Source organism: Carica papaya, chromosome 8 (genome assembly GCF_054855325.1).
Source record: "Carica papaya isolate Zhongbai chromosome 8, ASM5485532v1, whole genome shotgun sequence".
In the NCBI taxonomy this organism is placed as follows: domain Eukaryota; kingdom Viridiplantae; phylum Streptophyta; class Magnoliopsida; order Brassicales; family Caricaceae; genus Carica; species Carica papaya.
Genome location: NC_142316.1, coordinates 5,858,424 through 6,002,602, shown reverse-complemented (window position 1 = coordinate 6,002,602; position 144,179 = coordinate 5,858,424). Strand labels below are relative to the sequence as shown.

The 144,179-nt window shown below is 34.3% G+C and overlaps 8 protein-coding genes and 1 non-coding gene across 15 annotated transcripts; 4 read left to right on the top strand and 5 right to left on the bottom strand.

Moving 5' to 3' along the window:
- Positions 1-42,438: 42,438 nt before the first annotated feature.
- On the bottom strand, positions 42,439-43,881 carry LOC110824441 (aquaporin PIP1-2-like). Its single transcript, XM_088210237.1, has 4 exons — positions 43,435-43,881; positions 43,043-43,338; positions 42,807-42,947; positions 42,439-42,685 (listed from the first exon to the last, which is right to left on the bottom strand). The coding sequence occupies exons 1-4, from the start codon at positions 43,766-43,768 to the stop codon at positions 42,593-42,595; spliced, it is 864 nt and encodes a 287-aa protein (XP_088066363.1). The 5' UTR covers positions 43,769-43,881; the 3' UTR covers positions 42,439-42,592.
- A 35,133-nt stretch (positions 43,882-79,014) lies between these two features.
- On the top strand, positions 79,015-83,630 carry LOC110813056 (auxin transporter-like protein 2). Its single transcript, XM_022040052.2, has 9 exons — positions 79,015-79,801; positions 80,042-80,271; positions 80,357-80,542; positions 80,623-80,735; positions 80,868-81,051; positions 81,139-81,236; positions 81,893-82,100; positions 82,191-82,448; positions 83,087-83,630. The coding sequence occupies exons 2-9, from the start codon at positions 80,086-80,088 to the stop codon at positions 83,327-83,329; spliced, it is 1,476 nt and encodes a 491-aa protein (XP_021895744.1). The 5' UTR covers positions 79,015-79,801; positions 80,042-80,085; the 3' UTR covers positions 83,330-83,630.
- Positions 83,631-85,908: 2,278 nt separating this feature from the next.
- Positions 85,909-86,841, top strand: PSRP4 (plastid-specific ribosomal protein 4). Its single transcript, XM_022040041.2, has 3 exons — positions 85,909-86,139; positions 86,265-86,329; positions 86,447-86,841. The coding sequence occupies exons 1-3, from the start codon at positions 85,977-85,979 to the stop codon at positions 86,573-86,575; spliced, it is 357 nt and encodes a 118-aa protein (XP_021895733.1). The 5' UTR covers positions 85,909-85,976; the 3' UTR covers positions 86,576-86,841.
- A 3,063-nt stretch (positions 86,842-89,904) lies between these two features.
- LOC110813036 (uncharacterized) lies at positions 89,905-91,176 on the bottom strand. Its single transcript, XM_088210293.1, has one exon. It carries the CDS (start codon positions 91,174-91,176, stop codon positions 89,905-89,907), a length of 1,272 nt encoding a protein of 423 aa, XP_088066419.1.
- Positions 91,177-96,794: 5,618 nt separating this feature from the next.
- LOC110807709 (uncharacterized protein At4g19900-like) lies at positions 96,795-99,536 on the bottom strand. The gene is made up of 2 exons (XM_022032911.2): positions 97,991-99,536; positions 96,795-97,252 (listed from the first exon to the last, which is right to left on the bottom strand). Exon 1 carries the CDS (start codon positions 99,458-99,460, stop codon positions 98,036-98,038), a length of 1,425 nt encoding a protein of 474 aa, XP_021888603.2. The 5' UTR covers positions 99,461-99,536; the 3' UTR covers positions 96,795-97,252; positions 97,991-98,035.
- Positions 99,537-111,009: 11,473 nt separating this feature from the next.
- Positions 111,010-111,089, top strand: TRNAL-UAG (transfer RNA leucine (anticodon UAG)). The gene has a single exon. It is a non-coding gene; the product is annotated as a tRNA-Leu (tRNA).
- Positions 111,090-112,940: 1,851 nt separating this feature from the next.
- On the top strand, positions 112,941-116,057 carry LOC110807731 (Carbohydrate-binding-like fold). 4 transcript variants are annotated; one of them, XM_022032942.2, is made up of 5 exons: positions 112,941-113,278; positions 113,602-113,644; positions 113,738-113,898; positions 113,988-114,734; positions 115,051-115,538. In XM_022032942.2, exons 1-5 carry the CDS (start codon positions 113,060-113,062, stop codon positions 115,483-115,485), a joined length of 1,605 nt encoding a protein of 534 aa, XP_021888634.1. In that variant the 5' UTR covers positions 112,941-113,059; the 3' UTR covers positions 115,486-115,538. The 4 variants fall into 4 exon arrangements, with proteins under 4 accessions (XP_021888634.1, XP_021888635.1, XP_021888637.1 ...); XM_022032943.2 differs by lacking the exon at positions 115,051-115,538 and adding an exon at positions 115,545-116,057 and having other exon boundaries at positions 112,943-113,278; XM_022032945.2 differs by lacking the exon at positions 115,051-115,538 and adding an exon at positions 115,549-115,781 and having other exon boundaries at positions 112,943-113,278.
- A 697-nt stretch (positions 116,058-116,754) lies between these two features.
- Positions 116,755-132,920, bottom strand: CPL2 (carboxyl-terminal domain (ctd) phosphatase-like 2). 3 transcript variants are annotated; one of them, XM_088210203.1, is made up of 16 exons: positions 132,450-132,920; positions 131,717-132,187; positions 130,233-130,443; positions 128,960-129,117; positions 128,797-128,867; positions 128,595-128,700; positions 128,425-128,514; positions 128,106-128,244; positions 127,634-127,986; positions 127,463-127,520; positions 126,426-126,553; positions 126,295-126,348; positions 120,726-120,822; positions 119,940-120,352; positions 118,906-118,978; positions 116,755-117,426 (listed from the first exon to the last, which is right to left on the bottom strand). In XM_088210203.1, the coding sequence occupies exons 1-14, from the start codon at positions 132,717-132,719 to the stop codon at positions 120,159-120,161; spliced, it is 2,400 nt and encodes a 799-aa protein (XP_088066329.1). In that variant the 5' UTR covers positions 132,720-132,920; the 3' UTR covers positions 116,755-117,426; positions 118,906-118,978; positions 119,940-120,158. The 3 variants fall into 3 exon arrangements, with proteins under 3 accessions (XP_088066329.1, XP_088066330.1, XP_088066332.1); XM_088210204.1 differs by having other exon boundaries at positions 120,192-120,352; XM_088210206.1 differs by lacking the exons at positions 116,755-117,426; positions 118,906-118,978; positions 119,940-120,352 and having other exon boundaries at positions 126,426-126,462.
- Positions 132,921-133,642: 722 nt separating this feature from the next.
- LOC110807720 (Protein kinase superfamily protein) lies at positions 133,643-138,021 on the bottom strand. Of its 2 annotated transcripts, XM_088209813.1 has the most exons (7): positions 137,607-138,021; positions 136,642-136,754; positions 136,321-136,531; positions 135,202-135,439; positions 134,713-134,863; positions 134,253-134,611; positions 133,643-133,767 (listed from the first exon to the last, which is right to left on the bottom strand). In XM_088209813.1, exons 1-7 carry the CDS (start codon positions 137,722-137,724, stop codon positions 133,734-133,736), a joined length of 1,224 nt encoding a protein of 407 aa, XP_088065939.1. In that variant the 5' UTR covers positions 137,725-138,021; the 3' UTR covers positions 133,643-133,733. The 2 variants fall into 2 exon arrangements, with proteins under 2 accessions (XP_088065939.1, XP_021888618.1); XM_022032926.2 differs by lacking the exon at positions 133,643-133,767 and having other exon boundaries at positions 133,937-134,611; positions 137,607-138,020.
- Positions 138,022-144,179: the final 6,158 nt, after the last annotated feature.

Genomic DNA, 144,179 nt, shown 5'->3' with positions numbered 1-144,179 from the left:
TTCTTTGTTTGTGTGCATATTTTACTGTTTTATTGATTATGAGCTGGATGACTGAGATACCGATGCTGTATGTTGTCTGTTTGGCATAAACTGCTATTTGCTTGTTTAAATGTGAATTGATGATGCTGATTGAGGAAAAGGAAAATGAAAGATTGTGTAGATTGATAATGGTATGATGTGCTCAGCTTGACTAGATATCCTGGGAGATGGTGGACGGACCAGGTCCGTAGGGGACCCTACCGGGATTGTGGTCTCTCATACCGGACGGGGTATGGAGATCTTATGTGTTTTGGCGCCCATATCAGACAGGGTATGGGGACGGCCCGTTTCACCCTCATACCGGACGGGGTATTAAGGTTTACAGTTTTGGCGCCCATACCGGACGGGGTATGGGGACGGCCCTGGAATCTGATTACAAGTATTAAGGGTAACGGGTAGCGGGACCCCTATGGATCCCCATGGATACTAGTAGGCTGGTGAATGAGGAAAAGTAATTGTGAAATGATTGAATTGCAAAGGCGTGATAAGTATTATGTTACACAGTTTATATGATTTCATGATGATGATAATGTTATTGCTTTCGTATATTGTTTTATGAATTTCACCGGGGTAAGTGAATGGTAAAAGGTTTTATTACTGATAAATGAGTTATTGTAAATTATGCTCCATTGGTATTTTTGTGTTTTCTACCCACCTTTTCCTCCGTGACGGTGAGATATCGTGATGTCCTTACTGGGCTAGTGTAGCTCATTCCTTATTTAATCATTTCAGATCAGGAAGACATTGTTCCCGAGCCCGTTCCGCAAGAAGACGATGAAGGGGACGCCTAAAGACTCCAAAGTCATATTCATAGCTTTACTTTCGACTTTCTCTTTTAGTTAGTTTGATCTTTTATATTTTGAGCACGTTTTTTGTTTTAGTGTAAGGGATGTTAATCGAATTTTGGCTTCGCTTCCGCATTGACATTTTTTTAATACACATATTTTATTTTAAATTTCTGGGCTGTTACATGGGCCATCCGCACGCGTGCAATCTGGGCTGTCCGTGCGCGCGAGAATGGATCTTAGCCGTCCGTTCGCGCGCACGTGGATCGCCCACATGGCACATTTTGCGTGGTCTTCCCGCATCAGCGTCTCTGCCATGCGGCGTGTCCTGGTTGGCCGGAGCTGCTGACCGGGCTGCTGACGTGGCACAATTTTTTTAAATTACGTTTTGACCTCCGATTTTCGATTTTCTTTTCAAAAACACCCGTAGAATCCAAACTTTCACCCATTTTTCCCAAAATTATTTTCAATTAAATCCAAAAAATAATTTTACCCCTTTTTATCATTATTATTATTTTTATTCCTATTAAATTAAATTAAATTAAATTAAAACCATATAATTATTACCTAATAAATTAATTATTAAAATAAAATAAAATCAAAATAATTCCAATAATAATAAAAATAAAAATTTGGGTGTTACATTTGATCTAGATCGTCTGTGCGCGCGGGAACGGATCTCAGTCGTCCGATCGCGCGCACGTGGATCGCCCACGCGGCTCCATTCCGCGTGGCCTCCCGCATCAGTGTTTTTGCCACGCGCTGTGTCTGGTTGGCTGGGGCTGCTGACCGGGCTGCTGACAGGGCTGCTGACGTGGCCCAAATTTTTTAAATTGCATTTTGACCCCCGATTTTCGAGTTTCTTTTCAAAAACAACCCCAGAATCCGAATTTTCACCTTTTTTTTAAAAATTATTTTCAATTAAATCCCAAAAATAATTTTACCCTTTTTTATCATTATTATTATTTTTATTTCTATTTAATTAAATTAAACTAAATTAAAACTATATATTATTAAATAAATAATCATTTAATTCATATAAATTTTCAAAAAATTAAAACAAAACAAATTAATATTCATAAAAAAAATAGTAAGAAAATTTCGGGTGTTACAAGTATTTTATAATATTGACAGTAAAAAATAATCATAATGAAAATATCTATCATTCTTTTTTATCATTAAATATTTGTCAAAATCATTCTTTGTAATTATTAAAAACGCTTACAATAAATTCAAATTTCAATGATAATTATTGAATACTATATTAGTAATTTTTTAAAATATTATTTGTTAGTATACTTTTTTATATAAAAAATTGTGGGTTTGAGTTGAATTTTGTTATTATATATTTTATTTAAATATTATTATTAATTGTATTATGTAATAAATATTGATGAAGGCATAAATTTTTTATTTTAAAAATTTGTTAAAAGTACCATCTTATATATTTATTTGTACAAATTTGTATTAAACAATATACTTATTACATGTAAATTATCTTACACCAAAAGTAGGAGTTGGAGTTGTCACTAAAAGTTTGCCTTCATAATAAACTCTCTTGAAAGTGAAATCCCCCAATCAACCATAGACTGAATTATTGTTGAGTTGGATATTTATAATTGTAATATATATTTATGCATATTCAAATTGCAATAGTCTATACATACTTGCAAAATTATAATTCAATTATGGTTAAGTTAAAATAAACATTCAATTAATATAAATAAACTAAAAATATCATTATTCTTGCTATTATATATATCTATATAGGTTATCACCGTAAAAGCCCGAACCCTTATAAGAGATTTCGAGTATTTAGTCCAGTAATAATAATATAAATAATACCGAAATTTTTATTTAGTGGGAGAATTAAAGGGTCAAATATTACATTCCTTGCATGTTTACCTAAATTGCTCAAGTAGGGGCTAAAAGAATAATCAGAACTAACGAGAATAACATTATAAAGTACTATTAACCTCAATTTGAGATGGGTAGAGTAGAAATAGATGATTGCTTAGTTAGTCTCTTGTTGTTTCGAGTCCGGATCTTGGTCGTCCTGATTTGAAATGGTTATCAAAACCTTACCACTAACACGAAAAATTAAAAGATTATAGAAAACATAAAATGACCGATGAAATATAATTTAAATAAAATCTGAATGCTAATGCACCCCTTATTTATTTTACCGAAAACGTTATTGTTTCCTTCCTCAGGTAGTAGTCTTCTAAACATATCACACCAAAATGAAGTCAATATGACAATTTAGGAACGATAAGTATACATTCTATGACATGTAATATTGGGTTATTAACCATTCATCCGAAGTCAAGTTACTTACTATATCTTATTCTCGTCATACCATTCCATTTTCTCTACTGGTATCGATGGAGACCCATAAGGATCCCCTCTACACGTGGAATCCAAAATATTTCTTTCATTTCATTAGCCGTCCCCATACGCTGTCTTACAATGGGCGCCATAATTTAAAAACCATCTCAACACCATGTCCAGGATGAGCAAAATTAATTACTCTCAATCTCATCCGATATGGGATTTTTCAGCTCTGTAGGACTGAGGATACGTCTACGGTAGGGTTCACCCTATGCACCAAGTCCGTACACTCTCTCCTATTATACCTAGTAGGCCATTTTTATTGATTTATGCATGCATATTTTCCATTGTATTTAACCCACATAAGACTCGTACTTTAATTAATACTAGAATATAAAATTCATGTTTCAAAACCCGTTAAAGAAATAAAGAAAACGTAATTGGAAACAGAGTAAAACGTCATGATAGGATAAAATCTTCTATATACAATAGCATGAACAACAAAAAGAAATAAATAGATCAGGGCAAAATTAGTAAGGCAGGATACGATAAATAAGTAGAATGGAATTAATACACAAACCAGAGTGAAAAACAAAATGAGACAAATGCAACTGATGCATGAGTTTTAGATAAACATGGCAGGATAAGGGTGAAAATAGGTTAGGCCAACAGAAAAATAATAAGCGACTACAAAACAAGTAAATTAGCAATACTAATAAAAAAGAATAAAAAATGAATAAATAAATACCATGAGATAAGAATTAAGATAAAAATAATGAATAGATAGCACATAGTAAAACTAGTGATGAATATAGACAATCATATAGCTGGCTCCATCCGTAAACTGTATTTTAATTATCAAGGATTCACAAAACGGTTTAAAATCACCATTTTTTATTTATTAACTTCAAAATAACTGTAACAAGAAAAAGGTTAAGGGATCTTTATCCTGGTTTGGAGTCCAGAATACCGTCTTTTTCAACTACGATTCATAGTGGTCCCCAGCTCTCGAATTTCATAGATTTTCTAGTAAAATTTTGAAAAACATATCAAAATGGCGTGAAAATATGTAAGAAATGTCGAAAAAGGGCAGGAAAAACTCACTAGGGTTGGGTCCGGGTTCTAGCACAGCGGCATTGCCGATCTTCACTACCTAGTTCTCCTTCTCCAGCATTTTTCCCTCTCAGTCAAACTGATTCTAGTGGGTTCTTAATGAAAATTTACTTAAACCGTGGAAGGGAGAGTGTTTTATGGAGAAATGAGGAAACTTTCAACCTTACCAATGTCAGTTTGGTCTCCAGCACAGCAGCACAGCCAACCTCCGTTGTCTCTCTTCTCAGGTTACAGTTTTTCTTTGTTGTTATGCATCATAAATGGTTTAAATAGCTTAGGACGGGAAAACGGGAAGAACTGGAAGAAAATTTATGTTTGCCAGCGTGTTTTAGGTCTCTAGCACAGTGGCTCCGTCATCCCTCCGATGGCTGAGCTTCTCCTCTGACTGCCCTTCTTCTTCTTCTCCGTTCAGGCTGTTAGTTAGGGTTTTAGAGCCGACTAAAGAGAGGTTTAAATACCTTACTTCGACTTATCTAGGCCATTCAATCCAGGAAACATGGAGGTATGTGATCTATCCGATCGGATCTGTTTAGGGAATTCATCTGAGTTGTTCGATCCGGGGAATATGGAGGCAAATGGGTCGTCTGATTGAGCCTGTTTAGGAAGCCGATCTGGGTCATTCGCATGCGCAGGAGTGGCCCTGAGCCGTCCGATTGACTTGGCATACAGATTGCCAGCATGAGCTTCTCACATGAAGCCCATGTTGATGTAGCTGCCACGCGGTGTGCGACGATTCTTTGCGCTGCTGACTGAGCATCCACGTGACATGTTTCTTCTTTTTTTGTGAATTGACCCCTGTTTTCTGAATTTGTTTTCAAATAGGTACCTTCTATTTTACAGTTGTTCCCAAACTTCTTAATATATTTCAAAAAGGTCCAAAATTAACCCTTTAATTATTTCTTTGTAATTTGGTGATCAATTAATTTTTATTTACTCATTTTGTGGTAGAATAGAAAATAAAAAGAGATAAATGAGTAGAAATTCAATAAATTAAATGAAACGAAAGTGTTTTTGTTTACTCAAAATTAAATGGTTAAATCTTAAATTTGGGGTGTTACAATCACACTCTTGTGTGAGTATCATATATAAACTTATCTATATTACAAAATCTCAAATCCCTAGCAGGGATTTCTAGCGTTTAACTCAGTAATAGTAAAATGACAATACTAAAATTTATTATTTTAGCGGAAGCAATCAATGTTTTTAGGTTACATTCCTTGCACATTACTTAAAATTTCCAATAGGGTTATGAGAATGCTTTTGAAACTTAAACGGAAAAAGTATAGAAAAAAACAATTATGGTTATCCTCTACTCGAAACTGGCGAAGCAGAAGGGGTAATTCTTTAACTAGTCTCTTGTTGTTCAGGATCTGGGTCTTGTTTGTCCTAATCTGAAATGGTTAATAAGAAATAAATGAGCTACTACTTCAGTAAGGATATCAACACCTTACCACTGATATGAAAAATCAAAGGGTTGTAGAAAACATAAAACAACTAATGGAGTCCATTGTTAATAAAACTCGAATGCTAGTGCGTTCATTATTTATTTCACTGAAAATATTAGTATTTTCTTAACTAACCTATAACATCTCGAATGTCATATATTAAGGTAAAAGCAAGAATAACAATCTAGCAGTATATATACCAAAAGATGTATAACATTTTATTCTTCTTGTCTTTCCCAAGTCATATTTCTTACCAAGTCTATCACTATTCTAACATTTTACCTTCCCCTACTAATGTCACTAGGGGTCAAGAGGGATGCTCGCTACACATAGATACAAACACTTTCTTTGTAATCAAACGATCGTCCCCATACCCTATCCGGTAATGGGCGCCGCAACTAGAAACCACCTCAATACCCCGTTCGGTATGAGTGACACTTATAAACTCCCAACCGTACCCGGTATAGGACTTCTTAGCTCCGTACAGCTGAGGGTAACATCTACGGTAAGGTTCACCCTGTGTAACAAGTTCGTACATCCTTTCCCATAACACCTAGTAAGCCCTTTAATTTAACAACATTGTTTTACACATACATAGTTTCTGTTATTATTTAGCCACTAATAACGTGTAAGACTCATATTTTGTAATTATAAGGAAACGAAATCCATGCTTCAATATTTGTTTAGAGAAAATTGTAAGCAAAGATGGGACATGATATCATAATAGGATAGGGACATCATATGCTGTGATAGCATGAAAAATAAAACGAAACAATCAATTAAGGTGAAGCAGAATGTAATAATAAAGTGAAATGAACTAAAATCCAACGATTGAAGAAACGCAATTAAGGCATTAGTTTTAAACTGATATAACGGAATAAAAATGGAAACGAGTTAGGTCAAATGAATAGACTAAAAATAGAATAAAGTATACTAAAATGAAATAATGTAACAATAAACAAATAAGATAAAATAAGAATAAAAACAATAAATAGACAATACGAATAAGCTAGTGACAAACATAGACTGACAGGTTATTAACTCCATTGGTAACCTGTATTTAATTAATCAAGGGACCGCCAACCATTTAAAATTTTCTGTTTATTATTAATTTGGCTTTAATTTAACCATAACAGGGGGAAGGGTGAGAGATTCTTATCCTGTGTCGGTGTCTAGAATACTACTTTTTTCACTGCGTTTCTTGATAGTTCCTAGTTCTTGGATGTCTTGGATTTTCTGATAAGATTGAAAAGTACGTCAAAATGGCATGAAAATACATTAGGAATGGTAAAAAAGGACAAAAAACCTCACTAGGGCTTGGGTTGGGGTTTCGGTGTGGCGGTGTTGCTTTGCTCTGCCGCCTGGCCCTTCTCGGGCAGCTCTTCCTCTAAGTCAGACTGTTTTCGGCCGGTTCTTGCTGAAAATCTGTTTAAATCATGATTAGGAGATGTTTTTCGATGAAAGGAAGGGAAAGGATAGAAGCTTACCAGCGATTTCAACCTTCCAATACGACGGCTCAGTCGAGCTCCACCGTTCCTTCCTTGCGGGTTGCAGTTGTTTTTGGTTATCATGTATCCAAAATGTGTTAGTGGCTAAAAGGTAGAGAAACGAGAAGAATGGGAAGAAAAATCATGTTCACCAGTGCGTTTTGGGTCTCTGGCACAGTGGCGTCAATGTCCTTCAGTAGCTGGGCTTCTTTTTTGACCACCCTTCTTCTTCTTCGGCGAGGTGTGCATCAGCTAAGGTTAGGGTTTATTTGAAGAGATGTTTAAATACCCTCCTGCCCCTCGATCTAGGTTGTCCATCCGGGCTCGTGTGAATCATTCTCAATCATCCGATCTCGTTTATTAGGAAAATAGATTTGGACTCTTCGATTGAAGATGCGTGGACCATTCGATCGTGTTTATCCAGAAAATCAATATGGACTGTTCGTGCGTAGGGAAGTGGACACGGGTCGTTCGATCACCCTGGTATGCGAATTGCCCATGTGGCTCTCGTATGGAGTTTGTGTTAGCGTGTCTGCCATGTGGCGCATCCTGATTCGCCGTGCTTCTAACGTGGTCGTCCTACGTGGCATGTACTTTCCTTTTTTTGTGATTTGACCTCTGTTTTTAAATTTTTTTTCTAAATATACCTCTCCCTCTTTATTTACAGTTTCGCATTACTTTCTAAAATTATTTTCAAATTCGTCCAAAATCCATATATCTAAAAAAAAAACATTTAAAATTAAACTCTAAAATTTTTATTATTATTTTAAAGATTAAATTACATCATTTCGAATCTAAATTTTGGATTCGGGATGTTACATATTTATTAGCTCCTTTATATAATTTCTAAGACATCATTTTGTTTATATAATTGCTGATAACCTAGTTATGCATGTCATAATAATATTTTTTATAGTTCTAATAGAAAACTGCTATATATATTATAGAGACTTAAAAAAAGAAAATTTATTTCTGGCCTCACCTATTCTAGATGGTTTACAGAACATGGTTGAGTCACTACGGTGGAAAAGCTCTTCCCATAAATTATATATATATATTAATAAAAAATGCTCTCTCTCTCTCTCACTATATATACATATATTCTTAAAAATATATATTTGAAATTAATATTTATTTTTTTTAAATTTCTTTAATAAATATTATTTAATTGTTAAATATTTTAATGTTTTTTTTCTATTTTGAGAGAATTTAATTCATGCCTTTAAGAATTTACATTTTTTTCAAATTAAAAAATTTCAAATTTAAATTAGTTTTTATGTGTAATTTCTCTAAGAATTATTTTTTATGAATTTTTAGATATGGTGAAGATATGATTAGAGTTTTAGTTGAAGAATGAAAACATTATAACATATAAGCTCGATGTTTTTTTAACTACAACAATGAGTTGCTTAAGAAAATAGCACGTAATCATACCATAAATTAAAATACTATACTGCTTTCAAATATTTTTATAATTTTTTAAAATTTTTATATATAAAAATCAGAAATTATATTTTTGATCAATAATACTTTAAAAGATGAAAACACATACTGATTTAAAATAGTGGAACTTTTGTAACCATATATTAAGTATTCAAACCACACAAGAGGGATTTTCTTCGTCTCCATATCCTTCTCAAACAGTAAAAAGAAAACCAAAATTAAAGAATCCATTAAGTGAGAATTAATATCGTATCTTTCCAAGTTTTCAAACTAAGATCATATCTTTACAAATAAAAAAATATATATAGAGGTCCAGAACCTTAAAGGAAATGAATTTAATATTTAAATGCAGAAACGATTAATAGAGTTAGAATTTACATTCATTACATAATAATTTAAAATGCCCAATAGGTTTACGAGAATGTAAACCCTAACTCTATTAATCATTTTCACATTTAAATATTAAATTGATTTCCTTTAAGATTTCAGACCTCTACAGTTGGTATCAAAGTCGCGTTTGTCAGAACTATTCCTTATACAAAGACTCAAAAACACTAAATACAAATTATCGCTCAACTGTTCCTTATGAAATTATAAGGATATGAGGAGAGGAAGACTCCCACTAAACCGAGCAGTTTGGGATGGCTCACTTTGAGAGGATGTTAACCGACTCTGTTAGATGCTAAAGAGACTCATCTCTTCCCAACAGGCCCAAGAGGAAAGGGGGAAGCTATCTAACCCTCCCCCACTGCCATAATTTGAGCTACCCTTGCAGTGGGAAGATCCGAAGCCACCCCAATACAACCTTGCTCCTCCACCGTACCATCCGGCATCGTCACAGTACCATCTGATGCCTCTATTGTATCATCCAATACCGCCACAAGGCCACCCAATCCCTCAACAGCACAATCCAATCTGTCTTCCACGAGATCTAGTTTCACTCATGATGGACTCAAACTATATTGAAATGTAAAAAAGACAAAACTCATCTACCTTTGCAGGGGTATCTTCTTTTAAAGAGGTCGAGTATTGGTTACCTGAGACAGAGAAGGCCTTCGCGACTTTTGGGGTGCTTCTCGGACAGAAAGTTATACTTACCACTTACATGCTTGTGTGAGAGGCAAGTCGCTGGTGGCAACTCAAGCAGGTCACCTTGCCCATTCCAGTCACTTGAGAACAGTTCCTGATGGTCTTCAATACAGAGTACCTCCCAAAGCACCTCCGACATTTGAAGGAAATGAAATTTGCACACTTAGTCTAGGGAGATATGACTGTGTCAGATTATACCCGAAGGTTCCTAGAGTTAAACCGGTATTCCCCTGAGAGCATGATGAATGAAGGCATGAAGGTAAAAAAGTTCGAGTGGGGCCTCCGTCTTGAGATTAGACAGTAGTTGTACATATTTGAGCTCAGTACATACTCAGCCATTCTGGCTAAGGCACAGCTAGTGGAAAGGAACCTTCGCATCTTTCCTCAAGCAGTGGAGAATCCCATACCCCTAATTTCACACTGTAGACCAGCACCTACTACACCGATTCAACAGAACAAGAGGTCTAGGCTAGTGATTCAGGCTCCTCCTTAGGCTCTAGTAACACGACGCGGTAGGACTTGCCAGCACTGTGGCATATGTAAGAGTACCCAAAACTACGCGAGAGAGTGCTCGTAAAATCAAAATCAGGTCAGATCTCCTATCTAGGACAAAGCTTATAACCTTACTTAGTAGGACGCTGAAGCTAACCCAGATGTGATACAGGGTATGTATACTATCTGTAATTACTTTATACATGTTTTGATTGATACTGGTGCTTCACATTCATTTATCTCACATACTTTTATACAAAACTTAAATGTATCACCGAAAAGACTTGATTTTGTATTATTTATATCTACTCCTAGAAGTAAGATACTATTAGAGAAGGTTATATATAAAGCTTGTACTATAGACATAGTAAATAAAAAATTGAGTGTAGACTTGATAGAGATTGATACAGAGAACCTTAATGTAATCCTAAAAATGAACTGGTTAGCGGTGTACCACGCGATTATAAATTATTTCCACAAAAAACTTGTATTCAACCCTCCTAACGAAGAGCCACTTACAAGTTAATAAAAATTTTAAATGTTATTTTCTCATGGTAATTTCCTTATTACATAGTATTTTACCTCGGTTATCTTCTCTACATTAGGCAAACCTAAGAAAAAAGTTTGTATTCAAGAGATCTCGGTAGTCCGAGACTTTTCCAATGTGTTTCCTAATGAATTACCCAAATTGCTAGTGGACAGAAAAGTTGAGTTCACCATAGATCTTCATTCTGACACCCAACTTATCTTAATTGTCCCTTACTGCATGAGTCGTATCGAGATGAAAGAACTGATGAAAGAAATCAATGAATTATACGACAGTGGGTTCATTCGACATAATGTATCTCCTTGGAGTGCTAAAGTCACATTTGTAAGGAAAATGGATAGGACGTTACGATTGTATATTGACTATAGGGGATTGAACAGAGTCACGATCAAGAACAAGTACCCCATCCCTAGAATTGATGATCTTTTTGATTAATTACAGGATATCCAGCTCTTTTCGAAAATAAACTTGCTTTTGAGTTACCATCATGTAAAGATAAGGGCAGAGGACATTCCTAAGACAATTTTCAGAATCAGGTACGGACGTTATGAGTTCTTGGTCATATCATTTGAGTTAACTAACACACCAACTATTTTTATGGACTTGACGGATAGGATTTTCAGATAATTCCTTGATCATTTTATAATTATATTTATCCATGATATCCTGCTCTATTCAAAGAGCAGAGAGAAACACGCTCACCACCTGACTCAAGTTTTGCAGATTCTCAGGGAGAAGAAACTGTAAGCAAACATTAGTAAGTGCAGGTTCTGGCTCGAACAGACTACCTTTCTAAAATATATCATATCAAAGGATGGAGTATTATTAAGTTCCGAAAAAGTTGAGACATTACTTGGTTGAGAGAAATTGACCTCGGTTAAGGAGATTCGTAGCTTTCTGAGAATGGCAGGTTATTACTGCATGTTTGTAGAAAGATTTTCTAGTCTAGTCGCTCTTTTGAACCGGCTCACAAAGAAAAACGTTAAGTTTGAATGAAATGAGAATTGCGAAAGGAGCTTTACGAAGTTTAAGAAGCGGTTGACTACTGCACCCGTGTTGATATTACCGAGTGGGACAGATGGATATATAGTGTATAGTGATGCCTTATACTGGGGTTGAGTTGTATTCTGATGCAGCATGACAAGGTCATAGTTTATGGGTCTAAGCAGTTGAAGAATCATGAGAAAAATTACCACACCCACGACTTAGAACTTGCTGCCATTATCCACACATTGAAAACCTGCTACCATTATCTGTATGGGGAGACTTTTGGGATTTATACTGATCATAAGAGCTTGAAGCACATATTCACTCAGAAGAATCTCAACATGCGTCAAAGGCGTTAGATATTTTTCTCAAGGACTAGGATTGTAATATTTTGTATCACCTGGGTAAAGGCAACGTAGTAACTGACACACTTAGCAAAAAAAGTACAGGTATGTTAGCTCACCTAATAGTTTCTGAATACAGGGTAATAGAGGCTGTACAACAGATACGACTTCAGGACTTGAAAGGAGTTACATGCGTGGCCCACCTGACTGTCCAACCCGAATTGATCTAGAGAATAAAATAAGTCCAATTAACCGATTCCATCATAGTCGCCCTCAAGAAGGATACAAGACAATGAGTATATACAGAATTTCGAGTCTCTACCGATGGGTTACTTAGGTTTCAGGATAGAGTGTGTATTTCAGATGACAGTGAACTAAAAATGGACATCATGACAGAGGCTCACAACTCAAAATTTGCCATACATCCTGCAAGTACTAAAATGTATCAAAGTATATGACCCCGGTCTTGATAGAGCGAGATGAAAAGAGAGATAGCTGACTTTGTCTCCAAGTGTCTAGTATGTCAATAGGTTAAGGATGAGCATCAACGCCCAGGTGGATTATTTCAGCCATTACCAATCCTGGAGTAGAAGTGGGAGCATATCATAATGGACTTCGTGACAGGATTTCTTAAAGCATGCACAAGGTATGATGTTATCTTAGTAATTATCGACTGACTCACCAAGTCCTCTTACTTCTTGGCTATCAAGATGACCGACTCTTTAGACAAGCTAGCAAGAATGTATATCTGGAAGATAGTCAAACTACATGGAGTTCTAGTGACAGTGATATCCAACAGAGACCCCAGATTCACTTCTCAGTTTTGGCCTAGTTTTCAGCAAGCCATGGGAATGAAACTATCCCTTAGTATCGCATTCCTCCCTCAAACTGATGGACAATCAGATAGGACGATTCGCACTCTAGAGAATGTGCTCTAAGCTTGTATTCTAGACTTCGGGGGCCTTTAGGATGATCACCTACCTTGAATTGAGTTCGTCTACAATAACAGCTACCAAGCAAACATCGGTATGGCCCCGTAGGAGACATTGTATGGCATTCCCTGTAGATCGCCAATCTGTTGGGAAGAGGTGGGTGAAAGAAAATTATTCGGCCCAGATCTTGTAGAGGAGACTACAACCAAGATAATCAAGATCAGAAAGAACATCCAGACAGCTCAGCATAGGCAGAAGAGTTATGCGAACACCTGGAGGAGGGATTTGGAATTTGAGAAAAGTGATCGAGTATTCCTCAAGGTCACCCCTTTAAAGAGAATCAGTAGGTTTGGCAAGAGAGAAAAATCAAATCTCCGATTCATTAGGCCATTTGATATCTTAGAAAGAATTAGTACGACCGCCTACAGACTAGTACTACCTCTAAAGCTATCTAGGGTTCATAATGTATTTTATGTATTCATGCTTCGCAAATACAACTCGGACCCCACACACATCCTATCCTATGAGCTCCTTTTACACCAGGAAGATCTATCCTATAAGGAGGTGCCAGTGGGTATTGTAGACCAAAAAATAGAGTACTCTGCAAAAATAGAGAAATTCCCTTCATCAAGATCTTATGGCAGAATCACACATAGAAAGACACCACATGGGAGGTAGAATTGGACTTAAGAGCCCAGTATCCCCAACTGTTTGACTAAGTGAGAGGGTGACAAATTTAAAAAACCCAACTTCTTCTTAAGGGGGAGAGAGTTGTAATACACAGGATCAAAATTTGGCCTGGGATCAATTTTAGTATTTTAAAAATAAATAAATAAATAATTATAAACTAATTTAATTTTATTTTATTAAATTATTGAAATAAAATAGGGTGGACATGTAATTGAAAGTAATTTTGAAAAAAATTGATGAAAATTTGAGTTTGTAGAGCGTTTTTGAAAGAAGAATTGAAAATATGGGGTCAAAGTACAAAAAAAAAAAATTAGACCACACAAGACGACCCACGTTAACGTCGACACCACACAGGCGATCCACGTGCCAAGTGATTGGACGACCCACGATTGATCCCAAACATGTGGACGGCTCGGATTCGTTCCCCCCTTAGGCGCAATCGAACGGACGACATCAATTGCGATGAACGGTATATATTTATTTTCTTCTTAAGCGCGATTGAACGGATGAAATTAATTGCAATGAACAACCCATATCAACGTAGAATGAGTATAAATACTTCACGTCGCATGGAAACCCAAACCTTAGCCGCCAGTTCCCGCTGGAGAAAAAGAACCAGATGCTTGAGAAGGAGGCCGACCATCAACCACCGCCGCATCGGAGCCACCACTAGCCGTCAAAAAAGGAAAAAATTTCCTGTACTCGCTCGAAATTCAATTGTGAGCATCCTTATGGCCAAATCGGAGCAAGAAGGACAGGTGAGCCGTAAACTACGGACAAAGCTCGGCGGAGCCACCACGGCCAAAACCCAAAAATCCTTCCAATGAGCCCCTTCTCGCTTCCCGTTTTATGAGATTTTCTGATTATTATATTCACTGTCCTTTTTTGTGCAAGTTAACCGAAGAAGAAACCACAACTGTGAAGGAGGACAGGCAGAGTTGCCACACCCATTGACCCCCTTGCAGGTAGGTTCAACTTTTTGTGATTTTTCGGCCAACTAAAGCCCCCTAACGTATTTTTTTGTAGGCATATGTGTAAAACCGGGCAAAAATTGGGAAAAACTAGCCAGGCCTAAGTGAACCACCACCATGGGCGGGGGAGCTAGCGCCAGAGTACGACGACAACATTGTGTCGGAACCCTAAAATTGGCCATAAAGACTTTTGGACATCAATTTTAGATTTTTAGAGCATTTTTAGGTACATGACGAGTGTTTTGGATTCTGCAAAAAAATTCAGGGAAGCCAGCATCCATTAGGAGGCGTGGTAGACAACGTGCTGTCTCGAAACACCAATCTGGGTAGGGATCCCTCACCTATTCTTCGTCATAGTAAATTGAGGCTCAACGATGTATAATTTCATATTTTTATGAAAAATTAGAGAACCTTAAAAATAATTATAGGTCACTAGTGGAGTCAGAATCGGTTAGTTCATGATTGTCCTAATTTTCTGTTTATCTTCCTATACTGCTCTATTTGCTTGTTATTATATGGTACATGTTATTAATTTATATTTTTTATAACCTTATCGATTTATCTGATTTATTCGGTTATATACCGTCAGTATGATTATAGTTTAATTGGTCTATAAATGTAATATTGTATATTGGTATGCGTTTGTTGGTTATTTTGTTTATGGAAATCTTTATGTGAAAGAGTTACTGGGTACTCAGGGAAAGGACAGACGGATCTAGTATATAGAAAACTCTACCGTGAACATTATCTCAGTAGATTGGGGCTGAGAAGTCCCTTACTGAAAAGGTTTGGGAGATATGGTTCACCCTCATATTAGACGGGGTATTAAGGCGATGAAATGTTTGGTACCCATTACCGGACAGGGTATGGGGACGACCGGTTAATTGTTAAATTTGGCTATAAGGACATCCCTATGGATCCCAGAGGTACCAGTAAGCAAATAAGAAAGGAAAGTCATTGTCTCTTACTCTCTTATGCATGAAAATGAAAAGTGGTATGGATATGGTCTTCATAGGTTGTTTTAGAAAAACTCGTTACGGTAAGTATTAGACAAACGTCTTTAAGTTAAATGTATTTAATTAAAGCAAGGGCTCTATTAGTTGTTTTCTGATTTTTATAAATCTTCAGTTTTCTGTATCTGTAATTAATGTGATATTCTTACTGAGCTAGTATAACTCACCATTTCATTAACCATTTCAAATCAAGAAAACCAAGATTTAGATCACGATCAGTAAGAGAGTTATAAATAGTTCACCACCCGAACTCCCTTAAAGTGCTAGTGAAAGTTGCCCTATGATGTTTATTTATTTGCTTTTCTTTTTATTTCTTTAATTTTTATTTGTCTTTTAGAAGAGACATTCTTGTAACCCTATTAGACATTCTAAATTATTGTGTAAGGAATGTAAACCTTAACTCTATTAATCGCTTCCGCATTTAAATTATAAATTTATTTTTCTTTAAGGTTCCAGGACTCTACATAATATGTTAAAAAATAAAAAAATAATAATAACATAATATCTTCACGGATTCAAAGGAGATTATAGATGGATTAAGGGAAGATCATGGACATTCCTATTTTTCTCAAGCATAAACGACCCTAATTTTCCTTATTCTACTCAAGATCTTCACTAAATCAAGTAGTTTCTTTAAGAGGCAATATTATCTTATGTGGAACTTGGGATCAACAAGTGTAATCCAAAAACCCACATACATTTTAGAGTACAAAAAATTAATCCTCAAATAAACCATCTCTACTTAATTCAAAATTAACATATGATTGAGAACTAAGGTAATTAGAAAAAAGAACAATAATTGATACAACACCACAAAAGTTACCTTAATAAATAGAATTAATTCTTCACTCACTAAAAAATGTTGAAGAAAACCTCCCCAAAAAGCACACAATAGCTGATGACCAATAAAACTAAAAGCTTTAATTTTTATTGAACTTTAACTTTAATTGATTACAACCAAAGAAGTGATGCTGTTTTACAATTATATGAAACACATCTTAGATTTCTATTTAGAATTCTAAAGAAAATAACAAAAGAAAGAATTGTAAAGTAACATAAACCAGCACTCTTCTTTCTTAGATAGTTATTAAGCTATCAAGCTCATATAATCATGTGTGCTCATGTGGCCGTGAGCTTTCAAGTGACCTTAGGCTTTCTTGTGACCTAGTTTGATTTGACTTACCGTTGTATCAATATCTACATTAATTAGTACTTATTTTGTGTATATGTAATTTATTATTTTTTATTTACTTTCCTAAATAAGTATTTGTAATTAATTAGAGAGATTACTTTCTATTTTTATTTCGAAAGGCCTCAACTATAAATAAGCCTCAAGAATTAATTGAAAAATCATTTAAGTTTGAAGTCAATAAAATATAAAGCTTTTTACTTTGTCAACTTGTGAGATTTTCTTCAACCTTCTTGCTAAGTGAGGAATTGTTATCTACTTATCAATGTAACTTGTGACGTTTTCATCGATCTCTTTTTCTAAATTAATTTTAACTTATCAAAATTTTTCTTGTGATATTCTAATCAATTTAATTATTCCTATAACTTTAGTTTTAATCATATCATTGTGGATTAAGTAGGGAAGACTTATTTAAGGATTTAGTTTATTGGTACTAATTGTGTATTTGTGGATTTTGGATTGTATTGTTGATCATGGGTTCTACGTCAATTTATATTATTTCTTTTTCTTGTGTTGATTGTAGATTCCATTTATATTTTTATCTTAGTCTCTTAATGACTCTTATGGTGACCTTGTGTGTTGTATTTTCATTTTTAGGCAAAGTTTTTGTGAGGTCTTAAGGAGTGTTTTATAGGTTGGATGAATTTATATACTACTTTATTGATAATAGGTTTTTATAGCTTTTCATGTATCTCGGTGCTCAGTGCCATCTTATATTTATTGTGGTGTTTGAAATATTAACCATCTTTGGGGGCTAGATCTTATATTTACAGCTAGAAGTTTGGAGGGACTTCCTTTTCTTCCAGTTGCTTGCCTATATGGAATTTGTTGATGTCTTACTATTATAGTTATTTGGCTACATTATTAATGTGGATCATCTTGTGTTTTTGTTATGTTTTTATGCAATAATAGTTATATATATAACTTTGATGACTTGACATCTAGTTGGGATTTTCTTTATCTATTTATCTTATAAAATTCTTCCTTATTTTTTCTAAAAAAAATCCATCTAGAGTTCCTACAGCTCTAAACAAACTTTATCTAAATTATTAACTTGCTAGTTATTAAGTAAATTATTCATGATTATTATTTACATATTGAGATATTATTTTAATTATTGAGATTAAGGACCTACGAGCTTTGTTTATAATAAACTTTTCTTAAAATTTGTCTTCAAACTCTTTTTTTGTACATCAAGAAGACTAAGAGAGAAATTATAAGACACGACAAAGGCACCATTACTTAAGGTTGATGTGCTCGAAAAAGAGTGACAAATAATAACATTATTCTTCTAAGGCAAGCCTCTCTAACAATAACTAACTTCCATAAGCATTTTACATGTGAAAATGATGTGTGCTTAAACACCATTTGACCAACCCCTCCAATAACTCGACTAAATGAGATATCATTGAAGCCAATAAACGGCTCTATTCATTTTATAGAATCGTATTTGATTCCATCATATACATCACCATGAAAAGCTAATTCATAACCTTCATTCGAGTATCAAATCGAAGTTGTAATATGCAAAAACCATCAACAATCTACTCAATTAATTGAAATAATAGAGTTTTATAAAAAAGAAAATGAAAGAAAAAAATGATAGAATGAAAAATTATTCCTACTATCATATGTTTTTTTCGCCTTTTACAAATTATGGTTTCATCAATTTTAATCAAAAAACTTTTTTCATTTGAGATTATTTAGCCTTGATTTCGAGGATATCTTACTTATATTCTAGGGAATATTTTATATTTATCTTATAATATTTGTAGTTATCATAAGAGAATATTTTGTATATATCTCGTAGAATTTTATAGGAGGAAAACTCTCATAATTTTTTGTATATGAGGCTAAATAACCTATTGTTGATGTACTTTTTTATGGAGCCACAGTGAAAAAGTTTATTCCTAATTTTACTCGTAAATATAAACACATTTGTCGAACCACGTAAAATCTTATATCTTTTCTTATTTGTTTTATTTTATTGTAAAAGTGCACAATTTAGAAATTAAGTTTATGAAAAGAGATAATGCAAATTAGTTATATTATTTTGAAGAATGAACATTAAATTCATGCAAAACAAATGATAAAATATTAAAGGCATACAATGGAAAATAAATTTAAGAAATTGTAATATTTCCTTTTATGGAAACCCAAAAAGAAAAAATATATATATATATATTTTTGGGAAAGAAATGTGTAACTCATATGTAAATAATATACACACAAAAAATTAATATTCCAAAATCTATAGATGGGTAATTAAGTACGTATGGCTGGCTCGGCTAGGACATGAATGGCTTGAAGCTAAGCCATTAGCCAAATATCTGCTTGACTTGATCAATGCAATTGCAAATTTGCAACCTAACCCAATCGGCGCTTTTAATTATTTCTCCCCATTTCAATCCCTACATTCCTAACTACACACACAAATTAACTTATTTTAGAAGTCACCAAAGTTATTTCAGTTTTAATTTACCATTTCATTTTAATTATTGTTTAGTGTATAACTACACATACACATACATAGTCATTATTGTATAACTAATTATCCACTTGAGAAATTTTTTTAACAAAAAAAGAAAAAGTTTTCTAACGGGTAGATATTGACATCCACCAAAAATCTTTCCTTATTTCTGAATAACAAACACTAATTAATTAAGATACAAGAAAATGAGAAATGACAATGGATATTGTTGGACAGATTAGGAATATAATAATAATGCCTCCACGCCCTTTAGATATTTTACTGGGTATATATATATTTTAAAAAAAATATATATATATATATATATATATATATGTAGAAAGGTTTATGCATTAAGATATGATCTTTTGTCTAAAACTTTCATCTTTAATCTAGTTTATTTTCATCGAGTTAAAATTTAAACAAAAAAAATTTAAAATTTTATCGAATTTAAAGAGAATTAGCTAACTATTACAATAAATTATCATACTATTCTTCGATCGATCAATCCCAAGAAGAATTTAAGTTTATAACATAGTCTATTCATATCGAGTTCCAAGCAGTTCACATGTACATTGAACAACCTTCTTAAATACTTGCATTAGTTTCATTTATATAAAAAATTGACTAAAAACTAAAATTAATTATTTACATGAAATAATTAGTTAAGTTTGTAAATTGTGATTTATTAGGGTTAACGCTCTCATTTTTTCAAAATTTTTTTGAAGACAATTAATTGATGAGAGTCTCAAAAATTCATTGACCAAGTCGTGACCAACAATATCAGTGTCTCATAAATGTTGTGCGGTTGAGCAAATTTGTAGCAGTGAATTCTAGCTGTTCATTATTTGGTGCTATCCTGGACGTGGGCCTCATAATTTCCAAACATATATATATATATATATATTTTCTAATCCTTTACCAAAATATGTATATATATATATATATGAGTTATCTAATGTTAGAAAATAAAATATCAAATTAAATATTTTTTTTATAAGTAATTACCTCAACAATTTATTTTTAGCTTCTCCACATAATTGACTCAGATTTAAACTCGTAATAACAACATAGTTAGTTTGAGGTAAGTTTTGTAAAATTCGAAGATAATTTAATTTTTAAAATTTAAAAATATAAAATTACTCGATGTAAAATATAAGAAATATTAAATTTAGACGAACATTTCAATATCAAATTAGACTTGACTCCCCTTAACTTACAAAAAAGAAATAACTTCATCTAATCCAACCCACATTAAATTTTTTGAAAAAACAATTGGGATCGGTTCGGGTTCATCAATTAGTTACTATACTTCAAATCCTAATATATGATAACAAAATAGTATAAATTTATTAAATAAAAAAATAATGACATACTTACTTATTCCAAGAATAATATTTATTAGGAGAATTAAAAAAAAAATAACAGTTGGGTCTATTGTAAAATTGTAAAATTGAAAAGATGTAATATTGTAGGTACGAATAAAATTATGTATATTAAATTAATTTACTTGGAAATTAAAAAATCTTCCTTACCATAAAACTCACAGCTGGACTCTGGGTCATAGCAGTTAATGTGAAATGAAATGGAGACTCTCAGAGAAACTATACCCTAGTCAACTTAATATAGGAAAATAAGAAAAATAAATAATTTTAGATTTTAAGTAATCTAAAATTAAATTGAAATAAATCTTTAAGATAATTTAAGTTATCATATAATATTTTTTAGAAAAAACAATATTATATAAATAATTCTAATAATTAATTTTAACAACCAGATTAAATAGTAATATGTACATATATAGGTATAGTGTTATAGAATAAATATCATTATTATAGTCTATCATTACCCATAGATTCCAAATTAAATAGATCAGCTATAACGAATTGAAATTTATATTAACATTAAAAAGATATATTATATATATATATAGATCAAATGCATATGCAGTTGTTATGAAAGAAATAAATTCACATGCGTACTCTGTTTTTGATATAAATAGAAAGGGTGAGTCATAAATGGTTTCATCTCAGTTTAGGTAATACAGGGTTGTATTCAGATTATATATATGTATGTATGTATGTATGTATGTATGTATGTACGTATATGTATTTAATGGCATGAAGAGATGGTGACTGTTTTTTGTGAGAGAGTTGTTAAGTGGCTTCCTCAGAGTTTATTGCAATTAATCAGACCGCATGAAACTGGTCTACGTCTCACCTACTTAATCGGTTAATCTTTGTTTAGGAACTTAGACCGCACAATCCATCCACTATAATTACTTATACTCATATGTAAATACGTATAATATTTTTTGCATTATAAATAAATAAATATATATATATATATATCCTCTAAAAAATGAAGAAGGAAAATCCAAGTTTAACACAATAAATTACCTAATTTCATTAATGGACTTCACTGAGTGGTTCGAGTGGTACCCTGTGCTTAATGCGAAGCTTCTTTCTTTGACTTCCCTGTATGGGTCCTATAACTTAACGAGTCCAGGAAAATATTTTATTCAATTTCATTTATATGACACATATATATATATATATAATTTTATAGGGTGTATTTACAAGCATTCTTCATACGTCGAACATTAATGAAGAAAATAATTTAAAAAGCCATCTCATGCAATGCAAATTCCCTGCTGGAACTAAACTGTACCATTTTGTGTTTTATTTATGAAGAACATGCAAACTTAAAGAGTCCCATATGCCCTTCATAACAGTCGATGTAACCCTAATTTGTATTCACATAACGTGATATGATTTTTTTTATTTATTTATTGTTAAAATAGTTTTGTATTATTATATCAAAATTTAAATTATAAAAAAATATGAACCCATCTTATATATGTCCCCTCTAGAAAAAGTTAATTCAAGTAATACAAATGTATATACACGGTTGGTATGGAATGAGGATACGAAGAAGGGAATACATGCATATGTGATTGGGTTAAAGTTATGAGATAGGATTAATAATTATGACAACATGGCAGCATGGAGCTGACATGTGTCTGTATGTATGTATGTGTGTGTGTGTGTATATATATATATATATATATAATCCTTATTTAATGTTATTTTTTTTTTTAATACAAACAAGTGAAAATAAAGAGAGAAGAAAGTAATATGAAATGGAGCTACTTGTTAGCGTTATACAAGGAAAGAAATTCCATAGCTGATACAACCTCCCCCTTTTACTTGAAATTGGTAGCTGTCTTCCGATTACCAAATCATATGACATTCTATTCCTTCCCCACTCCGCCATTTATTGCATTCCATAACCTCTAAAAATCATAACATATATCTTTATATATATATATATTTAAACTTCTACTCCAAATAAATATAGAACTGCAATTGTAAATTTATTTTATTTCACTTTGCTTTCTGTCAATCTTAATTTTCATGTTGCAGACCCTTTTGCATATTTAAATGAAGAACTTTTAGCAGTTATAAATATATAAATAAATTCTACGAAAAATGAGTGAATCTTCAATATTTTCACTCTCAACTACTGTAATATATATATATATATATATGCATCGACATAAGTGGCTTTTAACTGATATCTTATTCATTCCCTATAAATTATTTTACAAATTAAATTAATGTTAATTGGCTAGACGAGAGTTGGGAAATTGTTGAAGATTGTGTTGAGCAAGGGAGACTTTTTTATTTGGAAATATCTTCCGTTGGAAAGCTCTTTGAAGAAACATGTTCAATTTTTTTTTTTTTTAAAGGTTTATGTATTTGACCCATCTGGTTGGCAAGAAACAAGATAATTTTTTCATTTTAAAAAAGGTAATCAGTCTTCAACAGTTGTGTGATTCCTAATAAGAATTCATCTTTCATGGTGGATCAAGACAACTTTGCTGTTGAAGTACATTTGGTAGCCACCTCCACCTGTATTTTGAAATTTAGTTTTGATAGATCTTCTAAGGGGGATCCTCTTCTAACTGAGACTCAGAATATTTTGAGGAACGATGAAAAAAAGTTCATCTTTTTTCTCTGAAGATATTCATGGAGTAGACTTAAACATTTTAGATTTGCATGTAATTACAAGTGTTGCCTGTAATTAGAGAAGATATATGCACATTATTCTTTAATTCTTGCAACCCTATCGATAGAAAGCAATTTCAAGTGTTGCTTTAACATGGATTGTTCATGGGTAATTCTAATTTTCTATAGGCACAACTAACTGTTTATTGATGTGAAAAACTTGATTAAAAAAACAGAACTCAATTACCTTTGAACATATAAATAGAATAAAAACTCAGACATCCTGCAAAAAAAACTCTAGGATATAAGAGTTAATAAAGATGGAGTTCTTATCGCATTGACTTAATAAGATTTTGGAAAAAAAAAAAAAGAAAAATATCTCATATTCATATGAATGCATCATGAAATTATTGTGTGTGTGTGTGTGTGAGAGAGAGAGAGAGAGAGAGAGAGAGAGAGAGAGATGAGAAACTATTGGGAGATGAGTGATAACACACCCCCAATCAAATTCACTTGTATAAGGATTAAAAATAAAAGAATGGAAGAAAACTAGCTTGGAAATGAATCCCTAAATTTGAGGAATGAAAATGAATGTTTTTTAGAAGTCTATCATGACAACGAAAGAAAAAGAAAACTTAAGATGAAAATTAGAGAAAGAAAAATATCTACAAAAATTAAATATCAAAAGCGCTTTTAGTAGTCTCGTCCCACCCTAGGATCTATGAAGGTAGAGTTGTCCAAGAAAAGACTTGCCAACCTCTAAAAATAGACTACTTAAGAGCATCCACGAGTTTAACTTAGCATAAAGAGAATCGATTATAACAACCTGCTTTCTCTGTTGAGAAATGAGCGTTATTCCACACACGTAATCTGATAAATTTATGCAGTAATAAGTAAAAACTTAATATTCAATCATCCCCTATATAGAATTATAAGTCATGAGACTTACAAAATTCTTTACATTACATCTCTATAACATGATTAAACTGACTTTACAAGACGAACTCTCACTGTCACTAAAGGTTCTTTAAAGTTTTTCTTTGACATTGAACTTACTTTTGATCTTGACTATCTGCATTGGGGGTGTGAATTGGGGTGAACTTTCCGAACTCAATAAAGAAAAATGGTAGTGTCCATAACAAAGACATGCACACACTTAATTAGCAAATTTTCTAAATCAGTTTATTCAATAAATATTCAAAATTTCTTATTTCAATATTATAACTCAGGGTATAAACAATTTCATAAATAACATAATTTAGTATTTAATATCACAATTTATGTGGTCAGTAGTTCAGTAGATATTATTCAGTATTTCAGTATCGTAAACTTTACTCATGACTTCCTATTCCTTTTTATCAATTTATATCTTATTAAAAATAGTTTCATCGTGTAATATCATTTCCGCCGGCATCAACGAAAGCAGTAAAGATCTCCTCTACCACGTTAATACGTTATAATTCAGTTTACAGTTTACAGTTCACAGTTTGTAGTACACAGTATACAGTTCACAGTCCTTATCGTTTCCCCACGTCTGACTAAAGCCATATCCATGAATAGGGTTCACCACAGTCACACACCAAAAGGTTACACATACACGCACCCCTCGGAGATACCGGTTAAACAAATTTTCTCGTCTTTTAAAGATTCTTATATTATTTTTTTATTAATCTGGTTCATCATTAAATGACCTACTCAAGCATGCACCTACTTATATATCATATATGTTCTACATCAACATGCCTACATAATAAGCACAATATATACACTTTATATGCACAATTATCAATTCAAATAAATATATATGTACACGCAACACATACAACATGAATATACTTGTATATTTACATAAAGAATATGTGTATTCTATAAACGAGCACATACAAATTATTCACTCATACATACACACGTTACACAACCTACAATTACACATATATATATGTATCACACACACCTATAACTCGATAACTAGCATGCATAAAATCTGCATATATATATATATATACAAGTAACAATATGAATACATAAACATACGTTACACACAACATCATGTAGGTCTCTAATCATATACAATTGCATATTCGCACAAATGATAAGTTTGCAGAACTCGCGTTAAAAAACTTAAATAATTTGTAAGTCTGTAAACAATTTATTTTAACAGAAAATAAAGTTTCATAAAAACAAGAGGGCCTCTGAAGAAGACTAACCAATCCCTTACTGACAGTCGAATTGAAAAGTATCGAAATCCTTATTAGTTCGAGTATACGGTTTTTTTTAAATCTCGACTACCATTTAGATAATTCCCTCGTTTACAAACAAAAACACATGGGTTAAATGACAGATACTTTGAAAATAATTAGAATACAAAAGTGGATCCAGATTTTACAATAGACACGCGATCCTGGTCACCAAAATCGCTGCGCGCCACCACACACATATCCCTAGTTCATAATGTACCACTGTTGGAGCACTTCCGCCAGACTATCGCATGTGTCGCAAACCACCATGAATCGAGTAAAATTCACCGTGAAATGTTTCACACACATAAATCTGGCGCGTATATGGCAAAATCATGTCGGAGGGAGTCATGTATATGCAGAATCACGTGGCGAACCGCTACGGATCTCCTTCTTCTTTAGACGGAAGTCGTCGCATGATTCTCCTACTGGTTTCCAATCGCGCAAGTTGCAGGGCCGTCTTGATTCTTCTATTTATCGCGAAGAAAGTCGTACCCATCTCGGACTACCTCATGTAAGTTGATGGCAGCTGCGACTCTCTCTCTCTCTCTCTCTCTCTCTCCAGAGATCTCTTTCTCTCTCTTCCATGCAGCTCTCCCTTTTGTAGAGAGAAATGAGAGGAGTCCTGCATGTCTCTGTCCATCTGATGTGCAGGGTTCCTCCCCTTATTCTTTGTCGGAGGAAAAAGGTGTACACCTCTTCCATCTCCTTTTTCCCGACTAAAGGCAAACATGCCTCTGGTCCTTTTTTTTTTTAATTCAAAACGGCATCATTTTGGGGGTTTTCAAAACGACATCGTTTTGACTTTTTTTTTTTTTTTTGTTACAATCTCCCTCCTTTAAAAAAATTTAGTCCTCCAAATTTGCAATGACCGAGGGTTTGGAACATCTTTACATGTTATCTCTTCAACCTATTAGTTTCATTATAATGTTATCATTGGTGTGATCTATTTAGTTCGCAATCAAATCATTTCCAGCCCCATCATTAAGGTATACTTGTTAAAAGTGCATCTGTCAATTCCAGATGTTATTTATGAATTTAGTAAGATATTAGGTTTTCAAGAGCTTTTCCCTTCCATATTTGATGACTTAATGTCTACTTAGATTAATATTTAACTAATTCATATAGTTCCTCTAATTTCATCATAGACTTAAAAATTTCTAATATACCCCTCATTCTCTATTCTTTACAAGAATGAGTTTTTAATTACCTGAATACCCCAACATTATGGTATATTTACCTTCCCTCAAATTTCCTATGTCTTAAGTGAAAATCATTTGTTATCTGACTTCTAAAAATTACTTTTGAGAATTTTAAAAATATTTTAGTACCGAAACTTCCTCCTCTTTACTCAATGGATCTGGTGTCTAACTAAGTTACTATTAGTTGAGTGAAATTGTACTTCTACCCCATCAAGGTTTGAATTATTTCTCAGGCGCCTCGGTACTTGATTAGATTCTTCTTAAAGTCCTTTTAAGTAAGCGATTATGAAATTCATACTCTTACAAAAATTTATTAGGAGTCTTTGATAGAGGGGTCATATAATAGCCTAGCTAAAATTGATAATATTCTCTACCTATTTTATTCCTTTTATTATGGTTAAGTACTACACCTTTCACTTCGTAATGTTGCAAGTGACTATTCTTAGGTATGACACTGAGATATGACTCGTGGGTTTGTCATATTCTCATTTAGTCTTTGTTAACTTGAAAATTATTTCTTCATGTGTTTAATTTTTAATTTGTGAGTATCTAATTTTAAGATCCATCTTAATATATTTGTACAACATACAAATTTTACATTCCAATTTAAGAATAAACATACAATATGGGTTATTTACACTAACAATTTTATTATTAAAAAATATCGTCACAACTAATGGCTAGTGAAGGTTTAGTTGGGTTAATTCTGGTCATCTGAATTTATTATTAGTCGTATTATGTTTAGAAATTTTACTTTTAGGAAGGTTGATTGTAGTATCCTGATCGAATATCGATCTTGTAGGATATTGGTTTTACAGTTTTCTTCTCTCACTTTTTTTATGATTGGTCAGATTCACTGAGCATACTTTTCTTAATAGTTGAGAAAATTTAAGGTCTTTCTATATGAGAGAGTAAGGAGGTCGGATACTCTTGTATTAGAGCTAGTCTATAGTAGTAGTAGGCTTGATCATAGAGTTTCTAATATGCATAGTTCACTTATAGTGATTCTTAGATGGTTTAGAGAGAAATCTTTCAAATGTGGTGGTTTATGGGTCTATACCACACTTCCATTGGGCCACTCTAAATAGTGTTTACTTTGAAGGTTTATCCAGGTGTATTGCATTATTTTTGTGTTATCTTTTGGCATAAAGGAATTATATTCTAAGTTATTATTGTATTATTTATGATTTATGGTTAAATCATATCCTTAGGATATCTTCTCCCATGAAAATTTAATTTATGGGGGATAAGGACATTCAGAAAGAAGAGTTCTAATTAGGCATATAGTAATAATTCAATATAAAAGTTTTTTGTCCATCAAGCATATAATGATTTAATGTCTAAGGGCTTCTGAAATAATATTATAACTCCTAAATGACATCTCAATAAGGATTTGGAATAGTTAAGGTATTTATTCTTCCTAAAAGAGAATTACGAGAAATTTTATATTTCATTAAAGTACCAAATAATTATTCAGTCTTCTAAAATCCTTTCTTTTGAGTTTACTTGTTTTAAAATTTCTTTTTCTTATTGGTCTCTAGTAAATTTAGGAAAGGCTCCTCCACCTCATAAGGAATCAATTTGAGATAAATTATCAACTGACCAAAATATCCTCAATAATGTTTATTACTGAAGATAGCAATATTGAAGCATTAAAAACTTAAGTATTTGCAAAAACACAGGTAGGGGAAATAAGAGGCTAAAAGCTTTCTCAATTGGGAGAATATCCTCTATGATAAAAAATCGAATAATATCCATGTAATAAGTAAATCAAGTAAATAGGTTACGTTAAAGCTCTCTAAAATGAAAGAATTGTCTAGACCTCTAAACTCTCTATATGTGATGATTTTGATGCAGATCGCGACATAATCAGCAATAACAAACTCTTTGGTCCTTTGTTTCACAACATAACAAATTTATAACTTGTATTACTAATTGCAATCTTACAACTAATATCCTATGCAAACCAGAAATTAGTTGAGTGATTGGATATGGTTGGTTAAGAAAGATAAGAATCATTGTAAATGACTAAAAAAAATAAGTGTATCAGTAAACATTAATGAAAAAAACTTGAAAGACATGAATCAATATTGGACCAGATAGCATAATTGTCATTAAAAAATATAATTGTAGCAAATTCTTAAGCCCAAATGTCTTGTATTGGTTCAAAAGTGTATCTAAACAAGTCCTCAAACTATAAGTCGAACTACCTCTTTGAACACATTGTCACATTATTAAAAGAAAATGTTGGGAACATATCAACATTATGCAAGAACTAGACACTTCCTAAGGTGAAGGTAGTTGGCCTCAAGGATGAGAGAAAGTTCTTATCCCTTTAAACTTTTAGAATGTTATAGTAATTATCTGATTACATAAGAGGACTCTTCCAAGACCCACCTACTTAGGGGTTTTCTTCCACTTAGGAGAATTTTCTCTCACCAAATGTTGTTTTCCCATTCGAGGGATTTTCTTCTCGCTTTGGGGAATCATTCTCTTTTAAAATTTATTTCCCAACTTGAGGAAACTTTATGGTCTTTCCCAAAAATTTATTCACTTGCTCCTAGTAGGTAATCATTTCGGTAGTATTTAAGTTTTCTATAGTTTCCTATAATACGATAGATTAAGGTTGTTGTTTATTCACCATCTCTAGTTGGCTTCGGAGTGAAGCCCTAATTCTTTGATCTATAGATTTATTACATTTTAACCTTGTAACTTCTACCTTTTTAGGCTTTTGGAATATAATCCTACTTCTTCATATCCGCATGTGTCTTGGAAGAAGTTCTAAAACATCTCCAAGATGTGTATTACCTAATTCCTTTTGACTCTAAACCTCATAAGAATCCTAAACCTCATGATATAAGGGATAGTTCTGAGGAACGTGGGCTCTGATACCAATTGTAACGATCTGCCTTATCTGTTGAGAAAAAAGTATTATTTCATACACATAACTTGATAAATTTACACAGCAATAAGCAAAAATTTAAGATTCAATCATCTCCTATATAGAATTACAAGTCATGAGGCTTACAAAATTCTTTACATTACATTGCTATAACATGATTAAACCAATTTTACAAGACGAACTCTCACTGTCACTAAAGGTTCTTTAGAGTCTTTCTTCAACCTTGAACTTACTCTTTATCTGAACTAATCTGCATTTGGGGTATGAATTGGAGTGAACTTACAGACTCAGTAAGGAAAAAGAGTAGTGCCCGTAACAAAAATATATACACACTCAATCACCAAATCTTCTAAATTAGTTTATTTAGTAAATATTCAGAATTTTTTATTTCAATATTATAATTTATGGCATAAACAGTTCCATAAATATCATAATTCAGTATTCAATATCACAATTTAAACAGTAAGTAGTTCAGTATATATTAATTCAGTATTTTACTATCATAAATTTTACTCATGACTTCTTATTCCTTCCTGTCAATTTATATCTTATTAAAAATAGTTTCACCACACGATATCGTTTCTCTCAGCATCAACGAGAGTAATAAGAATCCCTTCTACCATGTCAACACATTACAATTCAATTCACAATTTACAGTTTGCAGTACACAGTATACAGTTCACAGTCGTTATCGCTTCACCACTTCTAGCTAAAGTCATATCCACATGTAGGGTTCACCACAGTCGCATGTCAAAAGGCTACACACACACACACCCCTCGATGATACCGGTTAAACGGATTTTTTCGTCTTTTAAAGATTCTTATGTTATTCTTTTACTAATCAGATTCATCACTAGATGACCTACTTAGGCATGCACATACTTATATGTCATATATATCCTACATCAATATGTTTACACAATAAGCACAATATATACATTTTATATGTACAGTTATTAACTCAAATAAATATATATGTATATACAACACATATAACATGAATATAATTGTATATTTACACAAGGCATATGTGTATTCTATAAGTAGGCACATACAAGTTGTTAACTCATACATACACATGTTACACAACCTATAATTATACATATATATGTATCACACACACCTATAACTCGATAACTAGTATGCATAAAATCTGCATATATATATAAGTAACAATATAAATACATAAATATACATCATACACAATATCATGTACGTCCCTAATCGTATACAATTGCACACACGTACATATGATGAATTCGTAGAACTCACATTAGAAAACTTAAATAGTTTGTAAAGTTTGTAAACAATTCATTTTAACAAAAAATAAAGTTTCATAAAAATATAGGGGCCTCTGAATGAGACTAACTCAATCCCTTACCTACAGCCGAAGTAAAAAGTATCAGAATCTTTATTTGTTCGAATCTATGGTCTTCTCTAAATTTTAACTAATGTTTAGATAAAAATTTAGATAGTTCCTCGTTTACAAACAAAAAATATGGGTTAAATGATAGATACTTATGAAAATAATTAGAATACAAAAGCGGATCAAGATTTTACCATAGACATGCGATCTCAATCACTAAAATCGCTACATACCACCACACATATGTCCCTAGTTCACAACGTGCCACTGTTAGAGCCCTGTCACTGGACCATCGCGCACCACTGCAAACCACCATAAATCAACCGAAATTCACCTCGAAATGTTTCACGCACACAGATTCGACTTGTATATGGCGCAATCATGCCAGAAGGAGCGAGGAATATGCGGAATCATGCAGCCAACCATTGCGGATCTCCTTCTTCTTTGGATGTAATTCGTCGTGTGATTCTCCTTCTGGTTTTCAATCGCGCAAGTTATAGGGCCATCTCGACTCTTTAGTTTGTCGCAAAGAAAGTCGTACCCATCTCAGACCGCCTGATGCAGGTCGGTGGCAACCAAGACTCCCTTTTTTTTCTCTCTCTCTCTCTTTTTCTTTCTCTATATATATATAAAGATCTCTTTCTCTCTCTTCGCACCACTCTCTCTCTCTCTTCCAAGTAGCTCTCCCTTTTGTAGGGAGAAACGAGAGGAGTCCTACACGTCTCTGTCCGTCTGATGTGCAGGGTTCCTCCCCTTATTCTTTATCAGAGGGAAGAGGCGTACATGCCTCTTCTATCTCCTCCTCCTCCCCGACCAGAGGCAAACGCGCCTCTAGTCTCTTTTTCTTTTTTCAATCTAAAACAGCGTCATTTTGAAGGTTTCCCAAAACGGCGTCATTTTGGGAGTTTTCCAAAACGATGTCATTTTTGGCTTTTTTTTTCTTTTCTTTTTTTTGGGTTGTCACATCAATGATTTAAGAAAAAAAAAACAAACAGAATTATAATGTTACTCCCAAATAGTCATGGAATATGAAAAAAAAAACACCAATAGAACATAAATAATTGGTTGTGTATTAGATAGTTGAAAGTGCATGATATAGCCAGTAAAGAAAAACTAGATCAAGAATAAAATAGTCAAATGGGAAGAAGACTAAGAATAAATTATTTAAACACTCATAAAAACAAGAAAAATATCCAATTAATGGCCAAAATTTTAGAATAAAATGATTACCTGGGTATATAATCAGATAAAAATTATTAAAAACACATAAAAATTAGGCAAAGACCATTAAAACAAATAAAAATTGATAAGATGATAATTGAAAAAACATGAAAAAATTGTAAAGCAAGATGAAGATGTTAGACATGAAGATTTCTAGCTATGTTGAATAGGCAAAGATGTCCAACGATATTGAGTCCATGATCAAATCCAACACTATGTCACCTAATGTTATTTAAGGTTAAAGACATAAAGATGTCCGATAATACTGAAATATTAAGATGTCCATGACGAGAGTATCAAATATATAAAAGTATTCAATAAAAGGAGGGGAGGATCATATTAAGCTGCTACTCGGTAAGCAGTCTCAAGTGAAAATAACCATTCAACTTAAGGAAATAGAGTTTCTTCATTTGACATCAAGTGCATGATCTTGGATTTCTAACTCAATAATAGAGCTAGTTGATACCTACCCAAAATATCTTAGAAACTTCTTTTTATGGACTGTTATGTGAGCAAAATTACATTAATTAGTTGGTAGATTAAATCTTAAAAATTAGAAACATTAACATTAAACAAAAGAGTAGATTTAGTAATATTGATACATGATAAAACAAATGTAATGCTTTATATTCAACATACCCCGAAAGATAAACAGATAATTTGCAAAGAGAATATGATTAAATCAAAGATATTGACGATAAGGTTTTAAACCATGAAGAAGAATTGCTTTCTCAATATGAACTAAAAGTGAGAGAGTTCCTTTAAAAACTATAAATAGGAAAGTTGATTAAGATTTTCCTTGCCTTAAGATGTTGTTAAAGTTTAATACATTAGAAGATAATTCCATTAATTAATAAGTTAAATAACTTCATTAGCAAAACCAGAATTCTTAAAAATTTGATTAAAAAATTTCACTTTATAGTAATCCATCCTTTTAATTCTTTTTTCTTGTGTCTCATAGAGTGCATGATCTCATGAGAGATTACCCTTAATACCTTTAACACCCAACTGTTTATATTTTTTGAGCATATTAAATAAAGGGAATTTATTATGATTAAAGGGAAATTACATTTATATTCCTTATAAGAATTTGAAATTTTTTTAGAAAAAGAATATCATAAATGATTACTTCGAGCAATATATGATTTTAATGATTGATGTAAGTAATACACCAGTCTACATTAAAATAATAATTGACGTGTCTATTATATATATATATATATATATATATGTATATATATATATATTATACTTTATGATTAGTTTACAATCACCAACAAATTAATGAAATTTCAACATAATACGATAAAGTCCTACTATCTTATATAAACTAAGTAATTTCTACAAATGTGATTATCACCGGGGAAAGTGATTTTTCGAAATTTTAATTTGTTTAGTATTAGGTATTTATATTTAAAAACAAGATTACACTACCAAATGTGGGTTGTTGGGTATCCCAAGTTTTGCTTTGGGCTTTTTGGACTAATATTAATTTGTATTTTTCAATTTAGTACAAATAAATTATATCATAAGTTTGTATTTTTCTTTTTCTTTTTAAAAAAAATTTAATAGAAAAAAAAAAGAGTAAACCGACAGGACGAAAAATCGAGTACGCATCCACGATTCCACTCTGCAAGAACTCCGAATCATTCCCATGAAACTCATCTTTTTCATCACAATATATCTTTATGTTTTCACCAATTTTTTGAGGATTATAATTCATCTCTCTCTATACATATTTGCGAAAGGCTCGTGTATGTTTAAAATTTGTGAAGTGCATTAATTTTTATTTTAAATTATTTACAAATTTTAATTATTTAGTTGGTTCCCGTATTTTTAATTTTTTTTTTTCATAAGCACGTATGTGTAATGGTTAGAATTTAAAGTGTTAATATTTATTGCATTATTTACAAATTTCATATTGATATTATTTATGTAATCCTTGCAGATTGTGATGGATTATATTTTATTAGTCCAAATTCATATTGATATATATATATATATATATATATATAATAAATAATGTTTTTAATTTTATAAAATAAGAAGAAAAATAATATATATATATATATAATCTATATATCAAATAATTAAAATCTAAGATTTAAATGAGAATAAAGTACGTTTAAATAGAATATAATATTACTGAATTTTTATGTAACACCCAAATAAAAATAAAAATTTTATTTATTTTTATTTTTATTTTTATTTATTTATTTAATTTAATTTAATTTAATTTAATGAAAATAAAAATAATAATAATGATAAAATTGGGTAAAAATATTATTTGGATTTAATTGAAATTGATTTTGGGAAAAATTGGTAAAAATTTGGATTCTGTGGGTGTTTTTGAAAGGAAAATCGGAAACCGGTGGTCAAAACGCAACTTAGAAAAGTTGTGCTACGTCAGTACCACGTCAGACGTGGCAGCCACGTCAGTGACCCGGTCAGCAGCCCCGGCCAACCAGAACGCGCCGCGTGGTAAGGCAACGCTGACTAAGGAACGAGCCACGTGGGCAATCCTGTGCGCGCGATCGGACGGCCTAGATCAAACGTGCGCACGGACGGCCCAGATTCACGCGCACGGACGACCCAGATTGCATCGCGATAAACGGTCCAGATTTAATCCCAATTAAATCGCGATCGAACGGTTCAGATTTAATCTTGATGGACAGTTGAGATTAAAAGGCAAATGGTATAAATAACTCCACCCACACCTGACCACAAAAACCCTAGTCGCCAGTGCCTCGCCGGAGAAGAAGAACCAGACGCCGGAGGAGCCGGCCGTCGCCACCCGCTGCCACACTGGGGAAATTTCCGACCGCCGATCGAGGTAAATTTTCTCCCCCTTGCTTGTTTTTCGATGCTGAGTGAGCCTGTGGCCAAACCGGAGCTAAACTACCGGCCAAACAGCCGAAAAACCTAGTCGAAGCCCAGCGGCACTGCCACGCCCCTCCTCGATTTTTGCCTCCGATGAGGCCCTTCCCGGCCTCCGTTCGATACAATTTTTACACCACTGTGATCACCGTTCTTTTCTCTACAGGTTGATCGGAGCCAAACATCAAAATGCAACTCACGCCGGAGGAGCCGCCGCACCCGAGAGCACCGCCGCTTGTAAGTTTCAGTTTTTCGTGATTTTTTTGCCCACCGAGGGCCCTATGGTTGTTTTATCGCAGGAACCGACGCAAGTGTGGCCGAATTCAGCCGATAACGGCCAACCCGAGGCGAATCGCCACCGCAAGCGGCGGCGCCGTCACCGGAGCACGGCGGAGCCGCCGTGCCGGAATTGCAATATTGGCCGAAAGGGGCCCTAGGTCTGATTTGGAATTTTTTGGGACACGTGCAGGTACCGGTAGTGCGTTTCAGTTTTCTGGAAAAAATTCAGGAAAATTAGGGACAGCCTGTAAGCGCACTGTAGAGCCGTATTCAGACCCTGAAACAAGTAAGGACCTTTCACCCTATTTTCTATCACGGTATTAAAGCCAAAATAAATAATTAAACTGTACTGTGTGACCTTATAGATGCATAATTGATTAAGGTTGCCAATGGAGCCCGAGCCTGATACAGTGTTGGTCTGTTATTGTTTGATTTAATTTCCAGTATTAAATACAGCATGATGTCTGATGTATTTATTTTATGGTCTCGTATGCATTATCATGGTTTCTTTTATTATGGTTGATATTATGATTAACCCGATACTGTGTTGTCATGTTTGGTGTCAATTACTGGTTTATATGTTTTGTATGATTGGATGATTGAGATTAAGGAAAAAGGCAAAAAGGTTATGTGAATTGATAAGTGGATAATGTGGACAGCCTGATCAGATATCTTGGGAGATGGTGGACGGACCGGGTCCGTAGGGAACCCTACCGGGAACGTGGTCTCTCATACCGGACGGGGTATGGAGACCTTATATGTTTTGGCGCCCATACCGGACGGGGTATGGGGACAGCCCGTTTCACCCTCATACCGGACGGGGTATTGAGGTTCATGGTTTTGGCGCCCATACCGGACGGGGTATGGGGACGGCCCTGGAATCAGGTTATAAATGTTAAGGGTTCACTTGTAGAAGGGACCCCCTATGGATCCCCAGGGATACTAGTAGGCTGGTAAAAGAGGAAATCTGTTTCTTGATGATTGAAATGTAAAGGTGTGATATATGTTGTGTTATAAAAGTGTATATGTTCTCTGTTTAGTTTTCTTTACTGCTGGTAGTATCACCAAAAATGTGAATTTCATCTTAATATTGAACGACACAAACTTCAAGCAATAGAAGAATAGTGTTCGAGTGGTGCTTAGAGTTATGGATCTAGATTAGAATTTACAGGTTGATCAGCTCGATCAGATTACTCCTGATAGTACCCCTGAGAAAAAAAAAAGAGTTTGAAAGATGCAATCGGTCAAACCATACGAGTATGTTGGTTATAAAACAAGTTATTCTAGAATTTTTTTAAGGCCCTATGTCTGATGAGATCACAACAGGTAGAGATTTTCTTTATTCTCTAAAACTACGTTTTGTTAGAAATGATAAGGCTGAAGCATGTACACTTCTGTCGACTCGTGTTTCTATAAGATATAAAGGAAATTGAAACATCAAATAGCATATAATAGAGATGTCACATATGTATGCAAAGCTCAAGACACTTAGAGTGGAATTATCAGAAGAAGTACTTGTGTAATTTGTTTTGATTTCTCTTCCACCGCAGTTCAATCATTTCAAGGTGACATACAACTGTCAGAAAAAATTATAAAATCTGAATGAGCTCATTTCACACTGTGTTCAAGAGGAAGAAATGCTCAAGTTTGAGAGGACAAAGAGTACTCATTCGGCAATGATCTCAAATAGTAAGAAGAACAAGAAAAAGAAAATAGGTAAATCTGTTGTAGTTTCAGTACAACAGAAGAAACAACAGAAGGTTCAAACATAAAATATATTTTTTTGTAAAGCTCCGAGACACTAGAAGAAGCAAAACACTAATTATCATGCGTGGCGCACAAAGAAATGTCTGCTTTTTAATTTCACTTATTCTGAGATTAATTTAATTTATGTACCTACACATGCCTGATGGATAGATTCTTGTGCCACAACTCACATCAATTTGTCTATGTAGGGTTGCCTCTATTGTCGCAAGCCAAGTGATGATGTCGGATTCATTTATATTGGTGATGGCAAACCAGTTGAGGTGGAAGCAATTGATAAATTTAGATTGTTATTAAGGAATGAATTTTATTTGGATTTAAAATAGACTTTTATTGTACCATCATTTAGACGAAATATTATTTATGTTTTTGTATTAGACAAATTTTTTTATTCATGTTTATTTGAAAATAAAAAATTTAGTCTTTTTTCTAATTCAAATCTGGTTGGTTCTGGTTCTTTATCAGTGCATGATAATCTTTATTTGTTTGATAAAATTACTTTTTATAATGAATCCTCACATATTGATACAAGAGGTGTAAAGAGAAAATTAACCAAAAATAATTTTATTTCATTATGGCACAAGAGATCAAGTCACATCTCCCAAAGAAGAATTGAGAGACTCGAGTCAAATGAAATTCTAGATCCCCTTGATTTTATAGATTTTGATAGATGTGTCCATTGTATCAAGGAAAAAATATAAACATTAAAAGATTCGATGCCAACAGGGCTATACACGTATTAAAATTCATTCATACAAATATTTGTGGACTGTTCCCTATGATTTCCTGGAATAATCATAACATTCATAAATGATTATTTCATATATAGCTACTTATATCTCATTCATGAAAAGTCTCAGTCCATGGATGTGTTTAATGGTTTTAAAGAAAAAGTTGAGAACTAATTCAATAAAAGGATTAAGGCTGTTAGATCTGATCGTGGTAAGGAATACTATAGTAAATCTGACGGATTAGGTGAATAGCGTCCAGGGTTGTTTGCTTGATTCTTAGAGGAATGTGGTATCCTCCCACAATACACCATATCAGGTTCTGATAGCATGAATGATGTTGCTAAAAAGTGAAACAAAACACTTAAGGATATGGTGAGAAGTATGATTGTCATTCTACCTTACTTAAATCACTCTAAGGAGAAGCATTAAATACCATAACATATTTACTCAACAAAGTTTCAACTAAAACAATTACACATACCCCTTATGAGCTTTGGATGGGTAAGAAGCCTAGTTTGAGACATTTACACATTTGGAGATGTCCAGTTGAGGCTAGACCTTATAGACTACAGGAAAAGAAACTAGACTCTGTTAGTTACTATTTTATTGGTTATTTTAAATGATTCAGGGGTTATAAGAAGCAAATCTAGATTAAGAAAATGTTATTGTATCTCTCATTCATATTCAGAAAACTATTACTGAAGCACAAAATTCACACCCTCAAGAACCTATGTCATTAAGGAGATCCACTAAAGAGATGAGAAATACAATTTCAAATAATTATATTGTATTTTTCCAAGAACATAAGCTTGACATTAGTATAGTAGAAGATGATCCTATCAACTTTCTGTCAAGCCATAGAAAGTTTCAACTCACAAAAGTAGATTGATGTCATGAATGAAGAGATAAAGTACATGAAGGATAATGACGTTTGGGATCTTGTCCCATTATCAAAGGATACAAAACCCATTAGTTGCAAATAGATATTTAAGATCAAGAGGGACTCAAAAAGTAATGTAGAGAGGTACAAGTCTCATCTTGTCACTAAGGGCTTCATACAGAAAGAAAACATCGATTATAAAGAGATTTTCTCTCCGATTTCATCGAAAAACTCTTTCAAGACTATAATGGTTTTAGTGACACATTTTAATTTTGAGTTACATCATATAGATGTTAAGACAGTGTTTCTCAATGGTAACATTGATGAGATAATTTATATAAAAGACTTTATATTCGAAGATATAAAATAAATGGAGTTCATGAAGGATAATGACATTTGGGATCTTGTCCCATTATCGAAGGATGCGAAAACCATTAGTTGCAAATGGATATTTAAGATCAATAGAGATTCAAAAAGTAATGTAGAGAGGTACAAGTCTCATCTTGTCACTAAGGGCTTTATACAGAAAAAAGGCATCGATTATAAAGAGATTTTTTCTCCGATTTCATTGAAAAACTCTTTTAAGACTATAATGGTTTTAGTGGTACATTTTGATCTTGAGTTACATCATATAGATGTTAAGACAGCATTTTTCAATGGTAATATTGATGAGATAATTTATATAGAAGACTTTATATTTGTAGATATAAAACAAATAGTTTACAAACCAAAGAAATCCATCAATGGAGTTAAGTAGGTTTCTCGTCAATGGTATCACAAATTTTATCAAGTCGTCATTTTGTTTGGTTTTGAGATGAATTTAGTAAAAGATTGTGTATATCACAAGTTCAATGGGAGTATGTATATTTTTCTAATTTTATATGTCGATCACATGCTGTTTGCTAGTAGTGATATAGAGTTATTGCAAGAAACCAAGAGATTTTTTATAAAGAAATTTGAAATAAAAAATTTTCAGGACGCTTCTTTTATATTAGGAATTCAAATACACCAGGATCGCTATCAGGATATTCTTGAATTATCACAAAGGAAGTATATCGAAAATGTCCTTAAAAGATTTACCATGTTGGATTATCAATCACGTGACTCTTCTGTGTCTAAAAGAGACAAGTTTACTCTAAATTAATGCCCCTAAGAATGACTTAGAGACTACGGAGATGCAAAATATTTCTTATACTTCAGTTGTAAGGAATCTTATATATGCATAGGTTTGTATTAGTTCAGATATTGTCTACATTATTGGGATGTTAGGTAGATATTTAAGTAACCTAAATATGGATCATTAAAAATTAATCAAACATGTCATGCAATATCTACAGAGAATAAAAGGTTATATACTCACATATAAGAGATCATATCAATTGGAGATCATCGATTATTCTGATTCTGATTTCGTTGGATGTTAAGACAACAAAAAATCTACATCGTGCTATATCTACTTGCTTACTGGGAGAGCTATTTTCTGGAAGAGTGCTAAGCAAATACTTATAACCTCTTTTACTATGGCAATAGAGTTTGTAACTTGTTATGAGGCATCCAATCATGAAATATGGCTGTAAAATTTTGTCACTAGATTGCGTATTGTTGATAGCATAGAAAGACCGTTAAAGTTATTTTGTAACAATAAATCTACAATTATGTATTCTAACAACAATAGGAGCTAGATGAAGTCAAAGCATATATATATCAAGTTCCTCATTATTAAAAAAAAGAGTTCAGAGTAAGCAGATATCGATAAAGCACATTAGAACAAACTCCATGATTGTGCATCCACTCACTAAGGGATTACCACCTAAGGTCTTTCATTAGCATATTACTCATATGGATGTTGTATCCTTAGATGATGTATAGGTTCAATGGGAGTCTTGTACCATAGTTATATTTATTTTGTAAGATATGTCATAAACTTTATATTTTGATTTTGGTTTATGGATATATGATTTAATTTTAGTTATTATGCTTTGGTATTTGGGTTACGTATTATCTATGAGTTTTCTTACAGGTGATCTCAATAAGGTTAAGAGAGGACCTGTTGGAGGTAGGCATGCTTAAATCACATAGCATGTAATTTTCATATCGCACATTCATGCTTGAATTATATTATTCGGTTATATTGATATATCTTACCATTGATGGGTTTAGTTATAATAGTTGTAGCGAAGACCATTTTGATCCTATGTCATTATGATTGATAGATGAGATTTCTTGGTGATGCATTCAAGTATTGATAGCACAATTCTGAATATTCTACAGTTATTTAACGCATAGTTAAAGTGTCACATAAAGGCCAAGTGGGAGATTATTGGGTTTTTTTAATAAATGGGTCTTGTTATATGTAACAGACTATCGATTTATGGGTTCGTTTAAAAGTGATCAAATACGTATTAGACGGGATTAGGTCTTAATGCATCAAGTTTAGGTATGGGCTCAATGTGTAAATACTTTTTTTGTAATTTTTTATTTTATGATGAGCAAAATAGAAAATACAAAAGTATATCGATATAAATAGGCAGTTATGATCTCCGAATTACATCTGCACTATTTTATTTTTCTGAAATTTTGTCACTAGAGAAAAATAGATTTTGAGGTCGTGTGTTGATTCGGAAATATCTATCGTAGAACGCAATCAAATCTTCCGCAATGGATTCAGGTACGTTTTCGTTTATCATTTCTTATTGATTCGATATGAGATTGCATTTTTATATTTATCAGATCTGATTTGCTTTGAAAAAAAATTTTAATAATATGAACATAAAATTTATGAGATCACATTTTAGTATATATATATACATATATATTGCTCTAAATTAGTTTCACATGACTAAAGAGTGTTAACAGTTATGATTCACCATTGTTGTGACTTCATCAAATTGAATTAGGATTCAGGAATTAGTTAAATTTTTCAAGATTAAGAGAACGTTTAAATTATTTAGAATGAAAAAACAAAACACTTATTAACGGATTATATATTATGAAAATTTGGATTATCTCTAGTTGGAGTTAAAATTTATGTAGTCCTATCTAACTGAGCATTTTTTAACTTATTCAAAAAAAAGTTAAACTAAACCAGAGAGTGTGATTCTTCTTGCATTGAGCTTTAATGTTTTTGATTATGAGTTGATTTGTATCAAGTGTGTGTATATATATATATACATATATATTTTCCTTCCGGAGGCTTAGTAAAGCTTTGTTCTTTTCATGTCAGTTTTGAAATGAAAAGGTTAGAAAAACTTGGCAATAGGAAATTTATACATTAATTAACTGATCGATACATATATATTAATTAAAATATAAAAATAATTTTAAAGAGACACCACAAAAGGGAGCACAATTTGATTCAAAACATATTACCACTTTTAAAAGAAATAATATGTTATCCATAAAACTAACCGGTAATGTAATAATATAATTTCATGGTGCTACAATCGAAATTATATGATATATGAAATTAATTTTATACAGAATTTTAATAGCATAATGAAATTTGCAGATATTACCTCTTTTTAATTAATTCCATTGATTCAAAAGTTTATTTATCCAAAAGTTCTTTAGTCAATTTATTTAAATCCTAAATTGATACATAGTTCTAAAAACTTTCAAATTTTATTTCATGACATAATTTTACATAAGAGCATATGAACAAAAAAAAAAAAAAAAGAGAGAGCAGAGAAGAGTAGGTTGAAATATCTGCCCAGATGAGTACTTGAAAGGGGATTTTTTTTCACTTCAATTTCTCCGTCACTTTGATCTGAAAGGAATGGCTCTGATCACTATCTGATGGTATAAGGCGGCAAGTGCTGCTCCAATGAAGGGTCCTACCCAGAATATCCACTGCATCAATCAAATAAGAAATACAAATTAAATCAAGCATTCAGATTGTATATACAATATACGTATACATGTAATATGATGAGGTTAAAAAAGAAGAGATGAAAAAATGGAAGTTAATTACATGGTCATCCCAGGCTTGGCTCTTGTTATAAATGAGAGCTGCACCAAGACTCCTAGCTGGGTTAATACCAGTCCCTGTGACTGGGATGGTAGCCAAATGCACCAAAAACACAGCAAACCCAATCGGCAGTGGAGCCAGTATCTGACATTATTATTTGGAATTTTACTTCGTTAATTCACAATATATACATATAAGTAGTAGTTAAAGAAGTTATGGTAGGTGTAGCTCTTAATTACCGGGACATGGGAATCTCGGGCATTACGCTTGGCATCAGTGGCGGAGAAAACAGTGTAGACAAGAACAAAAGTGCCAACAATCTCAGCTCCAAGCCCAGCAGTTTTGCTGTAAGCTGGCCCAACGGTGTTGGCTCCGCCGCCGAGCATTTCGTATTGAGTTTTTTCAAATGCCTTCACCACCCCAGCGCCGCATATGGCTCCCAAACATTGCATTATCATGTAAAACACAGCTCTGACAAGCGACAACTTTCTAGCCAGCAACAGTCCGAATGTCACCGCTGGGTTAATATGACCCCCTTCACGCACCCATTAAATTATCATAAACTGAACTTCTACGCATACAAGTTTTTTAAATTAATGCTCGGGGTGTAAATATATATATATATATATACCTGAAATTCCAGCAGTGCAGTAGACGAGGGCAAATATCATGCCACCAAAAGCCCAAGCAATGCCTTGAATGCCCACAGTGGAGCACTTGGTTGGGGATTTGACCACACCCATGACAGTCAACACTGTGATGTACAGAAACAAGAAAGTGGCGACGAACTCGGCTATGCCAGCTCGGTAGAAGGACCAGGAGAAAAGCTCTCCGGGCTCAATGAGCGGCGCTGGAGGTGGCTCGGTGTAGTCTTTGGCATCTTGGGTCTGAGCTGCTGTTCCAATTGGTTGTCTCTCTCTGTACCTGTTCGCTCCCAATCTAACATCTTCTTCCTTCCCTTCCATTTTCAGCTTCTTCGTCTTCTTTCCCTAATTTTTCTTGTTCAGTGATGGTAAAATGAGGACAAGAAAGTAGAGAGGAGAGGAAGGGTATTTGTAGTTGAGCTCATTGATCGCTTTGGGAGCAAAGTTTGACATTATACTTTTTTGCTTTGTGGCATTACATGTGACCCACCATCCACTCCTAATGCACTTTCTGTATTTCTTCACTAGCAAATTACATCTCACATTTTATTATCAAACTAAGATTATCACATTCAATGTTTTTCCTTATCAAAAATTAATATTACTTTTGATGGATACATATAAAAAAATGATAATATTATTTATTCATAAATGCATACATATATATATATATGTGTTAATGTACTGTGTATGTATAGTCGTCCGATTGAGCACAACTAAATAAAAAGTTCAAAAATATATATATATACAAAAGCAGTTTTTTTCATTTAAAAAAAAAACCATAAATATTATCCAACATATACCCAAAAACTTGTAATCATTAAAAAAGAAAATGAAATTGGATTTTCACCCAAAATAAATAAATAAAAAGATAGTGGGTCACCCATTATGATTCCTTTTTTTTTTGTAATTTTTTATAGATATACTAAACAAAATATAGAAGTGAATCAATTATGACGAGGAACATATGTGAATGGACCGACCTTTTCCACCGACTTTAGTATATAAATTCAAAATTTTCCTTTTTGGCAGCCCGGAAATTTGAGAGAAAAAACAAGGAGAGAATAAAAGAGAAAGTAGTGGGTGTGTATTGTTCGTTCTCGACCACATATTCCCCCAAGATACCAAGAAAATTGTATCCACCACAACGTCCAGTCATGTGTATCATGAACCTTCAATTATTTTTCTTTTTTTAAAAAAAAATTACAATTCTGTTTCTGTATTTTGAATAAACATTTGTTCAATCTCAACACACTAATAAATAATTTTAGAAAATTAAACATCCTGAGAAATCCAAAAACATTAATAACCTATTAGAGAAAGCGCTGACCAAAATTATCTCAAATTTAATTTAAAAATTTTTTTATTTATTTTTTTCATATTTAGAAATTTATTATGTGTTTTTAAAAAGAAAAATAAAAAAAAAAAGACTTATTTATCTTTCAACATAATTTTACTGTCTACAATTAGTTTATTAAACGACCTTCTAATATCTATTCAAAATATTAAGAGTAAATAAAATTCATAGAGCAAAAAGATTTCTTTTTCAAGTAATGATTTATGCATTTCAATATTTAAGTAAAATTTACTCATCAATAACAATGTAATCAACCTTTTAATAAGGATACACGTAAAAAACACACCCTGCATACTATATGATAAATATATTGATTATGTGAAGTCAATCATATTTTCAAAAAATAATATAAAAATACTAACAACACAGTAGTATAATGGTTAAAAATTTATATTTTATTTGAACATTACGAATTTGAATCTCACTGATAACATAAAATATTTTTGTTTTTTATAAAACTACTTCAATACTAATTATATATGTGCGGACTTGAATTGCACGTTAATCTTGAGTTTTGCGTCAAATCATTTTTGAGTTTTGTTCGAGGACATGGAAAAGGGTTTCGGCATTACCAGTGCGAGGCTATTGATTGAGTAAATTGGAAGGGATGGACTTTGTCTTGGCGACAAGGCTCGGAGAATTAAATGTTTACAATTGGGAATAGTTTTGTGTTTTCAGAAAGACTAGGGAGCTGGGGCTGGTGCAGGGCCAAGTCAGTATCCTCAAATGCCAAGGCTAATTCAATATCTGCCTTCAATTCCTTGACCAACAAAACTATGTATAACTATTTCACTTCATATATATATAAGTACATAACTAAAAAAATTTAATTATGCGGAACCACGAATATTTAAACTTACATTTGAAATCGCAAAATAAGATAAATCATGTTACAGTAAATATTGAATAAATTAAAATTAAAATTAAAATATTTTTATCAATTTTTTATACATGAATTTCAATAACAATTAAAAAGAAAATGTGCTGGAGAGCATATAGTATTGACAAACAACTAAAAATTATATTTTAAGTTTATTAAACTTATCTTTTAAAAAGCTTAATAAACTAATTTGTAATTATGTCCAAACATAAAGACCTTTTTTTCTAATTTACCCTGAAAATATTAACCCCAATATAAAACGTTTAATGTTAGCTCTATAATTTGTGGGTATTAAATTTCTGGGCTGGAGTTTTGGCATTCCGGCCTATAATTTGTTTATGGGTTTTGTTTTTCGTAAACTCAAATTTTATGCTATCATTACCATTTATTTATTACATGCGCTGACTTGACTGGCCGGTAAATGTTGGGTTTTTTTTATAGCTGAATTTCCGTCAACATACTCGAGTGCCTGATGATCTTCGGTAGCTTTTTACTAACGATGTCATGGATGTCTCTTGATCACCGACGTGTATGAAAAACTATTTTAAGTATCTTTAACTCTCTTGTAATAAAAAAAAAAAAAAGGTTTCAGAATTTTTAGGCATCAGAGAAATGCATACGAATTATATTGGGCTTCAAGTTATTTGTGGGCTATGCTGGCCCAAGCTCATTAAGAATACTTTTACCCAATTGTTGGACTCTTTCTAAACTCAAACTCTACAAGTACTTACATTGGGTTTAAGTTTAAATAAATTAGATTCTTGTTCAATTTATAAATCCTACTTATTTAGCATGTAAAACTTACTTGTTATATATAATTAAATCATTTTTGTTTTAATTTTATAATCACATATTTCGTATTCTTATTTGTTAAGGATTGATAACATGATCAATTTAAATTCGACAATTTATTATATTTGATCAATTATTTTTTTTGATTGAATTTAGATATTTTTATATTTTTTGTTATGACAATACGGGTTTGATCGTGTGTTGTGTATCTTGTATGTTTTTAAAAGATTGTATTACTATTAATTTACAAGTATAACCTAATAAATAAAATGTAGAACTACTGTTATAATTTAAAATTTTTTAAACAAAAATCCTGAAATTATATATGGGTGATTGATGTATTGGGGGGGGGGAGAAAAATAAGTGGGAGAGAAATTGAAAATGTGGAGGAATCCCACTAGTTGTTGACTCAACCAAGGAATCTCTTTAATTATATGATTACCTAAATCCCCTGGTGTCTGCCACAATCCATTCGTGCAACCCCAAAAAGTGGCCAAATTCAAAGTGGAAACACAATTTCACAAACCAGGAGAAGAAGAAGAAGAAGAAGAAGAAGAAAGAAGAGGCAAAACACTTTTATATATATATATATATATATATATATACATATGTATATACTTTTTTGTTTTATCCAATTGTTCTTTTTTTTTTTTTTGGGTTTTCAACAAGTTGATTGCTTTTATGGATGAATTAGGGTTTTGGTGAGTATGTATGTGCACCATATTGAGAAGCTGTAGGGCATATCCCACTATCTTTTGTTCCCAATTTCTCCTTTTTTCATCTCCCACTATTAAAACTTTCTCCCCCCCTTTTTTTTTTCTCTTAGTAGCTAAGTACTGCAAGGAGTTTAAATCTACCTGTTGCTTAATATTTATTAATTAATTTTTTAGACTCATGTTTCTCAATTAAATGTCAACATGAAATATAACGAATTTGTTTTATTTTACTAATTTTATATATATGTATATATATATATATTAATGTTGGCATGCCAAGATTTTTGTTTTCCATTGTAATATTTGGCTTCATCTAGCATACATATATATATATAATTTTTGTAAGAACTAAAAAATGAAGACTGAAAATTTAGTGATTACTTTGGCATGCTCCATAACAAATTCACACAATCCATCTAAAAGCAAGGCCAAAAGATAATAAAGCAAAGGAAAAGAGGCTATCACGTGAGTTTATATATATATATATATATTATGTTACATTATACATACATATACGTATGCAACGTTTTGAAAACTCGGAAAAAAGTGTGATCTTTTTAGTTGCAAATAATCTGGCATATATATGCATTAGATTTGGTGAATATACTAATCTTTTTCAATTATTGGGTGCTACCATGTTTATTTTATTTATTTGCAAATAATTAACACTAATTAAACTCCTTAATTTTATTATTTATTTATTTTTTAATAGAGGAAGAAAAGAAAATTTGAAGTCAAAAGATGCTCTCAGATTGGATGGTTCCTATAAAAATGAAGGGACAGATGTTAATCATTACTTAATCAGTCCATTGCCTTCCTTATATACTTATACATCAGATTCTATATACCAATACACATATATATTAAATTCTCTAGTTAACGATACTGAAATATATAAGTATTATAATATATACTTAGGATTAATATAAAAATTAAAATTATAAATTAAGTGAAAATTTAAACTTGAAGTTATTGAAGAGAATGGAGATGTAGTGATAATAGCAGTTGGGCCCCCACCTCGAATGTCTGTCTTCGTCTGCACCTCCAAATAACTCCTCTTATCTTTTCTATTTTTAGATTACCATTTTGCCCCTCTACATTACCCAAAATAACAAATGAACCAAACCTTGCTCCTCTATGATTTTTTCAACATACATTACGTAACACCCTTTTGTGTAATCTAATTAAATTTCCAATTAAAAAAAAATTTAAAATAATTAAATTATATTAATTAATAATAATTAATCAATGAAAATTATTTTTGTAAAATAAAAATATGATTTGTTTGGGATAGAAGCATTAACTCCAAAATGGGCTTTATCTTTAAGTGGAGCCCACTCCCATGTCATGTCCCCCACCACCCCCGTTAGGACTCATGGGCCCTTACAAAAATACAAATTAATTTTCTCAACCTAATGCACCTTTAACAAACCCTTTTTTTTTTTTTTTTTCTTAATTATATAATTAATTTCTATTTTTACATTAAACAATAAAAATATCTTTTTTTTTTTTTTTTGAAAAGATTGATTTGAAATATATGCATATACCCATTTGAGTCTAGAGAAATATTCGCTTGGGTTCTGATTATCACCACCAATTCTTGTCTCCTCAAAATGGAAAACCATGTGCGATCAATTTTCTTCCCAACCAAACAACAATAACCCAATTACTCTCACCATTTTCCCAAGATAATTTCATGCTTTGTTTAATTACATAATCTAAATTTACTGATCACAGATCACAAATAATGATCATAGTTTAAAAAAAAATGAGTGGGACAAGTCACATGAAATCATGGTAGCAAGTGTGAATGACTTATTTATTTTAATAATTGTGAACTAATTAGTAACGCTTACGTACACTAATCATTACTCTAACCTCCAATAATTAATATTATTATATAATTATGAGATGTAGAGCGTAATTAATCTAATGGGTAGGAACGGTTTTCGGTTAATCTGCCATTGGGATTTCCTTGTCATGTGGTGTAATACAGTTTTATATATGATAATTATTTTTTAAATGAGTTTATTTATTTTGATTATATTATTATTGGATCTAAAAGTAGCATTATCAAGGACATGCCAACATGGGAACTGAAGAAAAACACGTTGAAACTCATGCTGGATATCAGAAAGAATTTGAAGACAGTAACCGAGGAGGAAATGGTTAAACTGGCAGACCAGATTTTGGGCTAAATCTTTTACCCACAAACACACATTTTATTCATGGATATGTTACATGATCTGCATGTGTGATCTCATATATATATACACACATATATATGTATGTATGTATGTATGTATGTATTTGTGTATGGAATATGATGTTGGTATGGTGAACTGCGAAATGCCATGAGCTTCGCAAACAACCCTCACATGGCAATGTAGCCATAAAGTCAAGCATCTCACAAATCCAATGCCTTTACAAAAAATAATAAATAAAGAAGATAAATTCTAAATTGATTTACTGTCTTTCCCAAAACACACAACTCTATTTTACCCATTCATATAATATATATATATATATATATATATTACGGATTGCCTCCGTCAAAAAGCTTGTTGGATTCTAATCCTGTTACAAAAACAAAAACAAGAAAACAGACAAGTTGTGTTGCATGTCCAATTTGCAAACATTTAATGTATTTTCAAAATTTGCAACTTGTTTCATCTTTTATTAGTTAAGTTATTTTCGATTTTTTCATCAAATTTGGTGCCTATATTCATATATATTCTCGATCCTCAAGTCATTCTTTTTAATCTTCCTTGTTATAAGATGTTTTTTTTTTTTAATATTTTCTTTGATAATTGAGAAATATAAAAAAAAAATTCTTTGAATCGGTGTTAACGGAAATGATTATATCCATTTTGTGAACTAAAAACTTATTAGAAATCTAAATTAAAAAATATTCTTAATACTAAAATCTCTTGAATAAGTCCTAACATTTTGGAACTGAAAAGAAATTTATTTATGTAAAACTTATTATTTTAGAATATGATTACTTAAAATCTTATAAGAAATCGATTATAAAGCTAATCTCCTCTTTTGCTTTTGAGAGAAATATCTTATTGAGAATGGAGATTTAATTAATTATTTAGAGAACGATTAGTTGGATTATAATTCTTAAACTATGCTTTTCTAGAATTTTCACTTTAACTTTTAAGAACATAGGTGATTATGAAGTCTTTTAGTTTTTGTAGTTCATTTCATGTGTAGAAGTTGTACTTTAGAAGACATCTACTCATTTGGAAAAAAAAAACATTAGTTTCTTTTATAAAGAATTTGAGTAAAGTTATAATGAGCTCAAAAAATAACGATAAGCTAATTTGGAAGTCAAACTCAAGAGGTATTGTCTCTACAGCAAGCAAAAAAAAAATTAATTTAAAAAATAGTTAGCATTTTCTACTCTTCATAAAAGTTTCAGTATAGAGTGATTTTACTTATTTTAAAGTTAAAATTTATCTTAGCAACTACTTAAAAGACAGATACCAATGAATGCAGAGTTAAATAAAAGAAAATTTGTTTGTATTGATGAAGTTTGCTCAACTTTTACATAATCTTGTGATTACTTTTTATTTTAATTATATTGGAGAATATAGTTCTTTTTCGTAATAGAGCAAGTTCTCACACTTTTTCATTTCTTGATCGTTCTTTAGACTTTATGTTAACTTAAAAAATGTTAAGTGATATTATTTTTTTTATGATTCTTCCATCTATTTGGTTAGAAATAGACAAAAATATTTTTCAAAAAAAAAAATTGGTCTTATAGAGAATTGATTTAAGTGATTGATATATGATACATCATCGGTTGATCTTATTAACATATAATTTAATGGTTGGTGAAAGATAAAATGAAATCTCCAAAACCTTGTAATCATTGATAAATTTAAACCAAAAGTGTTAAAAGCATCTAAAGTAGTTAATTAAATTCTGGTAAAGATCAATGTTGATGATTTTACTATAAACAAGTTATGTCATTTGAGAATGTATTTAGAGATGAAAATGCCCTTGCATTTGTTTTTCTAAGAGAAATGTTTACGTTGCCAATTTGAACCTAGTACAACTTTTGACAATTAATGAAGTAACGACTATGTTTATTCCTTCTTTCAACTATACTTACAATTGAGTTATTATAAAGAGTCATTTTATTTGAGTTTTTTCTTAAATTAGTAGTTATTTGACTTTTCGTTGAGAAATAACTTAATGTTCTCTTTAATAAAAAATCGAATAAATAACTCATGAAATATCATATTCTTAAAATTTTACGTCAAATAAAACTCTCTATCAAATCAATAGTCAATTAAGCTTTAAATCTCTTCTTTTATGATAAGAAAGATGATTTCTTTTTTTCTTTTTATCAATTGTGTTACTTAGCAATACTTCTTTAGGTTGTTTATATTTATAATTTATGAATTCTATACAACTATCTTTATTTTTTCAATTTAATTTTCTAATTTTAAACTAATAAATGTACTTATGTTGATGCTTTATTTGATTTAAGTTAGAAATCTTTTATCTTCCAAAAGAATATTAATTTTATAACTTATTATAACTCTAACTATAAAAATCTTAGTTTTCCAACATTATAATTTGTCAAATTTTACAAATTCATGTAGAAATCCAAATTCACAATTACTTTTAAATTACCTCTTTTTATCTTAGTATGGAATATATACATAAATATCTGTCATTAGTTAAAATTTTAGCATGAATTTAGATTATGCGCGTTCTAAACAAAAAAAAGAACTATTTAACCAATATAAATTTACAATTTTGATCAACATATCTGAAGAAATAATAATAATAATGTTGATAATGAAAATGAAAATATTTTTGAGACAAATATCTATAAACTTTTAATATTTAAATTAATTTATCTTAAAAGTATATAGATCGATAGTAAATAATATTTTAAAATGATCGAATCTAACCCGACCCAAAGACAAAGAAGCTACTATTTTTAGGGTAGGGCAAATGCTAAAGTCTAGAGTATTTGAAAAATATTTCCCTAAATTCTTACCAAAATAAAAATATAAAAGGACTAATTTCCAAATTGGATTCTTCTTTAGTCCCCACTTAAGCAATAAAAAATATATTTTAATTAGAGAAAAATATTAAAAGAAACAAAAAAATAAAAAATAAAAAGAAAAGAAAATCAGAAAAGGGGTGGGAAGAAGAAGGCTCACTCACACTTTACACTTTATTTCTTATCCATTCTATCATAAGAGAAGCCATTCTAATAAAACATAGGAGTAGGAAGGACAGCCTTTCTGAATTTTCCACTTACCACTTTGTAATTCTTTTTATTACTATTAGATTCTTATTCAAAATTAAAATTAAAAAAATATTAATAAAGATATAAATTAGATTAAGTTTTTACCAAAAATTATATAGTATTAAAAAATTACTCAATAAATATATAAATTATCATATACAATATTATGTCCCTTTAACAATTATTGTTTCACATATTAGTTAATATATTTGACATTGTGTTATGGTTTACTAAGTGAAAGATTAGTAATAATAATTAAGAAAGAAAAAAAAAAAGTGAGTTTCTTTATGGGTGCAATTTGTCATGGTGATGGATGAGCTATGAATAAGAATATATATATATATATATATATATGTATGTATGTAGAGGGTGGTGAAAGGGACAATGTGGTACCATTTTGGAGAAGCATTTCACATGGTTGTTATGAGAATTTGGGACCCCCAACATTTGATGCCTACACATTGAGATGTTGGAACTCTCCAAATTTATTTTTCATTTTTGCTTCTTATAATTTTATTTATAATTTGTTTAATTTCCTTCTCAATACATATATAGATATGTATGTATTACCTCTTAGGTTAAAGTAAGTGGGTAAATTAAAGTCATAATTTCCAATAAACTTCTTACAATTGTTTTAAATAAACAAAATTAAAACACTATAACCTATATTAAGTGATCAATATTTATCAATATTTAGTTGTAAAAGAATAGTACCCTCGTGTGTGTGTATATATTAATTAATTAATATTAAGATATTAAAACAAGTAAACTTAAGTTGATTTCAATTAATTCAATCAATTATTTATATTTTAACTGTTAAAAATTATTAATTATTATATAAATAAATCAATGTCACTCAACAAGAATTAAATTAAAGAAATTATTGATGGGCAAAGAAACCTACACCTCACCTTATGCATCCAAATTAAATTATTGCTTATATAATTTCTTCCTTTCACGAAGGCAAGTTCATGAGAGTGATGCAGAAAGTGATATGAGGTCACTCCTTCTTAATTAATTTTCACCTACAAAAAGATAAAGTTACTTGTATTTTTATTTTAATATGAATTAACAAATAAAAAAAAATTAAGATTTCAAATTATAAAGTGGATGAAAATTTTACTATATATATATATATATATATATGTATGTATAGTTGAAATTAATGGCATGAGGATGGGGGGGGGGGGGGGGGCTAAGGCTAAGGCTAAGGAGGTAAGGCAAATGTGGTTGATGAGGTCTAAAGTGTAGAATAGGAAGAAAGCAAGGTAATGATTCCCAATCAAAAGGAAAGGTTATGGTTTGGTCTAAAATTTAGTGCAAGTATATTTGGTAAGTAGCTATAAATGGGATTGATGGGTTTGACCCTCCAACATGGAGGGTCCCCCTCTCCAAATTTTGACATTTTATACACATATATACATATATATATATATATATATATTAATCAATTAACAAATTTTAATAAAAAATAAATAAATAGGCTATAGAGGTGAGCCATATCATATCACACATCAATGTCCTCATTGCACTTGGCTCCACACTCCTCCATACCTCCTTCATTTCTTATCCTCAACTCCCTTTTCATTCCTCCCCTCATTTCCCCCCCCCCCCCAATTATTACACATTATTCCCCTCTTTGGATCTTAATCTTTTTTAATCTAACTCACCCATTTCCTATTTTAGAGTTAAAAGTCAAATTAAGATGTTCAAAAGAAATAATTTTCAAGAATCATGGGTAACTCCTTGAAATAAAATGAAAAACAAAAAAAGCCAATTCTCTTCAAATGCAACCATAATTTGCAAGGGAATGTTTTAGAATAGAAAAATCAGGCATTCATATCATGTTGAGTTCTCGAACTTATGAGACATTAATCTAGGTCAATTCATAGGTTATTTTAGTTTTTTCTTACTCAATTTATAAAATTTTAATTGAATTAATACATCCAATATATAATTTTTTTTGTACAAGTTTATATGTGATTCATCAAATCTATGATTTATCGATACTCAACAAAATTTATCAACTACATAATCTACACAATTAGTTACTAAAAATTCAAAAGAGTAAAAGAAATTTATATAAAAAAAAAAAAGCTAAAATGTTATTTTTCTTCATCCTTAGTACACAAATTAGTACTTGAATGCATTGAATTTTCTAGGATTATGACTATTTAATTATTGATATACTTAATTTTATAAGTTATTATTATTATCATCTTATAATTATGGCATCGATTGCAATAAGAGGGAGATAAAGTGAATCATGAGGGACATACAAGGGATAGGAAAAAAAAAAATGTGTTGGACTTTTATTCTTAAATAAATAAAGGAAAAATATGGACACGTTAAAAATAAATTAAATTAAATTAAAAAGGATATATATTCTAATCTACATCACTTGGAAATTAATGGACCACCACCCAAATGCATAAAATTTGATGAGCTTAAACGCGTGAAATTGATGTGTAACTTCCTACCTTATTTCTCATAATTAGAATATGTACGTGAAAGCTAAGTCATTAAATAATGTGTTGGAGAAACATTCCATGCATGTGAAAACCCTAATATATATTGACTTTTTAATTGTTATAGCTTCAAAAATTAAAAAAGAAAAACATTAGTTAACAAAAACATAAGAGAGGTAAGAAAACTAGGCATCTAATAGATAGAAATTCTTTCTTGCTAATGTTTGAGTAATTTAATTATAAAATATAGAGAAAAAATAACTCTAAGCTGATGATTGAAAATCGTATATCATTTAAAACAATGTTCAAACAAACGACTATGGAAAAAATTACTATTTGGGAATAAAATGATATTATGTGCATCTCCTTCTATAATCAAGCTGACATCAAGCATTGTAGTTATTACCCTCCAATCTAAATAGATTTTTGTAGCTTCAACTGATTCGATCTAAAAAGAGTTTTAAGTATTATTTGCATAATGAGAAAAACAACTTAAAGAATGTCTAGTTTCTACAAAAAAAAAAAAATGTAGCATCATTGTTGATTTTATACCAGTCTATTTAAGGCAATTATCAATGCTAAGTTGCATCTTGGAAAATAGATGCATTCTCATCATAGATGGGATGGAATTGCCGAATGAGATTCTTCAATTTTATCAATCTCTAATTACGAATTCATTAATTTACCGCCCATCAAATACTCTAAATCATAAAAGTTCAATCTTATAAACGAGATATGAACAAAAAAATATATCTCACAACCACTCCCTTGATCCTTATAAAGCATAACATCCATATCGATCTCAAGCAGACAAAATAACCAAACCTATTTTGGTAAATTTACACTTAAAAAATATATTATCAATAGATTCATCAAAATTCTTATATACCTCAAATAAAGTAACTTGACTCCCAATGGTGTAACATGAAACTAAAAACTCTTTTGTTGGAATATGAAGGAGTTATAACGAACTAAATGTGAAGACATGTCTCTTCAATTGCTATATTAAAATATGTATAATTGAATTTAAATGATAAAAATACTTAATCAACACTAATGTGAATTCTTAATCACTTGAAAATTGAAAATAGAAATCAAGAGTGGAGCTTACAATTTAAAGAATTTCAAGAAAAACGATGAATAAAAAAACATCTTATATGATGAAGAAATTAAGTTTTATAGCTTAGATAAGCTTAAACATAATAAATAAATAAATAAAAGACATCGTAAGATTCAGTCATCTAAGAAAAAAGCTTATGAAGTGACTTTCACAAATGCATTTGAGTCACTTATGAAACAGAGTTAAGTTAATAAAGAACATGGACAAAGTTTATTTACCATTATAAAAAATATATAGAAAAAGAAAAATTGTTACACACTCTTGGAGAACATATAATACTTATGTCACAGACAACATGAATGGATTACATTTTTAAAACTCTGAAGAAATTATCAAAAAGTACGCATTTGAATACATTTATTATCCCTTGACATGAGTAACAAATTGTAATGACCCCGGAAATTCAAAAAGAAATATATAATAATTTAAGTACAAAAGCAAAATAAAAAGTTGATTCCTTATACAATAACTTAAAAGTATTAAATAAACATCACGGAATGAATTTTCTGAAAGAGACACGAGAAATGAAAAGTAAAGAAAAATATAAAGTATCTATCATCTACTCGCAGTCTTCTTGCAGATCGGGCTTGGGAATCAGGTCCTATTGATCTGAAATAGTTAAATAAGGAATGAACTACACTAGCCCAGTAAGGACATCACATTATATCACCAGCACAGAAGCAAATATTGGTAGAAAATTAAAACAACTAATGGAGCACTAAATTTAAACCAATACATTTATTAAAAATAAAATTATTTACCCTTCACTTACTATTGTGGAATTTATTAAAACAACTTATAACGATAATAACATCATACAGCATTTATTAAAAATAAAATTATTTACCATTCACTTACTATTGTGGAATTTATTAAAACAACCTATAACGACAATAACATCATACAGATCATAACTTCATGCACAATCAGTAACATAGAATATATCATAAATTCATATTCATTAACAATGACTAAATCATAACCGTTTCTCGTTTCACCAGCCCACTAGTATCAATGGGGATCCATAGGGGTGTTTCCTCTACACGTGAACCCTTTCCATTGACAGTCTTAATTACATAGCTGACCCCATATCCTGTTCGGTATGAGCGCCAAATGACCAAGTCTCCATACCCCGTCCGGTAAAAGACAACTTTCACGGTAGGGTTCCCTATGAACCCGGTCCGTTCACCATCTCGCAGGATATTTAGTGAGACTGTCATCTTATTTATTTATTATATCACACCCATTTCCTGTTTTTTCTTAGTCTTGGTTACCAAATCAAATATAAATACATAAATAAGTAAACATGCATCCGACAATGAAATCATATCTTAGATCCCAAAATTAAACAGTGGTCAAATAAGGTAGTAATACATGCATTTAAACCATACAATATATAAACCAGAAACCATCATGCTTTTAAACTGCAAGATCAATCAACAGAAATCAAACAAGAATAATGTCCGGTTTGGACTCCATTAGCAATCCGTAATCAATTATACGCATTTTCTAAATTCAAACAAAATATCGTATTATTGTTTATTCAAACTTCAATTCCATGATAGAAAATAGGGTGAGGGGTTCTTACTTGATTTGACGCCGAAAAGCTAAATGGCTTACTGCGCCTACAGGCGGCCCATAGGTTCCCTGAATTTTACTTCGGGAACTGAAACGCACTTACAGTACCTACAAATATCCAAAATAACCCAAAAATCAGACCCAGGGCCTACTTGACCAATTTCAGAAATCCGGCACGGCGGCTCCGCTGTGCTCCGACGACGGCATCACCGCTTACAGTGGCGATCCACCTCAGGTTGGCTGTTTTCGGTTGTTTTCGACCGAATTCAGCCAAACTTGCATCAGTTCCTGTAAGAAAACACACTTAGGGCCCTCGGTTGGCCGAAATAATGTAGAAAACTGAAACTTACCGGCGGCGGAGCTCTCTGGTGCGGCGGCTCCTCCGGCTCACGTTGCGGTTGGCTGTTTTGCTCCGATCAACCTGTAGAGAAGGAAACGGTGATCACAACAGTGAAAAAATTACGTGAAACGGAAATCGAGAAGGGCCTCATCGGAGGCAATTTGTGAAATTTTTCGCGACATTTTTCGGCCAATTGGTCGGTTCTTTCACTCCGATTTAACCATGGATGGGTTTAAAATTGAATTTCGTGCAAGAGGGAAATTTTTTACCTTTTTTGGCAGTCGGAAAAGGTTCTGGTGCAACAGCGGGTGGCGGCGATCGGCTCCCCAGCAGCTGGACTGTCTACTCCAGTGAGGGACTCTGGCGGTTAGGGTAAGGGTTTGGGTGCGGATGGGGTTATTTATACCCATCCGCTTTTGATATGGGCCGTCCATCACTTTTAATCTGCACTGTCTGATCGCGATTAAATAGAGAGTGAATTTAGACTGTTCATCGCAATTCAATCTGGGTCGTCCATGCGTGATTCAATCTGGGCCGTCCATGCGCGATTTCAAATTGGGTCGTCCATGCGCACAGGAACGGACCTCAGCTGTTCGATCGCGCGCACGCGGATCACCCACGTGGCTCTCCCCTACATGGCCTCCCGCATTAGCGCCTCTACCACCTGGCGCGTCCTTATTGGTCGGGGCTGCTGATCAGGCATCTGACGTGGCACAATTTTTTTAAATTACGTTTTGACCCCCCGATTTCTGATTTTTCTTTCAAAAATACCCAAAAAACCCAAATTTTCACTCTTTTTTTCCAAAATTATTTTTAATTAAATCCTTAACTAATTTTTTTCACCCTTTTTTATTACTATTATTATTATTTTTTCATTAAATTAAATTAAAATAAAATAAACCAAATTTAATTTAATTAATAAATAATTATATATATATAAATCAAAAAATTAAATGTTGGGTGTTAAACAAATAGTTTAGTGCTCAAAAAATATATATATATCCTTCTGAAGATGTCTTTTGAGAGAATTTTAACATTCAAATTTCAAATCTTCAAAAAAGATGTGCATTAGTAAAAATAAAGAATCTTTTTCATCTCTTTAACTTTAAATGTTTATTTATTCTAATGCATTAGTAAAAAAAATAACTGTTACACTTCAACTCTAATATCTTAAAAAGAAACCTACGCAAATGAGTGAGTGCTCCTTAATTGTAAGAAGTATTCAACATATGTGGAAGGTGGAGTTAGTCACCCTAGTAAACAAGCTCTTTAGAAGGTGGTACTTTTCACTTTGTGAAAAATAAATTGTGTAAAATGTGAAGCTAATAGAAATTCTAGTGAAGACTTGAGGAGAGAACATAGGCACACATGGACTAGCAAACCTTTACATCTTTTCTCTTTTTCTCTCTCGCTCTTATTTCCTTACTTTTTACATTACAACATTCATGCATTTCTAGAAAACATCTAGTAAACAATCATATATTGTATCACATTAATGTTACAACCAAAGTACATTCGTAGGTTAAGTAAAAATAATTGAAATAAAAAAAATTAAAAAATTCAATTCACCTTCTTCTTGAGTGATATTGTCATTTCGGATAATATATTATAATAAAGATATAAAGACTCAATAAAACCTTCCTCAAATTTTTAAAATGATCACGCCAATTTATCATAAGAGAGATCTCTTACTAAGAGGAATATGTAAAATAAATTGTCTTTAAAGGGTAAAGCTTCAGATCAATATCTCATTACAAACATATGAAAGGCTAAGTGCAATTGTCTTCAAAAAGATAAAACATCTAACCAAACTCAGATGCCTATAAAAAAAGATTGTCATTTATTTGACCAAATAAGGACAAGTTATTCATTAATAATTCTCCACCGAGGACCTGTTTTAAAAAAGTCCTTCCTAGCAAGAATGTTTCACCATGTATAAGTTGAATTACAATATATATGAGCAATATTTTAAAAATATTTAGCATCGAGTAACCTATAAGGAATAGAAATGGTATTCTAAAAAAAGCAATAAAATCTTGTTAAGACCCTTAAAAATCAACCCACCCTTGAAATACTAACAACTATTTGTTTCTATTTACTCTCACCATCGAATGAAAGTCACTAACTGTTTCAACTTTTATTTTAAGCATATCTAGTTCTCTATAAACTAATCGAATTTCTATTAGAAAATGGTAGATATAGGATTTTCCTAGACTAGCTATAACAAAGTATGATTTTTTTAGGCTCAAGCCAGACAATTCCTCACAAGGATATTCATGGTGATTGAGGTTGATGCCATCATTTTTTTAGCATAAATGAATAAAATTTTAAATTTGTAAATTGTAATAGAATAAGATTGTGTTTGCAACAAATAATAAATATAAACTAAATTAAAATAGTATGATTTACTAATTTTTTTAATTAAAAATTTTACTAAATTAAAATTTATATTAATTATTTAATTAATTTTTTATTAAAATAAATATTGATGCAATTAAAAATTATACAAACTAATTATAAAAAATATACATTTACAATTGTATTAATTATCTAATTTAGAAGTTTTAATGAAATAAAATAATTTAATTTAAATTTTTACTAATTTTTAAATTCAAAATTCTACTGAAAATAAATAATAAAATACTAAAAATGAGGGGAGTGTAAGAAACTTTTATGCTGAAATCATCATTTTATTGAATTTAACACTCTTAAGAAAAGAAAGACAGCAGAAAATTAGAGCTACATATCATTTTGAGATGATGTGGCCATAGCGTGATTGAGACACTCCTTAGAAAAAACTATAATTTAACTATAATTTAACACATATATAAACTATTAGGGTAATATGTATATATATATATAAACTATTAGTATAATAATATATTAATATATACATGTATATAAACTGTCAGTGTAATAATATATATATATATAAATTGTTAGTATAATAATATATATATATATATAAACTATTAATATAATAATATATAAATAAATTATTAGAGCAATAATATATATATAAACTATTAATGTAAAATTATATATATATATAAAAACTGTAAAGGCCCAGAAATTAAATAGAAATAAATTTATAAATTAAATACGGAAGTGATTAATGGAGTTGGAATTTTCATTCCTTACACAATAATTTAGAATGCCCAATAGAGTATCTCCTTTCTAAAAGACAAATGGAAATTAAAGAAATAAAATAAAAAGTAAATAACTAAACATCTTATGACAACCTTCACTAGCACTTGAAGGGAGTCCGAGTAGTGAATTACTCACAACTCTCTTCTGATCGGGATCTGGATTTTCGTCTTCTTAATCTAAAACAGTTAATAAAAGGGTGAGTTACACTAACTCAGTAAGAATATCACACTAATCATCGATATAGAAAACTGAAGAGTGGTAAAAAATTAAAAAAACAACTAATGGAGCTTTTGCTTTATTTAAATACATTTAAACTTGAAGATGTTTGTTTAATACTTACCATAATGAGTTTTTTAAAGACAACTTATGAAGACTCATATTTATACACTTTTTATTTTCACATATAAGAGAACAGGAGACGATAACTTTCCTTTTTTACTTGCTTACTGGTACCCCTGGTGATCCATAGGGGTGTTCTCCCTACCTGTGAACCCGATATCCAATTTAAATAATTAACCGGCTGTCCCCATACCCCGTTCAGTAATGGAAGCCAAACATTCTATCGTGTTGATATTCCCTCCGGTATGAAGGTAAACCATATCTCCCAAACCTTTATGGTAAGGGACTTCTCAGCTTTGTTCAACTGAGGTAACGTTTACGGTAAAATTTCTTATGTATCAGGCCTGTCCGCCCTTTTTTGGGTACCCAATAAATCTTTCACATACAGATTTTTATCAACAAACAACCAACAATCTCATACCAATATCTCATTATATATTCATATATAAATAAAACGACATTTAAGCAAACAGTATGATTTCATACCTCAACAATTAAAAAACGTAATTGGGGCCATTATTTCAAATTAATGAATTATATAAAGATCACGATTAGACAATCAATAAATAAAAAAAATAATTTAAAAATAATAATTTTAATCATATGGTGGATCAATTAAGCAAGTAAAATAGTACAGAAAAATTAACGGGAAATCAAGATAATTGTGAACTAACTCATTACGCATCCACTAGTAATCTGTAATTATTTTTAAAGTTTTCTAATTTTTCATAAAAATACAAAATTATACATCGTTAAGTCTCAATTTACTGTAACGGAGAATAAGGTGAAGGATCCTTACCTGGATCGGTGTTCTGAGATGTCGTGTAGCACCCGGAAAGGAGGAAAAAAAAAAAAAGGGGGGGCCACGTCAGCAACCACGTCAGCAGGCCCGGTCAGCAGTCCCGACCAACCGGGGCCTGCCACGTGGCAAGACCGCGTCACTCCGAAAGGAGCCACGTTGGCGATCCGCGTGGGTGCGATCCGATGGCCCAGATCGATCGCACGATCGGACGGCCCAGATTCAATCGCACGGACGGCCCAGATTCAATCAAAAACGAACGGCCCAGATTAAAACGAAATGAACGGCTGTGATCAAAAGGCAAGGGGTTATAAATAGAACCCCTACACCAGACCACAAACCCTAGCCGCCCGCCGCTCGCCGGAGAAGACGAACCAGAGGCCGACCGCCGCCACCCGCCGCCGCATCGGGGAAATTTCCGACCGCCGATCGAGGTAAATTTCATACCCCCGACTTGTTTTTCTCCGCTGATTCCTCCTATGGCCAAATTGAGGCCGAAATCCCGGCCAAACGGCCGGAATACGCGGCCGAAACCCAGCGGCACCGCCGCGCCCCTCTCGGTTTTTTGCCTCCGACGAGGTCCTTCTCGGCCTCCGTTCGATGCAATTTTTATATCACCGTGATCACCATTCTTTTCTCTACAGGTTGACCGAAGCCGAATCACCAAAACACGAACCTCGCCGGAGAGCCGTCGTACCCGAGAGCGCCGCCGCCGGTAAGCTCCGTTTTTCCGTGATTTTTGGCCCCCCGAGGGCCCTAGGGTTGTTTTCTAACAAGGACCAATGCGAGTGTGGCCGAATTCGCCCGAAAACAGCCAACCCGAGGCGACTCGCCGCCATGCCGGAGTTGCGATTTGGTCCGAAAGGGGCCCTGGGCCTAATTTGGATTTTTTTTGGAACACGTGCAGGTACTGTTAGTGTGTTTCAGTTCCCCGGGAAAAATTCAGGGAAAATTAGGGACGGCCTGCAGGCGCACTGTGAATCGTATTCGGATCCCGAAAACAAGTAAGGACCCCTCACCCTATTTCCTATCACGGTATTAAAGTTCAAAATGATAAAACGGTATTTCTTGAATTAACGCATGTGTGAAATTGCTTAAGGTTGCTAATGGAGCCCGAGTCTAGTGTGATTGATGATTTACTGTTATTTGGCCTGTTTTACAGCTTTAAATGCATTATGGGGTTTGATGTGTTCATTTTATAGTTTCGAATGCATATATTACTGTTTTATTAATTATGGGTTGAATGACTGAAGAACTGATACTGTATGTTGTCTGTTCGGCATGAATTACGATTTGCTTGTTTAAATGTGAATTGATGATGCTTATTGAGGAAAAGGGAAATGAAACATTGTGTAGACTGATAATTGTATGATGGGGTCAGCCTGACTAGATATCCTGGGAGATGGTGGACGGACCGGGTCCGTAGGGAACCCTACCGGGATTGTGGTCTCACATGCCGGACTGGGTATGGAGATCTTATGGTTTTGGCGCCCATACCGGACGGGGTATGGGGACGGCCCGTTTCACCCTCATACCGGACGGGGTATTGAGGTTTATGGTTTTGGCGCCCATACCGGACGAGGTATGGGGACGGCCCTGGAAACTGATTATGAATGTTAAAGGTTAACGGGTAGCGGGACCCCTAGGGACCCCCATGGATACTAGTAGGCTGGTAAATGAGAAAAGGATATGTTGTATAATGATTGAATTACAAAAGGCGTGATAAGTGCTATGTTTTACAGCTTATATTATTCCATGATTGTGATAATGTTATTATTTTTCTTATATTGTTTTCATAAATTCCACCGAGGTAAGTGGATGGTAAAGGTTTTCATATTAATAAACGAGTTTATTGTAAATTATGCTCCATTGGTCTTTTTGTGTTTTTCTACCCACCTTTACCTCCGTGACGGTGAGATATCGTGATGTTCTTACTGGGCTAGTGTAGCTCACTCCTTATTTAACCATTTCAGATCAGGAAGACATGGTTCCCGAGCCCGTTCCGCAGGAGGACGACGAAGGGGATGCCTAGAGACTCTGTAGTCATACTCATAGTTTTATTTTCGAGTTTCTCTCTTAGTTAGTTTAATCTTTTATATTTTAAGTACGTTTTTGGTTTTTCGTGTAAGGGATGTTAACTGAAATTTTGATCTCGCTTCCGCATTTGATATATTTAAATACTCATTTCATTTTAATATTTCCGGGGACGTTACATGTCGAGCTATCTACTACGCCTTCTATTGGGTATTAAATTTTCTGAATTTTTTCCTTGAAATACAAAACACTCATCACATACCTAAAAATACCTCAAAATTTTAAAATCAGTGTTCAAAACTCATTCTGGTTAATTTTGGGGTTTTGGCATGACGACACTGTCATGCTCTAGTGCCGACTCTGCCGCCCATGACGGTGATTTGCATCGGCTTGACTAATTTTAACAGTTTTGATCAGTTTTGGTTATATCCCTGCAGAAAATATGTTAGGGATCTCGGTTGATGGGTAAATCACAAAAAACCGAACCTGCTGGCAGGGAAAACCTCCGGGTGCGACAGCGCCACCGGTTCTCCTTCACGGCTAAGGTTCTTTCTTCAGCTAACCTGTACAGAAAAGGATGATGAACATAATTATCAAAAAATTACGTAAAACGAGAGTCAGGAATGGGCTCATTTGAGGGATTTTAGAGTTTTGATCGCGGCGGCTCCGTCGGACTTTGCCCGCAGTTTTCGGCTCACCCGTCGTCCCTTTTGCTCTGATTTGGCCACAAAGGTGATTGAAATTAAATTCCGAGTAGGTAGGGGAAATTTTTTACCTTTTTTGGCGGCCAGCAGTGGTTCTGGTGCGACAGCGGTCAGTGGTGGCTTTGGTGCAGCGGCGGTTGGCGGTTGGCCTCCTTCTACAGCGTCTGGTTCTTTTTCTCCGGAGGAGCTAGCGGCTAGCGTTCAGATTCCTGTGTGACGCGAAGTATTTACATTCATCCTGCGTTGATTTGGGCCATCTATCGCAATCGATCTGGTCCGTCTGATCACACTTAAGGAGAAAATAAATTTGAACCGTTCATCACGATTGATCTCGATCGTCTGATCGTACTTAAGGGGGAAACGAATTCAGGTCGTCCACGCGCGCGGAATCAATCTTGGGTCATCTGATCGGGGGGCACGCGAATCGCTTGTGTGCCTTCCTGCGTGGCACTGATGTCAACGTGCCTTACCACACGATGCTCGTCGATTTGTCGAGATTACTGACTGGCTACGTAGTCGAACTTTTTCTTTTTGCACTTTAACCCCTTGTTTCTATTTTTTTTTTCAAAAATATCACCCGAACTCAAAGTATTCACTCATTTTTCTCAAAATTATTTTCTATCTCGTCCTTAATTTATTTTTTTTCAAAATTTTAATTAAATAAAAATAAACTAAATAAAATAATTTTTTAATAAATAATTTAAAAATTAAAAAAATCTCAGGCCCAGATATTACATCAACTGTTAGTACAATAATATATATTAACTGTTAGTATAATAATATATAAATAAATTGTTAGAGTATTAATATATATATAAACTATTAGTATAAAATTATATATATAAATTGTTAGTACAATAATATATATTAACTGTTAGTATAATAATATATAAATAAATTGTTAGAGTATTAATATATATATAAACTATTAGTATAAAATTATATATATAAATTATTAGTACAATAATATATATATATGTATTAACTGTTAGTATAATAATATATAAATAAACTGTTAAAGCAATAATATATATATAAACTGTTAATATAATATATATATATATATAATATTAATAAAATTCTAAAATGTGTGAATTCAACTTTACTATGATATCAAATGTAAGAAACTTTTATGTTAAAATCATCATTTTATTGAATTCAACATATTTTAAAGAAAGAAAGACAGTAGAAAATTAGAACTATATATTATTTTAAAATAAAGCAATTATAGCGCGATTGAAAGATTCATTAAAAAAAATCTTAATTATCTAACTCATTTTTTTGCTCTATTTAATTATTAAGCGAAAAAATTCATTATTTTAGCTAATGAAAAACCTTAAAAGAGGAATTTATACTCCTTTATATATGAGAGAAGAGACCAAAACATTTAAATGTATTGATAATCGTTTCTATTATTGTATTACTACCTATAAAATATAATAATTTTATAATTTATTTTAAGATTACTCAGTATATCAAAGTACATTTTTTTTTATAACATTTATATATTATTTTTGGTGTTCTTTAAGTTGGTGTCAACCATTATAAATGGATGAAAAAATAAAATACTAGATTATTTGATCATCTACTTAATTGTTGAAATTAACAAGGAGATCTTTCAAAATTCTATTTTTTCAAAAAAATAAAAATAAAAATTGAATTCTTCAGTATATAATTAAATTAAAAATAGATAAATGAAAAATATTTACTTACAGATATTAAAATTAAGTAAACTTAAATAAAAAATTTAATAGAGACATGACCGAAGTAAAAGTTATACTCAGAAGTAAATTGTTTAATTAAGATTTTAGTGTATTAAATGCATAATTAGAAGTTCTGTTAATTTATTTAATTAAAAATCCTATCCAAATTAAAATTAACTAAGCTAAAAAATTTAATTACATGAAAATTGATTCATCCCAGTTGTTCTATATGTCCTGATTTAATTAACTAGCTAATAAAATTTTACTAATTATCTAATTAAATAATTTAATTACCTAATTGATTCTGTAAATTAACTATCTAATTATACAAACGTGCAAAAATAAGGTAGAGTAGAATGATTTGAGTATTGGCTTTTAAGTGCAGAAACTCTTAAACCTCCCAAAAAGGGATTGTGCGTATTTGTGCTGATGTCTTCTTCCTACTTACTTATTTTATATATATATATATATACATAATTTTTTTTTGTAAAAAAGCATTTAGTTAAATGTATATATATATACACACACATATTTAATAATTAAACTGATTTTTTTTATAAAAAAAAAAAGAAAAAGAGGAGAAAAGCACCCACTAACTATTTAATGATTACGTTATTAATCCTCGTGATTGTTTAATTCATAAATATTACTCCCTTTTAAAAAGCTTTGACCTACAAATTTTTTAATAAAAAATACATCCTTCCTTACGGCTAAAAAGTTTATATGGATATGTTTATATATTATTTGAATTATAAATATAAATATATAAGAAATAGAAAAAAAAAAAAAAAAAAAAAAAAAGGAAAGCGAAGATCGCGGGGCCCATGTGAGAGGCACGGATGGAACATACTCCGAGTTTTGATACGGTGGAAAAGACCAATTCACTAATCATTACCTCTCCCACTAACACTCTCCCATTTAGTTAAGAATTCTTCTCTATTTGTCAACATCAGGGCTGTTCTCGTAATTTCACATACCCCTCCCCCCCCCTCCCCCCAAATAACAGTAACGCAGCATATCCCCGTTTCAACGCAGTTACGCGGACAATCCATAATACTTCTCTCGTTTCCTCTCCCGTTTTACACGGACTCCGTTCACCACCCACGCCAAAATAAGATATTAATTATGAAGTCGAAGAGATCATCAAAGAGAGGCGGAAAGAGGAGGAGTAAATAAACGTGGGTTCGGCCGCCAACACTGGGCCAGAGATAGCCGTCCGATAAAACGGCCGGTATGATGATGAGACTAGCCGTGGAGAAGTGGGGCCTCGTGATGCGCGTGGTTTACTTTAAAGGCGTGATGAGATTGTGGCGGGGCCATCACGGCTTGGCTCCGAGCCGACTTCGTAACAAATAAGTAACAGAAACTCCCGTCCCGAGATTTAAATAAAATAAAATAAATAAATAAAAAAAGAAAAAGTTAGCGGCTGCGCCGAATCATAAAAATGAAAATGGGCCTCCATTTTCAACGCTTCTCTGGGTTTGGCGGCCCACGACAACGAAATCCCACCGCATCTTTTATTCAACACTATTAACCTCCACTCGCTTCCTTCGCGCGTCACCCAAACTCTCCCGTGGATTTGATCGAATTCAATATAAAATAATTTTAAAAGGATGTCAATATTTTATTTAATTATTTTTTAAAGATGATTAACGTGTTCTCATTTACTGTGTACTAATATTACATAAATATTTAATTTACTTTTATTTTGTCGTCATTGTTTAAATTAAAACATTGTTGAAAATGATAAAAACATAAAAGATCCGTTTGTTTTTTCGTCATTTGAGACGATGTTCATCCTAACATTTTCGAATTTTGATTATTAATCTAACTTGGTTAAACATAAATTTTGCAATTGTAAACTAATTTGTTTCTGTTATACAATAAGTTATTTTATTCATGTACTTACGTGATTGTATTAATGCCAAAGATAAATACCTCAATGGGTATTATAATTTTTATTATAATTTTGATATCACTATTTAAAAATATATTTTTAATGTAGCACCCGGAAAGGAGAAAAAAAAAAAAAGGCCACGTCAGCAGTCCCGGCCAACCGGGGCCTGCCACGTGGCAAGACCACGTCACTCCGAAAGGAGCCACGTTGGCGATCCGCGTGGGTGCGATCCGACGGCCCAGATCAATCGCGCGATCGGACGGCCCAGATTCAATCGCACGGACGGCCCAGATTCAATCAAAAACGAACGGCCCAGATTAAGACGAAATGGACGGCTGAGATCAAAAGGCAAGGGGTTATAAATAGAACCCCCACACCAGACCACAAACCCTAGCCGCCTGCCGCTCGCCGGAGAAGACGAACCAGAGGCCGACCGCCGCCACCCGCCGCCGCACCAGGGCAATTTTCGACCGCCGATCGAGGTAAATTTCATACCCCCGACTCGTTTTTTCACGCTGATTCCTCCTATGGCCAAATCGAGGCCGAAATCTCGGCCAAACGGCCGGAATACCCGGCCGAAGCCCAGCGGCGCCGCCGCGCCCCCTCTCAGTTTTTGCCTCCGACGAGGCCCTTCCCGGCCTCCGTTCGATGCAATTTTTATATCACCGTGATCACCATTCTTTTCTCTACAGGTTGACCGGAGCCGAATCACCAAAACACGAACCTCGCCGGAGAGCCGCCGCACCCGAGAGCGCCGCCGCCGGTAAGCTCCGTTTTTCCGTGATTTTTTGGCCCCCCGAGGGCCCTAGGGTTGTTTTCTCACAAGGACCGATGCGAGTGTGGCCGAATTCGGCCGAAAACGGTCGAAAACAGCCAACCCGAGGCGACTCGCCGCCGCCAGCGGCGGCGCCGTCGCCGGAGCACGGCGGAGCCGCCGTGCCGGAGTTGCGATTTGGGCTGAAAGAGGCCCTCGGCCTAATTTGGGTTTTTTTTGGAACACGTGCAGGTACTGTTAGTGTGTTTCAGTTCCTCGGAAAAAATTCAGGGAAAATTAGGGACGGCCTGCAGGCGCACTGTGAATCGTATTCGGATCCCGAAAACAAGTAAGGACCCCTCACCCTATTTCCTATCACGGTATTAAAGTTTAAAATGATAAAACGGTATTTCTTGAATTAACGAATGTGTGAAATTACTTAAGGTGGCTAATGGAGCCCGAGTATAGTGTGATTGGTGATTTACTGTTATTTGGCCTGTTTACAGCTTTAAATGCAAAATGAGGTTTGATGTGTTCATTTTACAGATTTGTGTGCATATACTACGTTTTTATTAATTATGGGTTGAATGACTGAAAAACTGATACTGTATGTTGTCTGTTTGGCATGAATTACGATTTGTTTGTTAAAATGTGAATTGATGATGCTGACTGAGGAAAAGGAAAATGAAAGATTGTGTAGACTGATAATTGTATTATGGGGGTCAGCCTGACTAGATATTCTGGGAGATGGTGGACGGACCGGGTCCGTAGGGAACCCTACCGGGATTGTGGTCTCACATGCCGGACGGGGTATGGAGATCTTATGGTTTTGGCGTCCATACCGGACGGGGTATGGGGACGGCCCGTTTCACCCTCATACCGGACGGGGTATTGAGGTTTATGGTTTTGGCGCCCATACCGGACGGGGTATGGGGACGGCCCGTTTCACCTTCATACCGGACGGGGTATTGAGGTTCATGGTTTTGGCGCCCATACCGGACGGGGTATGGGGACGGCCCTGGAAACTGATTATGAATGTTAAAGGTTAACGGGTAGCGGAACCCCTATGGACCCCCACGGATACTAGTAGGCTGGTAAATGAGAAAAAGATATGTTGTACAATGATTGAATTACAAGAGGCGTGATAAGTGTTATGTTTTACAGCTTATATTATTCCATGATTATGATAATGTTATTGTTTTCTTATATTGTTTTCATAAATTCCACCGAGGTAAGTGGATGGTAAAGGTTTTCATGTTAATAAACGAGTTTGTTGTAAATTATGCTCCATTGGTCTTTTTGTGTTTTTCTACCCACCTTTACCTCCGTGACCGTGAGATATCGTGATGTTCTTACTGGGCTAGTGTAGCTCACTCCTTATTTAACCATTTCAGATCAGGAAGACATGGTTCCCGAGCCCGTTCCGCAGGAGGACGACGAAGGGGATGCCTAGAGACTCTGTAGTCATACTCATAGTTTTATTTTCGAGTTTCTCTCTTAGTTAGTTTAATCTTTTATATTTTAAGTACGTTTTTGGTTTTTCGTGTAAGGGATGTTAACTGAAATTTTGATCTCGCTTCCGCAATTGATATATTTAAATACTCATTTCATTTTAATATTTCCGGGGCCGCTACAGTTGGTATCAGAGCCGCATTTCCTCGGACCCATCCCTTACACTGTAGTCCTTTAAAGAAATACTCACCGATTGGTCGTTACTCAACCATTCCTTGTAAATGCAGGTACACAGAAATGAGGAGAGGAAGGCCCCCACTAAACCGAGCGACCAAGATAATTCGCTTCAGGAGGATTTGGACAGATTATATGAGATGGTGGAAGCTCTCGTAGCTGCCCAGCGAAGGCAAGAGGAGAGAAGGGAGTTACCCGGACCTCCTCCGCTAGCGCAGGTTGAGCCCCCGCTACAGCAGGCTGATCCCGAGCCACCCCGGCAGGAGCCTGTTCCTCCACAGTACCACCCGGCACCACAGCCGCGGTACGACCCGGTACCACAGCCACAGTTCCAACAGGTGCCGCCACAGCACATTTCAGTGCCCCCACCACATCAGTAGGCGCCACCACAGGGTCCCCCAGTTCACCCTCAGCCGGTCCCAGTCCCTCTACCTCGGGACCCCGCTCCCTCCTTGATCGACCCCGGCTTCATAGAGAGGTACAGGAGACTGAACCCTTCTACTTTTTCGGGGGGATCCTCTTTCGAAGAGGCCCAATACTGGCTGGCAGAGACTGAGAGAGCCTTTGAGACCTTGGGAGTAATTCCTGAGCAGAGGGCTGCCATTGCCTCCTACATGCTGGTAGGGGAAGCGGTACGCTGGTGGGAGCTCAAGCGGGCCACCCTGCCTGTACCAGTTACTTGGGAGCAGTTCCTAGCGGCTTTCCATGCGGAGTATCTCCCTAAACACATCCAACATTTAAAGGAAATGGAATTTGCTCAATTGGTCCAGGGTAATATGACAGTGTCGGAGTATGCCCGCAAGTTCCTAGAGCTGGGCCGACATGCCCCGGAGACATTGTTGGATGAGGGCCGAAAGGCCAGGAAATTCCAGTGGGGCCTCCGCCCGGCGATCAGACAGCACTTGTTGGTGATGGAGCTCGAGACATATTCGGCAGTCCTGGCAAAGGCGCAGATCATAGAAAGGAGCTTCGACACCCGCCCTCAGCTAGCGGGAAGTTCCCGACCTTCAGCCCCGCTCCGCAGGCCAGCGCCTACCATGCCTGTCCAACCCAGTAAGAGACCCAGGCCTGCCGTTCAGGGCCCTCCTCAGGCTATGGGGGCAACACGTGGGAAGATCTGCCAGTACTACGGCAGGGATCATGGGGACCGACCCTGCTACAGCCTCAACAACACCTGTCGCATATGCGGCAGTGCCCAGCACTATGCGAGGGAGTGCCCTAGGAACCAGAATCAAGGGAGGCCTCCAATCCAGGGCAGAGTTTACAACCTTACCCAGAAGGATGCCGACGCAGACCCGGACGTGGTACATGGTATGTATACTATCTCTGGCCACATTGCTCATATTTTGTTTGATACTGGTGCATCACATTCTTTTATTTCACATGTTCTTGCTTCCAAAATTTGTGTATCACCTGATAGACTTGATTCATTATTGTTTGTATCTACCGCTGGGGGGGAGACATTGCTAGGAGAGGTTGTCTACAGGGCATGTGCCATGGAGATAGCAGATAGGAAATTGAGGGTAGACCTGATAGAGTTAGACACAGGGGATTTTGATGTAATCCTAGGAATTGATTGGCTAGCGGCGTATCACGCCACCATAGACTGCTTTAATAAAAAGATTGTATTTAATCCTCCCAACGAGGAGCCATTTACAAGTTAATAAAATTATTCGGTACTGATTCTCCCTAATGACAAATTCTTTTCTTCTTAATTCCCAGTGCGTTGATATTGTATTTTCCCTAACTAGGTAAACCCAAGAAGGAAGTTTGTATCCAAGAGATTCCAGTAGTCCGAGACTTTCCAGACGTATTCCCGGATGAACTACCCGGTCTACCAGGGGACAGAGAGGTCGAGTTCACCATAGACTTACAGTCAGGAACCCAACCGATCTCGGTAGCTCCTTACCGAATGAGCCGCATCGAGATGGAAGAGCTAAGGAAACAAATCACTGAGCTACAAAACAGTGGCTTCATTAGACACAACATTTCCCCATGGGGTGCCGGGGTTACTTTTGCAAAGAAAGGGGATGGAACGTTGAGACTGTGTATTGATTATAGAAGGATAAACAAGGTAACAATTAAAAACAAGTACCCTCTTCCCCGGATTGATGACCTTTTCGATCAGTTGCAGGGTGCACAGGTCTTTTCTAAAATAGATCTACGATCAGGTTACCATCAGGTAAAAGTGAGAGCAGAAGACATCCCCAAGACGGCATTCCGAACCAGGTACGGACACTATGAGTTCCTGGTTATGCCGTTTGGGCTAACCAACGCCCCGACCATCTTTATGGATCTAATGAACAGAATCTTCAGAGAGTTTTTGGATAAATTTGTCATCGTGTTCATCGATGATATCTTAGTCTACTCAAAAAGTAGAGAAGAACATGCTCATCATCTTGCCCAAGTCCTCCAGGTACTCAGGGAAAAGAAGTTGTATGCAAAGTTGAGCAAGTGTGGATTTTGGCTCGAGCAAACCGCCTTCCTAGGACATGTTATATCGAAGGAAGGGGTGTCGGTGAACCCCGAAAAGGTTGAAGCGGTATTTGGTTGGGAAAGGCTGACAACAGTTAAGGAAATTCGCAGTTTCCTAGGGATGGAGGGTTATTACCGCCGGTTTGTCGAAGGGTTCTCCAGTCTAGCGGCCCCTCTAACCCGACTCACAAAGAAGAATGCAAAGTTTGATTGGAATGAGAACTGCGAAAGGAGTTTTTCAGAATTGAAGAAGCGACTGACTACTGCACCCGTGCTGGCTCTACCGAGTGGATCAGGAGGGTATACAGTTTATAGTGATGCCTCCTATCTGGGCCTGGGTTGTGTCCTGATGCAGCATGGAAAAGTTATAGCATATGGGTCTAGACAGCTAAAGAATCATGAGAAGAACTATCCTACCCATGACTTGGAGCTTGCCGCAATCATACACGCCTTGAAAATCTGGCGCCATTATTTGTATGGAGAGACCTTTCAGATCTACACCGATCATAAGAGCTTGAAGCACATCTTCACTCAGAAGGATCTCAACATGCGTCAGAGAAGGTGGATGGAACTCCTCAAGGACTATGATTGTGACATCCTATACCATCCAGGTAAGGGCAACGTAGTAGCCGATGCCCTCAGCAGGAAGAGTGCAGGCACCCTAGCCCATCTGATGGTTTCAGAATGCAGGTCCATTGGGGCTACGCAGCAGGTTCGACTGCGAGATCTGAAGAGGGCCACATGTTTGAGCCACCTAGCAGTCCAACCCGAGTTAATCCAAAGAATAAAGGAAGCCCAGTCAATCGACCCCGCCCTAGTAACCCGCAAGAAGGATGCAGAACAGGGAGTGAACTCAGAATTTCAGATCTCTACCAACGGATTGATTCGTTTCAAGGACAGAATGTGTGTCCCAGACGACAGTGAATTAAAAAGAGACATCATGACAGAGTCCCATAGTTTAAGGTTCGCCATGCATCCAGGAAGTACAAAAATGTACCAAACTATGCGACCTCGATTCTGGTGGAATGGGATGAAGAGAGATATAGCCGACTTTGTATCTAAGTGCTTGGTATGTCAGTAGGTCAAAGCAGAACATCAACGCCCAGGGGGGTTGCTTCAGCCTTTACCGATTCCAGAGTGGAAGTGGGAACACATCACCATGGACTTCGTATCGGGACTACCCAAGGCACGATCGGGACGCGATGCCATATGGGTAATTGTTGACCGACTCACTAAGTCTTCCCACTTCCTGGCCATCAGAATGACTGATTCTTTGGACAAGTTGGCAAGAATGTATGTCCGGGAAATAGTCAGACTGCATGGAGTCCTAGTAACAGTGGTATCCGACAGGGATCCCAGATTCACTTCTCGGTTTTGGAATAGTTTCCAGCAAGCTATGGGAACAAAGCTGTCCCTTAGTACTGCCTTCCACCCCCAAACCGATGGACAATCAGAGAGGACAATCCGTACGCTGGAGGATATGCTCCGAGCTTGTGTCCTTGACTCTGGAGGCCATTGGGACGACCATCTACCCCTGATAGAGTTTGCCTACAACAACAGTTACCAAGCAAGTATCGGCATGGCCCCATACGAGGCGCTATACGGGCGTCCGTGTAGGTCACCGATTTGTTGGGAGGAAGTGGGCGATAGAAGATTGTTTGGCCCGGATTTGGTGGAAGAAACCACGTCCAAGATAGTTAAGATCAAGAAGAACATCCAGACAGCTCAGAGTAGGCAGAAGAGCTATGCTGATACCCGGAGGAGAGACCTGGCCTTTGAGAAAGGTGACCGGGTGTTTCTTAAAGTCACCCCCTTCAAGGGAATTAGTAGGTTCGACAGGAGGGGAAAATTAAACCCCAGATACATTGGACCCTTTGAAATCTTAGACAAGATTGGTACCACTGCCTACAGACTTGCACTGTCCCCTGAGCTCTCCCGGGTTCACAATGTGTTTCATGTATCTATGCTGCGCAAGTACAATCCGGACCCTTCTCATGTCGTGGCTCATGAACCGCTTTCACTCCGAGAGGACTTGTCTTATGAAGAAGTACCGGTCAGTATCACGGACCGAGAAAGCAGAATACTCCGTAACCGGGAAATATCATTTGTAAAAGTCTTGTGGCAGAACCACACGCCTAGGGAGGCGACTTGGGAGCTGGAATCAGAATTTAGGGCCAAATATCCTCATCTGTTTGATCAAGAGTAATGAGGCAAATTTGGGGACCAAATTTCTTTATGGGGGAGAGAGTTGTAGCACCCGGAAAGGAGGAGGAAAAAAAAAAAAAAAAAGGTCACGTCAGCAGCCACGTCAGCAGGCCCGGTCAGCAGTCCCGGCCAACCGGGGCCTGCCACGTGGCAAGACCACGTCACTCCAAAAGGAGCCACGTTGGCGATCCGCGTGGGTGCGATCCGACGGCCCAGATCAATCGCGCGATCGGACGGCCCAGATTCAATCGCACGGACGGCCCAGATTCAATCAAAAACGAACGGCCCAGATTAAGACGAAATGGACGGCTGAGATCAAAAGGCAAGGGGTTATAAATAGAACCCCCACACCAGACCACAAACCCTAGCCGCCTGCCGCTCGCCGGAGAAGACGAACCAGAGGCCGACCGCCGCCAAAACGCCGCCGCACCGGGGAAATTTTCGACCGCCGATCGAGGTAAATTTCATACCCCCGACTCGTTTTTTCACGCTGATTCCTCCTATGGCCAAATCGAGGCCGAAATCTCGGCCAAACGGCCGGAATACGCGGCCGAAGCCCAGCGGCGCCGCCGCGCCCCCTCTCAGTTTTTGCCTCCGACGAGGCCCTTCCCGGCCTCCGTTCGATGCAATTTTTATATCACCGTGATCACCATTCTTTTCTCTACAGGTTGACCGGAGCCGAATCACCAAAACACGAACCTCGCCGGAGAGCCGCCGCACCCGAGAGCGCCGCCGCCGGTAAGCTCCGTTTTTCCGTGATTTTTTGGCCCCCCGAGGGCCCTAGGGTTGTTTTCTCACAAGGACCGATGCGAGTGTGGCCGAATTCGGCCGAAAACGGCCGAAAACAGCCAACCCGAGGCGACTCGCCGCCGCCAGCGGCGGCGCCGTCGCCGGAGCACGGCGGAGCCGCCGTGCCGGAGTTGCGATTTGGGCCGAAAGAGGCCCTGGGCCTAATTTGGGTTTTTTTTTGGAACACGTGCAGGTACTGTTAGTGTGTTTCAGTTCCCCGGGAAAAATTCAGGGAAAATTAGGGACGGCCTGCAGGCGCACTGTGAATCGTATTCGGATCCCAAAAATAAGTAAGGACCCCTCACCCTATTTCCTATCACGGTATTAAAGTTCAAAATGATAAAACGGTATTTCTTGAATTAACGAATGTGTGAAATTACTTAAGGTGGCTAATGGAGCCCGAGTCTAGTGTGATTGGTGATTTACTGTTATTTGGCCTGTTTACAGCTTTAAATGCAAAATGAGGTTTAATGTGTTCATTTTACAGATTTGTGTGCATATACTACGTTTTTATTAATTATGGGTTGAATGACTGAAAAACTGATACTGTATGTTGTCTGTTTGGCATGAATTACGATTTGTTTGTTAAAATATGAATTGATGATGCTGACTGAGGAAAAGGAAAATGAAAGATTGTGTAGACTGATAATTGTATTATGGGGGTCAGCCTGACTAGATATTCTGGGAGATGGTGGACGGACCGGGTCCCTAGGGAACCCTACCGGGATTGTGGTCTCACATGCCGGACGGGGTATGGAGATCTTATGGTTTTGGCGCCCATATCGGACGGGGTATGGGGACGGCCCGTTTCACCCTCATACCGGACGGGGTATTGAGGTTTATGATTTTGGCGCCCATACCGGACGGGGTATGGGGACGGCCCGTTTCACCCTCATATCGGACGGGGTATTGAGGTTCATGGTTTTAGCGCCCATACCGGACGGGGTATGGGGACGGCCCTGAAAACTGATTATGAATGTTAAAGGTTAACGGGTAGCGGAACCCCTATGGACCCCCACGGATACTAGTAGGCTGGTAAATGAGAAAAAGATATGTTGTACAATGATTGAATTACAAGAGGCATGATAAGTGTTATGTTTTACAGCTTATATTATTCCATGATTATGATAATGTTATTGTTTTCTTATATTGTTTTCATAAATTCCACCGAGGTAAGTGGATGGTAAAGGTTTTCATGTTAATAAACGAGTTTGTTGTAAATTATGCTCCATTGGTCTTTTTGTGTTTTTCTACCCACCTTTACCTCCGTGACGGTGAGATATCGTGATGTTCTTACTGGGCTAGTGTAGCTCACTCCTTATTTAACCATTTCAGATCAGGAAGACATGGTTCCCGAGCCCGTTCCGCAGGAGGACGACGAAGGGGATGCCTAGAGACTCTGTAGTTATACTCATAGTTTTATTTTCGAGTTTCTCTCTTAGTTAGTTTAATCTTTTATATTTTAAGTACGTTTTTGGTTTTTCGTGTAAAGGATGTTAACTGAAATTTTGATCTCGCTTCCGCAATTGATATATTTAAATACTCATTTCATTTTAATATTTCCGGGGCCGCTACATTTAATGTTATTTGATTGATTTATTTAATATTGTGCGTGAAATAATATTTTTAATTATCTCTGATCGTGTCTCCCATTGTAACATCTTGGTTGCCTGTAACAAATTCATTCGTGTTAAATTTATATATTTTTGTTAATAGTGTCTATCACCGAACGTTAAAGGTACTTAATAAACTAATGAGGTTTTAGAATTTTATGAAACAATACGTCTTTTATTATTAAAAAGTTATCATATATTATTTTTAGTCAAACTCGGTAAGACATGATAAATTTCTAAGATCAAGACCATTGTTATCTATTTGCACGCATAGCTCTTCCCGTTCCAATCAATATATTCTTCCAAAAAATAAATTTAGATATTTAAACTTATTTATAGATCAATCAAAATTATATTTAAAATTGATAATATGATTATAAATTTAAAAAATAAGATTTATGCATTATGTTATATACTACTGTAAAAGAAAAAAGGTACCCATCTATCCACAATTCAACTCGGGACCAAGCAAATGGAGAGGTGAAGGATGGTTTGATGGAACTTCAAGTATTCATTATATATATTCTAATTCTTTTATTAAAAAAAAATAATAATAATAATAATAAAGTGGAATTAATTGGGAAAATACATACATCCATGGAATTGTTGACTGAGATTTGGATCTGAGCTTTAAAGGATTTCCAAAAAGCATATAAAATGTATAAATAAATAAATTATGGAAACAGTATCTGCTGTGAAATTTAACATTGATACAAAAATATAAATTTCATTATATATTTAAATAGAACATATGGATTTAGAAAAAGGAAAATGAAAGCAAAGATATTAATGGAAGTCAAATGAATAATTAGAGTGGAGTTTAAGGTAAATAGTTAAAAAGAAAAAGAAAGTGTTTGAAGACATTATGGGCTATAAAAAGCAAGGTTCATATATGGGTTTAAGTCTCCTCCTCCTGAACTGATGAGAGAACAAGCTCTCAGTCGCTTCTTCCTTACTTAGATCCCAAAATTCTCCTACCCACCACCAAAAACAAAACCAGAGAATCGAATCACAAGGGGAATACAGGGAACTTGGGGTTTCGTCATTCTCACTCACCATTTCTCTCTTTTCTTTTTGCTTTTTTTCTCTGTTTGAGGAGGAATTTCAAAGCAAACGAAAAATACACTACTGTTATATATCTATCTATATATATATATATACATGCTTTGTGTTAGGTGTTTGTGTTTGGTTGAATAGGAGAAGAAAAAGGGTCTTTTTTATTCAACCTCTGTTGGTAGGGAGGAGCAGATTTTCCTGCTTTTAAGGTCTGTGATAGCCGTCTTTGGGTGCGGCTCTGCCTTTTTCTTTCTCTGAGGAAATTGGTGGCGCATTAAAGTAGGTAGAGGGGGGAGTAAGACAGAGCCATTGAAGCAAAGAGATTCTAAGCTGGAGATTTTGTTGCAATTATTTCAGAGCATTTAAAGCTCCTGTCTCTGCTGCATCCTCTCCTTCTCTCTGCCAAATCTTGGAATGGAGAATTCTTAAAAACTCTCTGCTACCCAACTGTACTCTGCTCGTTTGTGACTTCTCTCTTTTTATATTTACACTTTACTCGCTGTTTTCCATTCTGGAAAAAGAGATCACAACACTCATTTTTGGGTCATTCAACCATTTCTCTTTCTCTCTCTCTCTGGTTTCTTCAGTCCTTTTTCCAGAAAGAGACGTCTCAAGAGTAAGGTATGTTGAAAGTGCTAATGGGTTTCTTTCTTTCTCATCTTTATTCTGGGTTTTCCGTGATAGCGCATATAGAGCAGTATATTACAAAAGTTTGGGAAGGAATTCTTGGTGTTTTGATCTGGGCGGTGTCTTATTGGCTTTCGTTTTCTCGGGGTTGAGTTTGATTTGTAGTTTTTCTTTTCTTTTATTTTTATTTTTTACTTTTTTTTTGTCTCATTAACTGTCTTATATATGTTTCAGATCTACCAGGAATTAACCGTTGGCTTTAGAGAAAAACGAAGACAATGTTGCCTCAGAAGCAAGCAGAAGAAGCAATAGTCTCCACCTTCAGTGAGACAGAACAAGAGGGCAAAGAGGAAGCTCGTGATGATCAAAAGGAAGACGAACACTCCTCCATCTTCAGCGTCAAGAGCCTCCTCTGGCATGGTGGCTCTGTTTGGGACGCCTGGTTCAGTTGTGCCTCCAATCAAGTATATATCTCTAAAACCTTCTTGATCATTTCCCATCACTACTCCGACTAACTCCTCTTGTTTAATTTTCTCCTGGTTCTCGCAGGTGGCCCAAGTTCTGCTAACACTTCCCTACTCCTTCTCTCAACTGGGCATGTTATCAGGCATTTTGTTGCAGATATTCTATGGACTTATTGGAAGCTGGACTGCATATCTCATCAGTGTGCTCTACATAGAGTACAGAAGCAGGACGGAGAAAGAGAACGTGAGCTTTAAAAACCATGTTATACAGGTTAGTTTTCCACCATTACCAATTTCCACAGCCCACAAAATTTATCTCAGCTCTCACCAAAACTATTTTTCTGATTTCAGTGGTTCGAAGTTCTTGATGGGTTGCTGGGTCCATACTGGAAGGCAGCAGGACTGGCCTTCAACTGTACCTTCCTCTTGTTTGGATCTGTCATTCAACTCATAGCCTGCGCAAGGTAACTTCTTTCATCCTACCCTTCTCTGGATCACCACAAATACAATTACCCACAACTGGGTTTTCATTTATTGTTCCTCTCTTTGACTGACTATTTATATATATATGTATGCACGCATATATATGAGAACAGTAACATCTACTACATCAACGATCGATTGGATAAGAGAACGTGGACATACATTTTCGGAGCTTGCTGTGCTACAACCGTCTTCATACCCTCATTTCACAACTACCGGATTTGGTCTTTCCTTGGCCTTGGCATGACTACTTACACCGCCTGGTACATGGCCATTGCTGCAATTGTTCATGGCCAGGTATTCATTTTACAGTACTATTACTTATTATTAAAAACCTTCACTATATTTACAAGATTATCAAGACTATTTACCGTTTATTTGCAGGTTGATGGTGTGACACACTCGGGTCCAACAAAACTAGTTCTCTACTTCACCGGTGCTACCAATATACTCTATACATTTGGTGGACACGCCGTCACTGTGTAAGCCTTCTTATTTTCCTCTATTTACTTTTTACTGTTTTACGGTAGAAACTAAAGCGATCCTCTCCTCCACCGTCACTTGTTTCTACACGGCTTCTCTTTGCAGCTTTTGCCGGCTATATTGGGGTTCGAGACCCAGACATAATCATGCAAAAAAAAAAAACTTTTGTTTGCTCTCAAAACAACATTAACTCTTTCTTTTTTCTTCCTCATTTTCTCTTTGGAAAATCGCACAGTATATATGCAGATATGGGTTTGAATAAATAATGTTTGGTCCTACTACGTACGTCCAAAACACAGTGGGTTTTTGAATTGTTTTTCCCTGTTCCTTACTCGTTGATTTTCGTCATTAATCTACGTCTCTTTGTCTTTTATCTAAACCATAATTTCTTCATCATAAATCTGGAACGCTGCGTTCATTATGGTAAGGGTAATCCAATGGGTTGATGAGTGAGGGGCATTTCAGTCATTTGGGTTACTTCTCTCTGGATGAGCTCGCATTATCATAGTTAAGTGATGATTTTATAAGAAAGTGGATGCTAGAAGGGAAAGGAAAAAGAAAAGTTTAGAATCAATCCATTTTGTTAAAGTTGGAATTGTCATTTTTGGGGTCCATCCTGTAATTTACGTAGGTGGGTTTAAATACATATTTGCAGGGAAATCATGCACGCCATGTGGAAGCCTCAGAAGTTCAAGTATATATACTTGCTGGCCACATTGTACGTCTTCACTCTAACGATTCCGTCAGCCTCCGCCGTCTACTGGGCGTTTGGTGACCAGCTTCTGAACCATTCTAACGCCTTCTCTCTCCTCCCGAAGAACGGATTCCGTGATGCTGCAGTCATCCTCATGCTCATTCACCAGGTCGACTATAATTGAATCACCATCACTAATTAACAAGAGATTCTATTAAAACTATAACATGGGTCTAAATCTTTGTACTTAATTTTCCAGTTCATAACATTTGGATTCGCATGTACGCCGTTGTACTTTGTATGGGAGAAGGTGATCGGCATGCATGATACCAAGAGCATATGCCTGAGAGCACTGGCGAGACTACCAGTGGTCATACCCATATGGTTTTTGGCTATAATTTTCCCATTCTTCGGACCTATAAACTCAGCGGTTGGTGCTCTTCTGGTTAGCTTCACCGTCTACATCATCCCGTCTCTAGCCCATATGCTTACTTACAGGAAAGCCTCTGCCAGACAGGTGAATTTCATTTCAATTCATTTCATTTCATCTCTCTTTATTCACTTTCGTCATTATTGATTCACCTCACTACTCTTTATAATATATAAGCCCTTTAATTTGTTTGTTTGGTTACCTGCCCCACACCCACATGACCCTTAGTTCCTCTTTTAGGTCACTTTATGTATGGTTCAAGTCATAATTATTAAGGGTTTGTTTGAGATTTTATTTGATCTCGAATTCTACTGTCTCGCAAGCGACAACTGTATAAGAACATATAATTTAAATGACATAACACTCTTACTCGAGAGTTGATGAAGAATTGAGTTCGTATCTTCATCCAATCTCAAAAAGAAAAAAAGTGAAATGGCAACTGGCTAGTGTACAAAGAAGCATTAAATAGTTGGATATGGAAATGTTACGAGCGGAGGATTAGAGATAGGTGGCTTGTCCCTATCATTCAGTTATGTACGTACTACAATGCCAGTGTTGTACTCTGTCTTTCCGTGAGCTGGCCGACTTGACTCGCTCCCAAACCTCTCCAACCTATATAAAAATTAAAACTTTATTCATTCTGCTTGACCCATTCAGCTTTGTATCTTCTCTTAAAAGATTTCAATTCTTGGGTAATAATTATATTGTGTGTATATATTTGGCAGAATGCTGCAGAGAAGCCTCCCTTCTTTTTACCCAGCTGGGCTGGCATGTATGCATTAAACACATTCGTGGTGGTGTGGGTTTTCGTCGTTGGGTTTGGTTTCGGTGGCTGGGCCAGCATGACCAACTTCGTTAGACAAGTCGACACTTTCGGACTCTTCGCCAAATGCTATCAGTGCAAGCCTCCGCCAGCTGCCGGACCCGCTGCCGCCGCCGCAGCCGCAGCAGCCCACCACCATCACTGATTATTATCATAAATACTTGGCCAAACAAATTATAAAAAATTCAATTCCCCTCTACTTTGCTTCATCATATTTTGTATTATACGCGGGGAAGTAGCAATGTTTCCCCTACATGTGAGGTGTGCTGGATTCCTGCTTTTTCTTTTATATATATATATATATATATATATATATCACCTTTTTTTTTTTTTTTTTTTTAATGGGTATCCAATTAATTAGTTGATAAATTAAATAGTGTGTTGAATTGTCATGATTCCTTTGCTATCACAGCATAGACTAATGTATTAATTAGATATTTTATAAATATATATATATATATATATATATACACAACAACAATTCTCTCTTTTTATTTGGATATTATTATTTATACATAATAAAAAAAAAAATTATATGTTTTATAAACTTATACATGGGTTTAATTTATATATATTTTTAATTGCAATATGGGTTGATTCTTTTGGTAGAGAGAGTGGGCCGTGAAGTCACATGGGTCACATGCCACTCTTTACTCCTAAATATTCCTTCCCTTAATTCTCACATGCAAACATACATGAACCTCATTTATGGTTTCATATGCTGAATCAAAATCAAATCAACCTTCAATAATTATAGTTTAATTCCCATAAACGATCTTTTAATTATTTTAATTCTCTTACAATATTTTCATAATTGATTGGAACATTGTAAGAAAAAAATTGGACTTTGAAAGGGGAATTGAAACTACAATTGACAACGGGGGATGATGAATGCCGTCAAAACTTAAATTTTGGTAAAAACCAATATTTTCATAGTTAGGTAAGTGAGATTTGACCCATTGCCGATAAACTTTAGAGGTTGGTTGGGTTTTAAAAATCAAATCTTGGGTGAGATCCATTATACCTACTTCGTGCCTTTCTCACTATAATTATTTATTTAATAAATAAATCAAGAAATTATCATTAAATATCTCGTGTTTTTAAAAAAATTTCAAAGTATTCGTTACAAAAAAAAAAAAAAAAATTCCTATGCAGGAGACGGAGACGTTTAAAACTTTAAATGGGTAATTAATTAATGAGGAACATTTATTTATATAAGTAGATACATGAACGTTACAATCACTATAATTACATTATAATAAAATAAACCTAGTTGCAGGGTTTCAGAATCTGCAACTATGGCAGTTAAAAAAGGAAGGCTGCAGTTCCTCACAGTAAGTAATCATGTATGAGTAACGCCACCAAAGAGTCATAAATATATATTATCTTATTATAATAAAATAAAAATTTATTAGAGGTTAATACCGTTGGAATAAAGTTAATTAATTTGCATATAATACGTATAGATTCATTGCCATAATAAGTAAATGGGGGGGGGGGGGGGGGGGGGAGAAACTGAATGAGGAAAAACATATATTGTTGTCGCCTCAAAATCAGAAATTAATTTACTTCTTTTTAGTACTTTATTATTGTAAAAAAATTATTAAATATTTCATCAAGTGTTAATCCCTCCACTAAACTGGTTTAACTAGTTCAAACTGAATCGTATATATTTCCAATTTAAGTAAATAAACTAAGATTAATTGTTTCTTAAGTATTTACTACTGTAAAAAAAAAAAAAAAGACAAGCTTTTTATAAAAGCATCCCGAGGGAAAAAGAGATTAAGTAGTGTAAATGCATGGCAAGGGATAAGGAACTGTTGTTTACTCAAAGGAACATGGGGGGGGGGGGGGAAGAACTAATTAAAGTTAGTTAATTAATTATGGTTATTAATCATAATGGGTTTCAGATCTAAATCTTATGCTTATGACTTATGACTTGGAACTTGTAGATTATACAAATTAGAAATAACTTCCTAGTTAATTAACCAAAATCAGACATGCAAAACCAGGTTTAGTTAATTAGATTTTAACTCCAAATTCAACCCAAATAATATTTATTTGGCAAAAAATCATTGGAGAAAGAATTTTGATTTCCAAGATGCCAAAAAAATAGCTTTACAACTTAGGAAAACTAACACCATCTTCTATAAGAAAAGGGATCATACAATCATGTAAATCAAACATTATCTTTAGTATCAATAAGAATTTCATAGTACAAAATTTTATAAATGTAAGAAAATCATTACTTTCTAATATTCATAACTTCATTAAAGGTTAAAACGCAAAAACAAAAAAAGCCTAAAGATTGCACATTTTAGACCAGAAGACTCCAATTATGTCCTCTTTAATTATGCTTATGAGTTCCGCGGAAGGGCGATGCTGGTGTTACGAGACAATGGGCCAAGAAAAAGCTTGATAAACAAACAAAAGAGAGCGCAGCGCCTATTGGTCCATTTTCAGGCCCATTATTTTTCTTGTGAAATCACTCTTCTAAACATAATCCTACAATAGAAGGGCGCAACGATTTTGTCACAAGTAAGTACATATAAATATGTACTTAGATTTATTTTTATAAATCTTTTAGAACAAAGAAATGTTTCCCTTCAATTTTAATTAATAAACTAATGTTTTTTATATTAATCTGGGCTGATGAGAACTTGGGCCTCATTTGTGAAACGATGGTTATTGGTTGGTTCTACGTTGCAGATTAGCAAGTCAAAATGCAGGGAATATATGTATAGAAATCACGGAGCAAACACCTTATCCTCAAAAAACCAGACAGACCGGCAATGGCGTCACTGCTACTTCGAGCTCCACCAATTTTCCCTCTCACTCTCCCTCTTTGCACTTATCGCATTTCCTCTTCGCATTCCGAAACCCTAGGCACTTCCCTCACTTGCTCATCGACTCCAAGCTCGCTTTCTGCAACCTCCTCTTGCTCCCCCCTCTTTGGTCAGTACCAACTATTCTCTCTCTCTCTCTCTCTCTCTCTCTCTCTCTCTCTCTAAAGACACGAGAACAAGTACTTGCTTTATTATAAATTATAACAATGCGAATTTTGTATTCTGCAACTTCAGTGTACTGTGGCCGAGGCGATAAGAAAACAGCAAAAGGGAAGCGTTTTAATCACTCATTTGGAAATGTAATTCTCTCTTTATTTTGTTCGTGTTCGTATTTCGTAATATCATTTTAAGCTGCTTACCAAATGCTAGTGATGCTTGCTTTGATTGTTTTATCTTTTTTAATTTTAATTTGTTAGGCGAGGCCTCGAGATAAGAAGAAAGGGAGAGGACCACCAAGAATACCGGTTCCTTCATCACCGCCTAAATTAGATCGCTTCGAAGACGATGAGAAAGTTAAGATTGAAATCGATGAGTCTCTTCTCTAGCTAGTTTTCTTAACTTAACTCCCCTACTCTCTATTGTCTCTGTATTTTAAAACTGATGAGTCTATGGTGCTTTAATTGTTTGTTTTTTTAAAACTATTGTTATTAGTTCTACCAATCCTTTGCTGCTAATTGCTGTTTTCTGTTATTGCGCCTGTTTTGTGGATTATCCTTTTTAAAGTCCGGTGTTTCAAATGTAAGTTTTATCGAATCAGGAGACTGCACATTTTCTGTTTTTGAATAATAGGTTTGGAATTTTCCCTGGGAGAGATTTTTTTGTGCATCTATTTTAGGAGGATATTTGAGAATAAAGCATTAAATTTAATAATCTTTTTGCAGTTTTAACTCTTAATCATGCATTTTCTTAGCCGCTAAGACTGTTAAAGTTGATCTTCTTTTCCAATTTGAACTCAAAGAAAGGATCAAAATATATATAAAACATTGTTTCTTTAACTGGAAGGAGGCAGGCAAAAACTTTGAATTTGTGAAGCTTCTATTCAGAGAGGCTTTTTCTTCGAAAATGGTAATATCTGTTGGCAGATGAAGAGTGATATGACATTCGTCTAGTTTGATGCTTTCCAGTTCCCTCTTTAATTGCTAGTTTTGTAGTACACGTTTTCAATAAATTAGATGTATGTTCAAACTTCTATTGCTTTGCGTAGTCAGTGTGTTTCTCAATCAGCGGGGGTGTTTTTTTTCAGTGTCTGTTTGGATTTTCTTAAAATGCCAAATTACCTTTCCCATATTTCCTGGCTTTTAGGCTTTTGCTGGGAAGATTTAAGATTGTCCTAATATGTGATCCTGGTGCTTAGTTTGCTGCTCATTTCTGGCGTTTTGGGTGGGGTGGGTGAAGGACTGAAGTGTGTTTCTTGTTCTGGTAAAATTGTACTTGCGTAGGGTGTTTCTCATTGTTTGGGATTTGGGAGGTGGGGGAGGGGAGAATTTTTGTAATTTTAGGTTTCTCCTTCCTCTACTAAAGCAAAATTTTACATCTCCAAGTCCTTCTCACGGTGACTCTATGGACATGGGCACATTTCTTAGCCATTTAAAGTTCTTTTTGTTTTTGATCTCGCACACTTTTATAGTAATGTCTATGTGTGTGTTAATGATTTTGAGTAAGTTCCCTATATCTGATATCAAGGACTAGTTCCGACTCTACCGATCACATGAGATTCAGGTCCGTTTTGTTCCTATGATTCTTCATTCAAATATCTGGGCCTTATTAATCTCTTTGGCTTCTTGGCTATTTATCTAATTATTATATTGATAATGGTATTACTTAACCATGTGAAATCCTTAAGAACTTTGAATTCCGTGGCCAGTCAGGGATTCTGGGCATCTGGTGCAACTGTAGCAACTTACATCTCAATGGAGTGGTAACTTTAGGATTTTTTCCCCTATCTAGAGTCTGTAGATCTTTGTAAATGGTAGACATGAAATATCATATATATAGTTTTTAGTCTCTTCTATTTAATTACTTCATTCCCACTTTGCACTTGGATTGCATTACTTAAACACTGTGAAATACTTGAGAATTGTAATTACATGGCATGTCAGGAACTCAGGTGTAACTATAGAAACATTACTCAGAGCCAAATAGCTATTTTGGGATTTTATTCCCTTTCTTAGATCTCTACTATTATTGATAAAGGAATCGAGCATTAGATGGAGTTGCCATGACTGATTATCTTCTTGGCCCGAAGGACTGCTGATAAAACCTATATCTTGATTTAATTAAAGGTATGGAGAAGATTTAATTTTGTCTGTATGATGTTGCTACTGGTCCTCTGAAATATTTCTTATCACTGGAGTTAGACAGAGAGAAGATCTTTTTAGATGATGCATGTTACGTAAGGATTTTGATTGAACTCAGACCTGAAAGGTGACAGATGCCCATTTATAAGTATGTGAAGGACCTTTTGGATATTGAATAACTATCTGAGTGCTTAGGTCCCTAGCAATGAACTGATAATGCTTAAAGATAAACCTGGTATTGGCCTTCTCACACTTTGGTCGGTTGATTGCTGGCTTTGGTAAAAGAAACCCCTCAATGATATATATATTTTTATTGCTCTAGTTATCCTCATGGGCAATTGGCATGAGATTTTGCATAGGTGCTTTATGGTGTTTGTGCATCAATAAGAACGCATTATACTGAATTGTTCTTTTGATTTCGGAATGCTGCTAGGTTTTATGGCCTCTTCGATGTCCACAAGTGACATTATTGCATGACTATGCCAGCATTAATTGGATTTTTAATCAGATAATGATGAATTAACAGGGACATTTCGATGTCATAAGTGAGATAACCTCGTCTTTTCCATTATGCCTTCAATACATTCTAAGTAGAGTTACCTTTCTGCGTCTATTTAGGATAAAAATGGTGTGATGGTAAAGTACTTTAAGACTTGGATTGGGTCTTTCATTTTCCTGTGCCCAAATATTTGGTAGATAAATTTTTAATGGATACTTACCCTTGGTTCACTCGTTGGAGAGCCCCTTCATTGTTCAGATAAGAGGTAAACAATACTTCCCTTCTAGATAATGTTCAAAAAGTTTAATATGTCTTTTTAATTCTTTTCTACCTCAATCTCTTAACAAGAATATTATCACTATTATTATTGTATTATTACTATGATAATAACAGCTATCACTTTTTAATTACTTTTTTATTGGATCATGCAACTTAATCTAATCTCCGAGTGCGTTTAAAATAACCTATTTTCTTCATTACTTTGTTAGTCGATCATGCAACTTGTGTATATGATTATAGATTAGAAACTATCAAATAGCTCAACATTCATAAACTATAGAGCTTTGCTAACTCATGAAATTTAAAGAAAAAAGATATTCTTATTCATTAACCAATCAGTGGTAACTAAAAATTTTCATTTACTAAGCGAAAAATTATTCTCAAGTAAAAGATAATATTTTATGTCTTATTATACTGAATGTTGTGCTGTATCATTTTATTTGTATCATGTTGTGTCGTGTTGTTTTGCATAGAGTGATAAGTTTCTTGTTAATTCTATGACATACTTGCATCATATTGATTATGTAATGATTCTTGTTCTTTTATTTATCTTCTTCTATAATTGATGATTGGTTTTTTCTTATTTAATGATAAGAAGATTATGTTACACAAAAGTGACACAAAAAAAATATATAATGGTTGGAAATACATACAAAGAATTAGAAAATCAAACAATTGATATAAACGACTCAGTATGAAATTTTATTTGACAAATTGAGATAAAATTCATGAATTATGCATCCCTGAATTTACCAAAAAGAAAATATTCAAACCACTACTTCAGATTAACTATTCTTCTTTAAGCATCGGTTATGTGTTGGCAAATAACACAGTGACTGGATATGAGTCTTTCCATGACGCTGCCTTCTTTTATTTTCAATTCCCTAGTCCGTTTATTCCACAGGTGTACGGTGTAGCTCTCACTGGATATGTTAGCTAATATGTCCTCTGCTGATTTGATTTCGTCTTCTGTTTGAGGCTTCTTGTAAAGCTTGATGATCTTAACCCAATCCACTGGATAAAACGTGTTTGGTGGGTAGATCGTGAGATTGTATTCAGCTTTATTCCCTAATCTTTCAAGAACTCTAGAAACCAAGTAAGGTCCATTGTGTCCCCACCTGTTTCCGTTGAAAGTTTTGGCAAATTCCTGCAAGAAATCTAACAGAAGCGGATGATATATATCGAATATCATAACAGCACCATTCAGTCTTGTCCATATCTTGGTTGACAGTTTCATGCTTTGTGCTCCAATGGCGTTTCTCAGCGCTGAAAGATCTTTTATAAATATGAAATCTGTGTCGAGGTAAACTCCCCCGTATCTGTACAGAACCAGAAGCCTAAGCAGATCGGAGAGATGGTTAAAGAGGGGAACCGAACCAGGGTCTAAGTTACCAGCTTTCAACTCGTTTAGCCATGGTTCAGTTGGTGTGTTCTTGACCAGAAATGGAACGTCTGGTGTGACCGCAAGAATTTTGAAGCCTCTGTCGTGTAGCGGTTTAAGGATTTTATATCCGGTATGAGAGTCCATGGATGTTGACAAAAGAAGCAAGCAGCCATTAGGGCTGGCACTGAACAAGCTGTCAATAGCCAAGAACTCTCTGGGTCCAAATGATTGAGCAGCTGAAAGCCATACCATGAAGAACTGAGCTGAGCAATTGTTGTTGAACAACTCCAAGACTCGGCCATGGAATCTCCCGCTCAAATGGGTTGAGTTGAGGATTTCCAGCTCCGGCAACTTTCTCCTAAACCATCTAAGTCTTTCTTCACTTGTGGCCTTGTGGGGAGGGATCAGAGGGTCACTCTCTTCTTCAATAATATTATTTCTCTGCAATGAAGCAGATGATGGAATTTGTTGCTGTTGTGGATCTATTCTGCGAAATAACTTTCCTCCAAGAATTTCATTAGTTCTGAACTCTGCTGAGTATATAGAAAAATTAGAGATGAGACTAGCTGCATAAATGAAGAAGAGTATTGAAGCGAAGGAGAAGTGGGAGAAGACTGGAGACTTGGCTGCACGGCAAAGAAGCCCATAATTAATCTTCTTGTGAGAGAATTTACCAACAGAAGACATGGTTTCTCCAGAAATATATAGCAATGGTTGAAACGAGAATTTGCATGAATATATTTATAAATATGTAAGGCCATACGTAAACGATCCAGAGGTGGTGAGATACACAATATATTTTGATGTCACGTAATTAATGTCCTTGCAATGTAATTAAATTCCAAGTAGTCTCAACTTAATGCATGGTTATGGTGTTGATCAAACGATCTAAACGTTGATGACGAAGTGTAATGTCACGTTGCACGGAGGTGTAGTCTTGCATGCTTCAAGATGACATGACTTATATATCAAGACATATGTATAATATGGGATTTTGGGTGATTGATATTTGATCAAGGAAAATGAGTTAATCCCATATTATACTTCAGAAACATACATATAATTTTTGAAGGGTAGTTTAGCAATTTGATTTGTGGGTAGGGTAATTAAAAGCTTATTAAAATTTAACAGCACAAAATTGAATTCAATTTTAAACAACATTAGATGGGATTATCTACAAATATTTATTTTGGTAATCAAGTTTGCATGTGCTTGGAACTTACCCTACTCCAATCTGATCTCCTTGGGAGGAGTTTTGAAATTTTTAAAACCTTGTCAAATTTATGGATTATCTGACTCGTATCTAATATTTAAACTATTTTTGTATATGATATAAATATAAAATATAAATATATAAACTGATATATAAAAATATAAGTATATTATATTTATTAATGTACATGTAACTACAAATACACTTATGTTTATAATTAAATTAATTTCTTTTGTGTCAATATAAATATATATATATTTTTTTTTGTTGTAAAAAATCTCCAAATTTTCTTCAACGTATCAAAATACTTCTCCCTCTTAACAAATAATATTAACCCCTTCTTTGTCGTTGAGGACAGAAACGCCAGTGCCCCTACGGCTGGCAATGGTAACCTTCTTCAAATTATCACTAGTTCCCAAATCGCAAATAGGTTCCCTTTTAGAATTTGCACAGATTCCTCCTCGGAATCGCAAAAGTTTCAAAAAGCTTGTGTCCAGAAGACAATACAGGTTAACTCTGGTTTTCCCTTTTCTTGTTTTGATGTCGCAGCTGAGCAGAGGAGTACTATGAGTACCCTCAGTCCAAACAATACAGGTTACTCTGGATAATATGTAATATTGGTCATGTTTCCCTGACTACATTGGGTAATTTCCCAAAAAGAGAATCACAAAAACCACTAAACGTTTTATATGAACAATGGGCTTTCCGGTGGATCTCAGATGTTTGTTTGTTCCAAGAAGCTTACTTCTTGGTCCAAGCCCCATTACTACTTTGTTGAGAGCCCAAAAGTGTAGATCCAACAATATTTCTCAAGCCCACAATGTACACCACCGATATCAGCCAATGGAAATGTTCATTAAGGTCGACCCACTAGATAATAGGTCCAGTTCTAAACCAACTTGGGTCTTAACAAAAACTGGGTCCATGTAGTACAAATGGAGACGTGTTCCCCTATCCGAGTTCAGAATTGAGATTTTGGAGAGCGGCTGTGTAGGGTGGGATGAGGTCGACACACTGTTCAAAGGAAAGCGAATGAACTGCTTTCTTAACCGCGCAGCCGTGGGTTTCCTCAGTTGTAATGACCGCTGGTCGGGGAGACCTGCGACGATTAATAGACTTAGAAGGATTCTCAATCCTCTCCTCCCCTCTGTTCTATCTTTTAATGGAAAATAAAGTAGAGGAGTTGCATTCTATTAAGGATAGCATGGGTATTTTGAATTTTTATGCCGTAAATTGTAGCAGTTCGGGTACCAATTGGATAAAGGGTCCGTATGTAATGCAGAGGATGTATATGGAGGTAAAAGTCTTGTCGTACTCAGACCATCATATTGACCTTAAATTACTGATGAGAATGGTTAACCATGGCGATATTCAGGAGCATCTAGTGAGGTATGGTTCGGATCACTCTCCTATAATGCTTTTCTTTTTCAATTTGGGGCTAGATAATAGAAGGAGAAGCTCTCCATTTCGGTTTGACCCCATGTGGTTAAGAGAATCTGCATGTAAAGATGTGGTATCAAAAGCTTGAGCTATGCACGTTTAGAAATCTGGTGGAAGGACTAGAAAACTGTAGGCACGGGCACTGAACATGGGATTTACAACGAGTTCAAAACAATGATCTTTGGTATACAACAAGTTAGAATCAACGATCTTTGGTATTTCCAGCCTCAATGCAATAGGTACATTTGTAGGTAGACTTCTTTAGCATAATTTATTTTCAGTCAATTTTCAGTCATCATTGCTGCAGCTTTAGAACTTTCAGAATCTCCTTTCTGCTTTGTTTAGATGTCCTTAAACATACAAAAGTTATGCTAAAAAATCACAACACAAGATAAGGATGATGTTTTTTTGAGAAACAGATTTAAAGTATTAGTCAGGATTAAAGTTCATTCCCCTACAGTTGGGATAAGTTTACCATTGGCAGTGGAAGCAAACTTTTATGTAGATGGTTTAAGATAGGCGACCTGTTTAGAATCAAATGTCATATGATCGGTTGTACCAGAATCAATTATCCATTTACTATTAGAAACATGTGTAGAAATATTAAGAATCTTACCGCAATTATATGTTACAGCTACTAATGCTGAAGATTTTTCAACAACATTATCATTTATCTTTCTTTCAACAATGGCAGTGGTTGGGATTTTCTTTGAGTTTTTCTTTATGATCCCACCATTTTGGATATCCCATAAGTTCAAAGCAATGATCTTTGGAATGTCCAATCTAATTGCAATTAGTACATCTGTAGGTAGTTTTTTTAGCATCATTTGTTTTTGGTCAATTTCGAGTCATCATTATTGCAACTTTAGAACTTTCAAAATCGCCTTTGAGTGTTGCAAGACGTAGTGCCTCTCATCGATTCAATGCATCTCATTCTTCCAAATTTGGAGTTGGTTCCTTGCGTAGGATCCCTTGTTCAAAATCACTATCAGTATATACTATAATATATGATCAGGATCTTTTATGACTACTTGATCTCAATGATCTAACTCATGAAGAACCTCAATCAACTCTCCATAATGTTCAGAGAGAAACTTTCTATTTTGTTCGGCTGTAAAAGCTTTTTGATTCAAAGCACAAATTTGTAACTCATTGCTTCCATTTCCATATTTCATAAACAGTAGGTAAGTACACATAGTTCTTCATAACTTCTAGAGTCATGGACATCAAGAACCACTTTTCATTTTGATTTTCGACATACCATTTTTCCCAGCCAGTTTCTGATTCTGCAAGTGACTTTGTCTTGCCAAAATGTATGAGACTTTCACCCTTTGGGCAACGTGCATCTTCGTTAGTTGTGACCAAATATCATAATTTGATTTAATAAGAACAATCCTTATACTGAGAATTCCTTTAGGTTTTGTTCTAAACAATTCCATTGTTTCAGTCATTTTCTCAAAAAAAAAAAAAAAAGTTTCAATTCTTTCATAATTCAACGAGTCAAGACTTTGATACCAACTTGAAAGTTAAGGAAAATATGTTTTTCAACTCATTGATATTAGAATATACATAACAATATATAATGTACAATGGAACTTGAAATGAGAAATTGACTTATTCTAAATTAGAAAAAAAAAATATCATTCTATAATTACACAAACCCTAAATCAATGAATGGTGGAATACAATCAAATAAATTTTATTGTATAATCCTTAAATTATTAAGAGAAAATATTTTAACACCGTAAACAGCCACGTGGTCCACTCGCTGCCATCGACAAATCTACCAATGATGTTAGTAGTAAAAAAAAAAACGAAATTTAATATTTAGGCTATGCATTATCTATACATTACTATGCTCCGTTAAGCGAAACATGATAGGCTAAAATCATGCATCTCTTGTACTTAATTTACAATTAATATTCAAATTCTAAACTTTTACTTTTAACACTATCTCAAATATTAGAATAAATCAACCATCTTAAAAATTCAATATATATATATATATATATATATATATATAAGATTTGAGGAAATAAGAAATTCATTTTTTCCCAACAAAATTCTTAATCCTTCCAAAATGTATAAAAGGGATTAGAAAATTAGTAGCTTCAGCAGAGTTTATAAATCTATCCTCCCTGCTTATGATATACATATTTTCTTCTTTCTAAATTACTGTTTTCCCACTTGAAATTTTATTTCACGAGTTCATCACATTATTTGGCAAACAAAAGTATTAACCAATTGTTAATTTTCTTTTAAAGAAAGAACAAGAACCGTATGTTTTTCTCTTTCCCAATCTTGCTTGTATTTAGGAAACCAAATGGTACATGTTTGAAGACTTGGAAAAGTTAGTAGACTAAACGTGCATGAAGTACCTCGTGGGTTATTTTTTTCCAAATAGGAAACTAAGTAGTCAACTTTGTGTAGGCCATTTTTTCTTTGTATTAAATAGGAAAGTAAGTAGATTATGTATCTGTCTTCCCGATTAAATAATGGTTTTTGTGTGTTTATTAGTTATGAATGTTGTTTAGAAAGCTGTATCTACCTCCGTTTTTGTATTAATTAATAAGAGAACAAGCATTCCTTATTTGAAGATTACTTTTTTTCTGCTGGCGGCTATCTTGTTTATAAAGTAAGCTTCAATTATTTCTTATTCTTTAAACATAAAATCATTTGACGAATACATACATACATATATATATATATGAATGTATGTATTACATACATCAAATCATTGTTGTATATGCATTATACATACATTATACATAAAATAAAAAGTTGGTAGGCTTATATGTTATGTCCAAAACGCTAAATTTGACTTTACAATCCCTTTTTTTTAAAAAAAAAAAACAATTTTAAGTGTTATACTTTTTAAAAAATTCTGATTTAATTATTGACTGTAAATTTATACTTACACAATTAATAGAATTACCATATGACTTAGGTTGGATATGTATCATACTTTTGATTAGGTTAATATTCATGTTAATTGATACGTATACGATAATATAACATCTTACGTTAAAAAAATTAATATTTTAATTACATATTTAAAAAATCAAACATATCAAACCAAAAAAGAAGACATTATTTGCATAATATAGTTTTGACAATAGTCTACATCATTGATTGAATTGAAGCTGTTGTCTACAAGTTAAGTGTGTGTGTATGTGTATTTTTTTAATTTTTTGTTAAAATACATAAAAATTAATTTATTTATACATCAAACACCATACGACATCAATATGAATATTGACCCCAACTAGAATGAGATACGTGTTTAATTTAGATCTACGTAGTACTTTCAATAGTTGTGTTAAACTACATTAATGGTTCGAGATTAAAAATTATTTTTAAAAAAAGTGTAAGTACTAAAATTATAAAAAAATAGTGTATTGACTAATTTAAATATTTCTAAATAGTATATAAATCAATTTAGTATTTTGTTTTATATGTTATTATCTTTTTGTATCCAAATAAACTCATATTTAATGAATTGAGTAGGTAGCATAAAAAATATATTTAAGAATTACTTTGGTAAAAAAAAAAAAAAATTAGTGTTGATAGAAACTCAAGATGTCTTTTTACAATCCTTAAGTGGTAAGTTTTGTTTATTTAGAATTTGAAAAGAATAAAAAATTTTAGCATATTGTTTCTTATTAAGTAAAAATAACAACAGATCGAGTTAAAATAAAATTCGGCTCAAAGAGCTTCAATTAGGTTCGAGTTTAAATTTTGCGAAACTTAGAAAAGCTTGATTAAGTCGAATAGGAGCGCTTCATGGACCAATTAGTTCGATTCTGCCCCTGGATTGCTTCTTTGAAATCATCATGTAAAATTATTAAGTAAAAAATACAGGAATTCTTTAATGTCCTATCTACAACATAAATATAATATATATACATTTATACATACATATATATATATATATATACACACACAATCTTATAGCGAACTTTGAGAAAAACAAAAAGTAGAGCAGGCCAAAAAATTGAGTATTAGTGTATAAAGAGAAAAAATTGGTAAGGAAGACAAAATTTGATACTACCGGCCAGCTTTCAGCAATGAGAAGGAGGCATCTAATGTTGACTGGTTCCATTTAGTTTCCTGATCATAAAAACACCAACCCTTGATTTCGCCATTTTCATTACTCAATTACAATTAATAGAAAAACATGTCACTAGAAATTACAGAGGAAGATGATGAAGAGAACCCATTAACAAACACGTTGAAGAAGGAAGGGATCAAGAGGATTATAGAGTATCAGAAATCAATCTACTCATCTTCTTTGTCTGATAAAATTTCAGCTGAATCCTCCTCCACCCACCAAAGCAAAAGGTTAATGGAATTAATGGAAAGTGGAAATACATCTCTGAGGAGATTATTTGACATGGAAGATACAAGATTGGCTAATCATTTGAAAGATTACTATGGCCATCCTCCTGTAACAAAGTGGGAAAGTAACAGAGAAGATGAAGGCCATGATCCATGGCTAGCTATCAACGAGTTGACTCGACCTGACTCCGCTATTGAAACTCACTCCGTGAACCACCAGGTTGGGGTAAACACAAGGAGAAGGCAGAGAGCTAGAAATCGTAAACTGACAAGGAAAAAGTCATTTAAGAGATTGCCTGGTGGGTTGAGATGCATGATCTTTAGATTCAGATTGAGGATTAAACGAGTTAGGATTATGATTTGTAGTAAATTTTTTTGAAACTGTAACCAAATTATTCTTCACAGTTCTATGAGATTCAGTGTACTGTAGTTATGTTTATCCACAAATGAACAAGACATGAAAAGAAGAATTAGAAGTTTAAAGGAAAAAAAAACAAAAGAATTTCTCACGTTCTGATATTTGCCACTGAAGCACCCGCTTTCAGAGTATCAGCATCATCTTTTTCTGGAAGAAGCTTGATCGCAGATAACACAGTGATCAGAAATTAATTTTTCTATCACACTTCCTTTTTCGATTGGGAATCTCCTGCTCTGCTTGTTCCATAGGTGCAACCCATAAGTTTCGTTACTGAGTTGCAGAAACTTCGCTTCAACCCATCTTGAATCCTTTCCAGTTTTGGGGCTTGAAAAAAGATTCTGTATTCTTGTCCAGCCAACTGGGTAAAACGCCGTGGGAGACAACACTGTGAAATTATATCCCGGTTTTCCTTCTACTTCATGAACCACTCTGGAAACCAAGTAAGGTCCGTTATGTCCCCATTTATTTCCGTCGAAAGTTGCAGCAAATTCTTTCATGAAACTCAGAAGAAGTGGATGGTTCATATCGAATATCAGAACTGCATTATTTAATCTTGTCCAGTTCTTGGAGGTCACATCAATGGCCTGTGCTCCTATTGAATTACTCAACTCTTTAAAACTTTTCAGAACGATGAAGTCTGTGTCTAAGTAAACGCCGCCGTATTTGTACAGAACTGCAAGTCTGATTAGATTAGATAGATTTTGAGCCAGTGGAATCTCACCCGGGTCCTTGCTTCCGCTCTGAATTTCATCGAGCCAAATTTCAGCAGGAGTGTTATTGAACAGAAGAGGTAAGTCAGGGGTGACTGCAGCGAGTTTAAACCCTCGATCAAGTAGCGGCTTCATGATGTTGTATCCAAGTGGAGAATCCATTGTTGTTGATATAATCATCAAGCAACCATGTGGGTGAGATTTGAATACACTTTCCATGGCTAAGACTTCTCTTCTTCCAAAAGAACTTGCCGGAGAAATCCATGTCATGAAGAACCTAACCTCACAGTCGTCGTTGAAAAATTCAAGAACTCGACCATGAAACTGCCGCGTTAAGTTGTTTGACTTGAAAATCTCAATTCGTGGCAGTCTTTCCTTGAACCACGCAACCCTTTCTTCTCTTGTCAAATGCAACGGAGGCTTTATAGAACTTATCTGACCTTCACTATCAAGAACTTCATTATTGGCCCCTTGCGATTTCTCAGAAGAAATCAGTGGTAGTTGCTGGTTTTCACTACTGAATTTTTCACGACGATCAGACTCCTCTTCATCTTTCCTGGAAGACAGTGCTCCCAAATTAGGAACAACAACGGTGATTCGTTGGCCATCAACGTCTTTGTATCTCGTAAACTCAGTGATTAATCCTTTGGAACTCGAAGTTGCAGAATATTGCAGAGATAGGTTATAGACGATGCCGTCTGCGTAGATTATAAAAATGACAACAGCAAAGACGATGGAAGAGAAGAGAGGAGACTTCGTGCGACTAAATTGGCGGTAATCAAACATCTCTTGCGAGAAGCCGCGCAGTGTTATGAAAAATCGATAGAGAGAAAGCTTGAAGGAAGCTGGCATGGCGATCGTATGCTAATCGAGGGTGCGATATAATATAGAGGAAGACAAGTAATTTAAAACCGAATACAACTCTCTCTTTTTCTTTTCTGAGTTTGTTTCAATTTAGGTGTTAATTAATTAATTAATTAATTATGTTGCAATTCAAAGCGTGTTTAAGAGAGATTAAAACGTAGTTGGAAAACTAGAAAGCCGCCAGGGGGACTGAGTCTCTCATATGAGATGTTGATATGGGCACGTCGTTCTCAGTGGGGTCCACTTACGTAAAAGCGAGAGTAGAAAATTAAGATGTTGAAACTTATCTTTCTAACAAAACATTGTTTCTTAGACTATCTACCATGTGATACTACGTCGTTTTATGCCTAACCCCCACCCCACCTTCTAATTAAATTAATTGCTTATATATAATTCATTAAAACAATATATATATATATATTGTTGAAAGCAATTAATTAATTTATTATCCAAAGCATGATAGAAAGGGATCTATCTTACTCCATGATGTATGACTTAACTTTGATTACATATAATTAATTATAAATGAAATATTTATCAATTACTATTTATTTTTTACTCAAAAATATCATTTGATTTTTAGTACTAAAAATACCATTTAAAGAATGTTATGGATTCAATTATCATTTTTTATAATTATAAATCTCAAAATTTTATATATGTTACGTAAAAAAATAACATAAATATCCCTAATTATTAAATTAATAATCTTCTTGTTTGTTTGTTTGTTTGTTTGTGTGGTTAGGATATAGTTACATGTATAAAAACATTATATACATATATATATGTATGTATAAGATAAACATATGATTTGATTAATTAATTTTGATCAAAAAGACGTTTCAGTACATGGAAATTAAAGTATACACATTTATATTGGGCGTAGATTACGTGCTAATCATGAAGAATAAGATACTCTAATAAATACTGGCCAAAAAATTACAATTGGTAAAATATTTTTTTAATATTAATCCGATTTATTGATCAACAATATTCCTCCTGGAATTTAGCTACGTGTATGAAGTCCATGATATATATATATATATACAGGCATGGTGTGTGTGTGTGTGTGTGTGTGTGTATATATGAAGTCCATGGGTGTGTATGTATATGTAGGCATGCATGTACGTGGGGAAGCAAGAGTTTGGTGCATATATATATATATATATATATATAAGTGACCTGTTTGTTGTTTCTTCGGGACATATACAATTCCAAAATGTGATGCATAGCCGATGTTTTTTTTAATGTAATTGGCATCTCATTTTATAACGGACTCGGAAATTTTAAAATGAAATATGTGTATTAAAAAGGTCAAATGCGGAAACGAAATAAAAATTTGATTAACATCCCTTACACCAAAACCAAAAACGTGCTCAAAGTATAAAAGAACAAATTAAGTAAAAGAGAAACTCGGAAATAAAAGTTATAAATATAATTACGGAGTCTTCAGGCGTCCCCTTTGCCGTCTTCCTGCAGAACGGGCTCGAGAACAATGTATTCCTGATCTGAAATGATTAAATAAGGAATGAGCTACACCAGCCCAGTAAAAACATCACACTATCTCACCATCACGGAGGTAAAGGTGGGTAGAAAATACAAAAAGACCAATAGAGCATAATTTACAACAAATTCTTTTATCAATAATAAAATCCTTTACTATCCACTTACCTCGGTGAAATTCATAAAACAATATACGAAAGCAATAACATTATCATTATCATGAAATCATATGAGCTGTATAACATAATACTCATCACACCTTTGCAATTCAATCATTACACAACATATTTTTCCTCATTTACCAGCCTATTAGTATCCATGGGGATCCATAGGGGTCCCGCTACCCGTGAACCCTTAACACTTGTAATCAGATTCCAGGACCGTCCGGTATGGGTGCCAAAACTATAAACCTCAATACCCCGTCTGGTATGAGGATGAAACGGGTCGTCCCCATACCCCGTCCGGTATGGGCGCCAAAACACATAAGGTCTCCATACCCCGTCCGGTATGAAAGACCACAATCCCGGTAGGGTTCCCTACGGACCCGGTCCGTCTACCATCTCCCAAGATATCTAGTCAGGCTGACCACATTATACAATTATCAATTTACATAACCTTTCATTCCCCTTTTCTTCAGTCAGCATCATCAATTCACACACAAACAAGCAAACCAATAATTTATGTCAAACAAGACAACATACAACATCGGTTTCTCAGTCATTCAACACATAATTAATAAAACAGTAATATATGCACACGAAACTATGAAATGAAAACATCAGATCTCATACTGTATTTAAAACCGTAAAATAGGCCAAACAACAGCTAACCGACAAACACACCAGACTCGGGCTCCATTAGCGACCTTAAACAATTTCACACATCTGTTGATTCATGAAATACCGTTTTATCATTTATTGAACTTTAATACCGTGATAGGAAATAGGGTGAGGGGTCCTTACTTGTTTCGGGGTCCGAATACGGCTCTACAGTGCGCCTGCAGGCTGTCCCTAATTTTTCCTGAATTTTTTCTGGGGAACTGAAACGCACTACTGGTACCTGCACGTGTCCTAAAAAATCTCAAATTAGACCCAGGGCCCCTTTCGGCCAATATCGCAATTCTGGCACGGCGGCTCCGCCGTGCTCCGGCGGCGATTCGCCTCGGGTTGGCCGTTTTCGGTCGTTTCCGGCCGAATTCGGCCACACTTGCATCGGTCCCTACGATAAAACAACCCTAGGGCCCTCAGGGGGCCAAAAAATTACGAAAAACCGAAGTTTACCAGCGGCGGCTCTCCGGCGAGGTTCGTGTTTTGGTGACTTGGCTCTGATCAACCTGTAGAGAAAAGAATGGTGATCACGATGATATAAAAATTGTATCAAACGGAGGCCAGGAAGGGCCTCATCGGAGGCAAAAATCGAGGAGGGGCGCGGCGGCGCCGCTGGGTTTCGGCCATGTTTTCCGGCCGTTTGGCCGGGATTTTGGCTCTGATTTGGCCACAGGAGAACTCAGCATTGAAAAACGAGCCGGGGTATGAAATTTACCTCGATCGGCGGTCGAAAAACTCCCCGGTGCGGCGGCGGGTGGCGGCAGCCGGCTCCTCCGGCGTCTGGTTCGTCTTCTCCGGCGAGGGAGGCGGCTAGGGTTTTTGTGGTCAGGTGTGGGGGTTTTATTTATACCCTTTTGCCTTTTAATCACAGCCGTCCATTTTGATTAAATCTGGGCCGTTCGTACTTGATTGAATCTGTGTCGTCCGTGCGCGTGCATCTGGGCCGTCCGTGCGCACGCTTGATCTGGGCCGTCCGTGCACGCGGGGACGCATCTAGGTCGTCCGATCGCGCGCACGCGGATCGCCCACGTGGCCCGTTCCCGGGTCGACGTGGTCTTGCCACGCGGCAGGTCCTGGTTGGCCAGGGCTGCTGACGTAGCCGCTGACGTGACGCTGACGGGGCACAATTTTTCTAAATTACGTTTTGACCTCGATTTCCTATTTTCTTTTCAAAAATACCCCCTGAATCCTAATTTTTACCCATTTTTCTCAAAATTAATTTCAATTAAATCCAAATAATATTTTTACCTCATTTTATCATTATTATTATTTTTAATTGATTTATTTAATTTAATTTAAATTTTTCTTAATTAAAATAAAAATAATAAAATTATAAAATAAACTAAATAAAATTAATAATAATAATAATAATAAAAATCAAGAAATTATTGGGTGTTACACATTTGGATATTTATACGTGGCATGCTCTTCATATATATGTATATATATATATTTGCTGTTTGGTCAAACACGGCGAAATCGATTTCTTTTTTGTAAAAATGAAAAAAAAAAAAGAAGTTTCAGTCTATTTTATTTATTTTAATTTGACTCATTTTATTTATCTCAGTCAAAAAAAAAATAATTGTTACAAAATACTTCTTCATTAAAAAAAAGGATAAATTTATTAAAATTTAATTTAATTTAATCATACATCTTTATCAATATAATAATAAATTAAATTATTATTTTTATTTAATTAAATATTATACATCGATTCTTGTCATTGTATAACATACTCACGAAATAATAAATTTTATATTTTTAATAAAATTAAATTTCGTCTTTTTTAAATAAAATATAAAAATTTTAATAACTAAAAATAAATTTTTCTAATTAATTTACTTATATTTGCTGAGTTTTTATTGTTTGTTAGTCACAATTAGTTTCATGATTTTAAAACTTGGATTTTTTAGTTATATTTTATAAAAATAACAAAAATTATGTGCACGTAATGTTTAATTTTAGTAATTAGGTTGGGGTGTACATTTACTTTAACAAATAAGTTAAAGTAAATGTTCGTATTTATTTATCTTCATTAGATAACAATTAACTTCATGTTTATTATCATTATTTACATTATTTAAATAAAATAAATAAATTGTTCGGCTCATATATTTAAATTAATCTTACTTTCAAGCTTTATTAACAAAATATATATAATGGTAAAATACAAAAAAAAATTCTACGATTTTCTGTAATAATTTTTATAAAAATATTATTTAGCTAAAATATTTATCAATTTTGAAGATCAAAATTATAACAAAAAATTTCTTATGAAATAACAAATAGTTTACATGATGAAATAATATTTTTTGTATAAAAACAAATGCCAAAATAAATTTGAAAAATAATTAAGACCATAACATAAATTCTTTTCTTGATTAGTCTTATGTTGCTACGCATTTTTTAATGATCTTAATATAAAAAAATAATAATATTTGTAAAGTTGATCATAATTATTACCATAATTATAATTAATTATTTGACTTATTTTTGTATAAAATATATATATTCAAAATTATAATAATTGAATATGATAATATTTAATCATAATTAAAATAAATTTTTATAGTTGTTTAACTATTGGGGATATAAGTTTTATGTTCACAATTTGATTATTAATATAATATATCAAATATATTATTATTTGACAATTTATTTTAATATATGATAATAATATTTTTACTATCATATTTATTATCTTATCTTTTAATTTATGTGATAAAGTTCTTGATTAAATTTATAAACTTTACATCAAGATGAAAATCTTGATAATGAGAATAAAACTTTTTATAATTTAATTTAAAATATTATTAATCGTTGGATCATCAAAATAAGATATTAATAATATGGTAATACTAATACATATATGATAGTCTCTATAAGATAAATATTAGTTGATTTCATAAACTAAATCATATATATTGATTATGCATACGGAGATATGATCATTGAACTGACCCAATTAAAAAATTTTTGTAGCGCCCGGAAAGGAGGAGGGAAAAAAAAAAAAAAAAGGGCCACGTCGGCAGCCACGTCAGCAGGCCCGGTCAGCAGTCCCAGCCAATCGGGACCTGCCACGTGGCAAAACCACATCGTTCCAAAAAGGGCCACGTTGGCGATCCGCGTGGGCGCGATCGGACGGCCCAGATTTAATCAAAAACGGACGGCCCAGATTAAAACAAAATAGACGGCTGAGATCAAAAGGCAAAGGGTTATAAATAGAACCCCCACACCAGACCACAAACCCTAGCCGCCTGCCGCTCGCCGGAGAAGACGAACCAGAAGCCGGCCGCCGCCACCCGCCGCCGCACTGGAGGAATTTCTGACCGCCGATCGAGGTAAATTTCGTACCCCCGACTCGTTTTTCCACGCTGATTCCTCCTGTGGCCAAATCGGAGCCAAAATCCCGGCCAAACGGCCGGAATACACGGCCGAAGCCCAGCGGCGCCGCCGCGCCCCTTCTCGGTTTTTGCCTCCGATGAGGCCCTTCCCGGCCTCCGTTTGATGCAATTTTTCTATCACCGTGATCACCATTCTTTTCTCTACAAATTGACTGGAGCCGAATCACCAAAACACAAACCTCGCCGGAGAGCCGCCGCACCCGAGAGCTCCGCCGCCGGTAAGCTCCGTTTTTCCGTGATTTTTTGGCCCCCCGAGGGCCCTAGGGTTGTTTTCTCGCAGGGACCGATGCGAGTGTGGCCGAATTCGGTCGGAAACGGCCGAAAACAGCCAACCCGAGGTGAATCGCCGCCGCCAGCGGCGGCGCCGTCGCCGGAGCACGGCGGAGCCGCCGTGTCGGAGTTGCGATTTGGGCCGAAAGAAGCCCTGGACCTAATTTGGGTTTTTTTTTGGAACACGTGCAGGTACCAGTGGTGTGTTTCAATTCCCCGAGGAAAATTCAGGGAAAATTAGGGACAGCCTGCAAGCGCACTGTGAAGTCGTGTTCGGACCCCGAAACGTGTAAGGACCCCTCACCCTATTTCCTATCACGGTTTTAAAGTTCAATAAATGATAAAAATAGTATTTCATGAATCAACGAATGTGTGAAATTGCTTAAGGTCGCTAATGGAGCCCGAGTCTAGTGTAATTGTCGGTTAACTGTTATTTGGCATGTTTTACAGTCTTAAATGCAGCATTGGGTTTGATGTTTTCATTTTATAGTTTCGTGTGCATATTGTACTGTTTTATTGATTATGGATTGAATGACTGGGGTGTTGATACTATATGTTGTCTGTTTGGCATAAATTATCGTTTAGCTTGTTTGTATGTGATTGAAATTGCTGACTGAGGGAAAAGGCGAATGAAAGATTATGTGAATGGAAATTGTATAATGTGTTCAGCCTGACTAGATATCCTGGGAGATGGTAGACGGACCGGATCCGTAGGGAACCCTACCGGGATTGTGGTCTCCCATACCGGACGGGGTATGGAGATCTTATGTGTTTTGGCGCCCATACCGGACGGGGTATGGGGACGGCCCGTTTCACCCTCATACCGGACGGGGTAATGAGGTCTATGGTTTGGCGCCCATACCGGACGGGGTATAGGGACGGTCCTGGAATATGGTCTCAAGTGTTAAGGATTAACGGGTAGCGGGACTCCTATGGATCCCCATGGATACTAGTGGGCTGGTGAATTAGGAAAATATGTTGTGAAACTATTGAATTACGAAGAGTGTGATAGATATTATGTTGTACAGTTCATATATATGTTTTCATGATGATGGTAATGTTATTGCTTTCGTATATTGTTTTATGAATTTCACCGAGGTAAGTAAATGGTAAAGGGTTTATTTATCGATAAAAGGATTTGTTGTAAATTATGCTCCATTGGTCTTTTTGTGTTTTCTACCCACCTTTACCTCCGTGACGGTGAGATATCGTGATGTCTTTACTGGGCTAGTATAGCTCATTCCTTATTTAATCATTTCAGATCAAGAGGACATCGTTCCCGAGCCGCTTCCGCAGGAGGACGACGAAGGGGACGCCTAAGGACTCCATAGTCACATTCGTAGTTTTTACTTTCAAGTTTCTCCTTTAGGTAGTTTAATCTTTTATATTTTGTGAGCACGTTTGGGTTTTAGTGTAAGAGATGTTATTCAAATTTTGACTTCGCTTCCGCATTTGATATTTATAATACAAATTCCATTATGAATTACCGGGGCTGTTACAATTTTAATAGTTAATATTACATTAAACTGTCAATAGAGTACTATTTTATTTTAATGAGACGTACAAATTTTCTTAAACCTGATATTATCATAGTAATTGACAAGTCATTTATTATATTTTAATTGTAAATATCTATATTTATAAAATTGTAGTTGAAAAGATATTGAGTTTGATTAAATACTTGTAAAATTAATGATTTATCAAGACAGAATCTGTCAACTTTAATAATAAGTTTAAACTTTATGTTATCATTTATTATAACAACTAAATTAAAATATTAGTCAAGACAGTTGAATGATAGAAAAAAAGAGTTTTTTATGGCATTTACTAGTCAATTATAATTGACATGTAACATACTTGGTTACCTATTAGAATTTGACAGTTAAACCATATCCTATGGTTAATCCGGAGAAATAATGACGGAAAAAAATATTACATCTTTCTTTAGTAGGTTCTTAAGAGTAATTGTATATTTCATGTTATCCAATCGTTGATGAGTGTTTATAGACGTCAACCTTAATTAATAAATTAGTTTGATCAATTTATTATTGGTTTAGTATTGAACCTATGAGGTCGTACACTAACGAATGTTTTAACTTTTATTAAATAAATTAATTATTTTAATTATTTGATAATTAAATTAAAAAATTTAATTTAATCAAATAAATAATTTTTTTAAATAAAATATTATTATCTTCTTTGTTAGTACCAAAAAATATAATTAATATTATCGATAAATTAAATTTTTTTATTTTTAAAATAAAAAATTAATATTTATATTTTAAAGTTATTATATTATTAATTTAATAATATAATATATGTGATTATTATAATAATTAAAATTATTATAAAATTTAATTTGAAATTAAATTAATTTATAAAATTATTTTATTAAATAATAATAATTAAAAAAGGAAGAAATATATATATGATATATATATATATATGTAAGTAAAAAAGAAGGAGGTATATGAATCCAAATAGATTTAGACATCAAAAGAAATTCCTTCACCCATGCCACCTATATATATATATATATATAAGTGGGAGTTTGAAAAAAGGTGGAGAGGTGAGTTGAAAAAATTTGCAGCGCACCAAAAATAAAAATTGTAAAATTTTTTGGCAAAAAATTTTAGTATATATATTATTCAATTTGTTTGTGTGTTTCATTCATCAAAAAGTTAAATAAAAAAATGTTGGTTTCAGTGTGTATCTGCATATAGCGTTTGTATTTTCTAAGAACTTGCAGTAAGATATATTTTAAATTTGATCTTTTAACTTGTAATATAATTTTTAAACACAAATACATCATATCGAATTTTTTTATCTTATATTATGTATTATGCATATATTACAATCTTATAATAAAATAAAATAAAATTTTTATGAAAATAATTTATTTTAAAAATAAAAATTTATCGATTTTATTGTAAATAAAATCAGACATTAAAGATTATATTATAAAATACTCTTTCATAATGTATGTAAATTAATATGTTTGTGATATTTATTTATTATTTTTTATTTAAATTTCCTTCAATCCCTAACTATACTTATCACTATTATTTTATAATTACATTATATATAATTTTCACTATTCACATATTACGAAAAATGACATTACGATAAATGAAAGAAACGATGTCGTTTCATGGCTTGGATGTCAAAATGCCTTGCTTTGAACCGCGTCGTTTGGGCCAATCGGGACTGACTTTGCTGGGCCAACATTAGAAGATTTGAAAAGCTCTGGGCGACATTACGGTCAGGTCATGTTCAATTACATTACAGTAAGTCCACCCTTTCCGTACATGTCTCGCAAAATTCAACTTCCAACTCATCTTGTAAATTTCCTTATTGGTTTTTTAACTTTGCAATTTCCTAAATTCCTTTTTATTTGTTACAACTCTCTCTTTTCTTATTAATTCACGTGATTTTTTTTTTTTACTTATTATAACTAATTTAGTATTTATTATTTGATTATAAAATATGATAATAAAAGAAAAAATATTATCTCTCGATCCAATATGTCTTTATCAACTTGCTTTTATTAGTCATTACTTTGAATTGCAAGTCAATTTCTTTGCAATTGATGTTAGAAAACAAACTTTAAAGTAATCTTAAATGATTTTTGAACCTTGGAAATTTCTTTTGAACAAGAAATTAGTATCTCATATATTTAGTATTTGTATTTCACATTATGATACAATATTTAAGTAATTACAATGTAAAATATATACGATATCTTCTATTCTAATTATATTACTTACGTATGTAGTGATGATCAACCCTCTAAAATTAAAGTTTGATGACGTGATATTTCAAAACTACTTATTTAGTAATTTGTATTATGAGTGAATTTTTTTATAATTTTTTAGAATTTATAGTCGGAAAAAAATTAATTAGTTTTTGAAAAGAGTATAATAATATTTTTTTAGAGTTTGATGGATTACTCTATGTAAATATTTTTTATAAATCAAATGTTGATGTTACCTTTCAATTCCAGAATGGTTTAAACTACATATTGTTTGCAAAAATTTCTTCGGAAAAAAGTATCATTTGTAAGGATGATAAGAGCACTTAAGACTCATATGGTACTTATGGCAAAAACTTTGTATTTTATATTTATTTTGTTGTTTAAAACAATATTTTAATTCAATTATTACTTATTTTAGAATCAATTTATAAATTAATTTGTTTATTGATGATGTCAAAAAGTTTATATATTTATTTATATTTATATATTTTTTTTAATTTATAGATTTTTATGATCAAATTACAAATAAATTAGTTAGAAAAATACTTAATCTATCTCAGTAGTTAGGAGTTTGTGTATTTGGAAGAGATTTCTAATTATTGTTACCTTTATACTATTCCAAGACAACTATTTTTCTATTTGACTAATGATTAATACTTTTCTAGAAAGAAAAAAAAAAAAGATGTTAATTTCCACCGGCCTTCTTCCAAGGTTATTTACATTAAAGTTAAACATAGTAAAATTTACTAGTATTGATCTAGTAAAATTGTTGAGTGAAAATTCTAACTTTTGAAAGTCTCTTGCATCATGTATAAAATATTGGGTTCCCCTAATAAATCTATTCCTTCAAAAGAAAGGTATTTGTAGAATTAGGAAAGTGAATCTGGTACAGAGTGAGACTTTTCACAACTAATTTTCTATCATTCTAAATTTTTACTCAATAAATACTTAAGAGTTTATTCACGTGTAATTCAATAATCGTGAATTGTGAATTTATTAAAATTCTCTGCAAACGTAATGAATTAAACCTAAATAAAATATCAATTCTCTGAGATATGACCTGAAAATTTATGGGGTTCAATACAAATAAATTTAAGCTCATTGTATAAGTGGAAAGAATAGTTCCATGCATTGCCAAGTCCAATTAGATCATAAATTTCTTGTATATATGTATGCAAGCAAAACTAGTTTATCAAAATAACGTGAAAATAGAGAAGGTTAAGTGAAAGAACCCCGTAAAAGATAACTAAAAAATTTTGTTACTCTTCATTGTTTCTCCTAGTTTCGATTCTACTTACGTTTTACAGCACGTAAGTTTTAATTTTTTTTGCATATCTGGTTTAGATAAAACATCGAATTTTGTTGTTGTAATTTTATTTTTAATTAAAATTTGAATATCATATGAATATTTTCTCAAATTGTTTTGAAGTTTTGTCTTCATAAGAAAAGAGCAAAAAAATTTAGCTCGAAAAATATAGACAATAATAATTAGCAAGAAAACTATATTAATATGAACACTTGATTTTTCTTCTCTATATAACTTGGATTTAGTGATAAAATTATATTGAAAAAGTTTCATGATTATAATATAAAAAGTCATTTGTAGAAAAATATATAATTATAAAACCTAATGGATCGTTGGTGTATAAAAATATTGAAATTATATGATCAGAAATTAGTGCTTATGAACAGAGATCATTAGTTAACCAAACATGTAGAAGATGTGAGAGATTTTGGGGTTATTAGTACATGATTTTCTTTGTTCGCTTAGACCAACAAGACAGTTTGGCCGAGTGGTCTAAGGCGCCAGATTTAGGCTCTGGTCCGAAAGGGCGTGGGTTCAAATCCCACAGCTGTCACTATTTTTTCCTTTTTTCTTTTAAGTTACAATGATTGCTTCTGATTTGCTGCTTAAAATAAATTAAATTATTTATTTGCCATCAACAACCAGCTTTAATTATTTTTTTAATTTTTTTTTTAGTTAGTAACATAAAAAGTATAGTGTTAATTAAGTTTTTTTTTTAAAAAATAAATAGTATATTTTTAATCTTTAATAATAACTTAAAAAGGTTTTTTAGTTATTTGTAATTTATAAACAGCTTTAACCATCACATTGTAATTTGTAAATTCAGTGTAAGTATAATATTTATTAAGTTTTTAAAAATAATTTTGTGAATGTATTTGTTGAAAATAAATTTAAGAACGTGAAATATATTTATACTAGAACTTTCATCTTTTAAGTTCTTAATTTTTATCCAGTAATTTTTTTTTTTATTAATTATATTCTTCATATTTTCTTAAAATTAATAGTACATAAATGGTAATTTAAAAATGATTATTATTATTTTTTTTTTGTAATCAACAATTTGTATAAAGGAGTACTACTTTGTTCATTCTTAAACACAAATTCACTTGTTTCAAGTAGCTTCAAAAACCGCCTACTTCATATGGTAATTTGGACACATCCCATTACATTTCAACTTCTTTTCCCTCTAAATCATAAAAGTAATTACTTTTCTTCAAGGTGGGCACGTGAATAGTTGGCTGTTCGGTTTGCTTGCCAAGTACCCCAGAGAGCAGGCTGTGGGGATCGTTTGTTGTTTATGGGCGAAACGCAACGAATTAGTATGGGCAGGGAAAGTATTTTCTGGTGCCAAGCCCAGAAAATTAGAGTGGAGGGGGGGGGGTTGTTGCGGCTTACGGGAAGAGGAGAAATTGTCGCCCCCACCCCAGGCACTTTGGGAGTGCAACGTGGATGGCTCGGTTTTTAGGGCGGACGGGCTGGGTGGTTTCGGCGCGATTCTGGGGACAAGGTGATGGTGGTTTTCTCTAGGATCTCTTGGCATGCAGGGAGGCTCTACAGTATCTTATATCCCATCTACCGGGGCTTGGGTTTGTCGAGGTGGATGCCTTGCTGGTTTAAAAAGCGTTGTCTTCCGCAGCTATAAACTATGTATGAGAATGGAAACATTATTGAGAACTAGAAGACCCTTCTTGCGAGTTGCCCGGATATTTCAGTGGGCTGGGCTCGTAGGAATTGTAAGTCTGCAGCTCATCATGTTGCGCGGGCGTCCATGAAGTATTTGCTCTTTCATGTCTCGGATAATTTCATCCTGATTGCTGCTGATTCTTAATGAAATAAATTTTCCTTTTTTAAAAAAAAAAAAAATTCTAAATTTAAATACATATTGACTCTTAGTCAATTCAAAATAGTTAGCAGCATACTACGTTTTATATTAACCAATATTAATATTAATCAATATTTAACTAAATATAAAAATTTTGCCTGTTTCAAATTTATAATAAAAATTTTATTTAAATTCAAAATTATTATTTCTAATAAATTTCATAATGATTTCTAAATTTCTTTCAAACTTTAAGACTCAAACTATGAGGTTTTTATATTGGATTTATTTAACACCATTCATTGGTAACCAGAAAATTGGTCTTCACTTTGGATCGAGAGACGGACTCGTCTGATTCTCTGACAGACAAACGCCATCTTTACATCAAATCAACGGCGGAGGTTAAATGCAGTGACCACCGACGGTGACCCTAAAACTTCTCGAACCGCTAAACGGTTATGGACACTAAAACTTCTCGATTCTCACATTCAGGAACACCACGCCACGTGGAACCGGATCCGGGCCTTTTTATCCTTATTGGGACCCACCCCGCCATTTTATAAATAACAAAAATTAAATATAATTTTTTTTTTCCCCCCCCCCTCTTATCTCCCTCTTTCAGCCACCAGTAACGGATTTCTGAACGAGGGCACCTGTTGATCTCGTCTGTGTTACTTTCTTCTCGAACCACAACTGAGCAAGTGATGAAAACCCTAGGGACTTCTTTTTCCAAGGTCATCGTCAACAATTACGGAGACAGAGGCTTTTCTCCTTCCAGAGAAGTTTCCCTTAACAGACCCGATACCTGTTTTCTGCCATCAAACAAGCCTGTCAATGTCCTTAGGTTCTTCCATTTGGCTTCTGTAAAACACCGAATTCCTGAGCCGCTTCGTTTATCTTCTTCGCTGTCACCTGACCCCCAGGCATGTATCCTTTTGCATACTCTTCCAGTGTCTCCGTTCAGTTTATTGGTTGTCTGTCAAAGTTTGTTTCTCTGCTTTATTTGGCTTAGTTCATTGGCAATTCGAGCTCTTTTTTCTCTTTTTTTTCTTTTTTTTTCTGGAATTGAGAGAAGGTTGTGAAATTTTGGTGAATCATTTGAGAAGTTGTTAGTCTGCGAGTTTTTTTTCTTTGTTTAAAATCATAATTTCTTTTCTGTTTTCATTTTTTTTTAGATTATACTCTGTAGGATTTGTTTTTTTGTCTAAAATGATAAACTCAAAATCGAAAATGTGTGATCATGTAGGTAAATCTAGGCAATGAGGAGGAACCTCACATTCAAGAGAGTAGTAAGTCATTTTTATTCTTCTTTAGGATATATTTTTTTCTATTGTTTTACTTTAATCCATTCCAGGTCTCAATTTAGAACCTCTGATGTACAGATCAGTCAAATACAGTTCATGTCAAAATTCAGTTACAGAAAGAGTGCTGCTTTGGCCAGCATTTCTTCGTAGTAGGTGATCATCCTACGTTTGGCCAATGGGACCCAACAAAAGCAATACCATTAAACTGGTCAGATGGCCATTTTTGGACTGCCGAGCTGGTGAGTACCCACTCATGAAGATTATACAAGCTTTCGTATCAAGGAAAACTTTTTGATGTGGTACCTTGTTTTCTATTTTATTTTTTTAGGATATGTCCATTGGAAAAGTAATCCAATTCAAGTTCATACTGAAAGGAGTTGATGGTGAAATCTTGTGGCAACCAGGACCAGATCGGGTTTTACAAACTTGGGAAACTACAAATACAATCATGGTTTATGAAGATTGGGAAAATGCTGAGTGTCAAAAAGTACTCGAGGAGGAATCATTAACTAAAGGAGATGAAGAGCCTATCATTGGTTCAGAATTGTTGGTTTCTGCAGAGAACATGATGTGTCCAACAGATGAATTTGTACCTAATTTGAACAAGGAACCATTGCCTTCTATCCATGAGGAACAAACTGTTGCTAAGAATATTGCTCCTTCAGAGAAGCCTCTGACTATTGTAGCAGAGAATATCAATTATTCACGGGAGGATCTTGTGGCAAATTCAAGTAATAAGGTGACCAAAGTAAGGAGCACTGATTACGTCAAGAAGTCTCAAGCTGTTTCAAGGAGCAATGATTACGTCAAGAAGTCTCAAGCTGTTTCAAACAAGACTTTAGCGATCAAAGATATTAATGTGATCAATGGCAGAACTCAAGCAGGCAACAATGTGATTAATGAGGACATTGAACAAAATCTAATCACCAATTATGAAGTCCCTGTTCTGGTACCCGGCTTGACTCCATTACCTGAAGTGGAAGCAGAAGAAGCAAGCAGAGGTGAACCAGAGAAATGTATCACTGTTAATGCATCTGATGGAATCAATGAAGCTAAGAGTAACAGTTCGTCTAAGGTAATTGCTTTCTGATTTCAATGTTTGTTTTCTTGTTTACCATCCCAGTTTTCTCTTTTATTTCTCTACTATATCCTGCCAGTTGTGAGATAACATACAACTCCATTTAACTGGCGTCTCTCCATATTAAAGATTCCCTATCACTCAATTGGTTTCAGCTTGCAAGAACTTGGATTTTTGTTTTCCATGAAAGGGAATGTTTTAGAAGGAGAAGTACATAAGTAAAGCAACTCGTTCTTTCTTTTGATATAGCAATATTCCCACTATGACTGTCGGAGCAAGAGCTTCCTAAACATGATAAATTCATTATCTGCAGGCAGAAAGAATGGAAACTATCCACCTTGCATATTGTCTCAATGAACACAAACATAAAACCAGACCTCCAATAAAATCCTGTGAGGGAATATTTCCTCTGTTTTTTTTTCTTTTCTTGGATGTCAACAATTATATATTGTTTACAAAGTGGAATTTGCTATTTTTGTCATCAACAAATTATCAGTATCTGCAAAAGCATAGTACTTTCAGCACTTTCCATAGTCCTAGGAATGTGCAGCTGCTCCTTCAGAAATGTATTATATTTCCATCATATTTCAATCAAGAAATGAGCATCTTAATCTTTAAAAAGATACAGCACATCAATCATTCACCTGACCTCAATATTTTGGAGTTTATATTCTGTATGGTATGTTTTCAGAGAACAGATGACTCACATGTGACAGAATCTGATATAGCTGATACTTTGCAAATATAAATATGACCTCATGCTTATTTTCTTTTCCCCTCCGTTTAATGAAACCTAATAACATCCAGTTAGACAAGAAACAAGAAACCGATGATGCTGCACACCAAGAAGAAATATCTGAAATGCTCACTGATAATGAGGCAAAGCTCAAAAATGAAGTAAAAACAAAGCATCAATTTGCCACAGAAGCAAAGCAGCCTGACTCAGAGCCATTAGAAGGTAGTGTCTTTCAAAGTGATATGCAGTGGGGTCGGAGGACACTGCACAAGCTGTTTAACTACTTTTGGTCTGCTGTAACACTAAATAAACAGAACAGGTAGAGGATTATATTGGTTGGGTAGGTTGTATGTATATAATATGAATTTTGTTGTCTCAAATGTTTTTAGATCCACTATAGTGGTGCTGCGAGGTTGATAATTCTTTTAAAGGCATAATGCATATGCCATGAGATATATTGGCTAATTAGGATATGGAGTGCTGAATTAGGATACTCATGTCGTCTGTTAACTACACATTGAGAGAAGGATAAAATCCAAGGATTGTTTTTCATCTCAATATTATGGAGGAGCTGGATTTGGTTGTGATGTGTAGAAATATAATCTATCTGATGAGCGTAGATAATTCTTTGACAGAATGTTGGCATTGATGTTTAGCAACAGCCTACGTACTAATTTTTAATGAAAATTGCCAATTATCTGTGCAATAGGTTTTACATGTTTTGCCCACATGCTTCACGTTTATTCAGGCAACCTTCGAAAGCAAGATGTAACTAAGTAGTTGGTTTTATTTATTTTTGTGTTAGGACATAAATCTACTTGCCGCTTCATTCTCATAGTTAATTATAATTGAAAGACCAAAGGAGAATCATCATTTTATTCAATTATCTAGGTCAAAGACACATGGTTTTATTTGATATACTAAAGCTGGCGCCTAAATAAACTATTTCGTTTACCAATTTCAAGCCTGCGACGTACGTCAAGGGCTAACTGAAATTTGGGACAGCAAGAATAAAAGATAATGCATCATTAAGATGTTGGTAGCTTTTCCATCTTGAGTTCAAGTTTGTGTTTGAATTTATTATTCTAAAAGTCACTTGCACATGGCCCTCTCTCCTGGCTAACCTAACAGCATTTTGCGAACAGCACAGCTGAAACTGAAGCCAGACAACATACCGCAAATTTGCAAAGAAGCACAGCAAGGGTGCTGGCACCAGTTTCCGTGTTGATTAAGTTTAAGTTACCTCGGGTTTCTGGGGATCCAAAAGCGTGAAAACCAACATCCAAAACCACACAAAGGTTTGTTTCACCATAAAAGTTTCCGATCAAATGCCAAAACCTACTTCATGATAGAGATCTACAAGCACAGTCAGCATTCTGGGTTTAAAGGAAAAAACAATCCCCTGCCTCCCAGGCCTAGTTTCCTAAACTACTAGACCTACCTGAACAAACGTATTATTGTCTACGTCCTCACAAGAGCACCAACATTCTGTCAATTTACTCTTGTGGTGACACAAAGGTGTACCAATGTACTCTTGGTGTACTAGATTCCTCATCTGCTTGAAACTAAGAAATGCAGCAAGTCCAAATACTGATTCCCAGAAACTGAGACAATTTAATTGGTGAAGTTGGTAAGGTAGCAATTACATGTTATTATACATCAACTAAAAGTAGGCAGGGGAAGGGGAGTTTTGGCCCATCTTTCGGAGCAGCATCTGAAGCACAGCACTTTCTCTACCTCCAAGTTGCCAGGAGAGACAAGAATCTCTGCCTCAACGAGACACCAAATTTGGGTCCAAGACATTTACTAAAGATTCGCCATTTAAGATTCAGTAGTATTTCATGAAACAGGATGCCCATTCTTCTATTGCTGTGAGGATGATGGACTTTGTCCCGTGTGACAGTTCTTCCTTTTTTCACCACTTGCTTGTAATAAATTGTGTCAATCTAGAACCTGTCCAGAAAAAACTCGAATAAGAAACAAAAGACAACCATCTCTACAAATTCCAATCAGCAAGAAGATTATCTTTTCCTTTGGTGGAGTTCAACTAAAACTGAACTTACACATGTCCTCAATAAGAGCATTCAAATGACTAGACAATATAAAATTCATGCAATCCCCAAAAGACACGCATCTCAACTCTTAAAAGCTCAAATTGACATCAATTTAACATTTCAATCCAAGATGAGCAAAAGTCAACACATTTCGAATTTTACATTTTAACCCTTATTCCATTATACTCTAATTCCTTTCTTCCCCTTTCAGGAAAAAAAAAAATTCATATTTTTCCCTTGGTGCCTCAGACAGGCAGGCCTGCCTCATATTTTCCATCCCTCCTCTCTCCATATTGCAGGGGTGAGTATCAAGGACAGCCCAACGAAGGGCTTTCTAACCTCGCTTCCCGTTGTCGCTAGTCTACATACAAACACTTGCACCCATTTCATCCAATTGAAGCAATAGCTACACTCATTTACTCAAATCACCAACCCCACAACAACTATCAATTATTAACCCAAATCTATATGCAGTAAACTAACCTTGACCTTATTCTTGTAAAGAAAAACAACCAAGCTTCATTGAAAGAGGCAAACAAATACATAACTCAATTGCTTGAATTTGTCTTGCTAAATGAGTAGAGAACAGCAATCATATTTCTAAACACGCATGAAGGGCAAAATTGTCAACGTAACAAATTTTCTTTGTTTCGATTTGTGTTGGGTTGTTAATCTTGGACATCAGAGTTATGTTATAGTTAGTTATTTAAATTTTGTACAAGATAAATCATGTTTTTGGATGTACCCAAAAGGTAGTAATGTTTTAATGTATTATAATCTTGAACATTTTGAGTTAAAAGTTTGTTTAAGGACCATACATCAGGGTCATGTTTTTGTTATGTTATTTAAATTGTGTACAAGACAATACATATTTTGTATGTACCCAGAATGTAGTAATGTTTTCGCATGTTCCCACAAATTTCAATCATGTATCCAAAATTTGCAGTTTACCCATTTAATGTTGTACCTCGCTCCCACCTCTACCTTGTTTGTGATGCATATTTCTCAAGATCTCATCCCTAAGAAATTTAAGATGGAGGTGGAGTAGTTCAAACATATAAAATTATGCTATAATTTTTTTGAGGAAAAAGGGTACAAGTAAAAGGACTAGAATGTAAACTTAACCAAAGAGGACCTTTGTGAATCAGTGAACCAATGTGCAAAAGGGATGGGTAAAATATGTCTAAAAAGCAACTCATTAATTAAACTGTAAAGATACTGGGTTGAAAATTGGGACAATGAAATGACTCAGAGATCGGCTCCTTGAAATCAAATTGAGCAATATGCAAAGGCAGCATAACTTCCAGCATGCCCAGTATTCCCTACTTGGCGCATAAATAAAAATTTCTTGATAAAAAGAAAAAGTTTGTAATGTTACCTTGGGGAATTTTGATGCTTCTGTCCTTGCTGATTCACCAAGCTGCTGGACATACTCCGAATTTCTACTCCAGCTAAAAATCATTTCCAATATAGAGGACACATTAAATCAAGAGAATCTTGAATTTATGTATAAGAAGCATGAAATTTCTATGGTTTTTCCCAGAGCTATAAGATTATAGTTATTGTGAAGAGCAGTTAAAAGCCAACTTCGCGAGTTCACAAATATTGCTCCAAGGTTAAAAATGATCCGTCTAAAAAATGAAACATCTTCATACAGATTATGAATTTTTTGCCATAAAAAGCCAAAGAAACACTGCGTTAAAGTTTTGCATTAAATAATCCTTAAAAATAAAAAAAGAAGAAGATGAAAAATAACCCTAAGACTACAAAAATATGAAGCAAGAAAAAAATCCCCAGTGATTAAATATTATGCTTCAAATGATCACTCTATGGACAATAATAGAACGTAGCTGAAATACTACATCGGAGTAATTGGATAATGGCAGAGATGAGAGACTGACCATCGAGCCCTTACCTTTCGTAACAGAAATAAAGAAACACTGAGTGAACTTTTTCAAACCTCCGCATTAAAAAATTTTGAACAAAGGAAAAGAAGTGACAAAAAATAACTCTGAGTACAAAAACATTAAACAACAAAATAATCCCCATTGATTAAATATTATGCTTCAAATAATTATTATACCAACAAGAATAAAATGTAGCTGAATACTACATGGGGAGGAACTTGTATAATGGGGTTAGAAATGAGTGACTGACCACCAAGCCCTTACTTTTCCTAATAGAATAAAGAAACACGAACAAAATTTTGCAAATCTCAGCGTCAAAAAATTTTGAAAAATAAAAAAGAAAGTGATGAAAGATAATTCTAAGATAAGCAAAAAAAGAATCCCCAGTGATTAAATATTATGCTTCAAATGATTAATTTAAGGACGAGAATCAAATGTAGCTGAAATACTACATGGGACTACTTGGATAATGGGTCAAATGAGGGACTGACCACCAAGCCCTTACCTTTCATGATAGAAATAAATGTAGCCTGGTTAAGGCACAGCAGTAGCAGACATGAAGCCAAGCTCATTCCCCTTTCAATGATTTAGCTCTCACACCTTGGTGCAATGCAAAATCCAAAGAGGAGTGGTTTCTCTCCAGATAACACTACATCTCCTCCAGAATATCTTGCCCACATACCCTTTATCCAAGCATCACCTATGTTTGACCAAAGAAATCAAATCAAGTACTGAGAGCATCATTAGAAATTCCCACCTCATGAGTGCCTTCTTTTGCTGATCCATCTTCTCTTAGCCCTTCATTTGATCCAGAGTTGACAGGTTCCCACAGAAATCCATTTTCATTTCTATGAGACAGCTTATTGAAATCTTTATCTGCAGCTCCAGAAAGGGGTGCTATGTATTCTACATATTTTTCTGGAAAGCATGCATGGTGAACATATTAGTCAAACCTTTCTTAGATGTTAGCCATGGAATCAAAGAACAAGCGTAAATTTCGAGAAAATATAAAGCTTTCGATGCAACTGAATTAGTGTATGCAATATCAAGTCCTTATTGGCCAATATGCATATGGATTATAATCTGTTTGGACGAAGAAATTAAGAAATCAATCTTTTATTTTTGTCTTATTTTTCTGACCTACTTTTCCATTCTTCCAAAAGATCCATCCCCTCACTTTTCCATTTTCCTTATCAAAGTAACTCCAACTTAGCCACGACAAATCCATATACTCTCTCCAATCACAATCCACTATATTATACAAGGAGAATATCCTAGATGAGAATCTCACCTGCCAAGTATTGAAGGGCATTCTCGGCTGCTTGCTGTTGAGCGTCCTTCCTTGTCTTACCCATTCCAACACCAATCTTCTCACCAGTGAACAAAACCTGAACCAAATAATTCAACAACATGAATTTCTGGTCCAAGACAATTAAATTGTGCCAGATATTATAAGCAATATAGAAGCAGAAAGGAGAAGAAACCTCATAAGCTGCAAAGAAATTTGTAATTTTTAGTGAATATTACAAGTAATCACACACCTATTTACAGATTTGTCATACCTACATAAAAGGAAACCTAATTATTTTGGAATCCCATGATTTATTGAACCAGTCTGATTCTATATATTACAAAGAAAAGAAAAAATAGATACATTTTCCTTTCCCAAAACACCCCCTCCAGCTGGTGAATAAGCGTACTCCATTCCCAACGTGGTAACAATGTTCTGAAACACTGGACTACCGATTCCTTCAATAAGCACATCGGCCAACTCATCATGGGAGGGCATAACTGGGTTACAATCATTCAACTCTCCATTTTTCTTTGAGAAGTTTCTGTTGACTGATATGCTTTGATCAATTCTTATGATGTACTGGATTGTGGGTTATGCTGATAGCAAACTTATTATCACAATGGAGTCTTATTGGTGTACCTCATTTAATCTTCAGATCTTCTAGGACGATGTTTATCAATAATAGAGTGTGTGTGGGCAATTGCCTGGAATTCTGGTTCCGCACTTGATCATACTACAACGTTCTACTTTTTACTTCATCAATCTACTAAATTACCACAAGAAAAAGTACTATCTCCAGAGGTTGATTCAATGATTCATCCTGCATAATTGACATCTCTGTATGCTTTAATAATTAGACATCCATTTCTTTTAAAGAGAATATCTTTACCTAGTGTGTCCTTAAGGTACTACAACACTTGGCAAGCTACCTGTAAGTGGACTTCTCTTAAACCATGACTAAGCACACTTATTACATTGGCTATATCTGGTGGTATGTGAGACAAATAAACATGTTTTCCCAGCAGGGGTTGATATGTTTCTATGTTTCTTCTTCTACTTTTTCCAACTTAAGATTTGGATCTTTGGAGTACTGGCTGGTCTACATGCTATCTTGCTTACTTCTGCTAAGAGATTAATATATCCTGTTTCGAGTAAGCTACCTCAGCCAAGAAAGTATTTTAACAATCCCAGTATTTTTATCTCGAATTCTTTGTCTACGCACTGATTTAGTTATTGTCTCTCTGCATCATCATCTCCTGTTATTGCTATGTTGTCCATGTAGATTAAAAAAGCTGTAACTTTCCCTGAATATAATTGCTCAATGAACAACATTTAATCTCCTTGGTTCTGCTTGTCTTCCATGACTATCATGACTCTTGCAAATCTGCCAAACCATACTTGTAGTAATTGCTTACGTCCATAGAAGACCACCTTAAGTTTACGCACACTATGACTAGCCAAATTCTCTTCATAACCCGGTAGAATATCCATATATATATATATATATATATCTTCCTCTAAATCTCTATGTTGAAGTGCATCTTGACATCAAACTGCTACAATTCCCAATTCTTATCGTATTCATCTTTGTAATTGAAGCAAATATAAGGAGATAGTTAATTCCATCAGTTTGAGTATAGGTTTTTTGCCACCAGCCTTGCCTTCTATCTTTCTATTGATCCATCTGCTTCGTACTTTACTATAAATACCCATTTATAGCCATCCATTTTTTTATCCGCCAGTAATTTCACTAGCTCCCAGTTTTTGTTCAAGCTTCCATATCCATATTATAGCTTTCTTCTATTTATCATTAGATAATACCTTGGACAGAATAGTGGGAACAGTTATGATGCTAAAGGTAACAAGGAAGGCCTTATGGAATGGTGAAAACTTCTTAAAGGACACGAAATTTAAGAATGGATATAGAGGTTTTTTGGGGAATTCTCTGGTCCCTTTCCTAAAAGCTATAAGAAAATCATGTTCAAGGCTACTCACACAAACTTCACAGCTATCTTGCAATGGAGGTGCAAAATTTGTTACCTCATTCTGAGGATTCGGATTAGATACAAGGACTAGCACAAATTCTGGAGTTATTACCTTCTTCCTTAAGAACACGTTACATTTGTCAAATCTTACATTCTTGTAAACAATATCAGATATTGGTTTAAGGGATTTTTAGACATCGAATTGAGTTCTGGGGAACAAGACTCATAATTAAACACGAGTAATGCTAGCAATTCAAAGACAAGACCTCTATCTTCCTCTATTGAACTCTTCCCTTGAAGATAAGGCTGATGAAAGTAGGACTCATACTCAAGGAACATGACATCCACCATGACATAAAATCTTTTTGAGGGAGGATGAAAAGATTTATAACCTTTATGAGTTGAAGAGTACCAGAAAAAAATATACTTCAAAGCCATAGGATCTAATTTTCTTCGAGTGGGACCATGAACATGGACAAAGACAACACACCCGAATATCTCAAGGACAAGATGGTTTGTTGTTTACAGGTTAGGGCTCTTGAATCCAAAAACTCTAGAAAGTAATTGGTTGATGATATATATGGCTACAATTACACCTTCCCCCAAAAAATTTTAATTACATTTGTTTGAAACAGAAAAGGCCCAATAGTTTCAAGAAAATGGTCATTTTTCATTTCTGTAACCCTATTTTGTTGTGGGGTGTAGACACATGAGAACTCATGAACCATACCTTCTATTTGAGAAATCGGATTAGAGTTTGATTGGAACAGATTTGAGCATTTTCTGTCCTAAATCATTTTTATGGTAGCACCAAATTAATTTTTAATCATAGAGTAAACATTTAGGAGGACAATGCCGACTTAAAATTTATGTTTTAAAAAAACAACCAAATAACACATGTACAGTCATCAATAAAATGTACAAACTATCTTGCCCCAAAGGTGGAGGGCCCCTAAATCTCATTATGAATCAAATAAAAATAAATAGTTATTAACAACTGAAAAGGGTACACATTTATGTTTAGATAGTTTACATATTTCACAATTGAATTTTCACCGTCTAAACTTTTAACTAAAGACAAACAAAATTCTAAGAACTCTAAATAACGGATGTAACTATTGGATGATAGAGTCAAACTTTCTCCTTATTGAATGAAAAGGGGTCAAAAATAAAAGAATAAGAAAACTTGTCCTTGAGAACACTTGATTTATTTGCTGTGCCAAGGTTGACGTCATCCGGTCCTCTACCAAGTCCAATCATCTTCCTGAATCCTTATGGACAACTTAGGGACATTAGGACATTTTTTAGCGTTAGAGATGAAAGGAATTGGAAATCTCCTTTTTCTTCTAAAGTGGTTAAGAAGCCACCGGCTGTGGCAATTTTTTGTTGCTTGGGCATAGGAAATAGGTAGAGAAATTGTTAAAGGAACTGGTCTATGATTGGTGGCTCCTGAGTCCATAACAAGGTTGTACAAGAGACATTTAAACCAATAGAAAATGAAAACTTAATTAACAAGCCAATGAACAAGTACCTGTAGGCTTGTTTAGACTGCTGATAAGGGATCTCACCCTCTCAATTTCTTCACCATTCAATACTCCTGTTACTGTGCTTTTGCATCCTCTGGCTGTGTTTTGTTTCTTTGTTGTTCTCCCTTCTGTCTCCTGACTTGGAGATTTTTTATTCAACTTCTAAGATAGTTCCCGATGTGGTGTGCTTTCTTGCAATAGGTACAGTATTGGCTGTCACAATTATGAATTATTGCTTCACCAGATTTCTCATGGTCTAAGGTTAGTGCTCTGTTAGTGGCATTATTTTTGTTGATAATTATTATAGAAGAGCTATCAATATTACAGGTCTCAAGCATCAGGCCTCTTCTACTTTCTTTACTATGAATTAAAGCTACCACCTCATTAAAAAATGGAACCTCAGGTTTACAAGTGTCTGGATACTTGGTCAAACTCAGGAATGAATTCATGCAGAAAATCATAGCTGTCTTGTTCAATGAATTCCTTGAGGATAGCAACATATTCAAAATATTTAGTTTTTAACACCTTGTTGGTCAAGTTCTTGTTATAGAGCTTTCAGCTAATTGACATATTCTATAACAGTTCTATTACCTTGTTTTGCAGCTTTTGTCTTTATTTTAACCTCATATACTTGGCAACATATCTAGCCTTTGAATAGGGTTGATGAAGTTAGTTCCAAAATGTCCTTCCAAGTAATCAAGAACATGCACGTGTCACAAATCTCAGGTATCATGAAGTTCCATAACAAGGTCATAATCATGGAGTCTTCTTCTTCCCATGCTTCAAACCAAGGATCTCTTGGTTTTGGTCCAGTGCTTGTGAGTTAATTGATTTTCTTTTTCCTTTTAGTGCAGTCCAAACAAGTTGGGACCATTTCAGGTAGTAACTTCCATCTAGTCTATATGCTGCCTGAATGGTTTGCAATTCCCTTATTGTTGGGACTTAACAATCTCCTCAATTTGAGCAGGGTGGTTGGTTTATGTAATTTATGACATCTTCTAGGTAACTTTATGTGGCAAAAGAAGCTCCAATAATGAAGGCTGATTGAAAAGAAAGAAAAAATTGCACAACTTCACACTACTAGCAATTAAGGCTGGTGAAAGGCCAAGTAGGCAGTGCACTGCAGCTTGAGGTAAGCCCCAGTGACTGCAGGGCTAAGGTAGGCAGAGGCATGCGGCTATCCTGGCTGAAAGGCGTTGGTCATGTGGCTGCTGCATGCAGATGCACGCAGCTGTCCTGGCTGGTCATGCAGCTGCTGCAGATAGAGGTGTGTGGCTGCTGCAGGTGGACACTTAGGGGTTGACGCAGCTAGTGTCTGGCTGTGTGCGGCTGTTGTTCTGGCTGCGCGTGGCTGCCGTTCTGGCTGGATGCGGCTGCTGTTCTGGCTGGATGCGGCTGCTGTTCTGGCTGGACGCAGCTGCTGCAGGTGGAAGTGCACAGCTGGATGGAGCTAGTTTCTGGCAGGGAGCAGTTATTTTTCTGGCTAGGGCTGGCTGCTGTTTTGACAGGATGCAGCTGCTGTTCTACTGAGTGCGGCTGCTGGCATGCGGAAATGAAGGTCAGAACTTGGGAGGATGCTGGCTATGAAGGCCGGTTCTCTGAGTTTTAGGGTTATGTTTTGATTCCAACAAAAAAAAGGTCAGTTTAGGTTTAGCGAAGAGAAACTAGGATTTTTCCTAAAACTCCTATACCATGTGAAGAAATTTGTATTTCTTATGGAATATTACAAGTTATTCTATACATATTTATAGAGTTGTACAGCCCAATAAAAAGAAATCTTATTTTGGAATCCCATGATTTATGGGATACCATACCATAGCAGAGTCCTACATAAATAGATCCAATTCCATATGTTTTAATAATTAAAAAATATATACACTTTCCTTTTCCATCATAAAGAATCATATCATGGCCAATTACAAGCTTATTTTGTGTTGAATTGTGAGCTCTAGCTCTCCTTATGCATGTTACATTTGCTAGTTACACAAAGTCAGGATCCAAATGCAAACCGAAGTTCCAAAAAAAAAAAGGAAATGAAGAACAACTTCCACTTACCTCAACAGAAAACTGCAAATCCTTACTGGTGCTTACAACAGGCCTAAACTCAACCTGCATAGGAGAAAAAGTATAGTGAACCCAAAAAACAATGTGAAGTGAGTGTCCCCATGCCGTCAGCCAGTTTGTACCTTTGAGCTGCATCTCCTTCCAATTTCTTGCAAAACACTAACAGATAAGTGGGGCAAAGTCAGTTTTCCACCTTCGATTTGATTTTCTCTGCTATTTGAAGATACATGATTCTGATATTTGCCAGACTCTGAAAATATTTCAACCATCCATTAAGCACCAAAATATGAGGTGCATAACTTGACATTTTACAGCATGTCCACATAAATCATTTTTTTTAAAATAAAATGTCCACATGAATCATAGACAAATATAATGTGATTAGCTCAATATCATAAATCAATATAGTCAATTTCAAGAGTGATTAATCAAGAAACGGCTATAAAAGCTATTTGAAGATTCACTTGCCCCATCCCGCCCACCCCACAAGGTCTGTGCTCAAAGTCCAAGTACAGTTCAGGAAGGCCATAGAACACTAAAACAGGGATGGTAAAAGGTTTTGGAAATTAGAAGGTGCAAAAGAGATCAAAGAAAGTTTAATGTCCATCCAACTTATTTCTAAAGGAAATAGCTAGTTATAGATAAGAAAGATTCATGGAGGTGCGACTGGTTATTCTGAGATAGAAACAATGAAGTGTCCACACAAACAGCAACAGTATCAGCAACAAACTCTTTCTACCGTACTTAAGGCAAGAAAAAGGAGAAAGGTGAAAGATGTATTTTGGCATAAGCATATAGTAACACCAGTCATGGCAGGGTATTCTTGGCAATTTCATTATCAAAGAGCTCTTTCTTCAATATGCTAATTTAGCAAGGACAGAAACCATGTCAACAGGATTAGGACCTTCATGATAATAGGTTTATAGTTGAAGTATATAGCTGCTGAATATAATGTCTTGGACAATGAGATCGCTCCCTATTTGTAGATATATGTGCAAAGTGACCGATGTCCTTCAAATAAGGCCTGGCCTATAATGCTTTACCAAACATTACCTTTCATTAGTAACAAGAAATTCCAGAAAGAAAATTACACAGAGCAACAAACTTCTAAATCTCTTACAACTGAACCACCTTGTGTACCGCTGATGTATTCACATACCTGTCAGCTGGCTTGCGGCTGGAAAATTTGGCTTTTGCAAGTCATTTCCAGCAAATGCCTGCAAAAGAGCAGAAAACTAGATTTTGTAAACCAGCAGAAACAGCTGTACATTGAATGTCAAAACTAGCATATGTTTCCTGAGAAAGAAAGCCAGAAATATGTAAAACAAACCTCTTCATTCTTCACTTGGGACGCATGCGAAACCATGCCAATGGGGATTGAAGCTGTCACACAATGAGAAAAGGGGCTATGATGAGCACGTGGCTTGTCAGATCTCAATAAATCAGATTCTTCTGCAATTCCAGAAGGCTGACTATTTAAATGTGCCCTGCTGTTCTCTTCTTCAACTAACCAACCCCCTTGCAGCTGTACTGGGGACAACAATTGTGTGGGTATTCTTGATAGGAGAGGAGGTTGGCCAGCATTCTGATTCCTTAAATCTAAACTAGGCTTTCCTGTTTGGAGTCTTCCAGCATCAGAAGAGTGGCTATCCCGTCTCACAGGAGCTCCAAGCAAACTAGGTTCTAAAACATCGTTGAAGACAAACTATGAGAATAAAGTTCAAGACATATATATTAACACAAAAACCAAGAACACCAAATTAAGAAAATGGCAAAACTTTATATCAAGATAAAGCCCATACTATTAGAAGGCGGAAGTACTGTTGCAGATGTGGATGCCATGACACTTGGAACTGCAACAGGTACCTGAGATGCTTCAGATCTCAATTCAGAACTATTATTTATTGAATGCACTGAAGAGTCTGCAACAGGCTTCTCTTCCTGAAAAATATAAGCAATTATCAAGTGAAGAATACGTGTCAAGTTCTTATGCAATTAATAGTATGTTGTTTAACAAAAGGCTTTAGCCCAATTAGTTGAGAACCTTGAGATACTAATTCTTCAAAAACCAATTAAGTCTTCAAATCCCCTTCCACCCAATAATTATTTTTTTCTACTTACTGGTTGGTTTAGTCTCCTTCCAACTTCAGCTCCACTTATTCCTTCACTGATGGGAACATTAGTATTGCCATTCGGTACAAACACAGCATCCTGCAATCAATAGCAGGTTACCAAACACTCTTGAAAAATCCTGATTAATAACCAGAAGTCACATATCTCTGTTACATTACCTCTGTCAACAAATAATTGCTCACATCAGGAGCATCAGGTAAATGTACCACTTCATCTTCATAGAAGACATCATTTACTCTCCGAATTAAATTCTCATCAAACTCTCTAGAGAAGAAATTGCATATAATGAAGTGATATCAGAAACTAATTTTTAGAATAAATATTTATATAAAAAAAAATTTATAAGTTAACATTTCTCACTTGAAAAAGTAACCTCTGACATTGCATGCAACATTTCTTGCTACACAGAGGACTGGAACAGCATTTGCTGTCTGATAATGAGGGGGAAAACAATATCAAGAAACTAGCCAACTTAGAAAAGAAAATAAAAGAATATTTCTTACTAAATGGGATTATTTTCTACCTCTGCCTGTGGAGCATAATATGGAGTGAATGGAGGAACAACATGAACACGGGGTTGGTCCTTATCTTCCCAAACCTTTGAACGATCATCAATTACCATTGCCATCTTTGGATGGCAGATTCCATCTTGGAAGACGTTGAGCAAAGATTTTCTCAAGCCTGTAGATTGGGAACAACTAAATGAATTAAACAATTTTTTGTATAAGGTAAAGCCAAGTCCTTACTACGAGCATCAACAAAATAATATTCTACAAAGACAATAGCACACTTAATTAGCCAACCACAGAAGAAGTATAATTAATTAAACCATTTTTCCAAACAGAACAAACAAAAGAGAAAGGAAAAACGCCAAAAAAGTTGGGCACAAGAAAATATAGAGGGTGTTCAGTTTGTTTTTTTTTTAGTCAAAAGTGCTCAAGGCTTATTTTGTCTAAAAAAGGGCTACGAAGTGTTTATCAAGGCACAAGAAGTGCTGAAAGCTCAAAAGCTTTTAACTCAATGAAAGAAGCTCCTAATACCAAGGAGCTTTTGGCAGGTAGCTTTAATTCCAGTTAAACATATTTTCCTACGAATATACTTCTCGCCGAAACTAAATTCTAACTCTCACCCAATAAAAGTTTGGATCTCCTTATGCCTACCTCTTCTTCAATATATCTCTTCCTGATGTTCCTTCCAATCTTACCATCTATTGCATCTCCTCTCCCAACAAAAAATTTTATTATTTACGACATACTAATGTTTTTGAAGATGTTATACATTTCATTGGATGTTGTTATGTAATTATTAAAAATTCATGAAGAAATTACCTTTTGTTTGATATTAATAATTATCTCTTTTAGAATAAGAATAATTACTTTATACAAAGTTTAACTAATTTCTGAACAGTAAAATTTAACAGTAAGAAAACTAAAATTCTTAAGTTGATAAATTTATTTGAATTTATTTTTAAATATTCAAGGAGCAAAAACACAGAGAATTTTTTTAATTATACGAACAACTAGTTTTCATTTTTTGTTATTCAAATAATTTTACTAAACACTTCACATATTTTCAAATCTACAAGTCTGAAAAATAAGTCAAACAATCCAAACAATCAAAGACCTTAAAGCACAATGACTTAAAGCCAGTTAAGACTGAAAGCTATATGAACTTATATCACCAAACAAAAAAAAAAAAGCCAATTAACGTATTCATACTTTGTAAAATTAATTGCATGATGACTATGTAGTTACTAGTCCCAGTAAGATGATTCATCAAAGCTATGGAGCACTTGCCTGATTTAACACAGATAACACGATCCAACAGTTGCTTTGAACCTATTAGGTGCGCCTCTGGATCAAGAAGCCGCCACATTTCTAATGCATAATCCCTTTCTGCCATGGTGCAAACATAAACCTCAAATCTTTTCCGACCTTTTGCAGTTAAATAACTTCTCAAATCTTCCCATGCTGGTCGTAATCTTACAAGCACACTGGTATCACGAATCTGCATAAGAAATAGAGAGAGTAAATTTGTGGGAAAGAAATTCCAGTTCACTGTGGATGTAGGTAGATGAAAAACTTATCCACAAATTTTGTGTCCTATTGAAGAATATCAGTTCAGCATATTCTACACAACACATTAAACAGATTAAACACTGTAGACTTGTTCCTCACTAGCCTTTATTAGACCAGCAATATCCTAAGGTTTGCACATCTAGAATCAACGTCTAGAATCAATATCTACATCAGTAATTCCATGTTAGACAAACGTATTCATTTGTTAATAACGTACAAATGTAAATATCATTTATCGACGAGAACTAGCTTGTCTGAGAGTCACAAGAAATCACCTGTGAGACTATCCATGACCTAAACAGCACATTATCCTTTAGTTAACAGTAGTATGTGACAACCAAGACGGTCCATTAAAAACTTAATAGGAATTAACTCATAATCAACAAAAAACAATACTAAAAAATTTTTAGAACAGGACATTGTTATCAAAAGATATTAATAAATTAACACCACATTCACCAAAAAATGTACAAATACCACAAAACCCAACTAATTCATTAGCATCAGACGCCATTGTCCTAAATACAGAGCTAGTAGAGTAAACTAATGAGAAAAGACATTAACATAAGTTATGCCATGCCAATGTAACCAACAGGCAACGACTTCATCAACAATGTGCAAAATATCTTAAACTTCCAAGATTTTAAAATTGTCCTCTCTCTCACATATCCAGAAGGTTTTTTTTTTTTTTTTAATAAAAAGAATGTAGATATAAAATCAAAAGACATCAAGAGAGTGTCATCCATATACAAGATATTTACAGCATGGTGTATCAATAATATTCCCAAAATCCTCTAACCTATAAATGTCATGACCCAAGATCAGAGAACCAAAAACATGTATCCATCTATCCCTAATTCTAGCCATATTCCCAGAAGGACATACTATGTCTCTTATTAAAAACTCCACCTGCTATAACAATAATCTTGATAAAAGGGACAAACAAACATATCATAGCTCTAGCCTAAACAAAGTGAACTTCTAGCCTAAGAGAAAAGAATCAGTATTCTTTGTAGAAATTTCAAAACACCCAACTGTTTTCCAAAAGGGTGGAATCAATTTACTCCAAACATTAGCATCATCAAGGCATATTTTGCAGAACAAACTAATTATGTATCAATCTATGTATCAAGTTATCAATCAGCATAATCCAGTCATAAAAGAACATTTCAGCAAATAAGTAGGTAAGCAAATGTCCTAACCTCTGGATTGATGCGAGTGAGAACAATATTCCTCTCTTGCAACCTAATTACTGGACGGACAAGTTTCTCATGGCTATTGAATAGTGTAGGAACCTCCTCTGCTTGAGCCTTGAACATCTTACCATTATCCAAGACAAAATCGCTCTCAGCATATTGCTTCAACAGCATCCGGTCATCCATATACCTCTTCATTTCAGCTTGCATTCCATTTATCCTAACTGAATCAGTCTCCCGAGAAATCCAAGCTTTGAGAGCATCAATTCGGTCCTCGAATGATTTCATTGTGTTTGCAACAATAAGAGTTTCATCAAGATCAAACACAATAGCTAGACATCGCATATTTAGCATCCTTAAGCAGGATTCGTAGAGACTTGTAGGAACGGAAAAGCACCAAAAACACGGAAATTTTTTTTGCTTACTTGGCATTGCAACCAAGTGAATCTCCTCATTTCCAAGCAATACCACCGCAGTCTGCATTACAAAATCCAAAGTCGATCACATTATGGAATTTTACTTTAATCACTACATAATCAAGCCAGTCAACTGCTGGATTTGGCAATTGAACGAAGCAGTTTAATGCTCTAATCAAAATAATAATTATGTCACGATCATCCGCAAATAAAGCTTTTATCTCAGAAAAAAAAAAAAATCCGCAAATAAAGCAAGAAAGAAATAGCTGAGAATTCGAGAAGAAAAAACATAGGAATATCATGTCGATACGACTAGCTGAGACCTTCAACTCGTGGAAGCAGGAAGCGTGAAGTTTCGTCAAAAAAAACTGGTCAACTGGAGACGAAGATTCGAGCTTGCAGCACACCGAAAACGAAGAAATTGTTTGAAGAACCGATAGCGGAGGACATCGTTCGCTAAGCGTCGAAAAGTGATGAATTCGTATCTCGTTGTTTGGAAACTGAAAATTCTGGTCCTTAACCGGAACAGTGTCCAGTTCTCCCAAAAGAGTCTCCGCCTGATAAACCATAGATTTAAACCCTAAACGACTCATTGAATCAAGTAAGAAGAAGAATAGCCAAGGAAACAGTTAACAACAAAAGCAAACACGCAAATGTATGAAACTAGAGGATAATTGCAAAATCCGGAGGCTGAATATCCTTCTCTATTCCCTCTCTTTGTTGCTTCCCATTTCCTTACACATTTGGACTCTCTGTCCCCCCTCCCCCTACGGTTTCAATTGCTTCAAACGAGGGACTCGAGTGAGTGCCGCTATTTATAGGAAGTTACTGAAATTTTAGTGCTGGGATTGTACAAATTTACGAAAATACCAGTTGTGGACCCCACAAGCCTCACGCCTTAGTTCAGCGAAATTGCTATGATCAAGCATCCAGCAAAGGATGATGGAAAGACACATCGTATACGTGGCACATGTTAAAGGTGGCGATATTTGAAGGAAACGCATCTCAACCGTCCGATACTTTAGTTTCTTCTTCCCACCAATTAAGTTTTTTTTTTATTTTTTTATTTTTTTATATATATACCTGGATTAGATTTCGGGGTCACACTTAATCTTGTATTAAATAAAAAAATTGTATTATATATTTATAATAATGTAAAATTGAAGAAAATAAATAATGAGAATGAAATATGGGGAAAAACTTAAAATAGAATTAGAAACTAAGAAAAAATTCTCCAAGAAAAGCTAAAAATACACCAAAGAGGAAAAAAGAAACCTGAAATGAATTTTTTTAGTTTTATTTTTTAAATTTGTATATTTATATATATATAATCAAATTAATACTTACCGTTATTGGTCTGCGAAGATATAAACCACTTAAGTAGAGGTAATTGCATTAATCCATCAAATAGTACTTAATTTATGTTTTAGATTATCAGATTTTGAAGAAAAAAATTTATGAACTTTTATCGAAGCCCATAAAATATCACTATAATCTTAATAAAAAAATATGGTTGAAGACTTTAAAAATTTATGTAAGTTAATTAGAAGATAGTACGATCATTTAATAAGATATTTCGTACGATTATTTATTTTATGAAAGATTGGTTATTTGAATCTCCGTAGAAGTTCTTGGCTGAAGCTGAAAAAAAAAAAAAGATTATTAGAGAGCAGTTACAAAATTTATTCCACAAGAGGTGCTATCTTAAAAAATAATATTGAAAGGGGAAAGATGAGGAGAAGAAGAAGAAGAAACAGACATTTTTGTGATCAAGAGACCTAAGCCTGGAAAGCTGACTGACCCCTCTGAATTAATTGTGAATATGCAAATAAATTTTAACAAAAAAATTATAGAGATGTTCTGAACATAGAGCCCAAGAAATATGATGCTATTAACTAGAAACTTTCTATTTCATACATTTGAATGGGCCACCAAGTGTGTATACATCTGCAGTAGGAGGCATTTACTGTTTTATTTCCAACCCGAAATGAATATTTGCATTCATTGCAAAACAACTTATACAAGAAAATAGCAGAGCATGTAGGAGTAAGAGAAAACAGAACAATGCAGAGAATTTACAAGATCAGCAAAAATGGTCAACAATTGGCTGTAAGTAGATGCATCACCTCGGAAGCATCTGCGTTATACTCTGAGAACCTGAAAGCTGGATTGAGCTTACAGGAGGCTCAACCGATTGCTTGCCTTTGTTTTTCTGAGAAGATGATGTCTCATCTGAACTACCACCACCTAAGTGCTTCGAGGAGTGCCCACGATATATACCCGGCTCAGTCAGCAGCTTCTCGTTAAGGGTGACCTCTCGAGAAAGCATCTCCAGGACTTGCTTCATGGTCGGTCTTTGCTGTGCAGCTGCCTGGGTGCAAAAGAGTGCAACCTTGATGAATCGTAAAATCTCATTCTTGGGGTATTTGGTTAGTTCTGGATCTACAAGATCCAGGAGCCTGCCCTCTTCCCTAAGCTTCCATGCCTGTAAAAAGCATCTAATATTAGTTGAAATACGATCTTCATCTGGTGGATATTAAGGTAACTGATACATGATGCAAGATTTTTGGAGGTTTAGAAAGATACCCATTCGACAAGAACCAGTAAATCCTCTCCAAACGCTGCCTTGCTACTGCTACTGCCACTAACTATTTCAAGCAAGAGCACCCCAAAACTGTATACATCTGCCTTTTTTGTGAGCTGTCCTAACAGGGCGTACTCTGGGGCTAGATATCCCCTGCATGCATATATAAGACTACCATTACAATGCATACTTGAAATAGAACACAACACAGTTGCTTATTGAGCACATCGTTAGCAGCCCAGGAAAGGATCTGTTTATTGCGTACTCAGCATAACATCATAACCAGATATATCGTTTGCGTATAATACCACTCTCTGCTAAAAAATACCGATTCTGAGAAATAGGTTTAAGGAACAAGGTCCTAGATAATACTTTGTGAACTGTAAATCTTTTGAAGTCCTAATTTCGTATGGTTTTTTAAAATCTCTCAACGTATAATAGATCAAGAACAGACAGCAAAGACAAAGAAGAAAAAAAAAATTCGTACTTACACTGTTCCTGCCACTCGAGTACTAACATGAGTTACGTTGTCTGGAAAAAGCTTTGCCAGCCCAAAATCTCCTATCTTGGGACAAAAGTTTACGTCAAGGAGTATATTACTAGCTTTAATATCTCTGTGAACGATATGAGGTTCAACTTCCTCATGAAGGAATGCAAGACCAGTAGCTGTACCCAAGCAAATAGCAGATCTCTTAGGCCAATCGAGAAAAACATGCTTGCTTTTTGAACCTGAAACAGGTGAATTCAAGGGCGTTAGCATTTTGACACATTGGAAAGTCGTGTCTATAAACTTGATATATGACAGTGATCACCAATCAGAGTATCGGACAAGCAAAACTTCCAGTTGTTATAAAAGCCAATAATATCAACAATGAGTGTTGACAACCTGGGCTCCCATTAACAACCCGCTCGACTTACACAAATCCCTATCCATAAAAAAAAGTGAGTATAACCAATTGACACAGCTGCCAAATCTCTCCCACGTTAAACACCCCATCCTATCCATATGATGAAAGGAAAGAAATAGAAATTAACATAAATGTGATAGTGCAAATAGAAATTAACACAAATGTGACAGTGCTATGTGCACCAGATGAGAGCTTACATGCAAAAATACATCTGCAACCGCCTATACAGGGCTAATAGGATTAGAAGAAGATAGGAGCTCATACTCAACAAACATCTAAAGAAGACGGGGAGTAAGAAAAAGGCAGTTTTTCCTAGTACACCTTATTGATACTACAAACTCTTTCTATTCCACGAGCAGACACCTCTGGGGAGAATCTTCCTTTCACTGCTTGCTCTTTAACCTGCCTCAAGAAGGGAGATTACTATAAGATTATTAGTGTATGTAGGATTGGTCTCTCGAATTTGAGTAGGTCTAGTTCTTCCCTAAGGCTAGAGCATTAGCTTCTTCAAACATGGTGAGAAAGAATCATAAATCATATAGTTAACGGTTAAAAGAAGAAAAGAAAAACACAAACAATTGAAAAAAATGGCTCAACTAATAAGACCAGGAAATTTTGTTGCGATTCAGAATACTTTATCCTTCTGAAGTTCATAATAATTTATATAAAATGAATGCAGCTTAAACATTCTTGTGGGTTTACCAAGTAAAGCATTTCCAAGGCTGTTGTTCTCCAGATATTCGTATATTAAAATCCGATTATTTCCCTCAACGCAACAGCCTATGAGTTCAACAAGGTTTGGATGCCGAATATTTGATATCATGTTGATTTCTGTCAAGAATTCTCGTGTTCCTTGTTTAGATTCTGCAGAAAGAGACTTGATTGCTACTTGAGTTCCATTCTTTAAAACTCCCTGCGAATATAAATGTGATTACTAGCTAAGAAAATACTCAATGAGGATCTATCTAACTTCGCTGCAGCTATGATACAGAAAATTAAATGAACAATGGCTATCCAGCTCACCTTGTAGACAACTCCATAACCACCTCCACCAATTCTGTTGGATGGATGGAAGTTCCCTGTTGCTGATCTTAATGAACTATAAGAAAAGAGCCTCACATTGTTGGTAGCAATTTCTGAAAATGCAAAAACACCAAATACACAGGCATGTGAGAACTTTCTCAAGTTGTATGATATCCTAACATGATGTGCTGAAAGAGTAAATTAGGAGTGATGAAAAATACGGGCAAAAGATCATGGATATAATAAATGCCTAAGGTAGGCATACCCGACTACCAAACTGAAAAGATTATGGCAGCATATATTTGACTGCTTTTGCGGTTAACTCGGTAATCAATCATTCACAGTCAGACAGAAGTGATTTCTATGAGATCACTCCAGTATTCAAGAAAGGAGATTTTTGAGAAACGGGGTTTATAAGAACTTTGACATAAAAATGGGACTCTGAGAAGCAATATGTGGACAAGAACATGTCATAAGCATCATGGCCCCATCAAATAGGAAGGCAAAAAGAAGAAACCCATTATAGAACATGATCAAGAATTATTGGATTTTTTCATACAAATCATAAGGAAGAAGTCCTTCAAATAATCCTCCTCCATTAGTCAACACTGTCCCTGGAAGCCAATCCTGTTAATTTAATAACAAACTGAAGCCAATTAAGGTCCATTTTCCACTTAATTCTCACCATGAGAACCTTTGCTTAGAGGACCTCAAGCATCCCATAAACAAAAGAAGGCTAAATACCATTTTTTATTTCATGGAAAAAAACGAAGCTATCATTTGAAGAAATCATCAAGACAGAGAACTCCATAACGTTAAGTAAAGAGCTCAGCCAAAAACCATCATTACTCATGCTTCGTTTTGCTGAAGATATCATTAAAAATTATGCCCTTTGTATCAGAGTAAAACAATGAACAACACTGATGATAGGCGTGAACCCAAAAAAAAAGGAAGAAAACCATCACCTTGTGCTTGTCTCTGACGGCCACCATTCTGTCCCCTGCACCAATCAAACCCACCAAAGCAGCATAAATTCATTGCAGCACAAGAACTTGAGTGTCCGTAGCTGATGAACTTCACCATTCAAGAACCATATCTCTTCTCCAAACTTGAAAAAACAAAGAACCAATTAAGATAAGACGCTAACGGTGAAAATCATACAAGGTCACAGCTGAATTTGAAAGCCACAGCCCATCGTCGAGCTGCCCTGAAACGCCGGGAACCGAAACGGTGGCGTTTACAAGTGTGAAAATATTGCTGGTTCTTGAAGGCAGAAAAACAAAAGTGGGTTTGGAAAGAAAAGAAATTAGGAGACGTAAGTGGAAAAGAATGAGATCCATTAACGAAGAAGTAATATAATGGAGTGGAGTAATACTAAGAATGAAAAATCTTTTTCTTTCGTGAATTTGATAATTAGAAGACAGAGAATAGGAAGAAGTGAAAACGACACCGTTGTTGGTCCTTTAATTACGTCAGCGAAGACACGACAACGAAACGACTTTTGGTATCCTCGTGGGAGGAGTTGTATTTGTAAATGGTGGCTGGTGAGAAGGTGGGGTAGACTTTTTCTAACCTAAATTTTGGAAATAAAATTATGTAGTTTCTATTTTTAATAGTTTTTAATTATAAATTATCATTTAATACCCAGAAAAATAAATTTTAATTACTTAACAAATGTACATATATATATTTGATTTATAAATATAAATTCTTTTAAGTTCACTGAAATCATATTATTTAAATTCTCATCATGTCTGTCAATATTATTATCAAAATATAATATACAATATTCTCAATAATTTTTTAAATAAATAAATATTTATATATATATATATATCAAGTGCTATACTCTGTGACACAAAGAAAAAACAGGTAAAAGATGAAAAGAATCACTTTCTCCCTCTCTCAACCGATTTCATGTACGGCTTACTCCCGTATTAAATGCTGATTTTTTTGAGTGGCATTAAATGCTGATTTTTGTATGTGGTTAACACTTTTGTTTTTATATATAAACACAAGTTGACGATAATAATAATTGAAAACGACCTTTGCAAAAAAAAATATATAAATTATTCAGATTAAAAATAAATTTAACTGTATCGATTAATATTGACAGTATATTTTATAATAAAATGGGTAAATACATTAATTAAGATTAAACTCTGAAATACATATATATTATACCATTTTGTTAAATTATGGTCGTTGTTCTTTAAATTTTTAGAGATCATCCAAATTTACCTAAAAAATTTAACTTCAATCAAGATATTTTCTATTCTCAATTTTAGCAGTTCGTCTTCGTTCGTACAGAGATTAACTCCAAACTATAAATTGTTTAGAATCTATATCTTTTTGAGATTCTCTTTATTAACTAGTTATAAACAGAAAAAAGATTGTCTTCTTTTCGATGATTAGGTTCCATGATAAGGGATATGATGTGTGAATTTATTATATCTAGATATACTTTCATTCATTAAGTTCCTAAAAAACATATATTGTTGCTTGATTTACTATTGATTGTTGCATTAAATTATATTTTTATGTCTCCATTTTCTATTTTAAGCTCTGTAATGGGTTCTGGATAAATTTTTTACTATAGAGAGACACTTTCATAAAGTTAAACGATGAACGAACTGCATTTGTCAAATTATGTGCCTAAAACTTATTATAGATGTCTTGTTCCAATCTAGTTTTGTTTCTCCATTTCCACACATGATCAAAAATAATAAAAGTATATATCAATAATTCTTGTCCATTTATGTTATTGTTATTATCTTGCTTCTGCAAATTAAATGGAAATAATGAGAACTCCAATAATGTTGAAAGTTAAGAACATCAATTTTAAGACCCTATTTAGAGCTTAGCCAAAGAGCTTCCATAACATGAAAATTTAGGAATAGATCTTCATAAGTTTCATAAAGTCGACTCATAAAATAGATAGATATTACTATTTAGGTCTTTTGATAATCATAAAATACTATAGTTTAGGAGTCTTGACCAAGAAATTTTTGCGTTTCTCCATTATGTGAGCTTTCTAGAGTTATTTCAAGAGGGTTTGCTTAAGTCCTTCTATATTTTGTTTGAGATGGTTGATAAGAGAGTCTATCGACTGACTTTAATACTTTATGTTCTACTATATTATAGGGATCTATATCCATTTATCCTTATGTTGAGTAAGGGATAATCAAATTTTTAGAACTTCCAATATAGTTATTATATGAAAGATTTCCTTAGTTCTCTTATATCCATGGCATGATGCTTTGATCAATTAGTTGGTTTACTAATATATACTCTATGTAACGACCCCGAAAATTAAAAAGGAATGTACATAAAAATTTTAAGTGCGGAAGCGAAATAAAAGATTATGGTTAACATCTCTTACACAATAGCCAAAACGTACTAAACATATGAAAGAATAAGTTAGCTAACGAAAATACTATAAATGAATACTATAAGGAAAACTATAAAATGTTTAGGCATCTACTCACCGTCTTCCTGCGGAATAGACTCGGGAACCAAGTCATCCTGATCTGAAATTGTTAAGTAAGGAATGAGCTACACTAGCCCAATAAAGACGTCACACTATATCACTGTTACAGAAGTAAATGTTGGTAGAAAATAAAAACAATCAATGGAGCACAATTTTTAACAAATTTATTTATCAATAATAAAATCATTTACTGTCCACTTACCTCAATGGGATTTATAAAAATGACCCTTAGAAAACAATAAGATCATAGATATCATATAATCATACACACTCTGTAACATAGCACATGTCACACTTTTATATTTCAAATATCAAAGTACAATTTTCCTCTTTTATCAACCCACCAGTATCAATGGGGATCCATAAGGGTCCCCGCTACACGTGAACCATTCACTTTAACAACTTAATTTCAGGACCGTCCTCATACCCCATCCGGTATGGCCGCCAAAACATTTAAAGTTTTCATACCCCGTTCGGTATGAGACAATATTCCCGATAGGATTTTCTATGGATCCAGTCCGTCCACCATCTCTCAGGATATCTATTGAGGCTGTTAACTTATCCATTTATCAATTCACATACCATTTTCTATTCTTTTCTTAGTTTTCTATTTCTCACATAAACATGAACACTTAAACAAGTAACGTGCATTCAATGAGGCAAGCATACGTTAAATCCACGAAACCAAGCAGCAGTGAAGTAAACAGTGATTCATGCATCCGAAACCATAGAATAAATAAGCCACATACCGTAACACATTTAAAACTGTAAAGTAAATAAAACAGGAACTTACCAAAAAATATATCAGATTTGGGCTCCATTAGCAACCTTAATTAATTATACATATCTATTAATTGTAAAAATACGATATTTCCATTCAATTGAACTTTAATTTCGCGATAGGAAATAGGTGAGGGATCCTTACTTGATTCGAAATCTAAAACCAGTTTTTCACTGCGCTTACGGATAGTCTCTAAATTCCCTGAATTTTTTTTCGGGAACTAAAATGCACTTACGGCACCTGCACATGTCCCCAAATAACTCAAAATCAGACCCATGGCCTACTCGGCCAATTTCAGAATTCCGGCACGGCAGCTCCACCGTGCTCCGGCAACGGCGGCGCCGCAAGCGGCGGCAATCCACATTGAGTTGGCCGTTTTCAGTCGAATTCGGCCAAACTTATATTGATTCCTGTGATAAAACACCCCTAGGGCCCTCGGTGGGCCGAAAACCGAAACTTACTGGTAGTAGGGCTCTCCGATGCAGCGGCTTCTCCGGCTCGAGTTGCAATTTGGTGTTTTACTCTGGTCAACCTGTAGAGAAAGGAACGGTGATCACAATTGTGTAAAAATTACATCGAACGGAAATGGGAAAAGGTCTCATTGGAAGCAAAAATCCAGAAGACCCACGGCGACGCTGCTGGGTTTCAGCGGTATTTTCCGGCCAATTGGCCAGTGTTTTGGCTCCGATTTGGCCACAGGTGGGTTTAGAATCGAAATCCGAGCTAAGGGGAGAATTTTTACCTCGTTTGGCGGCCGGAAAGTGCTCTAGTGTGGCGGCGGGTAGCGGCGATCGGTTCCCCGGTGGCTGGGCTGTCTTCTCCAGAGAGAGCTCTGGTGGCTAGGGTTAGGGTTTGGGTGTGGATGAGATTATTTATAACTTTCCGCTTTTAATCTGAACTGTCTATCGCGATTTAATCTGGATCGTCCGATCGCGATTAAATAGGGAATGAATCTAGATCGTTCATCGCAATGAGATCTGGACTGTCCGTGCGCAATTCAATCTGGACCGTTCGTATGTGTGAAATCTGGGCCGTCCGCACGCATCTTTGATCTGGACTGTTCGTGCGCGCGGGAACGGATCTCGGCCGTTCGATAGCGCGCAGGCAGATCGCCCACGTGGCTCCCTTCCACGTGGCCTCTCCGTCAGTGTCTCTACCACGCGACGTGTCCTGGTTGGTCGGAGCTGCTGACCGGGCTGCTGACGTAGCACAATTTTTCTAAATTGCGTTTCGACCTCCGGTTTTCAATTTTCTTTTCAAAAATACCCCTATAATCCAAATTTTCACCTTTTTTTTCTAAAATTATTTTCAATTAAATTCTAAAAATAATTTTATCCTTTATTATTATTATTATTATTATTATTTCTATTTAATTAAATTAAACTAATTTAAAACTATATATTATTACATGATAAATTATTATATTCATATATAAAAAAATTAAAATAAAATAATACTAATAAAAAAAAATTAGGGTGTTACACTCTAGGTCTCCATATGCTTGGGAATGAAGTCTGTGAAGTTAGGGATCCACAGGTCTTCTTAAGTCAAAGTAGATTCCCAATATGATTTTTATGCATGCTATTTTTCTAATCAAGTCTCTAGTTTTTATGATATTATTCTAAAATAAAGAGATTTATCTTCTCTTTGATATTAAGAAAAAATTAGCTTGTTTTAAATATTTGGCCTTAATAGTTTCCATCCAAGGTCTTTGTTCATTACTGATCAATTTTTAAGTCAATTTACAAACTAAGGCCAAATGAAAAATTCTTGAATGATAAATCTCCTACAGCTCTACTCAGACCCACTAATTAGAGTATATCTTCTATTATTTCCTTCTTTAAAGTTTTACTAAAACCTCTTAGTTAATTTATCAAGATTATCACAAATTTCGTGAGGAATAACAAAAATAGGCGTGCTATAAGAATGTATAGAATTTAATACTGACTTGATTGATATAGACCTTCCAACATTTAAGAGTAGTTTGGCTTTTTAACCTACAAGTTAGCTTCAAATTTGCATATGAGCCCTCAAATATTTCCTTTAACTCTACTTTCAATTAGTGGGAGACCCATATACTTTGTGTTTTTTTTATGTAGTATTTAATCTTAGTTGAAAATTTTTCGCTCATTCCTCTTGATGTTGCTAGAATATAAGACATAAAATTTTAAATATTCAGGTTCTGTCTCGACCAGCAATGTATTGCTCTCTACATTTCAGAATTCCTAATAGCTCTTTCATATTTTCTTGACAAAATATGAGTAAATCATCTACAAACAACAAGTGAATTATTAATAGAGCATTTCGAACCACTTTAACTCCATGAATGAACCCTTCCACCTCAACTTCACTAAAATTCGTGATAACGCTTTTGTATAAAGAATAAACAAAAAATAAAGAGAAAAATGATCTCCTTGTCTTAAACCCTTTTTTTGGGTGGAGTCTTCAGAAGGTATCTCATTAGTAATAAATTTATAGGATATAGTAGTTATATATTGTAAAATTAAATTTCTAACATTTGAAGATAAACCAAGATTGCACAATATTTGATTTAAGAATGACCATTCTCTTTTGTCAAATATTTTTTTCATATCACGTTTAACTGCTATCTAGCCCTTTATTTCCTTTGCTTCCTCTCATGGGATTTATCAATTGATTTATAATATCATATTTATCCTGAAAGCATCTTCTTTTGATAAAAGTTATTTGTATTATGAAGTAATTTTTCTAGGACTAAGCTAATTGGCCAAGATATTAGAGAAATTTTATAAATGATATTGCATTATGAAATTGACCTAGGATTTTGGGTTTTTCTTGCTCCCTCATAGTTAGGAATAAATAGTAAATATGCTTGGTTAAATTATTTCAGTATAAAATTTTACATGAAGAATTTATTTGACTGTATTAATAACTTCCTCTTTAATAGTATACCATTAAACATGATAGAAAATAGTAGACGTTTTATCTGAATCAGGAGCTTGATGAGCTCCAATAGATTTGATTGCCTCATAGATTTCTTGTTTATTAGGTATACTTATCGAGTTCAAGTTTTCATCATCAATGATAATAAGCTGGAAAAGATCTTTGATTCTTTTTCCAATTCAATTTCTGTGATCAAAAAAATAAATTCTAACCAATCAACTTTAAATTTTAAAAAATTATTTCATATAACTAGTTTATAGCGATAATCATATATATTACCTTACATTAATTTTATTAATCCACTTAAATTTTTGTCAAATGATATCACATAAATTTACATATTTA

Coding starts and splice junctions, on each gene's coding strand:
- LOC110824441 (XM_088210237.1), bottom strand. CDS start 43,768: ATGGAAGGGAAGGAAGAAGATGTTAGATTGGGAGCGAACAGGTACAGA. Junction 43,339..43,434: donor CTGCACTGCTGGAATTTCAG/GTATATATATAT, acceptor GGGTGCGTGAAG/GGGGTCATATTAACCCAGCG. Junction 42,686..42,806: donor GCCAAGCCTGGGATGACCAT/GTAATTAACTTC, acceptor TGATTGATGCAG/TGGATATTCTGGGTAGGACC.
- LOC110813056 (XM_022040052.2), top strand. CDS start 80,086: ATGTTGCCTCAGAAGCAAGCAGAAGAAGCAATAGTCTCCACCTTCAGT. Junction 80,272..80,356: donor TCAGTTGTGCCTCCAATCAA/GTATATATCTCT, acceptor TGGTTCTCGCAG/GTGGCCCAAGTTCTGCTAAC. Junction 80,543..80,622: donor TTAAAAACCATGTTATACAG/GTTAGTTTTCCA, acceptor TTCTGATTTCAG/TGGTTCGAAGTTCTTGATGG.
- PSRP4 (XM_022040041.2), top strand. CDS start 85,977: ATGGCGTCACTGCTACTTCGAGCTCCACCAATTTTCCCTCTCACTCTC. Junction 86,140..86,264: donor CTCTTGCTCCCCCCTCTTTG/GTCAGTACCAAC, acceptor CTGCAACTTCAG/TGTACTGTGGCCGAGGCGAT. Junction 86,330..86,446: donor TTAATCACTCATTTGGAAAT/GTAATTCTCTCT, acceptor TTAATTTGTTAG/GCGAGGCCTCGAGATAAGAA.
- LOC110813036 (XM_088210293.1), bottom strand. CDS start 91,176: ATGTCTTCTGTTGGTAAATTCTCTCACAAGAAGATTAATTATGGGCTT.
- LOC110807709 (XM_022032911.2), bottom strand. CDS start 99,460: ATGCCAGCTTCCTTCAAGCTTTCTCTCTATCGATTTTTCATAACACTG.
- LOC110807731 (XM_022032942.2), top strand. CDS start 113,060: ATGAAAACCCTAGGGACTTCTTTTTCCAAGGTCATCGTCAACAATTAC. Junction 113,279..113,601: donor CGCTGTCACCTGACCCCCAG/GCATGTATCCTT, acceptor GTGATCATGTAG/GTAAATCTAGGCAATGAGGA. Junction 113,645..113,737: donor ACCTCACATTCAAGAGAGTA/GTAAGTCATTTT, acceptor TCTGATGTACAG/ATCAGTCAAATACAGTTCAT.
- CPL2 (XM_088210203.1), bottom strand. CDS start 132,719: ATGAGTCGTTTAGGGTTTAAATCTATGGTTTATCAGGCGGAGACTCTT. Junction 127,521..127,633: donor CCCAAGTGAAGAATGAAGAG/GTTTGTTTTACA, acceptor GCTCTTTTGCAG/GCATTTGCTGGAAATGACTT. Junction 120,823..126,294: donor ATTTGCAGTTTTCTGTTGAG/GTAAGTGGAAGT, acceptor TATTTGGTTCAG/GTTTTGTTCACTGGTGAGAA.
- LOC110807720 (XM_088209813.1), bottom strand. CDS start 137,724: ATGGTGAAGTTCATCAGCTACGGACACTCAAGTTCTTGTGCTGCAATG. Junction 134,612..134,712: donor TACTGGTTCTTGTCGAATGG/GTATCTTTCTAA, acceptor TGCTTTTTACAG/GCATGGAAGCTTAGGGAAGA. Junction 133,768..134,252: donor ATAACGCAGATGCTTCCGAG/GTGATGCATCTA, acceptor TTTTTTTTTCAG/CTTCAGCCAAGAACTTCTAC.